The sequence below is a fragment of the Parambassis ranga genome, chromosome 5, assembly GCF_900634625.1.
Source record: "Parambassis ranga chromosome 5, fParRan2.1, whole genome shotgun sequence".
NCBI lineage: Eukaryota > Metazoa > Chordata > Actinopteri > Ambassidae > Parambassis > Parambassis ranga.
In genome coordinates this window covers 24,494,798-24,638,976 of record NC_041026.1, presented here as the reverse complement: position 1 = coordinate 24,638,976, position 144,179 = coordinate 24,494,798, and the positions used below count along the sequence as shown (strand labels likewise).

At 40.9% G+C, this 144,179-nt stretch overlaps 1 protein-coding gene across 3 annotated transcripts; it reads left to right on the top strand.

Moving 5' to 3' along the window:
- Positions 1-42,033: 42,033 nt before the first annotated feature.
- On the top strand, positions 42,034-143,236 carry tafa1b (TAFA chemokine like family member 1b). 3 transcript variants are annotated; one of them, XM_028406470.1, is made up of 6 exons: positions 42,034-42,547; positions 44,439-44,575; positions 124,574-124,714; positions 136,541-136,665; positions 137,896-137,987; positions 143,162-143,236. In XM_028406470.1, exons 2-5 carry the CDS (start codon positions 44,452-44,454, stop codon positions 137,920-137,922), a joined length of 417 nt encoding a protein of 138 aa, XP_028262271.1. In that variant the 5' UTR covers positions 42,034-42,547; positions 44,439-44,451; the 3' UTR covers positions 137,923-137,987; positions 143,162-143,236. The 3 variants fall into 3 exon arrangements, with proteins under 3 accessions (XP_028262271.1, XP_028262270.1, XP_028262272.1); XM_028406469.1 differs by lacking the exon at positions 143,162-143,236 and adding an exon at positions 139,192-140,150; XM_028406471.1 differs by lacking the exon at positions 137,896-137,987 and having other exon boundaries at positions 143,162-143,218.
- Positions 143,237-144,179: the final 943 nt, after the last annotated feature.

Here is a 144,179-nt window from a genome sequence, read left to right as displayed (position 1 = left end):
GGTAATTCTGCTCAAGAGTTTCTGTAAGTCACTTAAATGTCCTCTTTGACTTTCAAAAGCAAAGGCTCTAGGCAAAGGTAATTCATGCCAGAGAAGAAAAGAAAGACTTTTGTGCAGGCAGAATGTATTCTGTGACTCACAGCCTACCTTCCCGCCTGTCACACAGTTTTTTTTTTACTAGGCCACAAATCCTTCACATGCAGTTCTATAGACTATCATTTTATCATAAAGGGGTTGTTACATATAAACTGCACATTCTGACGGATTGTGTAAAATGCTCAGTGGTGGATTTTCGTACATTCTCTGTGTGCTTAAAAATATTCTCTCCACTGGCCTTTAACACCATGCTTCAGGCAAAAGACACTTCGACTGGCGGACAGTCCATCATAGTCCACACGTTCACAGTCAAATCCACACTTATTGATACATAAATGCAGGAGAGAGCATGAAAACTTCACAAGCCTTCTAGCTGTGAGGCTGTGCTGCTCGCTCGGCATTTGCCTTCACACAAACATACAAACTTCAATGTGTGGCTGTACATGATCCTGCTGAAAATGATGTGATGATCTCATTAATCGCTTCACTGTGACGGGAAAGAATAGCGGTCGGTTTGTTGTGTTTTTGTTGTGCTTTGGGGTTATTCATTAGACTTTAAGTGAGAGAATGAATCTCTCACTATCGCTTTCCGTGGGTGAAAATCTCCTCTACTTGTGCCTGAGGTGTGGAACAGAGAATTAAAATGTTCAGCGAAAAAGGAAACAGAGGAAGAACATTAGACAAGGTTGTAGGAAAGAGTCAGGGTCCTCCAGGCGCTTGGTAATGTTCTGACCCCAATGTAAATCCATCAGTGCCATTTTGTTAATGAACTGATCTATGATTTACACTGTCAGTGGAGCTCGTTTCCTGCTGCTGCCTCTCACAAACTGCTGACAGAGCCTCTCTGTATTCAGCAGACCTTTGTGTTACTGTGAGTAAGCTGATTTGTGTTATTCATCTTAAATCCCCAATCCAGCCTGTTTGCCAGTTGATAACTTTGGGTCACTGCATACACAAGGAGAGGATATACTTGCAGGGAAAAGTTTTATGAAATAAAACCAATTAATAAGCAACTCTGGCTGTGTGGTGTTTGCATGCAGATCTTGCACTTAGGCACATAATTCTTCATGCATAATCAAAATGCCTTATGCGGCATATATTTACAATGTTAAAGAAATGGATACAAAGCAGTTGATTGAGTGACCATAAAAGTTTAAAACAAAACAATTCAAGAAGTTTTGAAATCTGAGCGGGGCTTGGAAGTAGATCTGCAGACAGACAGAGAATGTGAGGCCTGAAACTCTGTTTGTTGCCACAAGCAAAACTATCTCTCTGAGCAGCTTTGCATAAGATGTGATGTGCATAGATAAAGTAAGAGATGTGAAACAACTGCGGCATGAAGTGAGGCCTAATGTGTCAGAAGTACGTTTCAAGAACAATTAACGAAATCAGTAAAACTTCTTCCACAAATTACGGCATGCAAAAATTAATTAATATATACCAGTGTTAATTTTGTTGACGAATCATTTTCGTCATAGTTTTCGTTAACGACTAAATCCACAGCAGATTTAGTCGACTAAAATTATTTGATATTTAGTCGACTAAAACTAGACTAAAAGTTAAACAATGTTGATGACTAAAATGTGACTAAAATCAAATGACATTTTAGTCACAAGACTAAAATAAAAACTAAATCAGAAATTGCTACCAAAATTAACACTGATATATACTTTGTTTCAATCAAGTGTGTCTTAAAGACTGATAAAATGATGTCTCTACTGATGTCGGTTGGCTTTCACAGAACAACATTACGTGTGTGTGTGTTTGTGGCTGATTGATGTTGATACTCCAAAGGAACTGCAGTTCTCTGTATAGCTATACAGTAAGTCAACGTGGTGGAGATCTTGCCTGATCATCTGCTAATATTTTGCGTCTTGATAGCAACAATGTGTTCTTATTTATGACCTCTTTGTAGCCAAATGACAGCACTGAATATCAACAGTGATCATTTAAGTTTTTATTTAATGAATTTTAAAAAGTGAAATTAAAACCTGTTTAAAAAATAATTATTTTAATGTGAGCAAACACAGGTTTATAACACACATGAGGTTATGTTTATTGATTGCATAAAAACACTGTGAGAAGTTAATGATGTGTGCCTTACAGTGTTATTAATTATGATTTTACTGTGGGTGGTGAGGTCATCGTGTGAAAGGGCACTGCTCCAGTTTGTTTGGGTGATTTCGCTAATAGGCAGCGAGTGAATTGTCACATGTGTGTGAGTGTACTGCTGTGGCAATTGTATAATTGAGACAGATGGATCAGTAACGAGGGAGTAAGGGAATCCTGACTAAATGTGGAGATAATGGCAGATGTTCTGCTGTCTGCCAGATGTCTCCAGAGAAACCACGACTTAAAGGCCGGAGGAAGGGTATGGGTCGATGTTGAGACAAGGTGCGTTTTGATGATGATACTTGCAGTAATTTCACCTGCTGTCCCTGTCTCTTCCGAACCAGAACCTCCAGCTCCATCGCCATCATGTAAACCATCACATGCTCACAGTTAGACACGGCTCCACGTTGAGAGCCACAGGGATAAATGGTCCTGAGTGGTGACAATGGCTGTAATTTTATGAAGAGGGAGAGGAGCTGTGTGTCTTTATCCAGCTAACCTGATTACAGGCCTTCTCTTTGCCTTTGCGAGTACACATTGTAATCTAAAAGCAACACCTGGACCACTAGGCGATGCAAAATAGACGACATGCCAAAGTACTGGCACACCCCCAAAATGAATTAAGATGGGCTATTCAGGTCTGTCCTGACCTTGGGGAGATGTGTGCATACTGGTTTCTGCTCTTGGAGAAACAAGCTGAATACAGTCTTTTATTACATGAGCCGCTGTGAAATGTGTAATGTATGTTAATCCATCAGGGATTGGGAGGAGAGACAGATTCTGAGGGGACAAACATGATGGTGTCGGAACAGAAGGGGAAAGAAAAGAAGAGGCAGAGAGACAGGTGTGTGGTGGAAGGGAAACTGGTTCAAACGGGACAGTGAAGGAGACCAGTTGAGGGAGAAAGAGATGCTGTGAAAAAAATGATAGAAAGGTGACAGAATCAGGCAGACAGACAGAGCCAACTGGGTGCAGATAGAGAGAGCCAGGAAAGACAAGGGCACATTCACATTGCAGCTGAAAAGCCTCCCATTCTGATTTTTGTCACAAGTCATGTGTGACACAGATCTGATATTTTCTACTCAATATGATGCAAAAAGCAGCATGACACTTTTATTCTCCTTTTTTTGAACCCATGCACCAGAGAAAAATCCAGGTTCAGAAAATCAGCTTCTGATGTGTGCAGAAACATGACAGTGCAAGCATGGCAAAGAATATATCTTCTAAATGCAGAATATAATTCACCTCAGACAACTGACATAATGTCTCAGTATGCTTGGCTGAGCTACCCTTAAGAAGCAAAAATATGTAATGTTTGACTTCATAACACATTCATGCTTTTAAATGTAAAAAATGTGAACACAACCAAAGGAGGTGTGCACAAAAAACATATATATGACTTAGGTACTTCAACTTCAGTCCTATAGCTGCCCACTGTCTGCATCAGACTGCATCAGATGTGCTGTGGCTCTGTGAATAAAAATACATTTTTACACCACATATGTATACTGTAACTCCAGTTAAATCTGCTTTTCAGTCTGATATGAGCATTGTGGTGGCCGGTGTTCTGTGGGACCCAGAAAAGCATGGTCTGTTCTCAACACTAAGCTGCTAATGTGTTAAGTGCCACCTTGATAATTTGGCACAGAGCTGCTAAAGGTAACCAGTCGTGTAGGGGAGCAGTGCAAAATATCATGCTTGACATCACATACTGTATCACCGCACTGATGTGATTGGCTGTTTCAGAAACCAGATGTGAGCAGGCAGCAGTGTGAATGCAGACACAAAGAGCTGATCCAAACACATCACTCAGCTCACACCAGCCCTTCCTGTCGCCACCTATTGAGTGGTGTGATGTGAGGCGCCTGGGCTGCACCAGCAGCTGTGAGATCAGGTGGCTCTTCTGCTCAGGGCCCCGCCATACGATCCTGTCCTGCTGTCCTTCCTCCCTCATCCCTCCAACAACTGATCAGCATGCACACTGTTGCACGCTGTCCTCCTGCCAGAGAGAGTGAGGGAGAGGATACTCTGTAATCTACGGCTGCCATGATGACTTGGAGGGGCCTGGTTTTTACCTCCCATTCCCTCTCTCACCTCACCCCTCTCTTCCCCACAGTCATAATCCTGGAGCTGTCAGCGAGAAGAGAGTTATTCTCAGAGCGGGGAGAGGGCATTTTGTCATAGAGATGAAAAGTGGCGAAAAAGAATGTGGGCAGCTGAGGCCTATAAACTTGTTTTATTGCATTGCAGAGAGGCGCTTCTGTGGAGCACATGCTTTTAATTAATGACATCCCCACCTGACCCCGCACTACTTTGTGTTGTACATCCAAGAGGCAGGGAGCCGTGAGCCTCAAGCCGCCTGGCATCACACAGACTTTGTGCATTCGACATTCACCTGAACAAATGAAGCACAATTTACTACTTCAATATTGGCCTATTATTCTCAGCATGATCACCTCTTTAGTTATAATAAGTTATCAAAACTTTAAAGCTAGAAGCATCATGCTGTTTTATTTCTCTGTGAAACTGGGGGCTTTGAGAGAACTCAAAACAATTTTCTAATTCAGACTGATACATGTTTAGTTCCCTAAAAGTTACATTTTTTTATGCAGACAGCTCTTTATTATCATAAAGTAATACTTTTAAGAATACAATGTAGAATGCATTGTGAATGCGTAACCGCTTGTCAAAGAAGAAATAAAAAATACATGGGATCCAGGTAGGAAAAGTGCAGGCTAACATCAAAGCCATCACACAAAAGACAGAAAGACCAGCTGAATGAAAGATTGATGAGGCACTTAAAACTAAGATTAAAAAAGTATGGAGGAAAACAAAAAGGAATCTTTTATAACTCATCATAAAGAACAGAGGGGATTCGCTTTCACAAGATAACTCCTGAAATATGGATTACTGGATCTGCAACCTGGAATGACCGTTGTGCTGTACCAAGTCTGTCGCTCTCAACTGTGATGGTCCTTGATATTGGGTTATGTATTATAGATGCGACAAGCACAAGGAGGAGGAAAGAGTTCCCTGCCCTCTGCTGTTTTATTAATCCTTTAACATTTGATCTCAGACCTGTGGCCTGGGATTTGCTTTGAGATATTCTGATAGGAGGAAAAATAAACAAGCTCAAAACAAATGACCAATAAAGAAACAGGTATATTTGTTTTGAATAGGTATCGAGAGCAGAGGCTGTGTCCCTCGCAGTTTTGCAGCAAACGCTTTTCAAACAATTAGAATTAGTCATTGACAGGATGAGTATGAGTCTCTGTTGGCATAAGATGGAGGATTTATTGCTGCAAGGGGCTTCTTTTAAAGTGTTCAGACAGCTTGGTGCCTGGTGTGTCAAATCTGTGATATCAATACTGAAACTGGACTCTCTCTCTCTCTCTCACACACACAGGCATTTGCATGGCTATCTTTGTGAGGACATTCATTGCCATAATGAATTCCCAAGCACCTTATTCTAACCTGAACTATGCTATAATACTAATAGCAGTTGATAAGTGCGACCTTTACTCCTTTTTACCCTACAACTCTAAGTCTGAGGCCAAAATGTCCTTTTTTTAATGTTCTAAAACTCAAATTTGTTCTCGCCAAGATAGCTGCACACACACAGTGTGACTCTTGTGAGGACCTCCATTCTTGTCTCCATAGTGATTTAAGAACACAGTGTATACATAGGAACACCTTGGAAACATGCTAAATCATTGAGCTTGTGACATATGTACGTCAAAATGACACACACTGCACTGACAGTTCAGCAAAAATCAGCTAACCCTAAATAATTCCTCTACTGCCACAGAACCTTTGTTTGACCTCATGGAGAACCAAGGTCGGAAGAATCTTGCAGAGCCACAGAATGTCTCTCCTGCTTGCTCAAAATGAAAATGCCCGGCTGTAACTAGCTGCTCTGTTGGAGTAGATGGCCAGTAAGGAGCAAAGCCCGGAAGAGGAGAGACATCAGAGCCGGCAATTAGCATCAACAGCAACTGAGCTAATGAAAAACTCACAGAACAGAAAAAATGGGATCTCAGGCATGTCAGAGAGAATGAAAAGATCAGGACACAGTCTGAGGCAAAGTGCTTCCCAGTGACTGCTGAGAAGGTTACACTCAAAAAGACCAGGCATGAAGTCAAAGAGTCTTCAGCGTGTTTCTTTGCAATTAGAAATACAATTGGAGACCCAGTAATTTGTCAAATATGAGTAATTGTTTGTGGGAAAACAACAGAGAAAAGAACGCCCTGGAAGGTCAGAGAGAAATGAGCAGCATGAAGAATAAGAAGTCTGAAAAAACATGCAGCCGCTCTTTCGAGTCAGTTTCACTCAGAAATGTCAGAACAGAAGAGTGTCGAGAGCAAACTGACCACTGAAAACATCACCCTCAAATAAAAACTGAGGCTCAAAGACAAAAGAGAGCCAGACCATACACAGCAAAACACTAAAACCAAAGTAAGGTTAAGATCAGCTGATGCACAAAGACAGCCTGAAGATAACACAGCTGCTCCTTCAAGCCATAGAAGAGGACAAGACTCCTTAAACAAAAACTTTGTGAGCATCCCATGTCTGAGAAAGAGAAAAAAAGGGGCTAAAAAGAGGCAGATGAATGAGAGACAGGGACAGAGGAAAAAAGAAACTAAAGAATGAGAGGGGCAAAAAAGAATATATTTGTTTTTGTATTTGACAACATGTTGCTGTCTGTGGTACCAATCACACTTAAACTTCATCATTATAATCACATAACATAATCAGTAAATGTTTACCAGTTTTGTTACAGTGGTTCTAATTATCTCTCAAAAAACCCAAACCAGACGAATCAAATCAAAAAATGAATATAAATAAATACATAAATAAATAAAATAGGCAAACTGTCTTCCCTTTATGATCAGATGTCTGACTGAACTCTCTGAATTTTACCATTTTTTTTTCTCTTTCCCAAGGGTTGGTTTTAAGTCTCGGAATGAAATAAACAGATTTTCTTTTATTGTGGTCCAAATAAAATAAAATAATACAATTAAAAAATAAAAATAAAACTAATATAAAAATAAGAAAAAATATTCCAAATGTCAGCCTGGGGGATGAATGTGGGGTATTTACCGATGAGCTGTTTTGTTAATCCGTTAAAAAATCTTTCACAACTTATGATAATATTTTTTATACTGTTGCACACATCCGTGCTGGTGATAATGAGGACAGAGGGGTGCATGTGTGTGCATTAATAGTTTGACTTTATGTCAGACACATGACACCAAGTGACGTGCAACAGCTTGAACTTGAATTGTTTGCTTGTGGTTTGGTTCATTCTGTTCTTCTCTAACATATCCTAATGTAATCAACATTTTGAAATTAATCTATTTATCAACATTTTTTACAAGTAGTCTATGTTAGCAATCCTGTATCAAGGGTTAATCACACATATGTGTCACTGTCTGGTATATGAATGTGACTTCACGTATGCATGTACCTCATCGATGCATCCTGACAGATCGTACTGTGTGCATGTAAACCTTCTGAATTAGTCATGTTAATACTAACATTTAAGTTTTAAGATTGTGTAGAGGGGGAGATAGAAAAGCTGAAATGCACAACATGTATTTTTAATGAGCTCATGGTAAGATCAGACATCTAAAAGGGCGAAACGTCTCTGGGATATTTAGCTCCTCTAAAAGCCACAAATGAAATGAACAAATGTTTTGGGTTATGAAGTAAACAGCGGTGGTGGGGAGGGAGGGAGTTTGGCTGACTGTGACCTTTTCACGGTTTTTATATTAAATAAAAGAATTCTGCTCATGTGGGGCTGAGGAAATGTCTAAAAGAACACACACATATACATATGTGTGTTTTAAATCTTGATCTTTAAAGCCATGCAGGCATCATGAACAACATATCATTAGGAATTAAAGAGGTATTTATTCTGTTTTTAATATAAATATTATTTTGAGGTTGAACACTGTATGTTGTTCTTCAGTGATTTCACTGCGTTGGGAGCTGAGGATAAATACAACCTGAAGCTGCTGCATATGCTACATGAAATATTATTATATGTTCAACAGTAACTTATACAGTCGATGATATTTTTTAAAGTGAATAAAGCTGGCATGTGAGTAACTAATTCCTGAAAATGTCAAATTTGCACTGATCAGATCATACAATCCAAATGTTTTCATATATTGTATATCCCTATTTGCAGACCTGTTGAACAGGAACAGAACGTACATAGCCTTGTGGAAGGCCCAGACACTCGATGTTTAGGTGCTGCCAACATGTGTTGGCAGCACCTAAACATCAAATACAGACAAAGATTGAAGCAAGGCGTCTGGACTTGTAGAGTTTTCTAGAAGACGTTTCGCTGCTCATCCAAGCAGCTTCATCAGTTCTAACTGTTTGGTGGGGAAACATGGTTTATATGTGGTTACAGACCTCAGTGGGTGGGTCTGGGTAAAACTTTAAAAAACTTACAAACAATAGCACTAAATGTTTCCATACTTACCTGTGATGTTCTGGCTGACTGGGCCAGGTGTGTCTAACGACTGGCTAACGACTATGAAACTGCCGGAGGGGGACTGATTGACAGCCCTTTGTTCTTACTGTGAGTATGTGTAAACTTCCTGGGAATGGATGGAATCACTGCATTGTATGTGGTAGAAAGATGATGTCTGAGGCCACCACCTCTGTTAAGGGAAGGTTTTTCCAGCTTAACATAGATGGCTTCCTTAACTCCTCTTTCATACCACCTTTCCTCCCTGTCTAAAATGTGAACATTGTTGTCCTCAAAGGAGTGTCCTTTGTCTTTGAGGTGGAGGTGAACAGCTGAGTCTTGTCCTGAAGAGGTGGCTCTCCTGTGCTGAGCCATTCTTCTGTGGAGTGGTTGTTTAGTTTCTCCAATGTACAGATCAGAGCATTCCTCACTGCACTGGACTGCATATGTCACATTGCTGTGTTTCTCCCTGGGAATCTTATCCTTCGGGTGAACCAGTCTCTGTCTCAGTGTGTCATAGGTTTGAAATGGACCGGGATGTCATGGTTGTTGAAGATCCTGCGGAGTTTCTCTGATACTCCTGACACATATGGAATGGAGATGTTCTTTCTCCGCCTGGTGTTGTCCTTCTTCTTGTTGTTGGGTGGTCTTGTTTTTGTGGCTTTGATGAGTGCCCACTTCGGGTAGCCACATGTTTGCAGGGCCTTCCTGATGTGGTGTTGCTCCTTCTTCTTCCCCTCTGAGCTGGTGGGTACAGTTTGTGCTCTGTGCTGCAGGGTCCTGATGACTCCCAGTTTGTGTTCCAGTGGGTGGTGTGAATCAAACAACAGGTACTGGTCCGTGTGTGTGGGTTTCCTGTACACTTCCACATTGAGGCTCCTGTCCTCCTCAATATGTACTGTGCAGTCCAAGAAGGCCAGATTGTTGTCCTTGGTGTCCTCGCGAGTGAACTTGATGTTATTATCCACTGCATTGATGTGTTCTGTGAACCGTTCCACTTCGTTAGTCTTGATTTTGACCCAGGTGTCATCCACATATCTAAACCAGTGGGTGGGGGTGGTTCCAGGATAGGAACTCAGGGCTCTTCTCTCCACTTCTTCCATGTAGAGGTTGGCCACAATAGGAGACACAGGTGATCCCATCGCACAGCCGTGCTTCTGTCTGTAAAAGTTCCCATTGTACTGGAAATAAGTGGTGGTCAGGCAGAGGTCCAGCAGGTCACAGATGTGGTCTGGCGTTAGGTTGGTTCTCTCCTTGAGTGTGCTGTCTTGTGTGAGGCACGTCCTTACCATCTCTGTGGCTTCTGATGTAGGGATGCAGGTGAACAAGGAGGTGACATCAAATGAGACCATGGTGTCATCTGGGTCCATTTGGATCTTCTCCACCTTGTTCACAAAGTCCTGCGAGTTGTGAATGTGATGTGGTGTGTCACCTACCAGTGGTGTCAGGAGTTCAGCCAAGTGCTTAGCCACGTTGTATGTGACTGAGTTTGTGCTGCTGACGATGGGTCTGAGGGGGACTCCTTCCTTGTGTATCTTGGGGAGTCCATACAGGCGTGGAGTGGCTTCCCCCGGATACAGTCGAAAATAGAGCTTGCGGTTGATGATTTGGTCCTTCTCCAGTTTTTGTAGGTAGCTGACTAGTTTCTTCTTGTAGTTTCCGGTGGGGTCCCTCTTCAGTGTCTCATATGTGGCTGTGTCACTGAGGAGTTCTGTCACTTTGGCGTGGTAGTCCTGTGTGTTGAGCACCACTGTGCATCTTCCTTTGTCTGCTGATAAGATGGTGATGTCCCGGTCCTTTTGTAGTGCAATCAGGGCCTTCCTTTCATCACTGGAGAGGTTGGATGGCGGTGCTTTAGCAGTGGAGAGTGTGGCTGTGACCTTCAAGCGGAGTTGCTCAGCTTCTGTGTCTGTCAGGTTGTTGTTCTTGATGGCTGACTCTGTGGCTGTGATGAGGTCCACCACTGGAATCTGCTCTGGCGAGATGGCAAAGTTGAGTCCTTTGGCCAACACGTCTTTTTCCGGCTGGCTCAGTTGTCTGTCTGAAAGGTTCTTTACCCATTTGTCCTGGGTGTCCTGCTGTGGCAGTGAGTGGTCTTCCCTCCTCCATGTGTGAAGGTTAGCTGTATTTTTAACAGAGAAAACAGTTTTCAATTTATGGAATTTGCGTTTTTGTCGTTCCTTACCCCTGGTGTGCTGTGCCGTCTGGTCCAGAGCACAAACTGTACCCACCAGCTCAGAGGGGAAGAAGAAGGAGCAACACCACATCAGGAAGGCCCTGCAAACATGTGGCTACCCGAAGTGGGCACTCATCAAAGCCACAAAAACAAGACCACCCAACAACAAGAAGAAGGACAACACCAGGCGGAGAAAGAACATCTCCATTCCATATGTGTCAGGAGTATCAGAGAAACTCCGCAGGATCTTCAACAACCATGACATCCCGGTCCATTTCAAACCTATGACAACACTGAGACAGAGACTGGTTCACCCGAAGGATAAGATTCCCAGGGAGAAACACAGCAATGTGATATATGCAGTCCAGTGCAGTGAGGAATGCTCTGATCTGTACATTGGAGAAACTAAACAACCACTCCACAGAAGAATGGCTCAGCACAGGAGAGCCACCTCTTCAGGACAAGACTCAGCTGTTCACCTCCACCTCAAAGACAAAGGACACTCCTTTGAGGACAACAATGTTCACATTTTAGACAGGGAGGAAAGGTGGTATGAAAGAGGAGTTAAGGAAGCCATCTATGTTAAGCTGGAAAAACCTTCCCTTAACAGAGGTGGTGGCCTCAGACATCATCTTTCTACCACATACAATGCAGTGATTCCATCCATTCCCAGGAAGTTTACACATACTCACAGTAAGAACAAAGGGCTGTCAATCAGTCCCCCTCCGGCAGTTTCATAGTCGTTAGCCAGTCGTTAGACACACCTGGCCCAGTCAGCCAGAACATCACAGGTAAGTATGGAAACATTTAGTGCTATTGTTTGTAAGTTTTTTAAAGTTTTACCCAGACCCACCCACTGAGGTCTGTAACCACATATAAACCATGTTTCCCCACCAAACAGTTAGAACTGATGAAGCTGCTTGGATGAGCAGCGAAACGTCTTCTAGAAAACTCTACAAGTCCAGACGCCTTGCTTCAATCTTCTCTACGTATGATGACCTGGATGACTGAGAATCTTCAACAACAAATACAGACAAAGAAGTTCTGTAGTTAGTTATTGTAACATAGGGGTTGACTGCAGCCCCTAGAGGCTGCAAAGTGAACTGCACCTTTGAACACTTCCACAGGGGCTTTGTGTCTCAGCCCTGGAGGTTGCCACTTGATGTCAGTCATCCTGATTTACTTTCAAGAGAGGGACTCTATTGTAGCTGCTCTGTTTGTAGCTATGTTCAGGTATGGAAAGAGAAGTGGGTTATAATAAGATGACATATCATTTAAAATACACCATTTGTTGTTTTTACAGAATTATGTGTCTTGTGTTTTTTAGACATTCCTTTCCTTTCTTCACAGAACAAAGTGAGGCCATACTTTCACTGAGGTATTTGTGGCCATGACAGGAAAGGGGCTGAGCAGCAGCAGATAGTAAAACATCGTGTGGAAAAAAGCAGCAGTGTACAGCTCTGTTTACAGAGGTCTGTTTCAGCAGTCAACTTCAGATCCAGAATGCTACTATAAAGGCTGTAAAAAAAAGCTTAGCTCATAAAATCTGTTCTTGGATCACTAGCTATCATTTTCACATTGGTGTCAACTTCTGAACTCTCTCAGTGGTCCATAAATCACTAATCTTATAGATCAAGGGTGTTATCAGATCTGTGAAACCAGTGTGAACCTTGCCTCTCTGGTTGACTGGTTCAGGATTACATTCTCTGACACAGAGAAGCTGCCTCTAGCTTTTAGGCCGATCAACCACATAGCCAGAGAAGCTACAATTTAAAATTTAAAATCCTGTTTACCACAATTACCTGTTTAGCATGAATGAATGATTTTTTTCTTTATTACTTTTATTTTTCTGTGCCTTTTGGATGTAAAATGCAAGGTGATCTGGTTTAGGTATCGTTGTTTATATCAAACATCACCAAAATTTCAGTTAACATTATGCATGCACACGTGTATGTATGACTCCATGTGCATGTGAGACAGCAAAGCCTCTCCACAGCAGATAGGTATATATATATATATATATATATATATAAATTTAGTGCTTTTGTCACATTCTTTGTCTTGGATGAAACATTTTAAATAGTCGCTGAGCCACTGGGCTCGTGAGTTTTCTATGAGCATGAGCACAAATATATAACCTTTTAAACAAAGGCTCTCTTGCTCTGCCTCGGGCTACACTTGCCAGTTTGCTTTCTTGTCAAGGCAGAAAGGAAACGTACATGAGAGAGAAGAGCGGATAGATGAAGAAGGAGAACATTGGTGACAAGTCAAAACTCTGACAGACAGATGCCGAGTGGCTGATAGCATTCTATTTACATGTCTTGAATACACATTTACACATCAAACACTTGCTCAGTTTATCTAAAAGGCATGTGTTCTCATAAGATGTTTTCTGTTGCCAAGAGAAATAGAAATAAAAAACAGCATCCCTGTCTTTTGAGAATATTTGCTCACAGTATGTCCACACAACATCACATGAACACACAGAGGATCCACATGAGCTGGAGCGGCATTCGCCCACCAAGTAATATGCTTGGAAAGATATGCACACAAATCCAAACAAACAAATATTTAGCTTTGTTACCAGATGGTAATGGGGGCTCATTGCTGTTCAAGACTCAACTCGAGAGAAGAATTTTTTTTTTGATTGGACATTTAGGTTTTTAGAAGATTATCCCACAAAAACCACACTGAATCACTGCCGCCTTGCAGGTACCATACATTTGTTAAATGGGTTATTCTGCTCCCTACAGTGGGACTCATCTACTCTCAGGCCTTCAGATTATTTAGATCAGTATTGTATTTAAGTATAAAGGCGAAAAAAAATTATAGAAAAAAGTGAGAGCTGAAATTTTAAAAGGTTTCATTCTTTAGTCAGTTATGTGAATATAGTGCAAGTAAAATCTGCTGCATGGGGCAAGAGGCCTAACTTTGTATCCAGGAAAACGGTGGAGAAGCTTGTGCTTAGAGTTGGGAAAGGGCCATTATTTATGATATCATAAAGGCAAATTAACCAGCTGGCTGAAAGAGTTGAACTCCTGTGTTTTATTAGAAACCATATTAGATTATATTATATTATTACCATTTCTCTTGCCTCATTTTTGCCAAGATATCCATAGTTTTGCCATAGACAAATTACAATTAACTATAATGTGGGACCTTTAAACCCATTACCCCATTAAACTTTTAATGCGTTAGTTAACTTTGTTTATATGACAAAAAGTATCCATGCACTAATTGTTTAATAAATAATGCATTATTTCATGTTAATTAAGACAACCACACAAGTGTTACTAATGAGTTTAGGCAAACTGCACAGTGGAAAAGATTATAGATGACCTTATCTGGTGTGTTACGCCCTCCCAGCTGGAAAATGCACGAGTATAAAGTATTATAACCACTGGCCAACTGTGGAGAAATGCATTCATTTGTTATATGTTAAATAATATGCAAATCAACATGATTATTTGTAAAAAAATGTTTCATCATACATTTGTCAATAGGTTTGGAAGAATTATGTATCTTTGGTCGTGTCTGCCTGCTGTCCTTTCTGATATTGATTCCCTCTTCAGGCAAAATTGTTTTTTGGCACAACATTTGTCAGCCATGGTGTAGTGTGAGTGTGAGAATGTGAATTAAGATTTGCTTGAAAATGTAATCCTGCTTAGTGCTTGACAGTATAATGTGGTCGGAATTGCTGCAAAGTACATATAAAAACATCACAGTGTGTATGACCCTACTTTCAGGCCTTTCAACTAGCCAGAGGGAATATTTACTAGCTCTCATTGTTTGTGTGCATGAGCTTATATTTGATATGTTACATGAAAGATCAATTGTTTTTTTTTCTTGGTACTGAGCAGCAGATATCAATGCATGGGCTCCTAAAGCAAACACAAATAATCCAATATAATGTGTGCCGATGTAAAGAAGCCTCTCTCTGTCATATTGCAGATGCTTTTAAATTCCAGCCTTATAAGAAAGTAGCACAGCAAAGCATGATGAGATAATGTTCCCCCCATGCATGACTCACCTGAAATCATGGGAGGAAAAATCTTTGTGACTAACTACAGATCCATCTTCTGATGGTATTCATGTATGTTAGTTACAGGAAAACATGCCTGGCGGCCATTGATCCAGAGCCAGTGGACCCGGAGGCAGACATGTCTTTATTGTATTTCACCTAAACAGCCCTTTCATCTTACTTACAGTATTGACAGGACATAGGGAGGGAGAATGAGACACAGAAGGAGAGAGCCAGTGAACCACTTACTCTAGCCTAATTTTTCTGGATCACCTTGTCTTCTATTTTTTTTAAACACATCTAAATTCAAGAAGATATTGTGTGTGATTATCCTAATGTGAAAATGTGATTGCTATACCAGGGTTCATTTGGACAATAGATTATAGCTGAGACGCAGGCTTATATAAAACACAGAGCCGGAGCGGTACAGAGAGGAAACAGAGGTTTTATTGCAACACATCCAAATATATCCAGGCGATGTGTTACCAAATATGCAGGACCTATTTATGTCAGTGAGCATCAGTGCATCCCACTTACAGACAGAAAGAACTGCTTCGACTCCTCAGCACAGCCTGCATGTCACATATATAAAGGAGGCAGCCGTATTGTTTAGAGAGCTGCATCCACCTTTTAACCCACATTATATGGCTAGATTACACCCCTAAATAGAATTCTCCATTTGCAAAGCCAGAAGACATGATGACCAATTCAAATGACCCATGACTGAGTTAGGAGGAAAAAAGCCTCCAGGGCAGACAAGAGTCTACTGAGTAGTCCTTAATAATGTAATACGTGCCATTATTTTCCTTTATAGAAAAGTGGAAGCAAAGTTTTATAACTTCTTAGTGTAGTATGGTAGAAAAGTTTGGTGTTATCACAGTGTGCTTAAAGATACTGCGGTGTTTGCAAAAGGGAGACAGGCGGGGGGAGATAAAGTGAGATTGGGAGGAGGAAGACAGGGAGGATTGAGTTTGAGCTGCATGCAAACTCTGCATGGTTCCTCACAGGTGCGACAGAGGTGTGTAGCACGGAGGCATCAGGCTGTGCCGCTCGATGCTAACCACTGTTGGCAAAGTGGGGGCTTGACTCCTCCTATCCAGGTTCTGGGGCTCGGGGCCTCCCAGGAGGCAGCTGCTGATTGAAATGGAAATTCAGGAAGTAATGCTTCAGTAGGTGGAAGTATCTCAGTCTGCCTGCCAGTCAGTCTGCCTGTTCATCCTGCGGTGCTTTATTACTGTCACTTTCTTTTCGCATTAACCCATAATCATTCATGGCACATAATCACTTTCACTATGTTCAGCCCTGAAATCCACATGTGAGCTCCAATATTTGAATGGTTTGCAGAGAATGTTATACAGATTTATTATTATCTAAGTTCTTGATTTCTTTGACAAAGTCTTAAAGAGGAACTGAAACTGATGAACGAACAAATGTGTCCTAGCTGGCGAAATTAATTAAATGAATCAATTTCACTGAAACACAGTTTAATGATGAGTTGAAGAGATTTTCTCTTGATTCAGCAAACCTGTCATGCTCCAGGCGGCCTTAGTGAAAGCCTATTAAGGTTTACAACACACTATTAAGTCATGTATTAAAAACTATAAACTTGTAAATATATTGTTGATTACAGCTGATAATAAATGATGACACAGTCTCTCTCAAGCTGGTCAAAAAAATCTCCTGTCAAAAACCATAGCAGCTTTTTTTCTATTCATGCCTCGTTCTGTCATTTCTGTGTTGTTAGAATGAAACATATCAAGATATTTAAATCTTTGATTAATGTAGCCCCAACCCTTCACAGAACAAAGCAACCCTTGGCTAGCAATAGGTTTGACAGTGCAGTCTCAAAACACTGTATTCAGTTTGTTTGTTTGAAAAGGTCATTAATGATGGGAACGGACCCCTTTGGTCAAAATGCCAATATCTCCTCATAGGGAAAACAGGTTTGAGCCAGTCCTGCTGCGCTGCTCTGTCAAACCCTGGTGTGTGTCACTTTCCAAACAATACCAAACAAAATCACACACACCATCCCTACTCTAATATAAAAGAGGGGAAGGAAAGGGTAACTCATGCAGTGACGGAGGTAGGGGTTATTTAGTTCAGAACGCTGTATGCTTAATTATTTCCATAGGGAACATGTCACTGTGTGTTTGTAGACATGGAGAAAGATGCAGCATACTGTTTAGCATTTATAGGTTGTATAACTGATATGCAGACAGAAGCAGTGGGAGCTAAAGATATGTATCAGGGTAGTAACATGCTAATGCTAAGCAGGTTTAATGTGTTATGATTACTGATGTTGCTGTTATAGAACTCTATACAAGGACAGATGATCCAGTAAAGAGGTGACAGGAAATTATAACTACAACAAAGGTCCCCCAGCTGAATGTGACCCATAGGTCATGGCTCCTCAGCTACTGGCTCAATTGAATTTTACTCAATAGTGTGTGCACCTTTGCTGTATTAACTAAGAAAAAAATACATGCTTTTATTTATGTGGACATGATCAATGTATTACCTATCTACTTCAATGGAAAGCAGACAGAGTATGTTTTACAGAGGGTAATATCTAAACACCTTGGCTTAAAGAGGAATCTTGGTTTTCATAATGGCCGTGTTTGAGTCTGCCCTCTCTTGGTAAATTCAGGATAAAAGGTGGAAGATGTCAGGCAGGGCCCCTAACAAAAAAAAAAATATCTTATTAACATCCATCCTGGAGATTTTATATTCACTTATTCAAAAAACCCTTTTTCCTATATAATCAACATCTATTTTTAACTGATACTGTTGGACAGGTTGGTAAATAAACAGGCATCCAGCTTCAAAAAATGAGTGACTATATAACCAGATGATTAATATTTGAATTAATAATAATTTCTAAATGTTTTTCCTCATTGGATTTGCTGATATTCTGAAATACAGCTGTGTAAATGCTGTTCTAATTATCCTAAAAGTGAATGTAACCTCAAAGTGTTAAGAACGTTCAGACGTTTCTTCATATGCAAATCCCAGAATCAATGCTTGCTGAGTAAAGACACTCAATCGATGCCAAGAGAAAGAAAACTAAAAGGTCAATAAACTACAGAAAGAGTTTTGAAACAGTGAGGGAAAAACAAAACTGTGTAATGAATGCTTAGTAATCTGAGGATGTTTGCAGTGACCTTGAATGCAGCTCCACTGATATTTACAGCTCTGTCTCATGTGTGTTTCATGTGTCTTTAAGGTCAAACGCACGCTACACAGACTGTCTTACTGGATCGTAGTTGAGCTGGATTTCCTTTTGAATGAAAAGTGACATTTCATTATGGAGACAGCAGCTGTTATCATGGGCTATCATATCTCTCTGCTGCAATACTGTGGAGGCTTCAACTTTTACCCCAGTTTTTGTTCATTTAGGAGATGATAATGATGATGCTGATTAATGACGGTGATGATCAGTGATGTAATTGTAACAATAATGACTTTTAATCATACATGATCTAATATTATGATGCGGCTGCTGATTCAATTAACAGTATGAGACATTTTTTTACATCCAGAAATGTGTGTTGTTTGATTAATAAACAAAATGGCAACTGAACATGTGGTGTCTTAATGAAAGCTTTCATGTTTTATATGTAACATGGTGGCACCGACATCAAACAAATATACACAAAATAAAATTATATCTCACAGCTGCAACTAAATACAGAAACTGCTTGAACCTTGATAGAAAAAGAAAATCAATACCATCTGCAGACATTCAAGCTGTTTGAATGACAAGTGCTCAAAGATCAGAACACAAACATCACAGTAAAAGTTTTCCTCACCATAATAAAAGCCCAGATGACCACCTCTGGTTTTTATATTTCATGAAGATATTTCTTTTATTTTTATACAAACATGACCGCAGGGGCCCCACTATGTTTGGCTTTTCACATGAAGTTGAGTAGCACACACAACAGACTTTCAGTTTTGTCTCTGAAGCTGCCAAAATCACAGAGGGGAATATGACACCCCCAAAAATAAAGTACACACACACACAGAGGAGCAATTGATGCACTTGTGTGTGAATATAACAGAATTAATTACAATAAATAAGGCTATGTAGGTTGTTTGTGAGATCAAGCCAAAGTACGGAGGTGGAGGGCAGGTCAGATATCACATCCATAGAAGAGTGAGACACTGCAGTGTTGACGGGAGAGCTAAGGGATAAGAAAATCAGCATTTCAATTACATGAAAGCAATTGTTTTTTATCTTGAGAGCAAGTTAATGAAACTAATTAGTCTTTGCGGCATGAACCCTCTGGCACGTCAGATAATCGCTAGAGGCTTAGATAGTGCCAGTCAATTTTTTAGCTTACTGCAGTATGAGAGAGCATGGGGGCAAGCGGGTCCTTATCGCACCAGCAAACATTACACCTGGGGTTTACATCAACTTCAAGACCTTTTTTTCACCTTTCTGGGATACTTACCAACCATTTACATGAGGCATGAGGTAGTATGCAAGCCTTAGGGTCTTTAGAACAACATCATTAGCATTTGATGGATAACTCAGGAAGTTAGAATATCTGTAATATTATATTGCTGCCCTTAGAAAGTCTGGGCCACTATCCGCTTAACAAAAGCGTATTCCTTTGATGGCTTGCCATGCAGCAAACATACACACAATGCACAATCTGTGTATTAAGAATTTCACAAACAGCCTGAACTACTCAGGAGTAAGGACACCTGCAGTGGGCTTGTTTGTGTGAGTCATATTGTCTACGAAAACAGTGAATCAGGATCAGACAAGGCTGCAGCACTGTGAAGGAGACTGTATTCACAGCGCACAGAAGGACAGACGTATTATCTTCAGACTTTATCTTATAGTCCTTTCAGATTTTTACTAGAAAATCATTAGTTTAATATCTCAGAAGACTGTCTCAAAGAGGCTGAGGTGCAGCTCGTCGAACAGGTGCTGTTTTCAGAGTAGGAAGGTGACACTAAGGATTATTCAGAGTTACATACAAAACCAAAGTATTCCAGCTTACCTAAGAAATGCACAGAAATATAAAGTTCAGCCACGAGGTCTCTGGCGGTGGTATTTGGTCATGTAACATGAGCACAGCAGAGAGAAAGAATGAGCAGCCAGAGCTGTCCATGGTGCTGAGTTTAAAGAGCGACATGCAGAGCAGCTGGAGGAGCTGTCCATGGTGCTGAACTGAACTGAACCCTCTTCTGTGACATCTAACATGAACTGTAGTTTATAGCATATTCATAAAAGCAGCCAAAGGAAGCCTGATGAATAATTAACTTCCTTTGTTTTTAACCTTGTTTCAGCAGAAATTTTAAAAAATGTTACAGATACTTCCAGCAAATATTTCATGCATTCAGTCTAATTTTAAAATTGATGCTTATAGGTAACTCGTTAAAATATGAAAACTGAGTGATCTAAAGAGACTTTACTGAAAAGGTCAGAACTTTGTGTAGTACCAGCAATAGATCGCTCCTACATTGATCTGACATCACCTTGTGTTTCTTGTTTTAATACTAAGTATTGATCGGCTGACCTTCATGTATATAAATGGACACTACCCTTAATGTGGCCAGCAATGGATTATATCCACTTGTACGTGTTTGTTGGCTCTTAGAACTCCTGGCCTGCCAATCAATAATTAGAACAGCATGGGGATATTTTGATCCAGTTCAGACAGTGATGAAAAATTGTGACATGAGTTGTTCAAGGTCTTTTATGTAGTATTGAAAAATCTGATTATTATCAATTTTAGAGCACTAAAAGTTATATAAAATGGAATATATATGCATCTCCTAAAATGCGAGGTTGGTTTGTGGCCTACAGTGCAGTTGCTTTGATTGGAAGCCTAACAACAAGTAAAGAAAATGACTATTTTCTGAAGAGAACCAAAAAAAAACTAGAGAGTAAAGTTAGGGAAGATATTTGGCTCTGGTACCCAGGGCACAAGAACCCAGAATCTGGAGGGAGGCAGAAGTTGGATGGTGAAGCACAGAAGCTTCAACTAGGTCAGAACTATTCCTGGTCTCCCACCATATGCTGAAAGGTGCTTCAGTATGCTGCCGGATGTTAGTGGAAGAATATCAATGTAGCTGCAAATTCATCAGCTGTCACTATGGGTATACAACACTTGAGATGTTTACTGCAGTGCAGACAGTGTCTAGCAGCTGGTTAGTCCAGCTCTTTTTTGCTGGGCATATCTAAGTGCCACACAGAGAGGCAGCATGCATATACGAATTCTCTGAAGCAGAGCTTATGCCAAACAAATACACCATGGTAAAAGTATCTGAAATCTTAAAGGTAGGGTAGGAGATTTCATTCTGATGCACTTTTTGTTAAATTAGTTTAACTTCTCTTTACAATGCAATAGCAACCGATTAGTTCGGCAGTTTTGCTTTAAAATGAAGAATATTAATCATCTGTGGAAGCCAATCCTACGAGACGCCCCTGCGCGTTGAGTTGGCTGGTTGGCTGCTCTCTTCCTGCTCTGCGCGCACCAGAGAGGTACATGCATGATGGCCCAAGTCACAGACTGGTTGAGAGGCGTGGCTTCGGGGTAAACTCTGAGAGAAAGGGGAGTGTGTTTACTTTCAAAATCTGGCTGACTCTCACTGAGTTTTCAAAATCTCCTACCCTACCTTTAAGCCTTATTTCTGTGCTTGATTTATGTTAAAATCTAATATTAACATGAACCCCTGCTGCCGCCACCACCACTGCTGCTAAAAGCTTTGAAATGCACAGACACACACAGACACACAGACATACACACACAGACACACACACAAAACAGCCTAGAACCTAGATATTATATTCTGGAACCTTTAAGGCCACAATGTGAACTGCAACCTGGTAAAACAGGAATGAAGAGACTCATTATAGCATTCAGACTCCTGCACATTACATCACTTACAATTACGTTGTGACTTTTTTAATCCTTGTCAACGCAACTTATTATCACATACCATGTTGTGTTTGCAGCTACCATGTGACAGAACAACACATTATAATCACAGAAGCTGAATGTTACCATCTATTTAATGTTTTTCCTCTTGGTGTCTCCGAGATGTGTCCAGGATCTTTAATTAAGTCTGCAGTGTCAGGAGGGGATGTCCATATTACTACTCTGACATTTCAGCTCCACTGATATGGAAACCAGAAGTGCACAGATTCCATTAAGTGTGCAGAGCGTGTGGTGGTGAAACACGAAGGCACTTGGGGGATTCCTTAAGTGCCATTTCCTCTGCCTGTCATATCTGCTCAGTACGTAATGAAATCAGCTTGCTCCCCGCTCAGTGCTGTCTCATATATTGTACAGTTTTAGCTCAAAAGACGAAACAATAACACTTCTGTCATGTGTAGCGGGGACAGTGATAGGGGCAAAGCAGTCCAAGTTTTAATTTGATTGTTGTTTCAGAATCTAGACTATGATCAGACAGACTATGATCAGACAGAAGACACAGCCTAATTACTGAAGTGTTTCCACAATTTCCACCAAAGAGATCTATCAGTCTCACATTTTACAGTCTTGTTCATTTCCATACAAGGCAACATTCAAAGCACTACTTCTAACCATACTCCAACAAAGTTCAGCACACCTGACTGAGTGCTCCATCATTCCTTTTTCGTGCCTCATTAGAGAAATGCTTTCCTCACAGCTTCCATTAAAGGATAACATCACCTGATTTCAGCTCAATTTAGAAAATATTAGAGCCTTGCTGCCAGAGTATCAATATTTCCAGTAAAGAATTATTCACGGGTGCCATTTTAAAATACCCAATTCCTATGTAGGAAAAGTCAGACGCATCACAGTATGAAAACTGAACCTAACAAAGCAATGTTGTTGTTGTCACTGTCATGTCTATGTACTGATTACTGGTGGGAAAAAGGACACTATGATGTGTGATGCAAGCAGAAGTGTGTGATGCCAGCAGTGAGAGGTCATGGCTAAGGAACTGTTTGACTATGACAAATGTAATTGCCCAGCACCCCAGAGACTCACATCAGAGCTAACTAGTGGCTGAAAGGAAATGTCATAGGACACACATCTGACAATGGACACATTTTTTAAGGTAGCCAGACACTAAAACCAACTCTAACAAACAGTAAGGGCCTCACTTATTTTGTTGTTACTATTATGTGTTGTTCCAATGGACTCTGGAAGGCAAAGACAATGGCCAAGCAAACTACCAGAGGCTGCCAGGAGCATTATAGTAGTAGTTTACACCTACCGGTAATCTAACTACAAAATACAAAATTAAGAATATGTCTGAAATAATAACTCAACAGTAAATTTTATTGATCAACATTCATTCACAGGGTATTCACTTGTATTGTTCACTTGTATTGTTTATATTTTTTGTACTTTTGCTACTTTTTTTAGGTGTGCTTCTAACGTACCTGCTGTAACACTGTGAATTTCCCCTGTGGGGGACTAATAAAGGATTATCTTATTTTATCTTATCTTATCTTAACAGGACAAGAAAAAACTATCAGGGACACACTGAATGAATGTTGCCCTTAATGCTACCTCTTCTGCTCTAATGCAAACCTATGATTCTGTGTGAGAAATAAATGAGTAGTTGCCATGTGACTATTCTTACCAAGGTGAGACAACACGCAGTGCTCGCCTTGGCACACAGTCAAAAAGAGTCTATAAGCCAAAGTACTGGAGCAAAATCACAAAAATAACCATACTCTTAATAATGGCTAATCGCTTTTTTATTTAAATTAATTACATTTTAGATGTTTGTGTACTGAATGACATCATGTTGCTATGACAAAAAAAATCTATGTGCAGTAAATGTGGAGTGACATTTGAACATTCTGAATGAATGAAGCTGCAGACCTACAAAAGGTTTCTGAAAGGATGCTCATCTTTATCCAATAAATGAACTCTATCAACGCCGTCCTCAGATAAGAGAGCTGTGTCAGCCCAGCTGTCAGAAGAGCAGCTGGATTCTTTCAGAGCTGAATCTCCTGAAGACAATTGAACACTTTGTGTGCTACCTCACCTAGAATGAAGCTTGAAGTGGGATTATCTGGTTATCTGCTTATGTCCTTGATATCATCTATGTCTGACTCTCCTGCCAAAAAATGAAGTGTTGATGGCACACAAAATACAGGAGAAAGATTTTTATGCTTCCACTAGAGCGAAAACTAAGGCGAGAGTGTTATATGGTGTGTCAAATTCTTCTCCTGGAAGTAAAATAACACAGTTGGTGTTAACAGCTGAAAGGCAACACGACAAATTAAATACACTCTTCAACGTCATGTCCAAGTTATAGTCAAGGGGCTTTCACTTCGATGGCTGAAATATGCAACTATTTTATATATATTCAAAGAGTGATTGTATGCCTGTGTGCTGCGCATTTCTGACACGGCCGCTGTCACTCTCATGTAGCTGCTGCTTAGTGCCTTAAACATTCAAGGTTTAAATCTATCACTCTGGCCCATTTTTACATGAAAAAAACTCATGCCAGAGTAAAAAAAAAGTCTGCCAACTGTCCTAAATTTCACTGGGCCCTGACAGGTTGATGCTGTATTTACTGTGTGAAATATAATGCAATGAGATGTGGCTATTAGAATGGCTGTAGCTCTTTTTGATCAGAGCCCTCTGCAGCACAGAGCTGTCAGCGGAGTTCCATGAGTTTTTTATTGGGTCGGCAATGCACAACTCATCAGGGAGATGGAGTAACAGATAGATGAATCCTGCGGGCTTCATGAGCACCGGTCCAACAGAGACAGGCTCAATAGGACTGCATGTTTCTACAGTGTTGCTTTAGTTATTGTTTGCCAATCCTGCCTATAAACACAGATGAACGAACACTATGTTTTGGAATCCTTGAAGGAGACAAGATACTACATAGACAGAATGATCTCTTATATGAGAACTTTTTGGGTGCAGCAAAGTTGTTGTTAAATACCCTAAAGGAACCGAGAATGTATCAATATAACACCATTCCCATCACATCTTTAAAATATGTTTGAATAATATTGCAGCAAACTTCTTTTGGAATTCTACAATGTTATCTGGTTAGTTAGGACACTTAACCGAACTTCCTTTGAAAAAAAACTTACTTTGTTTATATAAGATGACCAATTTCTTCAGTGTCTGCTGATAATTCATCTATTTTACACATTGCTTGCCCTCTTCCTGCTCACTGTGCATCTTCTTTTTGCCCCTCTGCTCTAGTTTCTGCTGCCACAGCCTCACTGCTCTTTGAAATGGTCGGGGCAAAGATATGGTACATATGTGCCGAACCACTAATTAGCATAACTGATTAGTTGGTCTGCTCTGGGAACAGACCGATGGCCAGAGTATTCCAGGTGGAAAAATAAAAAGGACTCTGCTAGTTCATCCTGCACCTGTTCTGCCCTTAAATCAGCACATCACTCAGTAAGGCCTTTTCTGTTGTGTCCAGGAGGTGGTAACAGCATAGGACAGTTTGCCTTCTAGAATGACGGAGCCTTGTTAAGGGCATATGATCACTTGTATGTTCTCTAAAAGGGTTGCCACGGAGATCTGCATACATGCTGAGAAGCACCAAGTTGCTCTGAGATGCTCAGAGTTTTGACATTCTGCTGTTGTGTTTGCAGCTCCCTCAGCTTCAGTCAGTCTTTCTGAGTAAATTCTGATCAATGATTAGGGCTTGCTAAAAAGAACTACAAGTCTAAGAGTGACTGTGGATGAAATCACTACCTTGTTCACTCATTTACTACTCCCTGATAAGCACTCAGTATTTCACCAGTGCTACAACAGTGAGCAGTAAAATAAGATTTTCAACACTTATTATCATTGTTAGCATCACAACTCTCAGCTGTTAAGTTGTGTAGTGGTCAGGTTAGCACCCCTTTTACTCCACTGCACAATTTTTGAAAAACATTATATAGTGAATATACAATTTCACACCAGTAAAAAATAAGGAGGGATTCTATATCATAAAGGACTAGCAGCTCTATGTTTTACATAAAAATATCACAGCTAATAATGTAACACACTTCTGAAAAGTTAACACAAACTGGTTCCAGTAAGGCCGTAAGAACAGGGTGAAAGGTTTGGTAAGGATCATCTTAAAACACACAAAATCATAACATTAAACTCATTTTACAAGGAAAACAGTCACCATTTTCAGCTCGCATTGGGATGAGTACCTGCCCCCATAAACATGTAGAGATGCGGCTGGAGAAATACCCTCACATATTCCAAGACTGAAATATTGATCTGATGTTATGTATTCCTGGTGAAGACAAGCTGTGTTCTGTATAAGAGCAACTTACCACAAGACAGACAACGACAACAAAGCTGGGCTTTCCATTTCTTTGGGGATATTAGCCAGGAAAGAGTAGGAACATAGGCTGAACAAAATAACAATGAAATAACCGATGAGTTCTCCAGCCCACATCCAGCTCCATTGTGCCAGCTGACATTGACTGAAGCCCTGAGCCTTCCTATAAGAGGAGCCTCTAATACCTCGCAGCCAGCTGATGACTGTGCCCTTTCTTCCCCTTTTCCCCATTGTGTCCAATCCACAGATTCGATTTACAGGCCTTTAAAAATGATTCAAACTTTTATTGCACTGCTCACTGAACAGAACAGCACTGAAATGAAATATAGGAGGAACAGGCCAGACATATTTTATTTGAAAGTTTTACTCACTTCTAATGTCAGTGCTACACACAGTGTGGGCTTATTGTTTTCGTTTTTAGGCTCCATTTTACTGGGACTGTTAATGCTATTTTTTAAAGGAAACGGGCAGTCTGACTTTTAAAGGACACTGATAAATGTGGAAGGTCCTGAGAAGTTTTAAATAAAGAAAAATGCTTTTGATTATTTCACTGTGTCTTTTTTGTTTTGCCTGTCAAAGAAAACAAGGCCATAGCAGTCTCTTTGTCTCAGCAGGACTTACAGGAAGGCCTTATAGTAGATTCACCTGAGACAGGATGCAAATAATGCAAGGTTTGATGCATTTACTTACTGTAGTGGAGATGAGTAAGGAAGAGAAAAAACTGTTCTAATGACACGCAACATTATGCATATTAGGATAATTATTCAGATCTCATGTTGTGTAAATATAAACAAAAGCAGCAGATTATATCCAGCCTTGCTAGGAGCACTATGCTGCAGTACAGTACATACAGTGAATAGTGAGGTGTGAGCTAAATTGGTCGTGAGCAGTAAATACATTTCATTGCCTCTCATCAGAGTGCGGACTCATCGATCGTCTTTCCGGTACGAAAAGGGGTGTCTAAATCACACTTGGGAAATCATGTTTGACCTAAAATGTCACCAGTGGATTTCCTCACATAAAAAGGAGCAGGGGGAAATGAATGCTAAGAGAAGAGGACAGCGTTGAGAGGATTGTCAGCATGGATTTCCTGGATTAGTGTTTGGGGGTGGCGGTGCGGAGTGACTGAAGCTGTGTTTGTGGCCACGGGAAAGGTAATTAATTAAAGACACTTGTAACGCCCCCCTGCTTCGTCTCATAATGCTTATGCTGATGTAGTGAAGGAGGAGGTTATCTGAACAGACCATGTTCAGAAACTCATTTCATTACACTGGGCCTATGTATCTCCTCTCCATGTCTCTCTTGGTGTTATCACCGGTCTCCTCTAAAAACTCTGCACCATGTCTCCAACCTCCACCACTTAAGATTCATCCCATTAAAGTCCAGAGCAGTCAATTTACCAGCAGGCTTTAATAGATGAGTCAGGAGGCAGGACTTAGCGGGAGATTGGAGCTGATTATGCCCTTGTTCTGTTCATTTGCACAGACCCTAGTTAATTGACTCCTGAGCAGCGATCCATTGGACACACACTATCTGCTGCCAACCTCTCTCTGACCTCACTCACTGCAGGGAACAAAAGAGCAACACTTGTTTAAACAAACTGTTTGTTTTCGTCTATGGCGTTTGTGTGTGTAAAACAGAGGCACGGAGAGAGAAAGAGATGGGGAGACGTGTTCATCTGCAGGACGAGGAACAGGAAGATTTGCAATGAACATATCTGATTCACAGATGATAGCTGACGCACACAGCTGCAGCCTCTTGTCTTAGCCAGCTGTAGAATCAGCTGCACAAGATGTAGCGGACATGAAACAACATTTTGCAGCACTTTCACACTTGGTTTGTTTTAGTTTGTGTGGACCAAGGAAAAAAAGATGCTTCATTGATTTTTAGTCCTTTGTATTTACACTGACTTTTTTGCAAACTAACCAGGAGCAGTGAACATGCTGGACTAACATTTGACTTATTGATCCACATCATCCAAGAACCTGCATGGTCAAAAAGAACTCAAGAAAACAACACTCCTTAGAAGTGTTATAAGTGGAAAGGAAGTTACTGTGTGGTCGCTCAAAAATCATGTAATCATCCACACTTCAGTTTGAATTTCTTACATTTGGAGAAACGTTTGTTTTGGACTTTGGTCATTTATTCATTCTCCTGTTTGCAACAGAGCTACTATCAAAATCAAAAATCTAAGAAAAGATCATGCGTTACAATGCACCCTTTCACTAAAAACCTACTAACAATTTTAGGGTTACCATGGTGATAAGTCCCAGCAGAATAGATAATAACACACCTGGCCTACCAGTAGCAACAGGACGTCTAAATGGGTCATACCACAGATAACGATGGCCATTTCAAATCATTTAAATGAGTTTATTTATGACTTATTACCTCTTTATGAGTGTTATAAATTTTATGGCTCTGTGTGGACATCCATGTCCACAATGCTAAACTGCAATGGCACCAAATCATGTCTGTGGCATCTGCAGCTGCATGGCAGGAGTATAGTTAAGGCTTATGCATCTTGATGCTAATTGGTTAAATGTGCTCTATTTGTCCACCACAAACTGAATCAGCCAGTGAACAGCTGTAGTGTTCAGTTTAGTACCAAATGACCCTATACACTCTGCAGTAGCTCAGCACACTATTAATAGCAACTGAGCTAAATTATGGTTATTTTTGTGGCTTTCATGGTCTTTTAATAAGCTTTTAATGAGGGAGTGATATGCTGTGAGTTACAGCTGAGCTGACAGTGCTGCTTTCCAGTGAGAGGAGTGACAATAGCGATCAAAAAACATCCAAGACAGTTCATGTGTGGAACACATCCATGGTTTGAATGAAATGTATGAAACAACAAATGACAGCAGACTTTGATTTAATCACGTCATTTAACACCATAAGTCTGCCAGCAGGAGACAAACCATTGTCCAATCATGAAGTTCTTGCTGATGGCAATCCTGCCCAGTACTGTAGCTTTCACTTTGAAATCACACCTGGCAGCACTGAGTGTGTCTGAAATTTTACTGTTATTTCAGCAGCTGCCATGCCTACATTTCTTACAGGGGTCAAAGGTGACAGATGAGCTTGTGTCAGGTGAAGCTGGTTCTCGTCAACAGCTGTGAGAAAAGATGCAGAAGTAACCATGGCAATCCGGCATGAACATTTTATCTCTGGAAGCCTGGAGACACACTGTTCCAGTTCTTTCATCACTCCATAGATATGAGAAGCACTAGACCACCAAAACAACAATCACACATCTTCTACAGTTATAAGTGAGTGATGCTGAAATTGACATGGTTATGCTGAGTCCAAACATTTTCCACTACATTTTTAACATGATGCATATATCTGTACACGGTGCTGCTGCTTAGTGACTCACAATTTTGGAAGCAGGGCATTGGATTTCACTCATAAATGTTTAAAATCCAGCAATATTTATGATCATCCACTTTTATGGCTAATCTATAGTAGAACCATTAGGCATGCATTAGTGAGTGAAGTATATTTGACCTAATCCTGGTCCTTACTGAGAAGTCAATAGCCTGCATTAAGCCTGCCTAAATAAAAACTATGGCCTGGCAATGTTTTTGCACCAGTCACTTGAGTACTACTTTCAAGACCCTCTCCCCTCCACCTCCTGCTAATTGGGACATTCATAACTTGAACATGATCCCTCTGTGACTATTTTAAACCTCAGGGTTTGTAGAAGCAGATGCAGGAGAGGAGCAACGAGACAGAGAGAGAAAGAGACGAAGAATATGAGGAGAAACAGACAATCACATTATAACGGATGTATTACCATCTGTACAGTAAAGCTAGTCCACTCCACTATCATCCCAAGAGATTTCTTCTCTCTCTGTCAAATGACCTTTAAATGGTGACTTTATGACTTTAAATATTATTTCAGTCACAGTAATGCTGAATTCTAAAAATGCTCAGAATAGGTTTATCAAATTTGTGTTTTGATAATTGCATCAAAGCAATGAGCAAATGCAAAATAAAACAAGATTAGTGGCGCCATGGCAGCTTCTTAGAAAACAGCCTAATAGGCAATTTGGCATCCTGAGTGCCGTCTAAGGTACAAACTAAAAGTACAATTGTTTTCAAATGCCACAGTGTCCCTCTTTGTGCTACAGGCTACTGAAAGCAGCGACCACTCGAAGCACTCACAAACAAAGGATGAAATCGTCACTATTAGCTCTTGATTTTTCACACTGGAGAAGAAAGAGAGGTTTGTCAGCATTGGTCTAACTGCTTTGATAGCTGGCTCTAATAAACTAAGGCTGCTGTAATGTTGTGGCTTTGGGCGGGTGTGCTGTGTTGGTGAGATAAATGGCAACACGTGGAAGACTCTGCACAACACTCCACCTCCTTTGTCACACAGTCAAACTCCGGGGCCGCTCTGGATCAGCTGTCTGGCTGCTCTGAATGGAGACATGAGCGGCGGGATGGCTGTCAGGAACTGTTCCCAGCAGCCTTTGGCCTTTGTGGCTTATCACAACCTCAAGTGTGTTATATCTCTGCTGCTCTCATCATGCCCGGAGATCTACTAAGAAATACAAAGGAGAACCTTCAGCAATATGATTGCCGCAGTTTTACCAAGATGTGTCACAAGGCATAGCATCGGATAGGTTTCAGTTATGGCAACATTTTTAAAGCACGCTAATGAGAAGAGACATGTTAAAACTGCTTAAAATGCAAATGCCCTTTGCATTTTCCACAGAGCTTTTAAATGGATTTCCCTGCTGCTTTTAAGTGGTTTGAGATGTTACATGTCTACAATTTGAATTTAATTTATAGACATATTGACCCTTGAAAATCACATGCAAATGGGATCAGTTGTGCCCAGGTTAAGTGAGCGATCATGGCAGTGGGTAAGAACTTTATGGCTTACAAATAGCAAATGGATGGATGGACGAGGCCCGCTTAAGTCTCTCCCTCTCTCAAACTCTTCTCCCTCAATAACTCAACCTGGCATGAATATAAATGGAGACCGGTGAAGAGCAGGGACGGGGTGCCAGTGAATGGCTTTCTGCTCGGCCTCCGACAGCAGCGAGCCCCTAATGGGTTCAGCCTGACTGGATTCAATCATGTCCCCTGATACCCTCTGAAGAGGATGCAAATTGTCAATCAGCCCCTCTCTCTCTCTTTCTCTCTCTCTCTCTCTCCCTCATGCTTCCCCATCTTCTTGCTGCTGTCTTCACCTCGTTCCCTGTGATCATCTTGCCATCATTCACCTTGCTCCTGCTCTCCATTCCATCTTCTTACAGCCTTGTACAAATTAGCCCCACTTCCTGTTTTTGGGTTAGCTCTGTCTCTGTCTATTGACATGAACTTTATTCACTTTCACTGACATAATGAGTGCAGAGAAGGTCATGCACATGCAAAATTCATCAATTCACATCAATGCCATGAAAAAATATTGCTTGATGAATTGAAGATGATTTTTTTTAGCATTTGTGCTGCTGTGAGCATCTGTGGCATTTTAATAGAAAGAACACACCTCTAATAATGGAAAGATTAACACAATGTTTTCCCTGTAACAGAAAGAAGGAACAGGTCCACTAACATTATGAACACTGGGCAGCTCTGTAAAAATGAGAAGGGATTAATATGTTTTTTTTTAATCCAACCATTTTAGGCAAACAGCAAACAGCAGATGACATGTTTTGATTTGTAAAGGTTAATGTATTTATAGGATTGGCTGATAATGCAGTCATATTTCATTAGCTTCATGTAAAAGCAATGAAGCTGTGAACGCTCTTGCTGGGGGGGCAGGCACAATGAGGAGAAAATGGAACATATTTCCACACTAGATGATTATTCCACCCTGTGGACTACAGGTGCACTGAGCTTCTCTTCCAAATGAAAGGACTTCTTCATGAGTCTCATCAGCGCGTGCTAAACAATAAACAAGCCACGAGACATAAGCACGCAGTGAGTGTCTAAGATGGTAAAACGTAGCTGGATCTCAGCTGCCGTAGGACCTTTGATTCTAATAGGTTATTATTCTGCCTTTCAAAACAACCCATATGCATCGATGTCTATGATATTTGCAGCTGAAAAGATGAACTTGTCATAAAAATAAGAGTATAAAGTCGAAAAAGTTATAAATCGGTGCTATGTAAGGATTACCCTAAGGGTAAACTGGATTCACATTAGATTTGTGAGATCACACATTCAGGCAAATTTGCTTTTGATGGTGCAAACTGTGGTAAACGTGTTCACAGAGTGAAAATATTATCTGGAGGCTTTTATGGTCTACTTCATTAACAAAACATAACATTTCCTAATAAGTGAGCCGAGCAGTAAGTCGGAGCTGTCACACAGATTCACACCCCGCATGCGTTTGTTGTGTACGAATCTTGCAACAGACTTAACAAACAGTCATTTCATTTACTGCTGATAAATAGACTGCAAAACCACGTCCAGCAGTTAAATTCAAAAAGCAAAACAATGTGGTGGTGCTAATAACAGCTCTGAGTCTATGTAATGTAAGTCATGTGTGAGGATCCAGCTAACCAGTTTTTTTTCTCCCCTCAGTATGGAGGCTGTCTTTGTCTGTATGTGTGTGTAATTTTTCCTTCCCTCAGTTATTTCATTTCCTATTTAATCTGATTTTATTTATATAAAATTCTTATACAATTTTTATTTACTATTTTCACCATATTTCATTCCTCAAATGGCCCATGCATCTGCTCAAACAGGGTGAAGTTTCACCAAGTAAATGATCATCATTGTGCACTGCTTTTTTGTGTAGGTAGAGGATGAGGCAAGACAGCTGTAATACTAAACACATTTTACCACTGGATAACAGCTGAATTAATATTGTAGGTTACAGCTGCACACAGGCTCAGGGACGCACAACGCTACAGACACTGGCATATATGTGTTTTTACTTTTGTGTAATGTAACACAATATAATTGTAGCTGCTAAGTTGCTAACGATTGACAGATTTTTGTCCTACAGGATTTAATGTGATGAAGGTCAAATTGATTGACTTCCAACTAATTCACAGTGGACGCAATATTATAAAGTTGAACAAGATGGAGCCGACAGGATCAATGCCAGAAGTGATGCACTGCAATTAGCTATGATGAAGTGCAAGATGCTTTAGATGCTCTGTAAATAATTGATTTTAAAAAGAAACATCAGATGTAGGCATTCCAAAACTGCAAGCATCAGTGTCAGCAGGTGATGTATGGAAACCCAGTTAAGAGTCCATTTCCCTCCCATTCCACCGGGAGAGGAGAGGCCGCAGTAAATAACCACTACATCGCCAGAGGGAGGAATGGGAGAGAGTGCAAAGGAGTGAAGAGACAGGTGAAAGTCCCTGCATTCTCACAACCTTATTTCACTGCTTTCTGCTTCCTGCTTACAATACTTCATGCATTCCTTCTTGTCTGCTTCCTCCTTGCTGCCCCCCCCCCCACATGTCTCCTCTCTATGTCTCAATCTCTTTTGCTTTCTTGCCCTCTCAATCCTGCTTCTTTCATTCTTGCTTGCCCGGCGGATGATTGCTGAAAGGAAGGTGGAATTGGATGCCTCCCTCACAGAGCTTTCCTTTGAGACTTGTAGGAGATTTTGTTTTGCTGGAGTGAGTTGTTACAGCTCACTGGCTCACCATCACACAAAATATCAACTGTCAGTCACAGCACGATATGGCCCTTTAAGTAGGAAAATGGCTCTCTGCATTCAGCATACATTTGTGTTGATTTGTGTATGACATACAGTATAGATGATTTCCCTTGATGATGTTTATTTCTGGTTATAAGGGATAACATTTTTTTCCAATCTTTTCCAGCTTGTACTCCGGTCTTGGAGCAGTTATTATCTAGATTTGGTGAGTCACTCACCAGATGCATGTTCTGTAATGATGCTTTCAAATTTGGCTGAGTCATGTACCTTTCAATGAAGACTTGGAAGTTGTTTCCAGCTCCAGTGAATTGCTCAGAAAAATGCAGTTCTTAGTGGGTGGGACTTGAAGCATTTGGCATTCAGTGGCTCTCCTCAGGGCTTCACTGCCACTTCTGACAGATTATAATTGTCAGCACAGAGAAAATGTTGAACACCCTTGTCTCACAGTTGATGAAAAAGGTTACTTCAGTTCTTCCATATTACCATGACCCACTGAGTCACCAGCACAGACGGTGTCAGCTGCAGAGGCTGACAACTCAGCTGTCCACTCCCCCCTTTTTTTCTCCTCACCTCTCCACAGCAAAGCAACAGAGGGTTTAATCCCTTCCCACAGGTTGAAACCATCTCCTCTCTTATCTCCCCCTTTTTCTGCTTCTCTTTGAGTGATGGACAGGCAGCTTGAGCCGTTATGGACGGGAGCCAGACAGGTCAAAGGTGACTGAGCGGAATAATCCGTTTATGAAACCCTCCTCTCCTGCTGAAGTAAAGCTGGCGAGAGGAAGGTCAGCGTGTAGGCTCTGTCCCTCCTCAGCATCAGCCAAAGATTGTACTGCTCTATTCACTCTCTTACCTTGAGAAGCACACAGCTGGCTTATCGCCCCAGAATTGGCTGTGCAGCATGAATGCAGCAGAAGAGAGAAGCCAGATGAATGTTTAAATGGGGTTCGAGTGTGAATGCCTTCCCTTTTTCACTGCTGCCAGCGCCTCTCTATCCTCTATCTCTTGTTGCTGTCTCTCGGTTACTTTTATCTCAATCTGCACTTCCGCACATTCACCAGCTTTATACGCGCATGGCGCTGAATCCATATCCTGTCAGGTGTTCTTTTAAATTACCTGAGTGAATCTAGCTGAGATAGTTCACACCATTTTTTAAAAAGTTAGCGATGGATCACGCCCACTCTGCTGTAACACTGTGTCCAGGTGAGTACAGTAAGCTTTTCCCTCAACAAGGCAAGGCTATACTGTACACAGCATAACAATACTGGAAACCATGAATGGCAGGACTAACAGTGAAGGAATAATGACACAGAGGGCATAACCCTTCACTTGAGCAAACTCTGCGAGAGTGCTGTTAGAAGTTTATTGAGTTTATTCATACTCTGTGTAAAACCACAAAAGCTGTAAAAACCACAAAGGCAATCGTAGCAAAAAAAAAGTGGCCATAAGTAATAATCCTACTGCTGTTTCAAATTATTAATTTGTTTATGTGTTTTTCTATGGCAGCAAAGCTGAAAAGGAGCAACCTGCAACTCTAAGATATCACAGACTGGTGCTGCTTAACATTCTGAATCATTAAAAAAAAAAAAAATAAATAAAAAATTAGAATGAATGACAACATAAGACTGAAGAAGACATTTGAGTGAGAGAATCAGACAGAAACAGAGTCAGAATTAAACTCTACAAAGTCATAAATGTCCATTTTTGTTTACTGTGGCAACCTGTTGCACTCTTTTAATTGTCCTGCAATCTTTGCATGTATTCCTTAATATTCAGACCAAACAAGTGCCTGCATACAAAGTGCAGTGAAGTAAAATACTAAATTATTATAATGAAAGTTTAGGCCTTTTCTACAAGACTGAATACATAATGTGTTTTCTTGTGGGAAATTATTTTTAAAAAATTACCTAATTGGTAAATTTGAATTTTGATTGATGGTTTGTGTTACTACAGAAGGAAAAACCTGTGTCAGTGGTTAAATTTTTCTCACTCCCTCCTGGAGTCATTTTCATATCTGGTAACATTGACAGCTGTCAATCTGTGGATGCCTAAAATCTGCTACCTGTCCAACTTGGATTTAGTTTTCTTGTTTTCATCAGCATCAGGCTTTTTTTCTCTCTCTCTCTCTCTCTCTCTCTCTCTTTCTCTCTCTCTTTCTGTGAGTCCCCTGTCTCATCAGTTTAATAGTGGCGTATTGAGCAAAGCATTTCCACAGGTGGTCTCCTCGGGCCAGAGCCCAACCCCACTGTCCCTGGTCCAATTACAGCAAGAAGGAGACGACATTTTTATTGGTCTGTGAGGGGACATTTCCATAGCTGCCATCATCTCCAGGAGTAGAGTCATCTAGTTCTCAATTACTGCTCCATCCTGAACCGGCATGAGAAAGAATATGTCCCCTGCCGAGACCTGGCAAGTCCCAGCACATTACCAGCACAGAATTTCTGACCTACTTCAAACACAAAAATTCCACAATGTATTTTCACTGCTACCTACAGTATATGATTGAATATGTGGGGAGTATTATTCCCCAGGAATCTGAGTAGAGAGGCACAAGTAGTAACTCTGTTTTTGTCCATACATCACCCCTAAATAATGTATTTAAGTTTACTTTAATAGTCTAAGTGCAAAGATACTGTAACCAATAAAATACTGAAACTGAAAAGAAAAACAATTAGATAGCAGTGATAATTGTGATTTATTCTGATGTGCTGCGGTAATTTTCTGAATGACACGTGAAAAATGAACTGCTCAGTGCAACATTTGTGAACGTTCTCTTTTCATGCAAAAACCTGGCTGCTCACAGCTTACTACATGCAGGCTATTCACAGGCACTGATAGTTCCTTACAATGAAGCCACAGGGATGTTTCTGTGTGTGCCAAGATTTATTGTGCTAGTCATACCCACATGGCAGGCTATGATAAGGAGCCTATAGCCTATATAAATGCATGTACAGATAGAATGCAGCATGATTGCGAAGTAGTAAATAACGTACGTGTCACATGTCTATTTAAATTTAAGAAGAAACCCTTCTCTTTTCTTTTTCTTTTACACATCACATTTTACTCTGGGGTGTTAAGCTGCTCCAGCTATATGTATATTTTATTCATGATGATGTGTATCATGCTGGTTTTTGATGTGACTGTGTTGGTGAGAGATGAATGACCTATAGGCAGGATGGAAAATAGGCTCTTCATTGCAATGCTAGTTGTAATACACCCACCAAATCACCTAGTTACCACAGTGGACAAATAACAGACAAAGTCACACTAACAGTTGGATTTTGTCTCCAATAATGTATACACTCCTGGATCAAGTGACACGCAATCATCATGGATATTGATTAGCTCCAGCTTTGATCAGCAGCAAAGTTCTGTAGTCATGACTGCATGTGTTTACCACCATCATGACATCAGTAAACGACAACTTTTCCGCAGCTCAGCCACAAGCTCCATTGGTTTCAATTTGAACAGTGCTAAAAACCTCATTCTATCAGCACTGACTGACGTAAAACCTATAAATGGTAGCCGCCAGTCAATCCTTGAACCTGCTTTCTAGTAATTACTTGCATACTTGCATTACAGTATATAATATAATTTAGGTTTTCCAATAATGCATTTATGATGTTGGATGTGACACATCAAGGACAACCCCCCCCCCCCTAAAAAACAAAAAAACATTTATATATAATTTATATATATAATTAAAAAATAGTATTATAAGATATATAATGTATAATAATATTATATAGTATACAATAATAACTGTAGCAGTATAAGGAACATTGATTGTGGATTGTTTAATCAAGTAGTACATACATACAAAATTGTAGAGAACCTGATTAAGACACAGGAGGAACCCCTTCTGTAAATTTAGCCACTCTCTGCTACATCAACTGTAACCTCAATTTGTCTCATTTCATGCAATGCTCACACATGCAGATGGAATTTACTCAAGAAACATAAGATACATAAAATCAGCATCCTAACACAGTCACAGGCCTCCATGCTGCTCAGGTTACGTGCTGCAACTCCACATTCTTTGAGTGTGAGTGCAGATTTTGTGTGATGTGTTTATACTATCAAATGTAACACATCCAGGAAAAGCACAAGGCAGGCACATCTGCTGGCAATGAGAAATGAGTGCATAGATATTCTTAGCAGGTTTGCCCACGTTTAAAAAAACTGGGAAATAAGGGGTTAATTTAGGAGGATAGAGGATACGTGTAGAGGATATGAGCCTTTAAAGCCTGTGATCTCCCATAAACGGGAATCTCATGTCAAGTGGAAATAAAACAGCCCCCCACCAGCATCAGCAGGAAGAACGGTATCATTAGAAGTCAAATGACGTCAAGTTGACTCATCAAACGTTTTTTCACCTGTTGCTATGGCACTGGCAGGTAAGCAGCCAAAACTAGGGTCCATGTTTTCAACAGGCCTGCTGCAGCTGAGAGGCAGCTGTGTGGACGTGGGCTGACACCTTTACATCAGCACCAGTGTGGCCTGGCATCCTGCTGTGAGAAGACTAAAAGCAGGGGTTTATGTTTTAGCTGAGTGTGTCCTGGGAGGATTGAAGAGGTCCTGATATCAAGAAAAAAAATGACAAATATCAGGAGCTGGTACAGTAATGTCAGAGACAAGGCTGGAGAACTGACTGGTTCCCATAGAGGTGGATTAGGGAGGTTTTGTTGGCTGCACGCTCGGCGAAGCATACATGTTGGTCGACATCACAGAGAGCCACTGGTTAATTCCAGTTGTTGAGTTGCACATGACAATTGTGTCACAGCCACAAAACGGGTTAACTAATGTTGTAATAATGATCAACTGGTGAAGAAATAAAGTCCAGATGAGGGATTTATGTTTTATTTTATTTATTACTTATTATTGGCCTGCTACACTAGAAACAAATAGTAGCCAGTTTAATTAAAAAAGATTCTTGGCTTATTGACAGGCTAAGACAGCAGTTAAACCATGCAAACAAGCATCATTGTCAGGTTTAACTGTTTATTGTGGTATTGTGGTATTGACCTAAACAGTGTTAGCTTTCTTGAACCAGCCTCTCAGAGAACAATATATATTCTCACACATCAAGTCAATAGTTACAACCCCTCATGAACAATACACAGTTATGTATAAACTGGATGGACTTCCACTCTGGGGTTAGTCTTGTTGACATTATATACAGTTGGAGTTAGGCATTAAAACACAGTGGGGTTTAGATAAAGATCATAGTTTGGGTTGAAACATTATAAGGAATAACATACATTTCACAAGGAAAAACATTACTTGTACTGCTGTAATTTACAGCTATCATAGTCCCACCCCACAACAACAAGGAATGGAAATATCAGCCTCACATGATGTTTTCCTGGCGATGATGGGCTGCCAACGAACAACATCACTATAAACATGGTGAACAAATGTACATAGGGATGACTGAAATATATGAGAATGGAGATGCCTACAGATGAACAAACAGACATATGATATGCTCAACATTTTAACCAAATATAGCAGAGAGAGTTGCTTTTGTGGAGGTGTTTCTCAGCACCTTTTATATTTCCTGCTGACATGTTAGGGTTTATTTTTACAGGCAAGAAAGGTTATAAAACTGTTGTGTTTACCTTTGCTGTTACAATGTTGAACGCCTGTGAGCAAAAAACTGGGAAAAAGACACTCTGACAAATGGGAAATAAATTATTACTATAGATCAGGCTTCATCATTTCATTAATCACCTTCCTCCCTTCACCATCCACCAGTGAGCCAGTGTACTGCTTTCGAATGAATTTTCTCTGCTTGGCCTCATCTTTCCTGCTTTCTCTCTCTCTCTCTCTCTCTCTCTCTCTCTCTTTCTGTCTGTCTCTTTGCGTCACTCTAGAATAACTCTGATCAGGTGAGGTAATTCTTTGTTTTTTCCATATAGAGCTGTTGTCAGGTTTGCAGGAATAATAGAGGACACAGGCTAATTTAAAAAAAGAAAATCAAAACTGCCTTAGAAGAGTGGGTCTTAAATTGGTATTTTAGTACAGCTAGCGGGTGCATATTGAAGCCTGCTGGCTGCACTGGGAGGAAGAATTTTATTAGCCAGAGGGAGAAACGGAAAAAGAAAGAGAATGACAGAATGAAGGAGAACGAGAGAGCAATATTGGCAAACGCTGCTGTTTAACAGGGCTGCCCAGATCCAAACACGGAGTTGGCCAGTGATTGGTCGGTTGCAGTTAGGTCTTGGCATGGGCTATGGTGACAGCTGTTTGGAAATGATGGAAACCCCTGAGAAGGGAGACAGGGATGAGCGGGACCACAACAACAATCCAGAATTACTGTGAAATTCTGTTGTCCCTGTCCATTCTCCCAACACAGCTCAGATTGACTCAGAAAAATAGAAAAATAGAAGACAGCAAGATACAAACGGCAGACGTGTGCTGGTGTTGCACATGGCTGAAAGGAGCACATAGTAATTGGATGCTTTCAATCTTAAGTTCTCCGCTGAGGCTTGTTTGTGGGCCTGTTTCATTTCACGCCTTCATCTTAGTCCAATGGGACAGATCATAAAGACATTAAACAGTGCAGACAAAATGAAATTTAATCATGCACGCTATTTATGCTACTCACAAAAAAAAAATCAGCTAATACACATAAATACAAATAAGCCTATTTATTAGTAATCAAGCCTTTCTCTGCAAATGTGCCTTGACTGTGTAGAAGCACTAATCAAATATGGTAATTACTCTACAGTTTCTGCTTCATGTGAATATGGTCACTTAACATGTGGTGTGCTTTGTCCAACAAATCCAGATGGAAGCCTTGCTACTCATGACTGCATTTCCAGCAGATTATTACAGAACTAAACACAAAGGGTGTGCAGTCTAAAGAAAACAAATACATCATCACATAAAAGACATCCAGAAATAACAACAAAATATTTTTTGGGATAGTACACACATCTCTTCCTCCATTGTGTGTTTCAATATTTAGCATCTCTATACTCTCCAGACTGCAAATGTGGTGCTGTGAGCATCGAACTGTCAAAGCACGCTCTGATGGTCCAGGACGCCCTGTATCATGGCACTGTGACCGGCAGTTAACATCACAAAAAAATGCCAACAACAGCCAATAGGGAAGTGTAGCTCTCACACAGAGACATACACTGACCTGCATTCACACATCCACAGAATGCAGGAAACAGATCTGAGGCAAACGTAGCCACATATTCATCATCATCTGTTGCTACTTTACCCCACAAATGTACCATACTATCTGCTAGTTTATTTAGCCCCTCATCTGTGTATTGTTATAAGTAGCATAGGGTTGATATTCTGTGAAATGTCAGACTGTGAGTCAGCTGTGGCAGGTGCGTGGGATTGGCATAAACTGCAAATCTCTGGTTAACTGTATAATGAGTTAAAGGGGAGCTCCTCCATATGGAATAAATTATGTTGGAATGACACATGCAACATAAAACTGGCTGCCTTCACCTGGCTGCACAGCATGGGCTCAGCGCAAACACCCACACAAACAAACAAAACAAAAAAAATAAAGTTGTGGATGTCCTTCCCTCAGAGCCAGCACTTTCAGTTTTAGAGCAGGGGGAACAGCAGGTTGCTCACAGGCTCTTTCAGGCAGCCGCTGCAGATGCAAGTTCATCTCACTGGTGAGAAGCAGCCTCTAAGGGGCTGGCCGTAAAAACAAACTCTCACTCATCACCGCGGAAATAGGTAGAAAGAGGAAAGCCACCTCGTAATGGATAATATGGTGATTGGAGAGCTCTGATGAGGCACTCTGCCTTCTATTAAAAGTGCTGTGCTTGGAGCAATACATTCTCACCCCTAAAATCCTGGAGGGGGATGACTAAAAAAGGAGCACCCTCTCCAACATACACATATGCATGCAAACACTCAGACACGCGCACACACACACACACACACAAGAACATGGAAATATTTAAAGTGAGCTGAAGGCTATTCTCGCATGTCTCCTGACATGAGGCTGTAAAGAGGGGTGAGCATGCTTCATTTGCTGATGAAGTCTAGATGCAGAAGTGGGTAGTCTTGCTTTAAGACATGTGATCTGACTCTCTCAGCTCTCTTTCTCTCTCTCTCTCCCTTTCCAGCTGGGCTACATTGTAATACACACACACATGCACGCTCACTCGCACTCGCTCTGCCTGTCTGACACAGACTCTCTACTTAGAGCGTTGGAGAGAGGACTGAGGCTCACACTATCAGCACAGCTTCTCAATGGGGGGATGCAGCCAAGAGCAGACAGAGCAGTCATTCCACTGGAGCCTTCCGCCGCACGCGTGAGAAGGAGACGACAAGTGAGGAGGGTAAATTAACTCCCTGTCATCACAACGTAGAGGAGTTTTACTGACGGAGAAGAGACAGTGAAGGAAGGAGAGCAGGTCTGTACGAAGGTGGCTGACACAGCATTGACATGATCAACCATCTATCGCTCAAATCCTGGCCAGTTTGTGACACAGACCTTTGGGTGTTCTGCTTTTGGTGACTGTTGTTGGAAAGGATTTCAAAAGGACCCTGAGCAGCAGGGGGTCCAGAGGAGGGAATACCAAGGAGGAAACAGAACAGCATTTTAACCCCCCTTTTTTGTGCGTGGTTTATTTGGAGCTGGAATTTCAGGGTGGAAATCCTTGGGATCAAAAGTATGGATAGATTTAAGACAGAAGAGTGAGTTTGCTGGGCAGGCGGGCGATTCTGACTCAACTCCTTCTCCTTCTGAACACAGCTCAGGTAAGGGTGTGGAACTTTCGAGGAATACCTCCGGTGTTTAAACATGATCCCAGTGTTTAAAGATAACTTTCAATCATATGTATGACTGGAGCAAATAAATGGACATTTATCGCTTTAGGATAAGTGTGTATTTATTCGGCACCAGCTAATTTGAAGTTTTTCCTGTTGTGGAAGATGTCGGGAGTCACTGCTGAAGTTCTTCCCACAACCAAACCCCGTGTTATCTGGTTAAATCGCTGCTGCGCGCAGGTGCATCTGCAGGTTACGCGCCTGCAGGTGTGCCTGCTGTTTCTGCTCCGAACGCTTTTACTACCTCACGCTGGACTTTCCAATTACGGAGAGATGAGTTGTCATCTCTCACTACAAAATTGAAAGCAAATAGCTTTGACTGTGTCATTGTTTTCTCGTATGGAAAGCTTACTCACACGAGAGTTTGGATGCGTTTTCCTCATGGCTGCTGCCTTTCCCTCTTAAGTTCATTTAAAATGATGCGCACGCTTGTTCTTGTTATTTAAACTCTGTCGTGCGTAAAATGTCAGAAATCGCTTTTTATTTTCTGTAAGAGCGCATTCCCACACCCGGGGAGGAGGTCCGAGTCTCTGTGCAATGTGCCGTGAACTATGCAAGCGCAACGGTTCTTTTAAATAAATGCCTGGCCAGGAGAGAACATGCTGTGAGGGTAAAATAATGATTAAAAAAAACAGGAAAAACAGACCCATGGGACCAGTTCACATTTCCAACAAAACCGCGGATTATAGTGGATTTAGCGCATGGGGTGGGGATTTACAATGCGCTGTTAATAATTATATGCTTAATTTTCGCTGAATATTAAGCAGCCTCAATGTCATCGAGGGTACACAGAGCACATGGGTAACGTTTAGTATCCTAATGGCTTTAATCTGGGATTCAGATCAGAGGGCTCTGTGAGCAAGCAAACACTGTGGTGCTTTCTGAAAATAACTTCAAAACAGTTTTTTAACATTTTTAGCACAGACTATTTTTGAGGTGTTACATTTCTTTGTTACTGTGTTCATCTTCAATAGTGAACAGGCTCCCTTTATTCTCAAGTATTAGGAAAACAAACCATTAGGTGAGTGAAATTAAGCACCTCATCTTGATGCACTCAAGGTGCATCATTTTCTTGAACATCCAAAAATAACATCCACTCATTTGGATTCTAAATGTCCAAGGCGGGGAACCTTAAAATGTTTTTATTTATTTATTTTTTCAGAGGAGGTGGGATACTGCTTTTATAAACTTTCCCCTGCGATGCTGTGAATGGAAAGAAGCGCTAATAACACCTGGAAAGGAGGAGAGTCTCATTATTCAATAAGGGCTAAGGCGTGCCTCCATATGCTGGCCCTCACCAGCCATTAGGAAACCGCTGAACAAATCTGCAAGAAGCCTGTTCATGCTTAGAATCATAGAAAACTTTAGAATATTCAGGGCTCACATCCTGCTGCTGTGGTTAATTACTGTGGTTTTCCAAATATGGAAGGCTGTGCTCATTATAAAACTCTTACAGTCTGACAAAGAGATTGCAGCAGCCTCTCTTCCTTCTGTTTTCTGTGGTGCAGATTGCTTTAGACTACAGCAGGTTTGGACTAGACAGGTATCGACAAGATTAAGTTTGCATTTGATCATTTCTTTTTTTGTTTGAGTCTTTTGTTTGCCAGGTTTTTCCTTGAAGTTTATTTTCTCCTTACTTTCTGCTAAAATAATGCTACTACTAGACATATTCATTTAAATATTTATAGCAGATGTCAGTATTATGTTTCATTTAGTACATTGAAAAAACACAGTGTTTGTTGTAAATATGTATGGTGACAAGCTGTAATACAACTCTGTCCCTGTTCTCCCTGTTCTCCCCCTGCTGTGTGCCGTCCTGCAGACTCGGCCTTACCATGTCCTGGTTGTTGGCCATGTGGATTAGCCTCGGCTTCCTGCTGTTGTGCCAGGCCACACTCTACCAGACCATCCAGCAGCACCATGTGGCCCGACCTGGGCGCACTGACATTCTCACTCTGGGTATGTGTTCCTCTTTGTTAGAAGTCAGCCTGATAGCACAGTGTTACAGCACGAGACGGTGCCCCTCTCCATGGGGCAGCAGTTGTCAGCTTTGGCTGTTTAGAATCAACTGAAAGGGACTGCTGTGATATTTCAGAAGGATTTTCTATGGTGCTGTACTGTAACACAATGATTCCCTGCTCACAGTTCTGCATGATAAGCAAAGGAAACTGCTCATTGTTCTTCTAATTGCATGATAAATGTAGTCATACTCAAATCTACCATATTTTGACGTCTTGCACAAAATCTGGTTGTTAGTCTTTTGTGTTTGGGCTGAGCTGTATGCTGTTTCGATCTCAACACAGGAGCCTTGCTAGAACATCTTCTGGGGGGGATGATTCATGTGTGCGGCAAGGAATTCTTGACTACTGCACCCTGAATCTTGTTACGAGTAGGACATGCTGTAGGCATCCCTATTACTGTGCTGGTAGCCAGGGGAGCTTTGATCACTGTGGCTTAGATGGAAATGACAATTATGTTTCCCTCTTTTGCACCGGAAACGTTTGGCAATTAAGCCTGACGCCTTCTGCACCGTAGGGGCAAAAGGGGAGGATAGACACATAGGCGGATCTAATTGTGTGATTATGGAAAAGCTTACCAGAACTGCTTATGGTGTATGTAGGAGTGTTACAGGGGCGGCAAAGGTTTTTCAGAGCAAAGCAAATGCTTTCCTTAAGCTTCTAACAATGAGTGTGACTTCCATGCTGAACCCTCATGCAGAGTGGGGCTTTCTCTGGATGCCAAGCAGCTGTTAAACATTGATGCTATCTTCTGCTTGGCTCCCTTTGTGTGTATGTGTGTGTGTTGCCTTGCCTAGCAAAAAGACAGTAATTGAAGCACAGCACAAGGAAAGAAAAAAAATCCAGCATTGAATTCTCTACGCTTGTGTTGAACACTGGTGACTTTAAGAAGCATGTCAGAGAACTGGCTTACTTTTGCTGTGGAACAGCTGACACATGAAAATCCTAGCTATGATAGATAGAAAGTTCTCAAAGTATCCCAGCCCCATTAATTGGGGCAAGAGGGTAAGGGATGAGCAACAGAGAGCTCCAAATGAATTTTTAAAAGCTGGGCTTCCACTTTTTTTCCTTTATTCTTTTTTTTTTTTGGAGAGGGTGTTTGACTGTCAAGTGAAGTCAAGCTTGGTGCCAAAGATGTACAAGGAAGTGCAAGGCTCAGTAAGTGTCTTTTTTGAATAATGCAGAGGTCCCAGAGGAAAAGAGGGGAAAGAAAATAGTTGTTGCCCCCTCCCACCACCTCTCTTTGTTGTATATTTAGAAGACTCATCCAACTAAAAGATGGTTATGGGAAAAGGTTGAAGAAGGTTACATGTCAGACTGATCACACTTAACTGGATACTACACTATAGAGAGCATAGACATGTACGTGCATGCACATTCGCACGCCATTTTCTCACTGAGGCCATTATGGTGTGGCATTTTCATGGGTCCTCTCGGGATGCTGGAGCTGTGCTCAGGACACATCAGGTCTGAAAGGATGTGAGCTTACACTGCACGGACAGGCGATAAACACACTGCCTGTTAATTCAATCTCACATTTCATTTATGTTATTGGGTAGATTTAGGCAGAGCTACTCGATTTTGAATACCATCAACAAGAGGTAATCAAAAGAGAGCAGCATGAACACTGAGGCCAATCTGTGAAAACTTTTAAAGCTAACAAATGGTGATGGAGGGCGGCCATAATTGCTGCTGACAATCACAATCTAAAGATATGTTGTGATATTTTACTAACCTAATCAGCAGGCTTCCCGGGGGTAATGGGCTATCACAAGAGCCTGCTCGGCAAGAAAACATTTCTGTCTTTTTTCCCTCTTTCTGCTGTGTTACAACTGTACAATTTACTGTATATCATGTTTGTTTTTAAGAGGATTAAGCTGACATCAATCTTACTCAGCTGTGGAGTGGCGTTAACCGATCTAACCATAGCTGCTCTCTCAGAATTGAAATGCTATGATGAATATTTGAATTAGAATTGATTTTATAATTTGAGAAGCTCTCTGGTTTCATTGAGGCCAGAACCCCTCGAATATAAATAGATAAGGCTATGTAGGACGTGACAAAAAAAGAGATGTCTTTGCCTTGAGAAATCCATTGGCTTTCACGCACGGCTGTTTTCTGTAATCAAATAATGTTTCTGTGTTTATAAAGAACGATGTGATGTACTGCCTGACATGCTGTAAATGAAACTGTAGACTACCTTTGCAAGCAAAGTATGCAGAACACAGGATTTACAGATCTTACACTGTAGCATCCTCTGCTGATGTTATTATCTTTAAAGTTCATTAAAGACAGTGGAAGGTGCTTTCTGTTCTTTTGTCGTACAATGCGACCAGTATGTACAGTATGTTATTGTACAAAGTGAAAATGAGGGAGTGTATCTTGTTAGAAACCATGTCCTGAAATCATTTTTTTTGTGTGTGGATTTTGGATTGTAGCCCAGCAGTGGGCAGTGGTAGAAAAACTAACACCCATCCAACACAGACAAAAATACACAGGGAAGAGGCTGTGTGGGTATCAGAGGAGGAAATGTGAAGGTCATGTTATCCTCCAGCCTGTTGAAGCATCTACCGTGTTTGAGAAATCAGCTTATCTGCCTTCTGCAAGCTGACTGTGCATGCAAAAAAAACAAATATGCAGCCATAGTTAGGTAAAGTTTCAAGATTGCATTTATTTATTTATTTCAAATCGTCATAGTCACACTGCAGAGACGAAGATTGAGTAACAAGTTGCCTGACTGCTTTGTCACCTGCTCAGGAAGCGGCGCTGCTCTCCCTTTCCCATGAGCCTCTGCTCTACACAGTCTCTCCCCTGCGTCCTGCTCGTGCGGCTGAAGATTGATGGCGCCCTGATTCCGGGCAGCCAATTCTGGTCTCTCAAGAAATAATCCACTACATTGACAGATGAGCTGAATGTGACATGACACACACAAGTCTGGCTGTGCACTCTCCCCACCTGCCAACACAGTGAGCAGAAGTGCTCACTGCCAAGACTGCTGCTGCACAAACCAGGCCATTCTTGACAGCACACAGAACTGGACTCCATCACAAGTCAGTAAAAGCACAACCAATTTACTTTGCATTGCTGGCGAGAGACACTGGGGCCTTCTAATGAGGAAAGGCAGCGTTTCCTCATACTATTGTCATTAGGATATACTCATTTATTTACCCATGCCCAGCTAAGGTATGCATATAGTTTATAATGCCCAGAGGGGCAGTCTGAATGTAACAATGCTTTAGCTGCTGCTTTGTTTTATTATGACTCTGACAGGGCTGTTTAAGAGAGTCTCTGATCTAAAGAACAGGTGCAGCTGTAAAATTTACTACACTTTGATAGCAGTCTGCTGCTGACGCTTTGTTTGAAAGGCAGTACAGTGCATGTGCATTATTACAGAACTGTACTTCACATATTTATACCTGAGAGCTGTGAGTGGCAGCCATAGTCATGTTGGCATCTCCATGAAAATATTATATCAATATGTAACGTATACTGTAGCTGAAAAAGCTAATACTGCTGCAGCGCTGCAGTTATGTTTATATCCATTTATTTGAAATGGCCTGTAAAGTCTAATCCCAGATGATTAGAATAGATTTTAATGAGCTCATTGTTCAGTGTGCCATAATGCTCCCTCAGTGTAGAAAACTCTTTGAGGTGGAAGAAAACATCTAATTACTTTGATTAGCAAAAATACATCATATGGTCAAATAAGACCAACTGCAAGATCATAAGCCAGGGAAGTGTTTGTTAAATTAAGAATCGCATATTCAGCCCCAAGTGCACATCCTGTCAAACTACTGCAGCATGTGTATCTATTGAAGCCTGTTACATGTAAGGAGGTATGTGAGGAAAATCTGTCAAGATATAGGGTGTTTCAACTAAACCTGCCTTTTTGGTAAATGAGGACAGGGTAGGAGTGTGGAAGCCATACATACTCACACTATGAATTGATTTTTTTTCTTTCTTTCCATTGCTGAGAGGATGGCTGCTTCAGAAGATTTGTGCATTTCCTGCCCGTGTTTGAGAATGCTAAAAAATTAACTTCACTCACTCACAAACTCAATGCATGCACAGTTTTTAAACTCATCTCCATAGTTGTCAGAGTCCTCATTACAACCACTCATTGTTAGCAGCAGCGAACGTGCACTTCTAAGTGGTAATCTTTGCTGCTTTTGCTTCTTCTGTGGAGGTGGCACGTCCATCCATACTGCCCACAGCATCTTTCCACATAGGCCTCCTACGTGTTTGTGTTTTGCCATTAAATCAGCCTTCTTTACATCCTCATTAAACCGTGCGGACTAATTACTGTGAGAATTGATGGTGAAAGAAAATTCAATTAAATTACAGTCACTTGAATGGATGCGGCCTTAATCGTATTTTTCGTAGGGTGGATGAAAAGGAATCGTTTAATCTGGCTCATGTAATAATACAAGAACCTGCAGTATACTCTGTTCACATACTGTTTACTGCTGTGCAAGGTGGTGGAATATGTGGGTGAAAGAAAAAGTGTGAGAGCCGGAGAATGACACACAGCAAATGGTCTAAAATATTGTTTGTGTAGATCATGTAAAACCTGTTTAGAAGCAAAAATCTACATCTAAAATCATGAATTATATGTGACGCAAATTTAATTAGAAACATTCATTTGGCGAACACGACATCTACAAATCCTGCCGTTTGCCAACAAAGGAACTCAAATCCTATAATCTACCTCCACATGGGATTATAATTGCTTTGAATACTGCAGGCTTAGGTAGAGAGCTCATCAGCGCTATGTGATCTCTAACTCTTTATCACACAGCGTGCCCTTCAAGGTAATGAAAGCAACCTTTCTAAAAAACTAGGCAATAACTGCCTGATCATTCAGGTGCCAGCCAAGCAGCGCTCTGCCTGCGCACCAGGCCTCTCCCCCTAAACTCGTCATTCTCTAGCCCCCTCCTCCAGTTCCCCCTCCTTCATCTCCTCGTCTCTATCGGCCCCTCAGACGATTTGTCATGGATCAGATGAGACAATTTGTCATGGATTAGTGCACTTAAATGTCTGTGTGATAGTGGAAGCAGTCACTGGAAAAGCTTAGGAATCCTATTACACTGCCTTTTATGGCCAGCAAGAGGGGAGAAAGGAGTGGAGGTTGAATTGGCACTTTCTAAGGCCTGTGTACCATTTCTTGACTTTTTCCTCCACACATAATCAGATATTCACTTAGAGGTGAGCTGCACCGGTGTGTATAAACTCAGAAACTAGACCAGAATCTCTCCCTCCCTCTCTCTCTCTCTCTCTCTCTCTTATATTCTTTCATGACTCACACTCCATGTGTTGGCATTTAATTGACCATTCACAAAATCCCTCCCCTAATATGGGATCAGGACTTTGGGCAAAGTGTGCAACAGAAGGCATTGTGGGATTTTAGGACAGTAAAGATAACACAGAGATTGAGAAGTAATGGAGAAAAGTGATGAAGGGTGAGCCATTGGTGAGCTCTGGTTAAATTAAAAGTCAATCACAACCCTCCTTTTATTGGTCAGCACATGCTGAGCATACAACTTAACATGAACTGCTGCATAAGAGTAAATGTGGTTTGTCAATTAACCATAAAAAATCTTTTTAGACAGTAAAATCTATGAGCAAAATATGAACCATCACTTTATGACATGTCATAAGTATCCTGTGTATTGTATCTGAATCTATTAACTGTACAGCAGTAATATGTGGACCACTGCACTCACCCATTTCACCATATAACAATTCATTTATCATTAATCACCTACTGCTGTGAATGAGTCAGTAAATGTTCAAGAATATTGTCTAATGTGACAATATTACTGTAGCCTGAGTATTTGTTTACTCTGCAGTCTTTCCGTGTGTGCTGCGGTGTGTTGTGTTCCTCCTTCAGTGATTACATCCTGTTCTTTCCTGATATCACTGGAGCTGTGTCAAACACAGTGTACAGGTGCTTCTAAACACAGGTGACTCCCATTATTTTCAATGATGCGAAGACAAAAAATGTCACACAATGACTCACTGCTATTAAAACACAACTGTGTCTTATGTATCTCTCTATGTGTACACACAGGCGCAGCAAGACATCCATTATATTGGCACTCAACAGAAAGCCACTGCATCTCTGTCATTTTAATCCAGACAGTATCATATGCAGCTTCCAGGTTCTTTAAGCCCTTCAGTATAGTCTTGCTGAAGTGAAATAGCTTGCTTATGTTAATAGAGCAAAGAGACATATTGGCAGGTAATTGGGATGCAAAACAGTGACTATTTAAAGCCACTGCAGGGGACAAATGTTATTCATTCAGTGTTTTGTTTGCAACTCAATTACCCATTGGCAGTCAAATTAGGTTGTCTTAATAAACCCACTTACTACTACTTCTATAAAACACAACACAGCAATACATGTACAAAACATAAAAATGTGAACAGAAAGCCAAAATACATACTTCTTGTACACTGTAATAAACACAGATATGAAATTTTACAATTGTAGCATCACCACTGTTGTATGTAACTGTTTTTGTTGTCCATTTTAAATATTTACAGATTAAGATTACTTTATTTATGCTTGTTTGTATGTAACCCATGAAAGGTGGTTATTAGCCAACTCTGCAATGATCTGTATTCCACTGGCAGGAAAATCTAGGAGAAAATCTAAGAGTATTAGGCTCTGCCTGTGAGCCTAACACTGTCTTTTTCCTGGTTTTCCAGCCTGCAACTTTACGGTTTTTGCGAGGCCTCAGCGTTCTCATACTGTTGGTTCAGCAGCAACCAGCAGAAGGTTACTCTCTGTAATCACCTGCTCAGCACTGAAAAGCAGACAAACAATATTTGCTACCAGCTTGTGCACATGGTTGAGGACTTGGCAACTAAACAACAAAGTATTTTCTTTAGGAACTGGACGAGGCCAAAACAGATTATACAAAGATTATTGGACTGACATTTGTCAAATGTGCATACAGACATCACTCCAAATTATAAGCAGATTCACACATAGAAAAGTGTAAATGTATAAACTGTATCATCTGGCAGTGATGTGGCCAACTACTCTTAATGCATAATTAAATCTGTAAACATATGTACACACACTCAGCGAGTGTCAAATCTTTGCACCTGCTGTGTTTCAAACTTGTTTTCACACTCTTTATAACATAGGATTTTTGATGCATGTATTCAATTTGTTGCCAAGGTGACTTGCTTTCTGAGTTGAGTCCAGTGAATCACTCATTCCAGCCCTGACAGGGGACAAAAATGGATTATGGGGTTTGGAATTATGGAAACAGAAATCCTCTTGCTTGAATATGTCCCCACTTGTCAATCGAATGATTGAAACTCTGTCTAAATTTTCCACCCGGGGTGCTCTGTCAGCATTAGCTGAGGTCTATTTGTCTTGTCTGATGTGTCTGGATGAATCTACGCGGCTGCTGCGCTGAGGCAGCTCCGTATTGTCTTATCACAGCTTTATCTGACAGCAGACCCTCTAATAATGGAAGTTAGGTTGAGATGTCATAGCTAACTGTTTATCGCAGCTGTACAGAATCCGACACATGAGATGGACACAGCCAAATGCCTGAATAAATAGACAGGAAATCTTATTTTAATCTGCTTTGGCCACCATGTTGTGGAGTTTTCTCACTATTGTGTATTAAATATGCCAGTCACTCACACAGTACGCAGCCAGAATGGTGACAGACTGTTGAAAATGTGGGAGGACAATTAGTGTCCATGGGCGCTGCAGTGTATCTTCATTTGCCACAGCATCTCCAGCACATGTCAGGTTCACTGAACATGGCTCAATACCCCGGTGCCTGTTGGCCAGGAGAGTGAGGGAATGAAGGATGAGGTGGCACCTGCATGTGTCTGTCTGTAGCCTAATGACCCAGAGGAGCTCTGTCTCTCATACACTGTCTCTTTTCTCTCTTTCACGCTCTTTGTCTTTGTCGTCCTCTGGACATCTCGTTTGTCTATTAGCTGTGCAGCTCATCTGCTTCGGGTCTCATCCCAATTTTACTCTTGTATTGTGATTTTTTTTCATATAATTGATGGTTTCCCTCATGGCTTAACTTCATTTATCTAAAAACCTGCAGTGTGTATTTGCAAGGACAAATCAGCTAGAACCTCAAGCAAGATATGTAGGATTTTCTCTCTCTTCCCCTCAGAAAGACCTGTTGACCTGCTTTCTGTAGGTTATGCGTCTGCTCTGAGGACTTTTTTTTTCTCTGAAGGTATTAACAAGAGTATAAGGATGCCCTACATGTGTACAAACTAGAAGCGTTATTAGAAATGAGCTGATAGAAGTGACTACCTTTCCGCGTGCCATCTTTGATCACAGCATCTTTTACCATCCTTGTGGATTTCAGCCCTCTCCGAGGCGTAAAATGCAAGGCACGCTTGTATTCTAAATAAAGAGAGGTGGAACTGTACTGATGCAGAACCGATGCAGAATCTTTTATCATAATATTCTTTTGTCCTTGTGGAGAGTCCACATCAAGACATGTGAGCCTCCTTTGTGAAAGACAAATAAAAATGGCTCTTTTTATGTCACAGCTGTGCTTTCACATTTGTAAGAAAAGTTATATTATTACTTATACACAAAGAAGCATAGAGAGTATATCTATGTGGAACAAATGCAAACTTAAAGCAGCATAGGTGAAAATGTATTAAGCATAACCTTTTTGCTGCTTAATTCATCATTTAGTATTTTTCCACTTGTATATGTGGGAACAGGCAAAAAAAAAAAAATTCTACTCAGAGCTGAGCCGATGTACTCTACTCTCGTCAGGAACAAGGGCTTTAGTTTCACTCTCAGCAGATTCAAAGAAGCAGTGTGGCGTTTCGGTGAACAGAGAAGAAGAACCTTTAGCTCACTTTACTGTATATTAGCTTTTAGTGTTACATTCCACCTCTATCCCTGTTTTGCTGAGTACAAGCCTTGAACAGATCTGCACTCACACCTCAAAACAACTCCCTCTCTTCTCCTAGGTGCAATCTAAGCATAGTCTTTGATTTAACAATAACTACAATGCAGAAAGTGTTTTGTGATACATTCGGTGAGGGTGCTACACTTCTGTCTGGCTATATTTTGTTCCCTTAGAGAGCAGGCAGAGCAGAATAAAGCTCAGTGCTTATATTAGTCACAGTCACCAGCATTATCCAATCTCTATCTCAGTCACTTATGTCACACCCTGCACACTTATCTGGTTGCATGTCAGATATGCTCACACCCTGCTACCATGACTATGTTTCTTTATACATGATGGAGAATCACCTTAACATGAAACATAGCTTTGGTTAAAGTTGCTGCTTCTCACACTTTGTTGAGAAGCTGCGTGCAATGCTGTCAGGGCAGTCACACCAGACCGGGTCTGTGTGTAGCAGCATGTTGCTGTAGTGATGTTTTTACAATTTTTGGATGATTCACATGAGAGGACTGACAGACAGCAGTTTTTAGCCTCTCTCAGCTCTTCAGCAAATGAGAAATGTCACCCACAGCTGCAGCAGGGGCAGGCTTGAGGGGGTACAAATTCAAAGAGCTATGACTATTTGTTCCACTGGTGTAATGTAGTTGGCCCTATATACTGGAGGGTAGAGGAGAAAATGCTAAGAAGGGTTATGGTAAAGGAGTACTTAGAGAGTGAAGGGGCAAAGTAGAGGGAAACCCCTCACTGTACCCCCCAGCTGAAGCATCCAAATTGTTTGCACTGTGTGCATGTGTGTGTGTGTGTGACCATGTGGCTGTATCATAACACTTGTCTTGTCTTGTTGAAAATAGAAAAGGACTTCCACTCGAACACCCACTGAGGTGTAATAGCGTTATCACATTTTCAGCCTTGAACCTTCTGTTGTGTAGTACCTTAGACTTTTGATGACTCAATGTTAGATATGTGTTGCACTGTTTCCAGCCCTACAAAATACTGTTAAGCAGCCTTACCATTGTTGACATATCCTACAGAAAAATAAAACTCGTCTTTGTGTGACTTCACAATGTGAAATAAGTGCAGAGGTTTACTGCAGTTTTGCTCTATCGCGTAATGATTGCCTCAAATAAAGAAAGGAGTTAAGGGAGATGCTCAGTTCTGATAACAGTAGCTGAAGATTATTTATTTATTGCAGCTTACAAACCACTAATAAAAACATGCAGCTGGACAAGGTTATTTTTTAGCCTTCATTGGAAGCATTGAAAACAACATTAATTTATTATAAAAACATTTTACTAGCTGACAAACATAAAGGCAGTAGGCTAGATGAAAGCATAATAACCATAATGACTTTATGAACTGAGTTGTCTTAAGTCCACGGCAATGTTGTGGAAGAGAAGGGCAGCTCTGTCTAAGTGTGCTTAACAATGAAATTATTTCTGATGTCTCGCCTGCGCTTTTAACACAGTCTCATCCCATTATGTGAACTGTGTTGTGCACACCGACACAAATTAGTCGGTTATTGTTTTTGTTTAATATTTTTGCGTGCACTTTATGTATGAATTGGCAGTTTAACGTGAGATTGTGTCCTGGGTTTCCATCCACTCTGGTGCTGTACTTTGGTGAAGGGCTTCGTGTCACTTTTATCTAATTTCAAACTTGGGCGGGGTAAGGCATACTTTTAAGACAAACACTTAAAAGTTAGACTTAATGATACAGGGTAAGGTTGTAGGTTGTCATGCTGGATAACATGGAAATTATATGTGTCAGAAAGAATAAATAATAACATGCTATGGGAAGAAAGCACGATTTTAGTTAAAACGCGTTGCTTTAACATTTGTGCCTCAAGTTATGGAGCGATGATGGTGATAATGATGGTGGTGATGTGATCATTTTTCTTGGTTATCATGGTGACGAGTCCTGCCCTGATTAGGACATTTTCTGCACTTTAGTTAGACTATGGCAGGAGAGTGCATACATAAATAATGCTCATTTCAGTCATCTTATTTAACTTGTCTCTATTAATCAGACCAAAGGAGGGGTTACAGAACTACTGTTCATTACACAAAATAAGCTATACAAATAAATATACAAAAACCTAACTATTGTGTTTTTTTATTCTTTGTGCTAGTGTTTCAGAGTTTCAGCAGAAAAAACAGACGTCCCCCAGAGTCCCTCATCAACGTCTGCACAGTAAATTTAACTGTGTGAAAACACTTAAACAATGGGGCTCATCCTCACACTGTCAAAAAGTCAACATTTTGTGCAATGAATGCTTCACCTTCCACTGCCTGAATACAGAATAATATACCTGGAATTAACTTGAGTAGCACTTCAGCACCAAATCAATGAAGGGAGATTTTCTGCAAGCTGGAGGAGATGAAAGCCTAACAGATGTTACACATCGGCAGCACTGGAGAGGACGGCACATCTTCGCAGCTCTCTAGCTAGAGGTGCGCTGGGCTAATGTTAGTAGTATTGGTGATATTGGCAGGTGAATACGAGCTCCTTGTAAGGTCTTACAGGCTCTTGTGAACATACCAACTCATCCTGAGGTGAATTGGATAAGGAATGAGTACATATCTCATAAGTCCCTTCTAGGAGTCACAGCTCCCTCTGCAAGGACGCTCATAATAGGTGTCTTATACATGTGACAGCAGTTCTAAAAACAGCCCCATATTCCTTTCCACAAGCAAGAAGGGATTATGTAGTCTTAAAGTAGGAATGTGGCTCTTATATTGTACATGTGAAGGATACAAATCAACACCAGAGGGTTTAATATTGATAATAGTGTAAAATATTTAAGAAGCATGAGGTAATAGCTTGCTAATCTGGCTAATCTCTTATTGTTACCCTGGGAAAAAATGCTTGTGCCTGTGCTTTGGGGCTAAATACAAGAGTGACAGTAAAATTCATGTTTTCTGTAGATGTGTGGATCTTGTTCAAGCCTTTCTGCCAAGGGAAGAAAGCAGCATTGTGTTTGCACAGTGAGAAAATTTGGCCGATCCATCTCCCATGTCCCCGTCCAATGACTACACTATCATTGATCATCATTTACCCGTTACATCTCTTTCACAGCAAGATCCTAGATTCCATCTCAAAACCACTTTCTTACAGGCATGAGCCTGTCTGGCTGGATTCACCTTTGGTTGTGTGTGTTTATTTGTTTGTGAGAAAAAGTGGGATAAAAAATACGAGCTTAAGTATATGCAAAACAGTGAAACAGGATTTACTGGCCTGGCCAGCTAACCGGCTTGGTGTGCTGCTGTTGCTGCACCCTGACCAGACAGATGGCATCAAATTTGATCAGGGAGGTGCTGTAATGGTGGGATAGGAGCAGCTAAGAGACGCTGTTACTGGGCGTACATGAGCATGTTGTAATCTCAATCTGCCAGACAGTGAGAAAGTTAACCTTTGTACAGGCTTAGTGTCTTTTTTTCTCTACTTGCACCTCTTGTGTGTGTATATAAATCATTGCTTGTTATCCCATTGACTTTTTATAACAATGGACGAATCCTGAAATGATTTCAGATACAGGTTTTTGCTGAGCTGCTTTGAGCCTTTGGGAGGCCTCAGTGGTTGAGGCCTTGTTGGGAGTGTCAAGCAGGAAACTTCATTTAAATACAGGCAAAATACGCAGCTGTCATTCAAAGTGATCATGCCCAAGTCTAAGTATCAAAATGAGTATTTGTATGTGTGTGTTATAGTTGTCGGTTTTTATACCAGAATATGTGTTCATATTTGCTGCAAAGATGGACATTTTAACATGAAAGTAAGTTTTTTTTTACATTGTGTAGATGTAGCTCATGTTATTTTTTTTATGTCTTCTTCAACTGAAACTCAAATTTTCCTCTTAAAATAAACATTTCTCCACACTGTACTATAGAGGAAAATCATTTCTCTGTAAAAAGTGTGACATCAGTGTTAACCTCTTCATTATCTCACAACACCCAGCCTCCCCCACACACCTTTAGTGAAACATTGCTATTAATTTAGACCTGAACTTTCTCTGCAGCACCTGCTGTATAGTTGTTACCTTGTTATTATATCAGATGAAAGGTGACATCTTAAGCACAGTGTGTTTAATTTTTTACTGTGAAGACCATGATTGTCTTTCTCCCTCTCCGTTAGTTGTCACAGTGTGGAAACATTTTTCAGGATCACATTTGGCCCCTTATCTCGTCACACTTTTAAAATCCATTTTTAAAAGGTTAGACATTAATAGCAAGAATCCCCTCCTTCCTCCTCCTCCTCCTATCCCTCCCACCTCTCAGATATGAGATTACACATTTCACCCCGAGCAACAGACAGAAACTAATCCATGGCCCATGTGAGATATTAGCTCTATGCCCGCCATGTGGCAGACAGCTCTGCAGGGCCGACTGTTGATACTGGGCATTTTAACAGACCAGTGCAAAAAAATCCAGCCTCATTCACCCACACACTTTTGCACTATCCACATGTTTAAATAAAGACACACTTCAACTCCTACACACATGCTCCCCAAGCAGATGTTTCCTTCTAATGTTGATCGCATGATTTCAAGTAGAGCAAATGTTAAATAGCAAGATAAGCACTGCACCTATCACAGTAAGTGTGATAAGTATCCCATTAAGTGCCTCATGGCTTCCACATTCTCTCTGAATCAGTAGATCCTAAGTGGAGAAATTAATATTTAATACCTCTGGTAGAGTGCTACAGACACTTCCTGGGTGATTGCATCAAACCTGCAGTAGGTTTGACAGTATCAAACTAACCATTTGACTTTCCTTTTTTTTTTCTTTGCAAGAACTCACTTATCTAAGAGGTGAAAATTCCCTTAGTGCTTCCACTATTTTCACACTATTTTTATTTATTTTATTTTTTATTTTCACACTTTTTCAGCTCATATATTACACAGAGTTATTGTGCCAAATCTATGTGTGCCATGGAGTGGTTGCAAAAATAGCTGAATAACCAGGGGTACCTCCACAGACTGAACTGAGACATATAATATTAATTATTCTAATTGTTTGTAAACAGAAAATCCACCTGAATATTGTACAGATTTATTACTGCGTTTCACTTGCAGGTTTTCTTTACAACCCAAATAATTACAGCAGCATCAAACACGCTCTCAGTATTTAAATATGTGTTTTAAACTCCTGTTTAAATAAAGTAAAGGCAAAACTGCACTTTTAAGAGCCAGGAGGGAATACACTCACTCAGCATTCACAACACGCATCTTATTCATTAGCACCCGGCACTTTATTAGAGTATCATAATTCAATTTTAGATCTAAAACTTCACATCAAGAACTTGTGCTTATAAATAAATTACCACCATATGATCTGAAGTAGTCTGAACCAAAAAGTAAATTAAACAGTGTTTTAAAAGGCTGGTTTTGTTGACACTGTGTGGTTTTTGGGCTAAACCGACCTCTGTTGTTTCATTATTTCGTTATTTTTCATAAGAATTTCCTGTCTTCACATTATTGTTTCCACTCACTTGCTACATTAAAACTCTGAACACTTGCATATCAAAGAATTTAAGTGTCAAGCTCTTCTTCAATTAAGATAAAAAGCTCTTTGCTGCATGTGCAAGATCATGTTGGCAACATAGCTCGAGTTTCCTCATCTGTGTTTTCTTCAGACCGTCAGTCAGCAATATGTTGATGAAATTAAAGTGTTTGTCTCTAATATACACACATTTTTATATGTGAGTTTGTAAAAAGGCAAGCTTCTACTGTGTTTCTAATCTGAATTTAACTGCTCTGCATTCTAGGTGTGTTTGAGTCCACACTGAGCCAGCGTTATTCACAGAATTACACGAACAGGCGGGGTGTGTGGGGGCTGTCAGCCTGTGTGTTTAGACCCTCCATTCACACCAGTTTGCTGGTCTAAATCCAATTCATCAGGCCTTAATGGACTGCACAAATTGTCTCTCTAGGATCTTAACTCAAGGAGTGGTTGGACTAAGCAGGAATAGAGTGGAACCATATGGTGCCCAGAATAAAAAAAAAATATTATAAAAAAGCTGCAGAGCTGATCATTAACATGTGGACACATCAAAGCTGTGTAATTATTTAGTTTCATTTAAAATGTGTGTTTTCTTTTGTAGTGTTGTTCTTGAGTTCATTCAGAAGAATTATTGACTAAAAAAGCGGAACATTCACACCTGAGAACTAAATTCCCTGCGCAACAAAGCTAAATCTAACAAGTGGTGTCAATTAGTTTCACGCATTAACACTGTGACATTTTCTTCAAAACTAAAATCCTCAGCAATGGTGTGTCTGCATTGTGCATCACATTTGAACTAGTGCAATTCTCACACTTTGCATTGCCATGACAGCTTTGAAGAGCTGCAAAATGTGTGTGTGTGTGTGGTGGTGGCTTTTGCACAGCTGAATGTCACTGCAGCACACATTTTTAGCATTCCTGCAGCTCCATCTCAAGTTACACACGGTGCGTTTGAATAGCGGCGTGTTTGTGGTAGAGAGATGTTCAGCGGCCAGTGGCTTTAGCTGTGAGTGGTGTGGTAGAGATCTGAGAGCTATCTTTTTCTCCTAAAATCCATCTGCTACCTCCATTTCCCTGCAATTCAACGTGATTACAAAGCTCACAGACCTCAACAGCAGCAACAACACTGCTAAATTGTCACTCATTTACTCAGGGGCAGCAACACTTACTGGGCACTTTGTCAACTGCATCAGGCCTTTGATCCCATCTGTGAGTAGAGTGTGTCTATGTATATGTGTATGAAGGCGACCACCACACCAGCAAACATATTGTATTTCTTGCAAAGGGATCAGGATCCTCCTGGTAGATGCATGATATTACAGCTTTTGCTGAAGAAACATCTTCGCAAACAAAACTTTTAACTCTTTCTCCCCCACCGTGTTTCTTTTCTGTTTGTCCACACACTCTCCAGCTGTCAAATTACTACCACTTACCAGCAACAACAGTAACACAGTTAGGAGAATGTCTCACTTTGTCTCTTTTACTTCCCTCTGTGTGTGTGTTTAAATGGAGGAGGCAATGCATCCATCTGTTCCAGAATGACTCATCTGTTCTTTTCTAACAATGGATGAACTACAAGTGATCCTGTTCTCAGACAACATTCAGTAAAACCCAGACTGCACTGGACCACCATCCACACTAGCCCACACTCACAGAAATATATACAGTAGCTATTTTGATCCACAGTGGCAAAGGTTTTATGAGTATAATTGAAAGTATAACTGATAAAGGAATCAACAATCAATCCCATCTTTGATGTATTCCTAAACCTAACCTAAGTTAATTCCCATAGAATTCCATGTAAAATGTCCATCAGAAATAAACATGTTTATAGTTGGTACCAAAATGTCAGTTACAAAGGGGGTGCTTTTAATGTACATATATATCTAAGCAGTTATACAGAGTTATGGTTGTGGCTGCACACCGAGCAAGGCACCACTACCCTATGGTCTATGGCCAAAGGTATGTGGACAGCCAGCAAACCATCAGCAGCAGCATCCAGCCAGCATTTCTCTGGTTCCCTGTTTCTCAGTATGATGGAGTTCCTCCACACCAAACACTGAATATCATTTCTTTTTGTTTTGTTATGGTTTTTTTTTTTTTTTTTTTTTTAGTTAGTTTATAAGTTATCATCTAAAAAATAATTATATGCACAAAATCAGTCAAAGGAAGAACTGTTTGTATACCGTAACATGTTTAGGATATTTTTAAATGATTTGTCTATAAAATCTCACAACACATTGATTGATTATTTGCCAAAAGCAGTCCTAAAGTTGCACATGGTGTCCATGTAGTTTCGGTCACATAGCGTATCTCAGCTCCTGCACCTGCTTTCCAAATTTCAGATATACTGGATTTGTTAGACGTACCCAGGCACTGCCAAGATGGCAACAACCTGCCTGTGACCATATTGAGCCTCAAAATCCTTCATCCTACCTTATTTACTATCTAAAAAACAGAAGCACATACGTAAAGAGAAAGTAAAAACAAACCTCAAATTAATAATTAATTGTCCCACTTGGGAATCAAACCCTGTGTGGGACTACTTAACAAATGTAGACTTTTGTCAGTATTTGTACAATCTGCTATGACAGCTGCTACAAAACAGAGCTGTGTATAACTTTTATTCTGTGTTTTTTTATAGGAAAAAAGCATATTTTCAAATATGAAGTAAGTCTCTACATATTGCCCTGTTACCCTGTTAATGTTAACACCCTGTTATTAGACCTAATCATAATTTTGAATTACTCAAGATTTGTTCCAGCAACTGTATTTATGAGATTCAGCTGTGGATCAGTGAGTTCTTTTCTGAAAGTGATGGAATCAGGGACTCCTCTCCTCACCTCTCCTCTTCTCTGCACTCTTGCATGCGGCTCTCCTGACCTTACTTCACGCTCCGCTTGGCAGGAACACTTAAAGTTCTTTCTCCATCCTTTGGTATACTCTCCCTCTCTCTTTCCCTCTCTCTAACACCTTTGCTTTCTCCAGCACTGACATAACTGAGAAGAACGAGTCTTCATGATTTTTTAATATCATCCACATCTTGGGACTCCGTGGTTGAGGTGAAGAGTGTTTTGTGTGATCAGTGTTTTTCCAGAGTCTACACCACTGTGTGTTTAATCAGAATATCATCTCCCACTGTCTCAGGGACAGCTGAGACAGGACACTTTTCCCTTTCTCACCTTTTGTCTTGCACTCTTCCGTACACCTTTCCCTGAAGTGTGAGTATGTCATTTAAGTATTTCCTGTGAGAGATCTCCTCAGGTCAAAAGGTAGAGAGAAAGTGCACAGTGTTAAAAAAAGGGTAGAACTTAAACTCAGAGGTCTGCTACTGTATGTGATGCAAAGCAGAGTTCAAGGCCAGGTCAGTGCACAATAATCGAGCTGAGCAAATCTTTTACGGAAATATAAATCATTGCTAAAGCACATCTTTGGTTTTGTTTTACCACTGTCGATTTGTCATCCTGCTCTCCACCCCGAAGGAGACTTTGACACCTGTGAAGAAAGCCATATGGCTTTGGATGCTAATGTAAAAGACACACTTGTGATATTTTAGTTTATGTTCACACAATGCTGCAATAACACCTCACTCAGAGGTGCAAGGTTGTCATATTAGCTCTCCTCCAACAGTTCAGAGGCGCAGAAAACAAACAAATTTTGTTCCAAGTCATAAGGTGGTGGTGTCGCAGCGACAGCTGAAACTAAAACGTCTTTTGCTTCGCTTCTTTTTGCTGTTGTAGTGGCAGTCGAGATTTTTGGATTTAGTTTCAGATAAGTGCTGCCATTTTGGGGATCAGAGTGGTAAATTGCATACAGTATTGTCTATCAGAGGCTTTTTACTTCTCCAAGTCTCTCGGTGCTCCAGTGTGGGTTGGATCAAAAGCGATCATCAGATCAGAAGGATGCCAGAGCAGGGTCTGAACCCACTGCAAAGGTCACGGTTCACTCCATTATTCATCAGGCTCCCATGCTAAAGCCAGGGTGTGTTAGGAAAGAAAAGAGAAGGAGACAGAAGGAGATAGTGACTGATTTAGAGAGCCATCACTTTTTCTATGCACACACTCCCACAGAGACCTCTGCCAAAAGTCCTCTTTGTCTACTCCAAAACTTCCACCTCTCTGGATAAAGACACAAAGAATGGAGACAAAATGCATGTATACCTCTAGCTTTAGCCATCTTTTGACCAAAAAAGAAAGATACCCTTTATCTATATCTGACTGCTATAATGTCACGTTGATGTCCGCAGCTGCCACATTGCTCCTATGAAGATGAGTATAATTGGCATCATCAAAACGATGAAACTCCTTTAACAATTCTCCCATCACCAGCAGTAACAGCAATGTCACCACGGTCACCTCAGCCCTTTCAGTAAAACATGCACGCGATATTGTCTGTAAAGGACATAACAGAGCTGAAAACTATTTTTTTTTAGACCTGGAAATGGGAAGAAAAAAAAATCACACTTTCCCTGTGAAATCTAAATATGTCTGGGGCCCTTGTTGTACATTCTGTTCAGCTTTCACTTTTGTATTCCCTGCGGAGCATATTTGCTGTAGCTGTTCTGGCATTTTTGTTTCCTATTGTGGCATGGGGCCATCAGCATAGCTCCCAGTGACCTGCGCTGTACAGCCACACTTGAAATCCTGATGTCCTCACTGCCCAGGGGAATTTTTCAGGAAAGTAGTATGAGAGGTGGGATCTATACCTAAACATATCCCTTTCTTTTCCTCAGCTGGACCCAGCTATTTCTCCTATCCCATCCACACACTCATGTACGGTACAGTATGCGCCACCTCCGCAGAACAATGGGAGAATTTTGTGAACCCATTGTATGGGGAAAAAAAAGCTCACTCCCGCACTCAACTTATTATTTTTTTTAATAGCAGCATACAGTATCAGCAGAATTACTGCAGCTCCGATTCAACACTGCAGCAGCCTTGTTTGAGTGTGTCAAGCCCTGAGGGGTTTAGGGCTTTGATCTTACGCACAATACCCAGTGTGTGAGGGGGGGAGAAAGAAGGCATACACACACTGACACACACATCCATACACAAGTGAGTGCATGGCTCATCTGGACTGCACATACAAATGCATATACCTGTAGACGCACAAAAGCCAGCACACACATGAACAAATCCCCTTTGATATAGTTTCAGGCTTTTAGTGGATGATTAGGAGAGGTGACTGAGCTGAGGTCTAGAGTGATAGGAGGAAGCAGGAGCCTGCTGCTCTTTAGTTAGAGGAAACCAATACTCTGTCTGTAGATAGAGGAATAATTATGCTCAAGGGTTGAGGAGGAGAGAAGTGAGCGTTTTGGAGTAGAAGCCAATGAGAGGAGAAGGAGAAAGAGGAGGAGGGTGAGGAAGACTTTGCTGGGGGGTTGATTTCTGATTGCTCACCACGTCAACCAACAGACAGACAGCAATTAATATCTCTCTAGAGGGATTCCAGTCTGTGTTCATTGTATATGTGTGCATGCATGTGTCAGGCACAGCAAAAGTGTATTTACAATATGGTGCAAGGTGTGGTTAATCATAGCTTCCAGTGCTGCATTCATGTCGCATCGGTTGCTGCTGCGGTGCATGCACACGTGTGTGCGAGAGTGCTTGTTTACCGAATCTACTCCAACACTTGTTGGTGGTCTAAGGGTTATGAAATATTAATGCCCCTTTCTCTTAATGATTCATAAATTGTATTCCGATACTCACACTCTGCTTCTCCTCTTGGCTTGGTTAAAAAAAAACAGCGAGCGAGAGACAAGCAATGGAGTGGAGTGTGGAGCATGAGATGAAAATCAAGTTCTCGTCACATATTTCAGCATGCTGCATGCAAGCGCTGAGGGATCATAATGCCAGTAAATAGTATTCATGAACAAATGCTCTCCCAGGGAATGTGTTTTTTAGCATTCACACCAACATTGAACTGTGCTCTGTATTTTGCCAGAAAAAACTGCAGCAGGCTCCCAGTGACACCTTACAGAATATCAGCTTTAGCAGACAGGAAACAAGGGATTGCTTTATTTGCAATAATAAACCTTCCATTATCAGCAGAAAGTCCAAAGATTTTTTTTCTTCTTTCTCTCCTCCCATTGACATATAGCAGGGCCTCGCTCTAATGCGTGCTAATCTAAAAGAAACAGATTCACATTTTGTTTGTTTTATTTATTTATCAGGCAGCATCGATCGGAGCCGCGAAATCACCACTTGGGACAAAATGAAAAGAAAATGAGCTTCTCACTCTGTGGCTTCTTTATCTGCAGCTTTTCACAATCCCCTACCCAACACCTTGGCTTTCTTTGATTCAATAGCACTTTGTGAGATGGCAACATTAATTTTAGGATGGGAAAGAAATTTACAGTGGGAAGAAATCGGCTGCCTTACTCTGGCTTTGACTGTGTTACACATAGAAAGTCACACAGAGGCTTAACTGGCTCATCTGCAGGAACAGCTGGATGTCTGTTTACAACAATAGGTGAAGTTGTAGTGGATTTCACTTATTTGCCTGTCAGTGTAACTCATAGCCCTGATTGGCTTTAGTATGGTGACATGTCAACATGTGGTGAGAGCACACATTTTTGCTTCAGATGAGTTTAATTATAATCCCACTCATTACACACACACACACAGGGATTAGCTGCTGAGGCTTTTGTTGCAAGTGAGTTGATGTTGAACATGACTAGAAATCAAACATAAAAATACAACGAAAACAGACTTAACCTGCAAAGCCTTAGATTACTGTAAGGACAGTACTGTACCACTTCATTGGTTTTGCTGGGATCCCACTTATATTGCACAAATGAATTATCTGGAATATTGACATGTTAAATATATAGAGACATGTGTAATATATAGAGGAGAGTAATATATAGGGGAGATATATGTAATTGTGATTTTCAGAATAAGAGGAAGATCGAACAAGCAGCTCAAAGATTTACCAAGAATCACTCAATAAGCCAGGGCCAAGCAGCTCCTTAATCACCCATCCAAGCCTCACTGACACCAGCAAAGGTCGGTTCCTCTGAGAATGTATTGAAACGACCGGCCCTAGATATCCTGGTGACAGGAGCCTCCTTTTTCCTGTGCCTGAACCCTGCTGACCAATGACTAATGAAGATTGATCCAGTATGTTACGAGCATAACAACTTCCAGGAGCTAATAAATCCAGGCAGTAGTGTTGTTCAGACAGACAGAGAAGAGGACTAAACAGATGGCCAAATAACAGCAGGAAAAAAAGAAACATGTCCAGTAGGTGTATTATCATGTAGTATTTAGGTGGATAACTTTGGTGACTGTTGTATTCAGTACATGCTGGGTGGAAGTAGACAGGAAGTAGGAAAAGAGTAAAATAGTGATTTTTGGTTTTTAAAACCAAACCAACACTCAAAAATGACTTCTTACTAGCACAAGAGCTGTGTTATAATAACTGCTAATGCCATTGAATATGACAATGACCAGTGGCTCAACTAGCCATCTTTATGTAGGTAATAAATATTGATAATTGTTGAATCCAATGAAAACATTCTGAGCCGTCCAAACTATTCAATTAGGTTAAGAAAAGACATCACAATATGGGATGAAACAAACTATACACACAATGTTAAACGTGTGATAAGCTCCTGCAACAAGCTTTACTTTTTTGACCGGAGGAGGGTGCATGCTATATGTAAACCCCAGTGGTTGGACTCACTTCACCACTGCAGTCTTCTGGTGAGAATGGGCTGAGGTAATGTGGTGCATTGTTTCCTCATGCTGCAGATGTTTGAGGGTCAGAGGCCATATCTGAGGTTACACACCTGCTGTAAATTTATGACGGTTGTTGCTGCAAGGTTGGACGTGAGGTACAGAAATACAGAAACTGGAGGAAATATTGACATGACATGTGGATGTAGCATCTGCACACACACGGTTGCTGTAATGAGGATATGGACAGTCTGATGCCATGGAGCTCAGGACATGGAGCTTTCCACTGACTTGGTCAGTGTTTTCATGGTAATGTCACCCACGCATAAGTGAAACATGAGGTAATGGTAACAGGCTAAAAGCAAACAATTACTTCTGTGGCTGATTTCACACAGATAAACACAGATGATGATGAGATAAGATTCTATTTTGGACATGCATGTATACATAAAGCCATTCCCTCATTCCCTTTATTTACTGTCTTTTTAATATACTTAGTCAAAGATTAGTTTTGTTTGTGTGTTTGTTGTAGGGACATTTTTGTCATCAAGCCTTGATAGGTACAGTTCTGTTTTGAGATAAATTGCTTTTCTTTCTTACTTTAACTTCCAAAAAAAGACACCCAACATTGTGTTCTCTCAGGCATACAACACAGATAATACACAAGCCATTAACAGCCCCCACATGTTCCACCTTTTCCTCTCAAAATCAGCCACCAAACAGTTGGAGGCATACCGCCTCTCTTGTTCTTTCCACTGAGTCTAGGAGTATACTGTATTAGGTGGAGATTTGCTCTTAAAGGCCATGGGCCACATCTAGATCCATTATCACAAAGATTCTTAGCGCTAAGAGTTTTTATTAGTGGTGAAATTCTGCGAAATTTCTTAGAATGATGATGTTTTCTCAGAATTTTCCCTTATAATTAAGACTAAATTCCAGTAAAGATAGACACAAAACAAGTCCTTAAAAGAGGTCTTAAGGTGAAAAACTGTAGAAAGGAGTAGAAAGGAGTACTTTTAAATAGCGCCTCTATTTAACAGACAGCAATCACAAAAAGATGATGACAGCTGAGCAAGTAATCCTGCAATAATGTCACATTTACAATTACATCCAAGCCTTTTGTGTTTATGATAACATCATCATTTGAGACAACAATACTTCATTTCAATGCCAATTCTATACTGGTTAAATTATTAGGAACGTATTCTCTATGTTTTTCCTGTCAACCAATCACATCTCCTAAAACAATGCGTCACACTTCGTGACGCGGTCACCTCACTAAGATCAACCTTTCAGTTGCTCTGAGAATGTTCTTAAATCACTTTTAAGCTAAGAGTCCTTACTAAGATTTTTTTAGGCTAAGATAAGAGCTCTCTGAGAGGTTTCTTAGAATCTTTGTGAATACGCCATGACCACTCAGTTCCAGCAGTGATGACCACCACAGGCTGCCCCTCGTCCCACGTTGCACCTTTACCATCCCCTTGGGGGTGGGTGTGGGTGTCCCCCCGCCAGCTGAATGATGAATCATGCTCATGTTTGTGTATGTGCTGATCCTAATTATGTTCTCTTCATTCATATGCTAAAGTAAACAGGTGTAGACCACCACAATGGAGCTTGTCTGTCTGCACTCTGACTTTCCTGTCTGCAACATTTTCTGTAGAGCCAACACTGGCATTGACTAAGCATTGTCTGTTTATGCACTTCGCCTCAGGGTGTTCCAGCAAAAGCTGCTGCATGGAGTGTAGACACCTTTCCCGGCTGCTCCTGCCGCTGCCTTCCACCTCCAACCATGTCAGTATGTCATATTTAGAGTATATGCCGCACGGCAAATAACAGAAAGGGCTAGCTTTTGATTAGGTTTATAGATCTGGGTAATGATGCTATGTATAGAGAAAGAATCACAAAAGACCGGTCCCTCAAGATGTCCTTTACCACTGAACACTCAGTCTGGACTGATGTTTTACCTCAGGTTTAAGATAGCAGAGTAGAGGAGAGTGGGAAGGAGAGGCCATGACCAGGGAGGAGTGGAAACCTAATAGTGAGGGATAGTTTTGTGACGCAGCCCTACAGAGAGAGACAGCCCTCCATCTCACTTATCTCCTGTTTGCTCAATTTCCTCTGTGTACGACAGTGCACCTGAGGTCTGGTTGCTGCCTCCCGAAGCTCCTCGGCAGCAGCCCCTGCGAGATAATAGCCAATCCAGCTCTCCCACTTCCAAATCAGACAGGGCCAAAAGACCTTGTGCTTTGTTTAAGATTTCCAATGAACAAACCCATGTCCCTGTGGCGGCAAGCCATTACAAAACCAGACAGACTTATATCAGACTCCTTTTTGTTCAGCTAATAGCACAAAGAAAAAAAAATATCTTCGTCTCAGAGGTCATGTCAGCCAAACAGGGCCATTTGGCTATTATGTGCTACAGGATGATTACTCTGGATGATTTTTTTTAAAGTATTCCATTATGATTACTTTGAAGTCAATAATCCACACAGCCACCTCAAGTCAGACAATTACCTACACTATGATTGGCTGTTAATGGGCGCGGTTTGTGTGAGCAACACAATACTCTGGTAACAGCGACAGCAAATCGCCAGGTATACAAAGTTGCAGAGCCACCACTAATGCTTTGATGTCCTCTATTATCCTCCCACTCCAGACCTTGTCTTCTTTGTGTTTGTTGAAGGAGTCAGATGCAATTATTACTCAATGCTTGCAGCCTTGTCAATCAGTCTCCCGTCTCTATGATACCTAATTCCTCTCTCAACCTGGACGTCAGAGCTGAGTCGGTGTTAGGTAATGAAAGGTAGTCAGTGATGCTCACTTCAGATTCATGTGACTGCTGAAGACCTGTAAGATTGGTAGGTGAAAAAATATGTGGTAATTGGACATTGTTTGTAGCTTTCAAATCTGGAACAGTTGTGAACGACAGATGTGATTGGCAAGTATGAATTGTGAATGCTCAGCAACCGCTTTGGTAACACTATCCTTCCCTTTCATAGGTTCACGCTGGTAACAATACCCTGTAGGATGCAGGCTGATACTTTGTGTATTTTACAGCATTCAGGAGTGTCTGGACCTCACTGCAGCAGCGATAGGCAGAAAGACCAATATAGCATACAGTATCTTCCCAAGGGTACACTCTTTCTGGTCAAAGAGGAAAAGAACCGCAGGTGAATCGTTAGGAAATCCAAACCCTTAAAACCCAAGGCACAAATCAATGAGCGGAGCTGCCTGTAAGGAGCACCCAACCAAACAGGCTTCGACTTCCCGATTGCCGCACTATCAACATTTCACGTTGATGTGACGGGATCAGCGGCACGCTAGGAAAACCACTTGGGAGCTGTCCGTCATGATGGAGACATACGAGCTGCTAATGCCCCTTAGAGATGAAAGCAAAGATATTACCTACACTGAGTTGGCTGCATACACATATTAAAATGCCACACTGGTTCATATACGTCATGCTCGCTCACTCATATTATGAGCATCAGAGCTATCAGAGCTTGTAAGCTGCGAATCCATTTGATATGAGAAATCTGAAGAGAACAAAAGGATAATCAGCACCACCCTGATATGCAGCGTCTCTTTCACAGCTTCCACATGCTCCTTGGTTGTCTACAATAAGCCTCACTCCAAAGGAATCCAATCTTATATGTAGCATAGTGAGGGCCTTTAATGTCTGCTGTTTCTGCACTCTCAAATGCCAAATCACTGCTAACCTACTTAACCCAGCACCTCCGGAAAAGGGTGAGAGATTACAGCAGACTTTTATCCCTCCAATGAAAAAAAACACACACACACACACACACACACACACACACACACACACTTGTCAGAAAGAAGATCGGACAGATTTTTTTTGTTTTTGTTTCAATGATCCCTCTTCAACTAATGCACTTAAATGATAGACTAAACGAGGAGAGGTGAGTAAAATCAGAATCAGAGACATAATGCGAGACAGCAGGGACAGGAAATGCAGCTTACGTCTCAACCTAACGACTCGTTTATCACACAAGTTGTAAATAATACAAGTTTAGATGCTTAACTAAGATGCCTCATGCAGTGTTCTTGCTAACAGATTACAGCATATGGAATGGACCAGCAAGACAGGTTGGGCATAATGGGAGACAGCTTAAGCTTTTAATGGTACAGTGGATGTATTTCTTTAAAAGTAAGGCCTCTGTTACAGAGTTGTCTCTGGGGAGCTGCCATTAAGAAGGAAGCAAGGAGATAGTCAGTTAGACACAATCAAATCAGGGATCATAAAGAAACAGATGGTGCTAGGCTGCATGTTTACACTACTAGTCTTAACTGCTGGGACATTAAACACACCCACACCGGCATACTCACAATCACTCACGTTGGCATGAGTCAGACAAGAGAATTGGGCAATGTCAAGAGAAAGTCAAGAATGCTTGTTAGCATTAATGGAATGTCTGGTGCCATTGTAAAAAACTACAACGTATCATTTCATATTGTTTCCAGACGTTTGCTCAGACTCAGAAGCTGCAGTCACTTACAAACAGCCAGGAGGTGCAAGTTAACTTTTCTTGTTGAAGAAACCAGTAAACACTGATGTGCTCATGCAGAGATATTTGCTGGGTCATTTACTTGCGAGTGGACATGCTACGCTCCCTCCTGAATGTGGGAGCGCCTGCGCACGGATGCATATTTATGTAAAACGTGTACATTTTTGCATACTGATGCATCTCTGTGCAGTAAAGCTTGTTCTCATTCAGTCGCTGATACTCCGTCTCTCTTCGCCCCCCCAACTCATTAAAACGTGCCGGTCTCTTTTGCCTCACAAGGAGGTTATCTAAGAGCTGAGAAACACACAAATAATGACTCATCCACATGTAATTATACCAGATTATTGTCAAATCACAGTCATTGCATTTGAAACCCCAGCCTTCTTGTTATCATATGCAATCTATGCAAATCTCCATAACTGTCCTCCTGCTTTTACTCTTAGTTCTAGAACGCGCGTGTCTTGGCATAATGTTACATACAATTACACATAATTGGTGATGTTTCGTAGAGACTTTCTCCTCTCAAGAGCAGCCAGATGATTACTTATTGAGATACATATCTGTTAAGACACCCGGCTGCTGTGCCTGGATGTCACAATCTATTAGTCAGTCTGAGAGTCACTCTGACGATCCTCCCACTCAAAAATGCACAAATAACTCTTGATTATCCAGAGAGGATACTATGAATTTTCTGTTTCCATTATGCCAAGAAGACAAGTCCTGTTGGAGGCTAGAAGCTAAAGCAGGGTGGTTTCTGAACAAATGGATATAATTGTGGGTGAAATATTAAAATGGCAAACGTTCTACAGTGGACTAAGATCAGGGAGATCAAGGAGCACATATGCAAAGGCATGTAGTCTGAATTCCCTACTACTAATACTGTTATTGATTGAATGTTTCCTTGCCTGTGTTACATAAAAGTGGGTGTAAACATCAATCACATACTGTTCCAGACACACGCACTCAGCTTCAACACTATAATTTTACTTGTATCCTGAGTTAAGAAGTAATAATTTGTCACCTTTCATGATTCAGAAAAAAAAAACTAAATACCTCAGCTCTGTTCTGCTTGTGTAGTCAGGGGATCAGTTAAAAATAATACTTTGGCAAACAGAGGTGTTATTATTCCCCGCTATGTTTTTTTTTTTAAAGGACATATGTGCCTCAGAGGGCAGACTGCAGCTTTTGTGATAGTTAAAGACTAAAATCTATTAGACAGCCAGGCCTTGGAAGTGTAATTAAGCAGCTACCTGGCAAAATTCCCTCTGATGCCAAAGTTTTCAAAGCCCACCCTGCTTCAAAGCAAAGGACCCCTGAAGAAAGGAATCAATTAATTCATTATTTATTATTTACTGACTATACACCAGGATAAACAAAATCTTTTTTAAGCACCTAATGCAACCTCTAAGCTAGGCTCCACAGAGAGTAAACAATGGTTGATTTTAGCCTTCCATTCTCTGCATTTCCTTCTCATTGTGTTTGCTGTTTACTCTTTAAGGTAGAAATGTTGAAACACACATATATGCTGCACAGCAAAGAACATAGCCAGCTGCTGGAAATTATATGACTTATTCATAAGCATGTAAGAGGTACAGAGGTATAGAAAGCAGTGAACAGCAGTGATTAAATGTTAGCATACGGCCGCTATAGGATAAAGGCGTGATGCCAGTTACCAAAACAGCCATTTAAAGGTGTCCCTTTCAAATACTGGTGATTTCCCATTTATTTTTACAAATGAAAAGTTTTCATTTTCAATGTGCATCTGACACATTCTCACACACAAGACAGAACAGGTTGATTACAAATTCCACAAACTTTGTGTCCACTATCAGACATTACTTTATCATAGTCTGAGGTAAAGTCTCATCGCCTCTAGTTTTAATCCTATCCCAGCTAAGGCACTGAAGTCAGTGCAGATAAGTGTTTAATGTCATTATTGCGATGTCAACAGGATAAATGTGTTATTAGATGTTCCACTGGCCAGTCTGTTAAGGTAATTACCTGTCTGCCAATAACTCAATAGAAACTAATAATATGAGACATAACACAATGAATAACAACATGCAAACTCCCGGATTAAACAGCAGCAAAGCACTGAACCAGACTGTCTTTAGAGGTGAAGCTTCGCTTTTTGACTTTGCAGTAAGTCAAGTGAAGCCTTTTAACTCAATCAATGCTCTCTCAGCACATATTTTTCAGTCTGTTTGAAGATTCAGCTGAATTAAGTCATATGCAACAAGAAGCAAGTAAATGTGTGTAAGACACACACACACACACACACACACACACACACACCATTCTAATTCACCCGCTGATCACATTGCATTCAGACAAGATGAGAGGAAGATCCACAAGAGATTTGCACATATGACTGAGCAGAGCGGTGGGGAACTCCTTTTTCACACTGTAATTTAATGACTCGCTGCACATACTATAGAAGGTTATCAACATGCTTTCATAAGTGTGTGTTCTAATGCCAGCAGGATTTAACATGATTGCTATCAGCTGTCAGTGCAGAGGACCTGCAGTGACAGAGGAGTAAATCACTTCTTGTAGATGATTCAGAGATGATTAAGTATCCAACATCACAGTGAGAGTGCTGTTATTGTAAATAATGATCACATCATCCTCTTTCATTACACACAAAACTTCAAACATTACAGTACAGCCCTTACAGTGTCTGATGAATAATAAGATTTATTTGCCATCTGATTGCAGCTACTGGGCAATAAATGTTTTCAGAGGAGCATCTTTCAGCTTGAGCAAACATTGTACTGCCGGGGGCCTCACCCTACGACTGGCCAAGCATAAAGCAGGGCTTCGTGCTATGACACAGACGGAGAATGTGACTGCGAGGAAATAACACCTGACTGTGTGTTATAACTGTTGCCCTTAGATACTGAGAACCATACAATGCTATGCAGTGCTGTAGATCCTATGCACAAGGGTTGAGGGTTGCCATGGAGACACATATCCAGACTACCTAAGTTATGATTTATCAGAACACCCTCAGGTATGTAGCCTAGATATTTGAAGCACTCAGGAGGAAGAGAGTCCTCTGCTGCACATAACGTCTGGTCAGTCAGGAATGGATTGTGAATCCGTCACAAAGGTAACAGCAGTTTAAGAAGTGACATTTTCTGTATCAAGGGACAGAAATGAAGGTGATGGCTGTGAACTATATGTTCAACCTGCTAACCTGGCTGAGTTATGTCAACACTTTGAAGTGAGAGCAGTGGGGGAAAAAAAAACTTTTGTAGTTAGCTGTAACCCAAGTGAACTGGAATCAGTGCGACCTCTTGCACCCAGCTCGGCAGAAATAAAGCTCTGTTCTCAGAGCTGAGGAAAAAGGAGGTCATGGGCCAAATGGTGGCTGGGGAATGGGTCAGTGATTACAGTAAGAGGCCTGGTCTCTCATCGATTCCTCGCCTCTGCCAAGAGTGGGACAATGACTGGAGCTCTCACAGATGCTCAGAGACAAAAATGGAGCTGATGTAAGGAAGCAGGAAGAGATGAGGTCCAAGGAGAGGCCAGGGACACTGAGGAGCAGAGGCACGCACTATGATGTCTTTCCAAATGAGAGCAGGAAGGGCCGTGTCAGCGGCAGTTGTGTAGAGGCAGTGCAATATGTGTGAAGTGAACCTGAACTGAACACCTCTGGAAGGAGTCTGTGTTTTTGGTCCAGTGGTAAACTGAAACAATGAGGCGATTTCCACTGTATGCACTTTGTGTCCAAACCAAACATATAAGCTCTACCATGACAAGCAAAAGACTTCTGACAGCACCAACTTTAATTACTTTAGAACATGGCCATGATTATCTCACTTGTTTTCTTATGGAGGATCACAGACTAATGTAGCCAAGTAATCACATTGAAAAGGGTTTATTGAAAAGCTAATTGCCTATTAAGCCCAACTTGTTGCTTTGGATTTTCCAAGCACAGTTATAAGGCTGAGGACCAAAGGGCCTGTGAAAAATATGAGACGATGTTTTCAAACTTCAGAGAGAAGCTGTCAAGCTGTAATGAGAAAATGCCAAGTTCTGCAATGATGGTCTTACACAGCCAGAACAGGAAATATTTATAAGGTTTGAGTCACACCATCATGCACTGTTGTAAGGAGACTGAAATAGCACAAAAGCATAAAGTACCTTAAATTATTTTACAAACACATTTTAAATGTTAGTACTTTTTGCTTTCTCATGTTTGGTTTCTCTGCAACACACTAAAATAATGAGTATGACAATGACATGCATACACACAGAGTGGACTGTCTCATCAAATTGTCCTCCCACTCCCCAACCAACCCCACTTCTTCTCTGTACTATTATTTTCCATTCCGAGCCCTCTTCATCCCAGTCCCCATGCAGCCTTCACAGTCATTTTACCCCCACTGAGTTAATCAGAGGTGGAGGCTGCAGTAGACTGTACACTATAATCTGTCTAAACACACACACATGCTGCAGCATATACACAACAAAACACACACACACACACAGAGCACCTGTACTTGTACAGGTTATAATCAGGCTGCTTGGCTCTCTCTCCTAGAGTGAGTGGAAGAGAGGGCCGGACCAGGCAATGAATTGCGTAGATGATGGTCTGAGTGGTAATCACTACCTGATGGTAGGGGTCCACTTAAGTCTCAGCTCCTGAGCCCTACACCCCAAGTGCAGGACATATTTTACACCCAGCCTGCCCCAGGAACATCATCATAGAAATAAAATTGATGTATCACTTGCTTCACACACTTTTTTCTTTCCATTTAGCACCTGCAGAAGTCTTGTGGCATATGAATCAGCGTCACTTAAGGACAAGGGAGCGATTCTTAAAAATGCAGATTAGCATGCCTGTTAAATGATGGTGTTTTAAAACAGTCACTTCCATCCCAGTGTTCAGAGGCAACACGAGTTTGAGCCAGAGCCACCCCCGTCCGAACGCTCACAGGGAGGCTAAATATAGAAAGCGTTTTCCATATTTCTTTTCATCAACACCACGGCCGATGCCCAGCATATCATTTTCCCATCATGCAAATTGGCAGAAACTTGTACCATTTACGTTGTTCATCTATTTGGCAGGAGACAGCCTGTTCAGTTGATGGGACATGTACAGAAAGCTAACTGGAGGTTTCTGCTTGTTTATATGACTTCAAAATAAAGCATAGCGGAAACAGAAATATATAAAATACAGAGATGAGTCTGAAGGAAGAAGTTTGGGAGTGTGTTATGTTTTGATGATGCATATTTATGAAGTTAATGGTGCAATGGCATGTGAAGAGACGAAAAGAATACAACCCAAGTCTAAATTAAAATGGTAATAATATGTCCTGCTGGGTAAAAACGGTCTCTGTGATGAGAATATGAACAAAACTTCAACAGTCATTATAGAGTCTGCTGCCCCTCATTGTTTATGGGTGAAGGATACCTACTTATCTCATAAATGTGTAAATAATTTATACTCTAGCTTCAACAAAAACTCAAAATACTTAATAGTGAATGGCCTGTTCACTTTGGGGGAAAGAAGACAACTTTCAGCTAAACTGCCAGATGTGGTATAAAATGTTTGCATAGTCTGGATACTGTGGGAAGATTATTAATATATAAAGAAATGCATATAAATAAAGAAGTAGCTGTTAAAAACAGGGAAGAGAAAACAACAAGAGGAGTGTCTGTCTAGTCTGTCTGCCTTTGGCAGGATATGGAAGGAGTAAACAAGGAGGGAAAAAAATGTAGAGAAGCTGAGGATGAAGAGAAGTCCTTAGTTCCCCTAATGGATCAGATCAGCTGGCTCTGACTGCACCTGAGCCGTCACCATTACTTCTCTTTAAACCTCTAAGGAGAGAATATGTAGCCAAGAAATCTGGCTGATAGGGTCTAATGTAGCGTGAAAGCACCGAAGGATGTCTGCTTTGTTGTTCTCTCATGGCATTGAGGTAATGTGCTTTTGGGCACTCTGTAAGTAGCATACTAGCTATAAACAAGGTGTGTTAAACATTAAGCGATAAGGCAAAGCTGTTACACACTCTATTTCTATCTCTATCACACTTTAAATGTATATTTATCATATTCATTGGTATTGACCAGATGTGAAAGAATTATACTTCAAGTTTCCATGAATTAAAATGTGCTATTTACTTCTGATATAGGGTGCCAGACAGCTCATTCTAAGTTAGCTGCTAGTTCACCTCAGAGAACAGGCCTGAGGAAACAAAAATGCTTTTAGCAATGAATCAGACAAGAATGATAAGGCAACAAATTACATTTTGTCTGTACTAAGTCCATGTGAGACCTCTTTGCTACTGGTGAACGAGATAGATGCAGATGGAGGGAACAGAATTTATAGTTATTTAATAGTGAGAGGAGGATGAGTTATCTTGGTGATCTTGGTGGACCCTAGATAGTGGCAGTGGTAGAGGAAGTACTACTTATAAAGAAGTAAAGTACTCAGCAAAATATATACTTAGTAGTATATATATACAACCTCATACACACATAAAAAGAAGTGAAACTGATTGATCAGGGGGACTTTTGGCTATTTTGGTTTAAAATCCACCTGAGAAAAATAAAAAACATCTTTAACATCAAAATGAATCAGTTGTGTATGTATGGATAAGAGACACAAGAGAGAATTTTAAAATACATCTCTTTGTCATCAGGCAACCTGACATCACCAAAACACAACACAGCAATTTCTTAAGTTATTTGTGTGTTATTAAAATGCATTTTAGTGTTTTGTTTGTCATTTCACAGCAGTTTAGTTTTCAGTGATTTGCCTTGCGTGACAGCAGTGGGGAAGATTATTTTCCTTTTAAAATGTCATGAATGCATGTGTTTTAAGACAAACCATGATGTTTAGCCCTAACTCTGGGTGAGAGCCTGCATTGCTATACAACCACCAGCCAACCTGCTTACACAGACATTTTGTTGCTGTACCATTTCATTGACCTGAACAACATGACAACTAGGGCTGGGCTATATTACATAAGATCAATATCACGATTAATTGAAGCTTTTTCCACGATAAATGATTAATAAACGATTATTACTTTTTTTGGGGGGGGGGGTAGTTAAAGTAGTTAGCTCAAGGTCAGCTTCGCTCATGGCTTCGCTTTGAGTGAAAGCAGACTACCGTGTTGCCTCTATAAAAGAGAGCCAGTTGCGTGACTTAAACTTGTTACATACTCCACTAGAACAGAGAAATCTATTGGTGGTTCTGAGGTGGTAAGAACAAAAACAAAGTTCGTTTCGGCCTGGACTTTTTATAATTCATGAGAAACGTATACAGACCTCCTCATTCAGTCCTCCCACTGTAGCGCGCACACACACAGGTTTTGATGTGACGCTGCTGAGCGGCAGAAGCAGCAGTTTAGGAGGAAGATGTTGCTACTATTTGGGATTTCTCGGTTTTGCTTGTTTCCCAAATATCGCCACTTCAAACATTCACCTAAACTGCTGCTTCTGCCGACGTTCAGCAGCGAAACGTCTTCAGAACCTGTATGCATGTGTGCGCATAATATGCGCTGCATGCTGCAGTGAGAGAGGACTACACACGTTTCTCGTAAGGTATGATAAGTGTGTTATTGTTCTTGCCACCTCTGGAACACAAACAGATTTCTCTGTTCTCTGGATATGTAACAAGCTCTACAAAGCACTTTTATTTTATTTTTACAGCAAGGGGACATCACAGAAAATGAATAACCAAATTAATCATCACAAGTAAAATTACGTCGGTTAGAGGGTCTAAATGTCGGTTTCAATATAATTTCGGTTAATTGCCCAGCCCTAATGACAACTATGTTCTGTTTTGGATGTATAACAGCATCATGCATCGGAAATGTCTTTAGAAGATGTGTGTTATTTAAACACAATCACACAGTCCTTACTGCCTAATCAGAATTATTAACTTTACAGAGTGAAAACACGCCTTAAAATGATGACTAACTAAAGACAAATGTGACTAAAAAATCTACACGAGGGTTGCAACAGAAATGCTACAGCCATTTTGGTTAGTAGACCACACATTCTGCAGTCATGAAAAACTGCAGATAGTTTATGATATGCCCTCCACAGGTTAGAGGAGCAGTAATACAGAATAAAATATTCTGTTGTAGAGGTAGGTCTCCTCTGGTGCAACGCTGAAATTGCAGGCAGTTTTCTTGTTCATATGCACGTTTGCCGAAATAAAACGTGTAATTAAAGATTACTCAATATTTTTAGGTGTATGTACAATTAAAATAAAACAGGCAAATACTATTACCAAATCCATAATAAAACATACTCTTCCTACACAGTTCATTAATTACATGATACAAATAAGTATATAGTTCTATATTTACTCAGTAAAATGTTATTACTTTACCATTTAGTAAATATGACATTATTAAACATCCTAAAAACATCCTTTAAATTTATGCTACTTATGTATGCGGACTCCCTTCCTAAAAGTCTGTTGATGTATTGCTGTGTTACTTCACTGTGATGACTAACAATACCAGCATGATGTCATAAATATATAAACAAATTGTTTGTTAAAAAAAAAATAACATAATTATAAAAGAATACAAATAGTGACATGATGATTTATTCTAATGCAGAGATTATAAGTAAGACACATTTTCCTGATATCACTTGGAGTCATAATGAAGAAAATAATGAGTAACATTAAGTTGATTTTTTTTCCCCCATTATCTCACGCAGCAGATTTTATCTGTCTCTCTAAAGCATAAGGCCTGGAACAAAATTGTATTCTGACTCATGTCTCGGACTACGTTCCTATTCCCCACTTCCCCAACACACTTTTTTGACAAATGCCTCAGTCTCAAAACATATTGGATCATAATCTTAAGTGAGATTTTTTTTTCTTTCCCTACAAGTACAATTTTGACATGGATAAGTTGCTGCAAACATTTCAGTGCTGGAAATTCCTGCACAGAAAGAAACTTGTCTGAGCTCAGGAGGGGGAAAAATGTCTCCAGGCATATTTTGTGAGCTGAATGATAAAATGATGCCCACAGGAAACAATAAAGCTGCATAGTGAGCAAAAAGTGCACTTAAATTCAACTAAAGTTGTATTTTTCTTTCCGTAGTGGGCCATATATGCGCTGGTGTGACACTTGATCAACGGAGATATGTGTGTCTGAGAACATCTTCTCCCTCCTGCGTGGATACCCTGCCTCTAAAGGAGATATGTTTTTGTTGTTTGTTTGTTTTGTTTTGGTCTATACAACCATAAAGAAGAAGAAGGCTCTTCCCTCTCTTGGTTTGACTTTTAATCACATGTGATCATTCTTCTAATTTCTAAAAGGATCTATGCACAGCACCACAGCTTGACAAAGACAACAACAGAGATGAGGCTCTTGGCAGGGATGGTGGGAGGAGTAGGAGTGTATACGTGTGTGCGCTCTGTATGTCAAGTCAAATTGTTTTTACATTTCATCTTGTTGGTTCCTTATCTATTCAACTGTTTATCTGCATCTCTGCTGGGGCATGTGCGAGCTCCGCGGCGCGTGTCTCTGTGTACGTTTTTTGTGCAGCAACTGCCAAAGAAAGGAGGCAGGCAGCTTGCTGTGTCAAGGGCTGTAGGGGGAATGTTCAAACCCCAGTCAGCAGGGGATTGTGTGTGAAATACAGATGTTAGAAATGGCTCCACTCTTTGCCTATTGTTATCACTGCTCTTTGGCATTGAGAAGAACAGTCTTGGGTTTTGACTTGACAAGAGAGAAACAGAATGATAAATTGTCCCACCAGCTTTCATCCAATCCGCCGCCGCCTCCACGCTACCCCCCCTACACCCCGCTGCCCCACCCCTGCTGTAGATAGCATGAAAAACCAACCGATTACAAAGTAATACACAGACAGCTACACAATGAGAAGAGGAGATAGGAGTCCCCACCCTCTTGTCTCACCAGCTGCCACGCCAGAAAAACAGGGCATGAATTAATAAAGCAAAAAAGAGTGTTACAACCATTTTTAATGTGTGATTTCAAGGGGTTGAATTGAAGAAGGCAGGCAGACTGACAGCTAAAGACAGAGAAATACAAGCGAATGTAGATATAAATCTGTATCTGTCATAGTGAAAAGAAGACATTAAGGCTGCACAGAGTGGAGCGCAGTGTAAAATAATCATGCATTGTGAGACTTCTGCTCCTCATCATAATGATTTTTTGCAACACAGGCTTTCCACTGCTGTTATATACATACTAATTAGCCAGAAGAACAAAGAAGTCAACTCTCTGATCTCTGCTGCTGAATGCTGACGATGGGCAGTTTGGTTACAGCAGTAATTAAGTCCAGCATGTAAGTTGCTCAACAAAATAACTCGTAATGTTCCTCCGTGAAATGAGCCAGACACAGGCGGCACACATTAAGGTTTCAGACACATCTTTAGGAGACACTTTGCCGTCTGTTTGTGTGGCTTTGTGTGCAGGCTGACACTGCATAAAAGACTAGATAACAAAACCAAAATTTTTGGCAGTAAAAATAGCAAAGAACAGTAAGCCTCTTGGCTAATTAAAGACTTGGCACATAACGAGTACAAAGTTAGGTGTTAGTGTGAAGGTGGAGACATCTATGCACTAATTAATCTGTAGAGACCATTGACATGGTTGTGGCCAACTAATGAATCCATGGATTTTCAGAAGTGTATATTGTCATATGGATGTTTGGGAAATTTTATGTAAGGATTGGCTCAGTTCCTGAGACCTTTAACCTCACGTGACTACCACACAATAGAGTCCTACTCACCACCCTCCCACACACACACACAAATATATGTCAACCAACCAACCATGCAGCTGCCTACAAAGGAAAAGCAAAAGATCTAAATTTCTTCACCCTGATCTGCAGGAGCACTCTGCCTGATGTGTAACATTAATTTCTCATGATGTCAGTCAGCTTTCATCAGCGTTAAACTTTAGGATGCCCACAAGGTGAGCGTTGGGACAGACGTGGGAAGAGTCAGGAGGGGTATGTGAGAAGATGAGTGTCCTCACTGCTGCTGTGTGGAATACACCCCCTCCCCCACTGCAAAAAAAAAAAAAAAAAAAAAAAAAAAAAAAAACAGTTGAAACTTATACATTTTAATATCTTCTGCCTGGATACCCCCCCCCCCCACATACACACACACACACATGTTCTTGTTTCTCAGAATGCCTTCACTGGCTTTCCAATTACAGTGGAGAGCAAAACAGGAGATGGGAACAAAAGTCTGTAATGGAAACACACACACAGCCCAGGTGTGTGTGGGTGAATAAGATAGTGGAGGTGTGTGTCTGGGGGTGTGTGGTTTGAGCTATATCTGTTTCTTCCTCTGGTATGTAGGTGAAGTATTTGGATACATTATTATATAATATTATATAAAATAGTTATGTAAATCCTTACAGTTAATTATGTAGCTGTATTTTATTACTAAGTGCAAGTAGTTGAGCACAGGTCTTTAAAAATTACCACTGTTCTTGCCCATGAGGATATGTGGTGTGTACGTTTAGTTTTTGGTTTAGGCAATCAGAATTCTATGAGCATAATATAGGTCCCTATATTATTCAGCAGACAGTGTGTGTGTGTGATGAAGCATAAGGAGCTGAATGGGTCTGTGCGGTTAGAGCTCGTCTTCTTCCAGGTTCAGTCATAACAGGTTTAATTCGTGTGCACATTAAAGAGTTGGGGAAACATTGACACAGAATTTGACCTCGTTCTGTAGGTAGCAGATAGTTCCCACAGGAGAGGAGGAAAGAAATCGTTAACCAATAGCTGTGAGGTGGATGTAACTTAAGATGCTGTCTGCAAGGCCAGCAGCTTCCTCTCTTCAGCCTTTAAAGGCAGCAGAGCAGCGTTTCCATCCATCATGCATCACCCTCCTATGATAGCATCCACATCCAGCTACTTTTACATTATGTATTGTGAGCCAAGTGGCCTTATTGCCACTAAAGGAACAGCCAGCACCTCCCTTACTAAAAGGATTTTTTTTGTCTGTCCTACTTGTTTTCCTTTTTGCATTTCTGTGAAGCGGAAGAAGCTTTTAATCTGCCTAACACATGCCGGCGCTACGTACAGAAACACTTTCACTTTTTCCAGTTTATCATTGGTTCAACTAATCCTATTGGTCATGGCTAGACAGGAGCAGAAGCATGTCTCTGTGTTATCTTACAGTACTCTGAGCTCGGAACTTCAATGATTTTTACTTTTAGGTCGTGTGGGAGTGTGCACTTTCATCTACCCCCGAAGAACTGCTTGTTTATTAAGAGATTTGAATAATCCTTGAATCGTTCCCAAATGCTCTGTCCACAAAGAACAGAAAAAAGTGACAACAAAAGAAGTTAAACAGTTAGTTCATTTTTTTCAGATGGATGATTTTGTGCTATCCTCAGTTCACATCTAAAAAAAACATCAATATGCCATGCTATACTGAGGCGGAAAATACTCTTTGTTTCAGGCTGCTGTCAGAAAAAAAGTCTTTGCTAAGGCACAGAAGAAGAATATCACCTCATACAGTTTCAATGAATGACTCAGTAAAACCTGGTACACCTCGCAGCGTGTAAATATTCAGTCAGCATGCATTCTTCCCATAGGGATCTGTGTGGACTATCAATATGATGGATTAGCCTTTGCCTGCCAGGGAAAAAAAATAATTACTCAAAGCCATAATTACACCAACCTAATGCTGAATTGCACTCAGCTGGATGATAAGATTCTATTGAGAACATGCTGAAGTGAATAACATACAACTTGAAGGACGAGTAGAGAACTCCATAGGTCAGCCCTCTTTTCTGCACCAATCAGTCTTAACAAACAAAATGTGACAGCCTCATGGAGGTTATAATGTGACAGGCCACCTTCCTGCTGTGCTCCTCAGTTAGCCTGGGTGGGGCATGGCTGCACAAGCTGTGTGTGTCCGTGTCCAAAGCACACTGTTTCAGACCAATTAGTCCTGGTTACGAGTGTGGTTGAGGTCTGGGAAAGTCAAAAAAAGTGCCTGAGTTTCAAAACAGCAGGATCACTTCTCTGGTGGTTCTGCGCCATCTACTCAGCAGTACACAACTTTAGCAAGATGTACCATTTTTGCCTAGAGAATGACCATAATTCTACACAGCAGGTGACAGCATACAGATGTACAACTTGGCCAATAAACACAGAAGACGACTGGAGACAGAACCTCACATGAGCACAGAAGTAACCAATGATTCATTCACATTCCACTACAACACACATTGTACATTGATGCATGCAGTATCCCATAGACCTCTCTCTGATAATACCTCAAGGGTTAATGTCTTTAAGTCATGTTTAAAAAAATAAAATAAAATTAAAACACTTGGACCTGGAATATTTGATTTGTATAGGTCCACATGACACACATCAGCTACTTTGCTAGGCAACATGACAAGAAGTCATCTTTACACAGTGCAAAGTCAATGGAGAGCAATTAATTGTAATGTATTTCTGTCCAGTGTGGACATGATTACATTGGATGCTGTCTCTACTGTCTGTCATGCAGATAACTCAGGTAATGTTAATTTCTCACAGTTTTTGATCTGAATCAGTAAGGTAGTACAATAAATGCAGTATGCAGCTGCACGCAGCCCCTCTCCCCTGGCAGCATTCCACTTTATTAATGATCTTTACAGATAGTTTTTTTTTTCTGAAACCAACCTAAAAACAACTGATTTCAGTCTACATGGAAATGCAATTCATCCGCACCTTCTCATTTGCCCTGTACAAGTCGATGTTTCCCCTGGCTGCTCAGGACCAAATGTTACAAACACAACTCATTCATCCAGTAATTAGAGCTGGATCTTTTACGGCAGCCCTTTAATTTAGTCAAAGCTGTCAGCTGGCAGTTATAGCTGCTGGATAACTGGGTACAAATGTGAGCAGTTTCTAAAGGCCCTGCTACATCAACACAGCCTCTTTAAGTGAACTCCTCAGGTGAGCTGTTGGACTGTTGTGCATATTTAATTGTCCCCTCACTAGTTTTTACTTGAGGGCACACAACCACACACATGCACACACTCTCTGTTTATAAACCGGTTTCAAATCAGCAGCACCGACAAATTCCACCATTTAATAAACAGAGATTATGGCTTTGCAGCAAGGGATACCACACTTTGGACCTTTGTGTATCCACGTGTGCATGCATGCCAAGTTCATCATATGATGCAGATAAGCCAGTAGCTATAGTATATACAGACTAGCAGAGCTCAAGTAATTAAGATTTATCATTGAGTGACAGTTAAGCTGTGGGGCAGAAGATAGCCGGTCACTGATAAACATATAGGAGTGATTTATGTCGAAGTCCATGGCATATGTGTGTGTTTCTCTGTCTGCTTCTTTCATTTTGGCTGACATGTGTGGAGCTTATAATTTACTTTTCTGCGTGTTTATACATAATGCAGTCACTACAGGCTGTGCCTGTAGCAATGCTTTTATTTATATTCTTAAGGTCTTTGGAGTCTTCCTAAAGTTGTTTCATAGAGAAGAGATCCATCAAGCTGGTAGAGGAAAAACAACAGAGTAGCAGAGGTCAATTGAGAGCGTGGTGCACATCAGAGGAAACAATGGTTGCTGAATTATTGAGTCCTTCCTGTCCCATCAGCCATTTGTCCCAGGCCTAATGGGTTTTCTTCTCTAAAAGGCAGTGTGTGAGAGAAGGGAAGGTATTTACTCTCCTTTACTTTCTGAGGTAAAAAAAAAACATTTCCTCCTTAAGGCAGGAGCCTCCTGCCTCAGCTTGTTTAAAATGCTGCATTGACTTTCACTTTCACTTTCACTTTGGGTTATCACGTTGTTCTAAACTAATAGACACATTTTGACTGCATTATTTATTCAGAGCAACAGCGCCCAAACCGCTCTGAAAACAATGAGATTACATCCCTATTGTGCATGGGGTGAAGGAAAGAGGGAAAGGCAATTTTCAATTCACACTCACATACACACATATGTATTGAAAAAGTGGAATTGACTGACCAGCTGTCTGACTGGTGCTGTCTGCAGCCGTACAGGAATCTGTCTGCCAGCTCCTTCGATTAATCCACACTTCCCCAGGCTGCTTAGTTTTAACTCTCATCACGCCACTCTCAGTCAATATGAATTCAGCACACAGACATGCACACATGAAAATGTGTACAGCCACGCGGCCACAGACAGCTGGTGGAAACAGTCACAAGCACACACACACACACACAGGTTTAACACTTTTTCCGGCGCATGTGTGCTCCTGTGGGGTTTTATTGGGTGGGTGGCCATCCAGCCATGAGTTCAGGAATCCAGTCTGTCAGCTGGCAGTCAGGACTCGGCAGGTGTCTCCTCAGCACAAAAGTGAAGTCAAGAGCCAATAAACAACCACAGCAGGAGAAGCCGGGGCCAAATCAATAGTGAGACCATATATTCACCCTGCACTGACTGCAACATCTCCTTAATCATATAAAAACTCACCTGCTTCCTGCTCATTGTGGAGCATTCACATGCACCTCTGTCTCAGCGACATGGAAATGACATGCCGTGGGCTGCAAATGTCTTCTCTGGAAACCATTACGTCTGTTGCTACAGTTGCCCAAAACTACAGCTGTTGTCTCTTAGTGTGTGTTTGGGCGTGAATGCTGTCAGGTCATTCAGATCAACACGTGAAAAACTCAAGCGCCATTTTTCTCTTCACTTCTTTTCCACAAGTATTTCATTTGTTGAACCAGTAATATTTTAAAAATGCAGTGTTTAAAATGGAACGTAGCTGCTGAGCACCTGTTTGAATGCGATCTTGCAAAATGTGGAACTCACCCGTGACTAGAAATGAATTGGAATCATTTAAATACACTCAACAAAAATATAAACGCAACACTTTTGTTTTTGCTCCCATGTTTCATGAGATGGACTTGAAGATCTAAACTTCATTCCAGATACACAATATTACCATTCCTCTCAAACATTGTTCACAAATCTGTCTAAATGTGTGATAGTGAGCACTTCTGCTTTGCTGAGATAATCCATCCCACCTCACAGGTGTGCCACATCAAGATGCTGATCTGACATCATGATTAGTGCACAGGTGTACCTCAAACTGCCCACAATAAAAGGCCACCCTGAAATGTGCAGTTTTGTCTCACAGCAAAATGCCACAGATGCCACAAGCATTGAGGGAGCGTGCAATTGGCACGCTGACAGCAGGAATGTCAACCAGATGCATTGAATGTTCATTTCTCCACCATAAGCCGTCTCCAAAGGCGTTTCAGAGAATATGGCAGTACATCCAACCGGCCTCACAACCGCAGACCACGAGTAACCACACCAGCCCAGGACCTCCACATCCAGCAGGTTCACCTCCGAGATCGTCTGAGACCAGCCACTCAGACAGCTGCTGAAACAATTGGTTTGCATAACCAAACAATTTCTGCACAAACTGTCAGAAACCGTCTCAGGGAAGCTCAACTGCATGCTCGTCGTCCTCATCGGGGTCTTAACCTGACTCCAGATCGTCGCCGTAACAGACTTGAGTGGGCAAATGCTCACATTCGATGGCGTCTAGCACATTGGAGAGGTGTTCTCTTCCCGGATGAATCTCGGTTTACATTGTTCAGGGCAGATGGCAGACGGCGTGTGTGGCGTCGTGTGGGTGAGCGCTTTGCTGATGTCAATGTTGTGGATCGAGTGGCCCATGGTGGTGGTGGGGTCATGGTATGGGCAGGCATCTGTTATGGACGAAGAACACAGGTGCATTTTATTGATGGCATTTTGAATGCACAGAGATACCGTGATGAGATCCTGAGGCCCATTGTTGTGCCATACATCCATGAACATCACCTCATGTTTCAGCAAGATAATGCACGGCCCCATGTTGCAAGGATCTGTACACAATTCTTGGAAGCTGAAAATGTCCCAGTTCTTGCATGGCCAGCATACTCAGCGGACATGTCACCCATTGAACATGTTTGGGATGTGCTTGACTGGCGTATACGACAGCGTGCACCAGTTCCCACTAATATCCAGCAACGAGTGGACCAACATTCCACAGGCCACAATAGACAATCTGATAAACTCTATGCGAAGAAGATGTGTTGCACTGCATGAGGCAAATGGTGGTCACACCAGATACTGACTGGTTCTGAGTCCCCAGACCGCCAATAAAGCAGAAACAAAATGCACATTTCAGGGTGGCCTTTTATTGTGGGCAGTTTAAGGTACACCTGTGCACTAATCATGATGTCAGATCAGCATCTTGATGTGGCACACCTGTGAGGTGGGATGGATTATCTCAGCAAAGCAGAAGTGCTCACTATCACACATTTAGACAGATTTGTGAACAATGTTTGAGAGGAATGGTAATATTGTGTATCTGGAATGAAGTTTAGATCTTCAAGTCCATCTCATGAAACATGGGAGCAAAAACAAAAGTGTTGCGTTTATATTTTTGTTGAGTGTATGTTCAGAGTCAGTTGGATGAAGTTTGACTAAACTTTACGTGACACACACATCAGAATATGTGATTACAGTGCTAATGTTGTCAAAAATAAACTGTATATAAGCTGGTTATATTCTTGTCAAACAGTGTGGTTACAGCCATAGCACAATACAGCATTCGAGGAGAATACATATATCAAATCAATCAATACAGAAATATATGAGCTTCAAATAAGACATGAAATTGTTACATAACCTCTGACACAGTCATCCAGTAATTACAGGGTGCACTAAGGTTTCACAGCATGGTGAAGCTGGAAGCATAAAGTAAGAATCCAAGTGCAACATGTACATCCAGCTTGTAGGACTAATGATTTAGTTACTTTATTCTCTTTTAACAGTAGAATGCACTTATTATTGGGGCGGCACACACACACACACACACACGCTCTCAGACTTCAAAGATGCATGCTGTCCGTAGCAATTAGCAGACCAAGAGGTGTTAAACAAGTATAGAAGGCTCTTATAGACTCCAGTGAACGAGCACCACGGGCTGTAGAAGTGCAGCACTTTAATGCATCTAAATTGGAATTTCCTCCAACTAACAGCTTCAGCAGTCAGAAGCCAGCCTAAGCCTAGAGCACAGTTACATTAAAACAATCTTTAGATTAGTTATTCAGAATGTAGGTATGGAATCAATTAATAACAACACACTCTTGTGATCATAAGCATATTTAGAATTCAGCTGCAGAAGCAGTGCATGCTACCTTCATTCAGCTTTGATTGATTCTTATACACTCTTAATAACATGTTGACAGAAAGGTGAATCAGTCAATACATTGATCTGGAGTTCATTAATTATATTTGCAAATGAATATAAATCCACTGTGATCAGATGTCCCGCAGCCTGTTTCTTCTGTAAGATCCACAGCATTGCAGAAAGCCGTAGGTCTCCCTGACACTGATACAAAACCCAATGTTCTCAACTGCTAGGGACAAAATGTCAGCTTTTTATAAGCGAGTAGTAGCCCATAGGCCAAATCTGGCCCCACCACAAAGAAAGCTGTACAACATGTCTACTGGGAGTCATTTTTTAAAAAGGCTGTTTGATAGCCACACAAAACACAACATCATCCACTTCACTTAAATAAAACCAGTTTTGATTCTTTGGGGCCAGACTTTTCATTAACTATTAATGTGGCAGAGCATTTTATATGGGGAATCTGGGATATCAATTGTGTTTATTCCATCACAGCATAACACCAAGGTGGTATGAAAGAGGAGTCAAGGAAGCCATCTATGTTAAGCTGGAAAAACCTTCCCTTAACAGAGGTGGTGGCCTCAGACATCATCTTTCTACCACATACAATGCAGTGATTCCATCTATTCCCAGGAAGTTTGCACATACTCACAGTAAGAACAAAGGGCTGTCAACCAGTCCCCCTCCGGCAGTTTCATAGTCGTTAGCCAGTCGTTAGACACACCTGGCCCAGTCAGCCAGAACATCACAGGTAAGTATGGAAACATTTAGTGCTATTGTTTGTAAGTTTTTTAAAGTTTTACCCAGACCCACCCACATAGGTCTGTAACCACATATAAACCATGTTTCCCCACCAAACAGTTAGAACTGATGAAGCTGCTTAGATGAGCAGCGAAACGTCTTCTAGAAAACTCTACAAGTCCAGACGCCTTGCTTCAATCTTCTCTACGTATGATGACCTGGATGACTGAGAATCTTCATCAACAGCATAACACCAAAGACATGCAGGCTGCATGATGAGTATCACCCTAACCTCAAGCCAGACTTTACTAATGGATAAAATGGCATCACTGTGATGCCATTTTATATTTGGCAGAAAAGCCAAAAAGAATCACATCAGCTTCACATAAGGCTGTTGTTGTACAGGGAATTTACCTTTGTATGAAGGTGCTTAGAAATTACACCAAACAAAGCCAGAAAAGACAAAGAGGCAAAAGCAAGCACTGCAAAGATAGGAACCACAGCGCAGACAGCATTTATCATCAAGGATAAAAAATATACAAAGCTGTTTTTTTTTAATAAATAGGATGTACAGTCACAGCACATACAGTCATGCACATGTAAAAAGTAAAATAAGTACGTTGATAAATGAAAGCAATCTGTAAACCCTGACCTTAAAATAAAATATTCATCACACACAAGGGTCTAAAACTAGTGTACTTCTTTCAGTTTATTGAAGGAGAGAGCATTTTGCATTCTAAAGATTGACACCCCCACCAGTTAGCCCACTTCTTATCCATGACCTGATCAAAGATACTTAATCCCAGCTGGTGAGTTCAAATATTTTCTGTTCAAAATATTGGTTAATGCATGTGGTCAGCTCACCCAGGGAGCTAATTAACATTTGTACAACTTCAAAGCTCAACATCAGGTTTTTGGGATTATTATTATTATATTATTATTATGTTATATTTTTTAATACTAATTTTTAATTTGAATTAAATAAACAATGTACAGTTTAATTCTAAGCAGAATACAATATGTTAACTGGAATCAATATAAGTATAACACTTCATCAGTATAATGGATTTATGGTATAATAGTCATTTATTAATGTTATTGTTTTGTAAACATTACTTCAGCTCAGTAAACTGAAATCACTGAATGTTTGACACCAACATCCAGAATTAATGAATAACCAACAAGACTTTTCATCATTTTCTTCTCTGTGTCAAAGTCTGCAACACTGTGATTAAATTTTCAGCATCAATTTCACTCTTTAAGATTAGGACTACTTGTTAAAAATTGTTAGCTGTGCGCCTAACATCACAGAAAGCCTTAGTTCCTAAATTTAATACCAGGATGAATATATATTTTATACTCTATATACAGTATTTATGGGTGAAAAAAATGCTTTGTGGATATGAGCCAAGAACTTCTAAGATGGCCCTTCTCAGAAGAGAGGGGGGAAAAAACGAACATCCCCTGTGTGGGATCTGTTTTACACATCATTTAACTGAGAAAATTGTGTTTCTCTTTCAACATATCTCAGCAACCATTAGCAAGGATTTGCCCCCGCTCACTGGAAGTTTTTGGTGTGCCAGCGTTAAAGCCGAAATGGCTAACCACCGTTATCACGTCTTGAGTTCGAACAATTACAAGGGCCCGTGTTCCTTGTGAATATGTGTCACATTAAATTTGCTCTGACAGCAAGGAAGGAGGGAAGTGAGGACAGAAATGCTGTAGGGATTAATGTTGAGCTCGGGAGCCCATTTCTTCAAGGCATTAGCTGCCTGCTGAAGCGCTGAGGGCCTGACAGGGAACTATGACACAGTGTGTTGAGCCATTTGGGACTGTTACAACTGAACACACACATTTTCTCTGACCAAAGTGTGTGCGTGTGTGAGAGAGAGAGAAAGACAGAAAGTGAATGTACAGTAAGCCACTGCCCAGACCACACACCTAACACCAAGTGGTGGAACGCCTACAAATTACAAGTAAAGTCCTGTATGAATAGAAGATGCGTGCATTAGTTAAAATACCAAAAGTAAATGTGATATCAGATTTTTTTTTACTTATTCATGTACTCATGCTGCAGCTGGGGCGTATGTTAATCGTTTTTAATGTTATGACATAATTCATTAGTTGATTCATATTTTGTAAAAATCAAAACCGGCAAAAGTAACAGCTGTAAAAATACAGTGAAGTAAAAAGTGCAATAACTACTGCTAACAATACACCGCAGTACATCATGGGTGCTGTGTTGTGTTGTATCTCTGTGTCTTGAGGTTTGATTTGGTTTCGTTACACCCCTAGAACTTGAATAAATGTACTTTCCACAGACAAAACACACACTAGTATCTAGCACACACTTTTACAAGCTCAATTTAAAATAAAACAAAATGTGAAACAAAATAATTAACAGAAGACATATTGTCAACAAGACCCCAGGCCACCAAACACAGAGGAGAAATAGAAGTTGATAAATGATGCAGAAATGCATATATCTACCCACACCCCTCTGTGCTGTATGTAAATAAGTTTGGCCTAAAGGTTCAGTCTATTTGAAGGGATGGAGCTGTAAAAACAGGCCAGAGAATTTCAGATTGGTGTTTTAACGGTGTGACCTTTGAGTGAGTTGAATACATGTAGACAGCAGCGTGGAGCCTGATGAATAGCTTGGGTCTTTTCCCAGCTGGGCGAGCAGATGCTGAGAGGAGAAACAGAACATGTTTTTCTATCCTCCTGTACTGTCTCTTTTTCTCCCAGCTTCTAATCTTATATTAGAGATGTGGGGAGGGGGCGAGTAGTTGGTTGGAGATGACACACTATTAACTCTCCTGGCGTTAATCTTAATGCCTCATGCTAGAGGACTATACACAATCCATTTTAATGCAATTAGCTCTTGCCAGGAAGGATGAGTTATTCAATGGGAGCATAATTGCATCCTCAAGTTTTTACACTGGTTCATTCCAGGGATGTAATTACTTTCATACATGGTTTAACATGCGGCATCACTGACACATACAGTATGTACGCATACTGAGGCACTCATGCAGACACGCACAATCATATGGAATTAAGTTGGCAAGCAATACATCACACAGTCACATAATGTTACCTAAATATACAAAGTGAAAAAGTAAAACTACCCAACATCAGCTTTCATCAATGTTGGCATTTACGCAGAATTCCCAAACAGCAGACCCAGGTCTGGAGATTGATGGGCTGGTTCTGGATGTGTCACCCCCGAGGGGGACAACTGTGTCTTCCTACCAAGCCATCTAGCTGGTTTGTATTAAAATCAAGATGACAAAAGCTCCAAATATTACCCTTTGATATTTCAGAGGAAGCTAAAGTTGGATGTTGGACCGCTCCATCAGTCTGTTTGTTTTCCCCCCTCCCCTCTGTTGCCATCATCGCATTTTTTGGCTTTAAAGTCGAAAGTATTTCCAAGAGAGCTGGCAGCAGCATCCTCACTTTATCCTACTAGTTTTTAGTATATATAGTATTTAGTATATATTTTTCTGTTTTCTGTATCTCAGTCACTTGATTATGTTTGTTTGTGATATCTCATGTCACAGATGGACAATTTCAAATAAGGCTAAGACACAATAAGTTCATGATTGAAGTCTCTTTCTCAGAGTTGATTTTGCTCTCCTTGAAGAATAATAGACTATGAAAACATGGGGACATTGCAGGATGATGACATCTAGTTGAGAGCTATTGCAAGGATACGATGCACATAGAGTATTCTCTCAAACCCTACGGTGAATAGCTCAAACGCTGAGTCCCTGTTCCCTTTTCCTCATATTGGAGCATATTACATAGAAGCAGAGAGGGAAGGCTTGCAGCGTCGTCCCTGTGAGACCAGTACTTAACCAGTGATGTCTGTAAATAAAGGTTCTCTGCAATGGGAGGGGGTGGCAGGCGGAGAAATAAGCCCAATGAGCTGCCGCGAGGGAGATTGTTCCTCTGCTCTAAGTCTATAAATAATGGAGATGAAAGGGAACTAGGACTAGAAATGATCTCCAGCGGCCCCGAGCTGCCCACGGGCCCCTGTCAGAGCCAGGGGGAAGCAGAGGCCCTGTGTCCACCCACAACTCCTCTCCCAGGCCTCTAGTTAAATTTGGCAAGACAGCAATGCTCAGCCATTTACAATGAGGGGGCCGATCAATTGTTACACAACTGTTTCAATTCTTTAACACTAACTATACACAAATACTTTGCTGCAGTTTTAAAAGTTTTGTTTATGTAACACAAGTAATCCAATATGAAGTATGCTTCACCAGGTCAAACGTACATGTACTTACTTAGACAACCTTGACATTTCCAACACATCCTGAAAAGGATGTTTGATCTCTGATACGACAGTCAAAGGCCACTCTATGTTCCTATGATAAACCCTGTGCCCTTCATAGTAACTGTCTCCTTTGCCTCATGTGATCAACACCAGCAGGTCCAGGTGCACTGACCTCCTCCTCTGTGCGGCAAATTGCTGACAAGCAGTTTTTTTCAGGCAAACATAGAGACCCTGATTTTTTTCCAACCCCCAAGCAGCAAAATGACCTTGCAGTAACCTGAAGGTTACTAATGCATGTGTACAGATAGATGTTGGAGGTGTCATGCTAGGGAGATGTTATGAAACAAGGTCTTATATAAACTCCAAAGCATGTAAGGAACAGTGTGACTGACACCTGGACACCTTCACCCTACAGGTAGCTGGATCTGTCACCCCACAAATAAACATGCTCTCTTCCCTGCTGTGTAGCGTGCTCATTTTGTCTGGGTAAGCTGTTATGTCATGGCCCATAGAACATCAGATGTATGCCGCTAGGCTCAAAATAAGGCCTACAGTTGACCGCACTTGCAGTACAGTGAAATCTTTTTTAGGAATAGCTTGGTAGCTCTTTTCATGTCTAATAATGATGTAACCTTGATTCTCAGCCATATTGTGTTTTTTCTTTTTCAAAACAAACAAAACAAACCTTCAATAATAAATGAATACACTGCAACTTTGTGTGTGTGGTATTGAAGTATCCAAAAACACACTGTACAAACTGCACTTAACTGTTTTCCATTATTCTTTTTTGAGGTTAGAATGATTTCACACTGGCCACATGACAACAACACTCACAAAGCTTGCTCGTGTTGATGTCAGACATCTCTCCTTACGGTGCATCCACATCTACCTGACCTTTTTTTGTCAGTAAAAATAATATGGAAGCATCTGTTATTATTTCTTCGACTGCATTTCACAATGAGAATTGGCACAGAGGTCCAACACGAGCAGAGAAATTTACATGACTGGTAGTGTGATTCTACATAATAACACTCACCGTAACCTACTTCACTAGAGAAAACTGATGCCCAGCCAGAGCTCATGTGTCTATTACCGCACTCTTGCAATGCTCAGCCACGTCTTATGATGCAGACATCCCGCCAACTCATTTATAAATGATCTGAGAGTATGATACAGCCCTAGGAAAAAAATTGAAAAACGTGTAGCTGTCTAAGTGAATTTCACTGACATGCTGCTTTATATAGAGCAGACTGGACTTCAGAGTAAGAGAGCGAGAAAGTGTATTCCGTTTGGTGCTGAATTCCACTGTTAGACCTTCAGGCTACAGCCGTGGACACAAAAGTCCCACTGTGACATCCATTTCATTGACTTGGTCCTGCAATATTTACCATTCTATTGCAGCCCACTGTGTAAAATACACCTTTTCCCAATATTACTCTCGCCTTTCAGTCCTGTGACATTTTCTGAAGATTAAGAAAATTTAGTTGTTCCCCTATAAATATTTCACATATTAACACAGTAGACTGTGTTAATTTATAGCAGCACATGTCTGCATAATGATAATGATGTTAGCACCAGCCCTCCCTAGAGGAACAATGTGGAAGCGAAATGCTCTGCTCATGTTTTTCTCAGAAAGTCCCAGGGAGAGGCCTGAGTGTGTGACAGCATCTCTCAAAAAAGCTCTAATCCAGAGCTTCATCTTTGGCAGCTATATTAATAAACAAGCTCATACACTACATTAGCAGGTCGACAGGACCAGAATAGAACAGAATGACAAAATGTAAAAGGGAAATGAAGCGCAAGCGCCAAGTCTCTAATGGAAGCATCTTGATTAAGTCAGCAAGCAAGCTCTTAAGAAGCTAAAAATCAAATACACTTCCACTGTTACTGCAAATATTTTTAATTATGCAGCAGTCTGAACTCATCAGATTGTTGTGGAATTCCCCTGTACCGTCTCAGCCACTCACAGGTTCTTAGCTCTCACAGTTCAGTTAAAACCTTCACATGCTTCCTTGAAATAACTCTTAAAACCTACACTGGCCCAGTTACTCACAGCAGCCTCTCTCAGTTAAACACACAGCTGTCCAGACACTCTCAACCAATGCTTAAACATCCATTAGATTAGTACCCATATACTTTTGTTTGTAATTTTAATGGTAATGTTATTCTAATCCAAACATGTCATGCACTTTTTAGAACTGAATTGAGTGGGTAATGTGCAGCATTTTTCATCACTGAATCATTACAGACTGCTAAAATGACAAAAACATATTCTGATGGCTTCTAGTGGTATTTATAATATAATTTCATGGAGTGAGCAGCAGTTTCCTCAGCTACAATTATATAGTGGTTTAGCTCTCTCGTTTTTCAGTGTAGTGAATATTGTCATATTGGGTGTAGCATCCTTATAGTAAGTATGGGAGATTTGCCTAAACCAGGCAGCTTACCAGCATCACCTAATGTTAACAATATGGCTGCATCATGTAGGAGATGACCCATAAGCATACAATACAAGCCAAACATTGACAGAGCCAAGCAAAGGTTACAACAGACATTATCCTGTATTTGCATTCTGCCTGCTCTGAGCTTCAATTGAGCTGTCCTCTTTTTAACATTTGACAAGGCAATGTACCCCAGGGTGAAGTCATGCACATTAACCTTGCCCATCTTCCTAGAGCATCTGCTGCAGGGCACCCTCCATCAAGGCTGCCCTTCCACCAGAGGTGTGACAGGTCTTCTGTCACACCTCTGCCTCACAACTCAGTGCTGAAGATAGATGGCTGTGAGCCCCAGTGCCTAGGTGAACTACAGTGGACCCCCCCCCCCCCCCCTCTGTCGTGGTGCTGCTAGCTGCCAACCCACCAGCTGACCAGTCTGAAGCTGACAGCTATCTGGCCCAGGCTCAAAGCTGGATTAGGATGGTGGGAGCTTGTGGTAGCCTTCTGGTATGAGTCTCAACAATTACTCAGCAGTCCTGTTTATGAGTAAAACCAAGCCTACACAATTTAGAAGTGCAAACTTAAACAGGCTGGAGACTGCATAACAAAGGTGACTTCAAGGTGGTGCCACACTGCATACTGTTGTCCACAGAGGGGATAATTAGCTGCCATGATTGATCAGAGCCTCTCCAGGGACATCAGCTGGAGCCTGGCCAGTAAGCTCACAGTCAGCATGGGCCACCATCAGAGGGCAGCAGGGCTCAGACAGGAGCTGCAGGGATCTTCAGACTACACTGTTCATGGCATTAGACATCCAAAACAACACAAAAAGCTGTATACTTTTTTCTTTTTTTGCCAGACCCACCTCTATTCATTCTCACCAAATTGTCCCTGTAATGTGCTCAGACACTGCAGTGTTGGTTTCGCTGTTGTGGTGCAGTCCCATATTGTGGTGTTCCATTTTGCTGAATAACTTATATGATGTGGTAATTGCGTGGCGCCACAGATAATAACAGTTGTGGAGATTGTGAGTAGAGAAATACATTTCCTTTGTTTTCTTTGTCAGCCCTCTGCTGTCTTCTTTTTGCGTTATTTTGTGTTTTTCTTCTCCACCCTGTTGTTTTCACACTTTGATTGTGCATGTCTCTCAGGAGTCTGGGTTCATAGGCACAGTAAGATTACATCTAAACGGACTGCTGGTCCCTCTTGGTAGGGGATAGAGTAGCCATTATTCAGGGCCTGGCCCTTTTCCAGCTTGCCTGGTCACCCATCCCCAGCTGAGTGACAGTGAGACTGGGCAGCAGCGGAAGCTTACAGAGGCAAATATGACAGGAAGCAGGCGGCTGTGAATATGGATTGAGGCGTATGTGGCGTTTGGTAGAAGAGGAGGAGGAGGAGGAGGAGGAGAAGGAGGGAAGCCATTGGAGGCCTGAATCCAGGGCCCATTGCTCGCCTGTCAGCAAGGTAGCAGAGCAGACAGACTGCCTCTGTGCTGAGCTCTTCCTGCTCAAGAGCCCAGAAACGCTTAAACACCATGGAACATCCAAAAGCGCTACCGCTCAGTGACTGCTCAGCACAGGACTACACATCTGAGACGCAACTTGGCCCAGAGGCTCGGCAGAGTGAAGTGTGACTAATACAGGAGATAATAAATAAATATGTCTATCATGTATTTCAAACCTTAGGACAGCCTTTGTTATTTTATCATACAAAGGACGGGTCAAATACAAGTCCAATGACCATTCTGTGGGTTATAGTTAGGAATCAAAAGAATCACGGACATTTTTAAAATACCATATCCACCATGAACACTTCCACCCATGTTTGTCAACCTTGTCTGCCACACACTCAACCACGTAAATCATTGTCACATTCATTAATTATGAGCCTGCTCTGTTGCTTATGTGCAAGGATGTGTAGTGTAGATATATTGGTGTATATATTTGTAAACTATTATTAGAGCTTTATTCTTAGAGTATGTCTGGGATCTAGCTGATATGAGCTTCCAAGAAAGCAGCTGAAAACCAAGCAATTCAAGTCACATGTGATGTACATGCAGTGTGACACAGGAAAACACAGTGGCTGGGCTTAGTTCACAGCTGACATTGTATACTGTTTGTGTGCATCCATGAGTTCACTGGAGGGCTCCTTTGCTTCTATTTTCTGTATGACGCTTTTCTTCTTTAAGGTTAATTGAATCTGTTGACCCCAGAAAGACTTCTTTTTTTTCTATTGAGGAGAAAAACATGTTAGTCTCACTTCCAGCAAAAATAAACAAACTTAAAGCAATATACCAACATTTTCCAGGTAGAGAGTGGCATTTAGTGCTGCCTTACACTCAAAAAGATACCAAACCAAGATACCTAACTTATCAAACATGTAGACAACTTTTTAATCTTTTACTGTCTGACACACACATGAACACACACACAAATGCACATGTCATTCTGTGTCTAACACCATGCAGGCTGTAGGCACATTTGTATGGGAACATTGAGTTTCCCTGAATTATGCTCCACTCATCCCTGCCATCGATCAGCACCCCTGTGTGACAGCAGGAAATCACATCATATTACTAGCCCTTCGCTAATGTCGTTAGCGGATATTGTTCTGAGGCGAAGTGTGGACTTGCCCAATGTGATTAGTTCCTATGATGAATTTGCCCTGTTGTTTGGAGACCGTTAACTGACGAGAATGATTGACCTGAACCAAGAGCCTTCTGGGCATTTATTGATGTTCCCCGAGTGTTATTCCTTTAATGACTGCACTCTGATCATTGCCAGCTTCATGGCTTGAGGGAAGCCAAGTTGAGTTAGCAAAGTTAGACTAAATGGAGTTTTAGAGGTTGATGGTCGCAAAACAGGGTTACAGTGTACACATGTGGTTTGGCAGTGTTTACTGCAGCTACAGTGTTTATCCCCTGGATCGCAGTTTGCAGGGAAGGTTTGTGATGACTGTAAGGCTTTCAGATAGGTAAAGAAGAGCCAAATGCCTGCAGGGCTTAGTTTTTGTACATCTGAGGATGTCAGGTCTCTCCTGGGGAGAAGCCTGGCAGTTTTAGCTAAGACAGAGTGGTCAGGGTACACCATGAGTCCTCTTGGTTTATTTTCAGCAGCCTCGAGAGGTACAAGAAATAAAGGGGAGAGGTCAGAGTGCTGAGAATTACCAAGAGTTCCAGAGGTTTGGCAGAGAAATATATTTTTACCAGCAAATGTCCTTTTTCTTTACCTCCTTCTACAGTGTGCCTTACTGTTTATGACATGTTTTGTCAGGGTGTAGGTGGACAGATGAAATGGCTTGGAGCCCTGGTTATATTTGTCTGACTTCAGCATGCTGTTAATCAACAGCCAGACTAAAGCTGGAACATGGTTACATAAATACTGTATGTTTGAAAAATACAGAGTTCCAATAAATGATTTGAGTTTATCAGCTGTATAGTCTATTTCAAATATGTATACCAAGCTCAGTCATTTCTCTTCTTGCAGTATCCAACAAGCCGCCACACTAATGGTAACCATGGATTGTTAAAAATCTGTTTTTGTGTGTTTCTTTGTTTTTGCATTAGAAACTATTTTGAGAGTTAGCTAGCTGCGGTGGTTTTTCTGTTACACTACAAGTACAGACGTTTACCTGCTACTGATAAAAGGATACTTTGTTGTTTAATGTATCTTATCTTATCTTATCTTATCTTATCTTATCTTATCTTATCTTATCTTATCTTATCTTAATCAGCATAGTTTGAACTTGAGGACTTAAATTTCTTGACTTAATATTACGTTCCATGTTTGATGTTATGCAAACTTTCATGTAATTTTAGTCTTGTAACATTAATACAAGCAAATTAGTATTGTCTGGATGAATTATCACTCCAGTTGTGACCCATGATGTGTTTTTTAATGTCAGCAGCATTACTGTCTGATTAACTGTGAATTTGTTTTGATAGATTTTTCTCCTCTCATTATTTTACTCATCTTCAATTCTTCATTGGAATACAAAGCAAGAGGATTCTGAACAGAAACTTCCCCGGCAGTCAGAACTAAGGTCATTTAAACCTAGAGATTCATTTCTCTCGTTTAATACCTAACATATGGATCCTTTGCAGCAACACACAACAGCTGGCTTCTGCAATAGCACATCACAGGTCTCCCCTCTCTTTTCCTACTAAAAGCCTTACTTGTTAGCAGGAGAGACAAAGACTAAGAGGAAACACAGGAGAAATGGGAGGTAGGGGTGCCGATATACGGAAAGGCAACAAAGCCTTTGCCCAGGTGTACTTTGACAAGAAAAACACTGTTGAAATAAAACCATCAGAAACAGGCCACTCTTTAGTTCTTTTATTATATTTTAATTTCTATCATATGTAGCCCTGTGACAAAGACCAATAATTTGCCTCAAGAGTAAACAAAACCTATTTTAAATGACATATATAATCTGCACTCAATAATTATTAAATAGTAGTTATTCCCTACAACTGAGCTGTTAAGTAATGTCCATGTTTCTCTCAGTGTCTATCCATTCAATTAGGTACTGTGCCGACCCATGGTCAACTATGTGTGTGTGTGTGTGTGCGCACAAGCTTATCACGAGTGTGTCTGGCACATTAGCTGCCTGCCTATCATGTCCATGTGGTTGCACTGACCTCCAACCCACACACACACACACAGACCCTGTTCATGACCACCAACATCCCAGATGTGCAGTTGCCACCAGCAGAGAAGTGATGGCTGATGGTGCTGCATGTTGATTTATTAACAGCCACAGCCAGCTCTTGCCTATACAGGTGCACACACATTTTGAGGATACGGCTGAAAATATATTCCGTAATATGATAGTGTCAACAAATTCAATAACAAAAAGGCCAAACTCCACAAATCCAGCAGCCTGCCTGTCTTTTCCCTTATCCAGATGTAAACGTATTAAGAAACAGTAATCATTATGACACTTTGTGCTAAATATCTTATCCACATCAGTAACAGAATTTAAAATGAATCCATGTATCCAGAATTTAAAATGTATCCATCTTAACACAAAAGCCCATTCATTCCAGCAAAAATTGCAGTATTTATATAGAAAAAATGGCTGTAAATATAGTTACATTTTTTACAAAATACCAGGAAGTAGTTTCAGTCTTGTCTTAATAATTGTAGAAGAGAGTGTGTGGTATTGACTGAAAGATAAATCTAGTGTTCACATTACTCATGAAGGATCCCAGTGGCACATCATGGCTCACAGACAAAACGGAGGTCTGCAGCATAAATAAATATGTGATCAGGTTTTAACAAACCAGAGAAACAAGAAAAATACTTGTTAGTGGATCAATTCATTGCTCTTATTTGTTGTGGTTGTTGTTTGTGGGGAGAGGAAACACACATTAATGATACTGATAATTGCAGCTGTATTATACATTAGAGACATCATGTGAGATCAGTGAATGTGCCTAAACACAGACTTGCATTGCAAATTAGAGAACTGAAAACGTGCTGAAGCACATTATTCTTTATCATTTGTAATCTGTTTAAATGCACATTGGCAACCGCTGCCCAACTACAAGTCATTAGTACAAAAGACTTTGAATACGACATTCATGAATACATTACACAAATGATAAATGCATGTGCGTCTGAAGATGTTATTTGATTACATTGTATCATGGACACTGTCATTTTGCCCGTATCCATGTTCTGTGAAATACCAATGTTGGAGTAACACGCAGTGTTTTTTTGCATTTTTCTGTCACTTTCAATTGTTGCACACACAGCAGGAAGATTATGGTTACTTTAACAATGTAGGGATTGGAGAATCCATGAATACTTAATAAGTGTCTGGTAAAAGTGATGTAATGGTGATGTAAGACACTGAAAGCCATTAGTTAGAACAGTTAAACCTGCAGCCTTTTTTTCCTACTTCCACTTGAGTGTTTTGGAAGTATCCTTATGACTCTTGTTTGTTTTGAAGTGAACGAAGAAGTGTGTGATTTATTGTGCATCAGGAATACTTAAGTGTTTTAGCATGATTTGCTCATGATGAACGCAGATGAGGGCCTTTGGTATTCACTTTGAATGTTAACACTGATGGCAGCCTTTCAACTGAAGAAAAAAAAATTGCACAGTAGCCCAGAGATCTGCCATACGTTTGCATACAAGGATCTGAGCCTTAGTGGAGCTGACAATATCACCTCATGACTCACTGTGTGCACAGTGGAAACCTTTGATCTCCATCACGTAGAGTGTTAGATGCAAGACGCACACACACACAAATGCAATGGGAGGCATTTGGCCCCCGCCGCAGGGGACGCTGATGCACTCAATAGAGCTAATTAGAGCAGGAAGCATTTAGTGATTCATACAACATTTGACACATCCCAGTGGATCCATCCATTCCCTCTTTCAGTTCCCTTTCTTTCAATCACTCAGTTTATGTCTCTTACCATCAGATGAGAATGAGACTCCTCCATCCTGTTCAACTCCATTAAGCAGCTAGTGTGCCTCAGTTCACCGCGAATCATGATCTGCTCATCGTGAGGGAACTATTCAGTATAGATGGGACTTGACGTCAGAGAGGTGAATTGAGTTTACAGAAGCGTGTGTGTGTCTTAGAGACAGTCATACCAAATTATTTGTCACATCTGACACACATCGCCGCCACTGTCCCAACAACATGGCAACCACTGGAACCTTTCCACGCCACCCCTTGCACCAAACATGTATCGCTATCACAGTCTCACTGCAGACATGACATTTCTTGTCATAAATGGATGACTGAGCTTTCAATCTTTTTCCACTCCAAACTCTAAACACCGTCTCTGCACTCCCTTCCCACCTCAGCAGGGGATGAAGAAGGAGTGGGGGGTCAACAAAAAAAGAGTGCAGAGCAAGATGGGTTGGTGTGGTTTACTGATTCTGTGGTTTTATTCCACCCACCACCCAACCACACCTCCCCCTGCACAGACCTCACACTGGGGCACAGCAGGACTTGTCAGCCACTACTGCAGCACATGTTATATTGATAAATTCTGCCCGAATTCAGATTTGACAGGCCAGCATGTCACTGCAGAAAAAACTATTCCCCACGTCTCCCAAGTCAACAAGATGGATCTGTTGCCGTGTTCGTTTAGTCAAAACTGTTCATGTTATTTTTTTCTGATTTTGGAAGCTTGTTGCAAAATCTTTGTTGCTGGTAAAAAGAATTGGATCTCTGATTGATAGGGATGCCAATGAATGATATGTTTGCTGTCTGCTTTTTCTTTCTTGCCATTACAGTCTTCTCCTTCTCCTTCTACAGTCAGGCCTTTAGTAGCATGTATGCATCTTCCATTCCTTTGTGCTCTTGGGGAGGCTCTCACCCTGCTTGTTCATATTTAGTCCCCTGAATGAAACATTCATAACTAAGGTATGTGGTCTTAAAACAATGAGTGCTGCTGCTTCAGAAAGACCTGCATCAATCACATGCGGGGGGGGGGGAAGCCAAGCATGAGATAAAAACAAGCGCCCCTGTCAAGGCAGTTTGGGCTCACCTCAGTGGCACTGGACTCTGTATAAAATTAACAACATCATCAATGTTTTCAGGGACCGTTCATGTCTCAGAAGGATTATTTTTCTCCTTTCTGCTGTTTTATCTCCTAAATATACAAAGCCAATCAGTAGTAGAGCTCGACCGATTATCGGCCGATATTTGCTGATCTATCAGTATCGGCCGTATTAACTCAGATATATATAAAGTTTTTTAAAAAAAAGCAAAATGACAGAGAAAACATCATTTAACCATGTTGTGGGTGTTGAAGTTGTGTAGTTTGTCTACCAGAGGGCCAGGTACAGAACCCCACGTGCATGACCGGCTGATCAAAACCTCAGACTGACACTGCACTCTCAATCATTCCTAAATAATTCTCCACTGAGCCCAAATATTCATGACAAAAAGACATTTTGCTACTTTAGTAGCAAATTTAGCATAAACACCACTCACTCGCAGGCTAGCAGGCTAATCGAGGTCACCCCCGGTGGTGTATAACCGTCCCGGCCCAGACACGATGCTCGACTTCCATTCATGTGTAAAGGCTGCGCAGCTGGTCTCCCAGTGAGCTTCTGCTAGCCCCCGCCAGCGGCTCGCCAGCTAGGCCATGATGGTGTCGCGCTATTCAGCCACTCGCCTTTGAATTGCCTAAACAAATCAATAGCAAGACATGCAAAATGCCTTCATGGCCTATCGGAGAGCTGGCACAGGCCCAGATGAGCCGAGGCTAAGTGGTGGATCTGCAGCGTTGTCTAACTTAGCTATGCACACAAACACACACACAAGGAGTGACCTTGTATTATTATTATTAGTAGTAGTATCGGCAGTTATATCAGATTTTTGCATCAAAAATATCGGTGTCAATCACAAATTCCTATATCGGTCAAGCTCTAAACAGTAGTGAAGCCATGTGTTAGCGGTGCCTGGTTTATTTTCAGACTTCAGCCTTCCTCAGTTGTGTAACCGAACTCTCAGCCCCCGCTATTTTTCTAAACACATTAGTGCTGAATTATGGGTATGCATCATGTAATTATTGAAGAAATGCCCACAGAAAAGGCTCTCCCAAGAGTCTGAACTGTTGTTATTGTTGTTATTATTATCATCATTAGTGCTATCAGCATGTCTGCAGAATAAATATTTCAGGCTCTCAATTGCAGGACAATTGCTGATTAATCCAGTACAAACAAGGCCTTGCAATTTGTGCCTCAAGAACAAGCACAAAGAGCTCCTCTGCTCAGTAACCCCCCTATCTCATACCACATCAGCCCTTTTCATACACTTCCCTCATGCTCTCCAGTGCTGTTGCATCTCTAATTAAACCACTAACTGGAGAAAAAGGGAGCACCCTGGGATGCTCTGAACACCCGGTGATAAACCTCTGTGGGAAACTAACAAGCACCCCCACCCTCACATCCTTCTCCATCATCTTGCATGCTTCTCTCATGGACTCTAAGTCTTTGCTTTGATTGTGTTAAATAGTGCATTTCAGACTGCAGTCCAACTGAACCCGTCAGGCTCCCTACCTCTTTAAATTCCACAACCCTGCAGGTTTCCGTGCATAAGTAGGCAGTGAGTGCACACAGGGAAAACACAGTTTTGATGTCCAGTGTACATAAAAAACCTCAGTGGATTCATACTGATGGTTCCAGTAAGTAGCCACAACCCAATGTATCTCCTTTCCTCTCTGTCTGATTCCCTGCTCTGCAGCTGGTATCACAGACAGCTTCCACATATTTGAGCATGCAGTCTAGATGCTGTTTAGTTGTCTAAAAGCTCCCCAGTGTTAGAGAGAAGGCAAAGCCTCAAGGTCTCCTCAGCGATAAAGAAAGAGAGCAGGTGAAAACAGAAGAGGAAATTAGAAACAGTCTGCTCAGTCACACAGGCATTGACAACTGTAATGTCCCGCAAGAGTACACACATCTCCAAATTGTTTGGCTTAAAAACGCTATTTTGAGTCGAGCAAAACAAGGGTTATATTATATATACTTGAAACTGCTGTATTCTCAGAATGAAAATGTGTTCTGAATGAGGACTGGTGCACACATCAGAAATAAGGGTAAGGACAATGTCAAAACGGTGCTGGCAGTTAAAGTTCACTGAGATGTGGAAGGGATGGTTGGGATTTATAAGTCTGTCTGTCTACAATACTCCCATGCCACATGTAATGTAGGCTGGGGAAGGTTTTCTGCCTGCACGCTGATGACAGCCATGGCTGGAGGCATAATGTTTCTGGGTTGTTCATCCGGTCTTGCATGCAATTTCACAGGAATGCACTGAAAGTACTTTTTTTCATGCTTGGCACAAAAGTTCACTTGGGCTCAAAGATGATGTGGTCAAAGGTCACTGTGATCTGAAATCATTCCTTTTCTTCTGTGAGCTATGGAGTAATACCAACAGTGCTTTTGTGCTAAAAGCAGAAAATATAAATTATCAACCCCTTCCACAAACAATGACCAATCAACCAAATCAAACTTTTTTACTCTATGTGTGCGGACATGTCTTGTTTACCTGTGTAAATATTCAGTAAAAAAATAATAGCTCAGAATTGGTGTCCACCAACAATAAATTGGCTCATCAGCTGTTAAATGTTCCACTGTGTTTGCCAGCTAGTGACTGCCTTTGATAGTCTGTTGTTTGCTGCATAGCAGGTTGCTTGTGCATTTATCTATGCAGAAAAAGTTGTAAATGCTGGATAATATTCATGGCAATGGACCATCATGAAAAACGTTTTTTATATCCTGGTTGTAGTCAGCATCCAGGTGAAATGGTTACACTAACGTTCTATTATTAAACATTATATTAACGCTGGAAAACAAAATATTTGAACCTATCTGTCGAGGCTGATAAATAACCAAGGTCGTGCAGTACACCAACCCTGCTGACTGTTATTTTAAGAGCCGGTATGTATAAAGTCTTACTCGGCATCAATGACCATAGCTATTTTTCCTGTTTTTGTGCAGGTTGCATTTGTGATGCAGACAGATGTCACCTTAGAATGAGAGTAGGTGTTCAAGTGTAGGCGTTATTGAGGAGAGAGAGAGACATGAGATGACTGAGTTCAGTTGTGACTCAAGTGAGCCAGCCAATGGAAATGGGGTTGGTGGCTGCCTCACTTATGTCCTCCTCCTCTTCATCCTCTCTGTGTAACTCTGTGGGGATTGTGTCACTGTGTATTTTCTCTCCTGTTTAGCAGGTACTTTTGCCAGATAAATGAGCAGTGTTTGAACTGAATAAACAGAACGAAATTGTATTCAACAATAATAAAAAAAAAGTTTCCTTATCCTTCACTCTCTGCTTTTATGCTCATCTTCCTTGGCATGTAAAATTGAAGTGGGAAAGGTGACAGTGTTTGGTTGTGAGAGTGTGAATGTGGGGGGTGAGGGTGGGGCGGTGGTTGGGTGGCACATTTTTATGTCTGACTAAAATGAAATGTTGAAAACTGGCACTCACATTCTGTACCTGCTCAATAGAAAAAAAGCTGTAAAAGCTGCATCCCTACTAGTGCCAGAAACAGACTCATTTTCTCACTGATAAAAAAAAGAAAGAAATGTCTTTCAACCTGCATCCGCTCTTCCATGCTGAGAAGAAGGGACCCTTTCACTTGAAGTGGAGTATTCAGGAGGAAGAGAGAGCGAGAGAGGAGCACACAGGGAAGACGAGGAAAAACGAGCAAGGCAGCGAGCTTGGTTTAGGAGCCATTTCATCACTCATTGTGCTGTGAGACCATCCCACTGCTCTGGCTCAGCGATGCCAACTGCTTGAAGGAAAGCGTCCTGCTGACTGCCGTCTATTGGCTGCCACTCTGAGAAGATTTCAGGAAACATAAAATGGACAATTTTGCATAACTCTAGCCTCATTTCTGCTGGAGGAGGACTGTAGCTTCTCGACTTGAAGTCAAACCCTCGAGAGAATGTGCCACTTCTAACCTTCTGTTGCGCTAATGTCACTCAGCGGCACTGGACTCTGAAGTTAAAAGTACTTTGTCAAACCTGCCAGTGACAGTGTTTCAGCTTTAAACACTGTTTCTGATTTCAATTCAAACAATGGACATTTTATATGAGTAGAAGTTTTACTGCAGGTGACCTTCCACAGTGCAGATTGTGTTTGGAATAATGACTCTACCAGCAGGCGCCCAGCTGTGCCATGACCCTGTTTCATTTCTTATTTCTTGTTTTCAATTCAGCCCTCTTTTGTTCACCATTCAATCCTGCAGAGCTGAGTACTGTGTAATTTATTTGTTTTTCAAAACAGGTATAAATGTTTGATCTAAAATGGGATATATGTGCAAGCAAACATTTGTGTGTTTGTGTGTGCACTAATTGCCCTGCTGGAAGAGTCAGAACTAAAGAAGGTCAGTAACACAAGACCTTCATTATGCCACAGCCTCATGCAAATCAACCTCACTGACAATCTCCACTGCTTCAAAAAAAAGAAAAAATAGAAAAAGCATCTATGAAAAGGTTAGAGGGGGCCTCGTCTAGGAGTCGTCCTTTTTCAAGGTGAGCTCCCTGGCGCCATCATAATTGAAAATTAAGTATTTGCTGCAGTATAATTAAATGGTGACCTTTGATCCCAAATGAGACCTCAGACGCATATTAAGAGATTAGGAGCCTTGGATCTATTCACATACATGCTCACACTCAGCAGACACACACACACACACACATACAATGACAGGGTAACAAACAGTGACAGCTTCTTAATTATCACCCTGCCTTAGTCGTTAAAGCACAGCCTTCTACATCACCTTTCGATTTCTGCTGCCCATAGGTTTGGGGATTATCTCATTTATTTTTAATTAATTATCACATAGCACCATAAACGTGGTGGTAATGATGAGGTGGACAGCCAGACTGCTCTTCAGGGGCTAATCTCGTAGGTGAACTTTGAGTTTTGGGTGAAGAGGAAGCATGGAAGTTTTTTTTTTTTTTTCCTGTGCTATTCTACGCAGCATCTGTGCAAAGTTTTGACTGCAGTACATATTCCCACATTAGACACATGGACAAAGCACTGCTGCATAACAGCTTTATTAGAAACAGATTAGTCAGGGTAAGACTTCAGGACTGTCTTTTGAAAGGGCCCACCTAGTCATATTATTTTCATTTACTGACCACTTGCTACCTAATGTCTTGCTTCCAATTATCTTACTCTGCAAAATAACTGTGTAATACTATTATTACTTCCACTTTCATAGATTCCTAATGAGTCATAAATTAATTTTTTGATATGTGGAACGGGGAGGAAAAATGCCCTGAGCCTTTTCCCATTTCAACAAATGGAATCATCAATGGAGTTTGGTTTGTATAAATCTTTCAGTGATGTTAATATAAATATGATTAAAGATTATGGATGTAGGCATTTTTTATTCATACAGAATTATCCATTAGTTTGATATGGCTCATTTTAATTCACTTCCCGTCTAATGCCTTCTATTTTATTACAGTATTTTTTTACATCTTAAGTTAGGTCTCACACATCTGTGTGCAGAAAAATATCAAGGGGCTGATATAATACATAGGGAAATGTGCTGCTTGCCCTGCTATTGTGTAAGTTTTGCAGGTCAAATGACAGGTGGACAAGTAATTGCATCACTTAACTGGGATCAGGACAAAACCATAACACTTACTTCAATCCTTTTACATGAACTGGGCATGGATTGTTGTGTGCGGTGCTTTGAGCTCGGCAGTGGTTTAAATTGATTAGCACAGAGTCTCCTACTTAGCCAGAGAGGAGGTCTGCACTTTAAAAAAAATCACAACAGCTCTTAATCTTGGCCCTGAACAAAGGCAGAGCAAAGGAAATCAATAGCATTAGAATGTAGTTCTTACTCCCACTTATCATTGTCTCATTCTGAAATACAAGGAGTAGGGAGAACAGGAGCCCTGAAAAGCTTTGTGCATAATGCAAACCAAATGTCAGCAAGCTGCATGTATGATGTCAGGAAGTGTGGCTCAGGCCCTCGGTGGCTCAAAGAACTCTTAGTGCAGCAAAAGACCAGCCATTCAACCAAATATCCCAACTGGCTGCTTCACCCAGAGATCTTGTGATATCGACTGGATTTGGGGACTTAACCGTTTTTCTTGCAGCTCAGCCTTATTCACTGACTGCACGAGAAATATTTCAATGACATATTACACTTCATTTTGTATCTCTCGCCTGTCCACTGCTGTATATAGCCGCCTGCGCAACAGGGATAAATCACTTCCCAGCTAGCTTATTACATGAAATGAAGGAATTCATCATGGTGACAGTCGGCCGTTGCAAGGCGTTCGCTGTGATTTATCTGGGAGAAATTGATTGATTCATTAACACTGAGTGAACAGTGCTTTGCTGCGGGGCCAGCGCCGTGTACCTTGCTGTGTGCCAGTGGACATGTTGAAAGAACAAATCTCCAGTATGGAGATCTTAGCCTGACATCCCCTGTAGCAACACACAGGGGTTTTCTATGTTGCTGGCTCAGCTCATTACCTGGCCAAGCTGGGAGCCAACACTTTGTAGCGGGTTCCTAATTAGTTCATCCATATGCCTTCTAACATAGTAGTAAATGTCTTATACTGTAATATGACTCCAATTTAACAAAGCTTCGGCTCACTGCAAAGTACACAGGAAAAGAAATACCTCTGCTGGTTGAACTGAGTCACCACCTGCACCTGTCATACATGACAATCATGGATGTCTTTACAGTACAGCACATTTTATGAATGGATTAATAATTTGAACCTTGACTGAGCTAAAAAAAATTCCTGTATGTTCAATATCATCTATATCCCCTCTTGAGGGCAATCCCCAAATCAGCACAAAGGGATGACTGCACATCAATTCTCCTTCTCAGACAACAAATCATATTTTAGATGGGGAAGCAACTGTCTCCATAGCAACTCAGAAAACACAAGAGGCTTTTTCCTGAAATACTGAGTTCTCCTTACAACAATTTCCCTGCTGTCTTAATACGGCCCTACCCACCAAGGTGTGGAAGTGCATAAACTTAAGTGCATGACAGCAATGATGTGTTTACAGGAGAGATTTTTCTCTCTCCCTTTTGGTGCTCTTCCTCGAGTTGTTTCTTAAGTCAGTGCTTAGCCAAAAATGAAGTGCAACCCTTTACCCCTTTTTCCATTCGACTGCATTAATGAGAAAAAAATGTGTAATGGCTTCCTGATTTTGATCTGAGGTAATGAGTCTGATTAAAGAGTTTTACAGCAGCCTTATTCATTGCCAGATTATGCATCAATAGTTTGCAATTGAAAGTCTTTAGTATTCCAGCAGGACTGACCCATATTCACAGCCCTGTTTGTCTCCTGAAAGGGAACCAAATAAATGTGGTGGAAAAGTTTTGTAAAACTGCGTCATCTGAAAAAAAAAAAGTTTTAGTTAAACTTGTGACAAGGTCAGCGAGAGACCTAGCGTTGATGAAGAAGGGAGAGTTATATGAGGAGACATAACAGTATGGTGAGCTTGCTGGCTGGCAACCTGCTCCGTCTGTCTTTTTATCCAGCTCCCTCTTCCTTTCATCCTTTTTATCTGACACATTTGCAGCGCTGCAGCTGAAGAATATTCATTATCAAATCCTCTATTGATTATTTTTATGAAGCTTCAATTAATTACTGAATGTTTAGCAAAACTAAATCCATATAAGCTGGTCTCCTGAAACTACTGGATAGATTATTGTGTAATCTTGCAGATATTTATGGTTCTTCAGGGAGTCTACTGATCTATGATCCAACACATGCTTTTTTTTTGTTAATAAAATATGTACATAACTTTTTAAAAGTTAAAATATGGATTTTAAGAGTTTGTTAGTCATATTCAGGGCCCTTAAGCATGTAATACAGTATATTATGGGGACATAATAGACATACAGGCAAGACAACCTGAAAAACAGAACCTGCAAGATAGAATTAATTTATATACTCATATCTAAATATATTTTGTTCCTACCTCCTTTAGATTCCTCTGTAAGATTCACTTTAAGAGCAGACACAGAGTGTTCAAAACACAACCCAAAAAAACAGCACAGTATCTCATCCTTATTATTGTTATTGCTTCTTATCGGGGCACTACAGCTGATGCCAGTGGAGGTGTGTAGGCCAGAGAGGGCGTGCCAATCTTCAACAAAAAGCTGCACTATTCTCAGAAGGTCACATGACAAACTTGAAGGTGATTTATTGAATTCCAATAAGAGCAGGCGGGTCTGAAGACATTTCTACATTGAAAAGAATTGGCATCGGCGTCAGCTACAGCAACTCTGAGAAAGAAAGATAGCAGACACTTTGCAACACATCTGGGCTGTTGTATGCCGGTAAATAATTCTGCCTTTTAAAAAAAAAAAAATAAATAAATTAAATTTTAAAAAAAACAAGGCGCTTTCTGTTACAGAATGCAGTCAGTTGAGAAAATGGGTAAGTAATAGAGCTCTTCTGAGTGTCCATGGAGATAAACAGGACTGTCATAGTACAGTAACTATTGGGGATTTACTCTCCTCTTGTTGTGATCAACCATCTGTTGCTGAGCCTTGAGAGCTGCACTCTAATTTGATTTGTGTGCAAGAAACAGCTGGCAAATATCGTTATTGCATTTTCTTCCATTTAGAGTGCATAGGTGTTGACAGATCAGAGCAATAATGTGAAAATTAATGTACAAATTACCTTCATGATGAAATTAATCAAACACACACTTCTTCACAACAGTGTCAGTGGCAAAAGACAACCAGCACAATTCCATTAGTTGCCACTTAAGAACATTTACTGGTGCTGTGCTGAACGTCTTTTGTCTTTGACAGCTGCAAGACTTAATTGCAACAACTACCACGAGAGTCGTTTTAAAATGTTGGAATGCTTTTGTGCTATCTATTGTGTCTCATCCCAAAGTATTTATTGGGCTCAAAGATGCTGCTTCATTGCAACTACAGCAAGCTGGACGGGACACTAAACTTCTATGACTTCTATGACACTGTCAGTGACATAGAGTGATGCATGTGTGATCTGCCCTCTTTGCACATGTCACCATTCAGTCAGCAGTGTGGCAGATGTCTTTAATGAGAGACGTGAGAAGGGAAGGACAGTCAGTGAGAAAGTGAAATGGAGACATTCTGAAAAAAAGCATTAGAGTGAAAGATGGTGCTGCATTGTGTGTGTGTGTATGTGTGTGTTTGAGAGATACAGAGAGGAGCTGATGATTCTCTAACAAGAAGCTTCATCAAAGTGAGGAATGAGCTGCCAAGCAGGATCTTTCTTTTGACCTACCTTGGAGAGCAATGGATGAAGGTATGTATGGATGGATGGATGGACAGATGGATAGAGAGAGAGAGAGAGAACAGAGAGGAACAGGGAGAGCATCTAGTGCATTGCATAGCCCCCTTTTTCTTCATGGCCTGTCAAGGCAGTATGTGTGTGTCTGCCGGGAGACAATCACTTATCTCCTTGCTCTGATCCCACAGTCACGACTTGGAGCACAAGTACACAGGCAATGACCAGGGAAATGATGCAGTGGACATGATGGATAAAGAGCGTGCACACTGCTGCTTTTGGCACTACACCAGCCATATCTCTTCCAATAAACGTGTCCACTCTATGGCGACACCCGCCAGAAAAGTAGTTAAGGTGGACCTTTATGTACCTGAAAATTGTGTTTAACCTTATTTCTCTCCACGGATAAAATATTCACTAAATGTCAACACAATTCAGTTTTCCAATATATTTATTTTTCTTTGAAGATACATTTTCTCTGGTTGCTTTCTTGCTCTCTCTCTCTCTCTCTATCCCAGAGCCCAGTGTATGCACTGCAAAGGCATTAGTATGCACACTGAGTTCAGTCACAATTTGATGTGCAGCCACACGATTTCACAGTCCACCCTGGTGGCACAGATCAAATTTACAGGTATGTAGAAGCAAGACTGATGAGGAGATTCAGGTTTTCATTTCATCTCTGCTTAGAGTTTTCACAGTTGCAATGCAATATAACACCTAAGGTACATGCACTGTATGTGAGCATCACATTTTGATGTGTATTCAAGATTCTTAGAGCGCAGTCTCTCGGTCATTGTAATGAAGCAAATTCAGAAGCACTTCTTTAACATTTAACATTTAATTCATTCTGTCTTTGTGTTTCGTTGTGTGGTATTCTTACGAAAGTATGACCTTGAAGATCCACTCAGGCATGGGTTCAAAACAAAGTCATGATTCTAATCTTCATAATTACTGGGTACAAGTGCCTGTGTCATTCATTATGGTTATGAGATATTTAATCTCATAGATGGGGGACAGTTACTGATAGTGACGGAATCAAAGCATATTTCAATTCCTGATTGAGTCATCTTTGCAGAAAGATTGCAGTGGAGGATGAAGTCATCATTCTCACTCAAAAAAAGTAGTTTATTTCTTTTCACAACGTTCCATCATTAAGTCAATTCAGTGTTTGCTGCCATTGATAAGAAACCACAGGAAGCTTAAAAACATTTGATTGCAATATTATGTCTTCAGATAGATAAAACACATGCTCTGTATGAAAACACTGCTAATAGACGATTCTAGAATATGAAAGTATCGACTCGAAATGATGTCAAGGGTGGGGAAAGTTTGTTTTGTCTCCATCGCAGCAGGAAGTGGAGATGGCGGGTTGTTAATGATAAACTCATCAATCATTTTTTTGTAATGAATCATCTCCCTCATTGCGGTGGTAGGCTGTTCATTTTTCTGTTGTGGCCTCAACAATAGAAATAGATGAGGTTCTTTTCCCACTTGTTTTACCACATCAAGACGTTATCTCCAGCTTAAAAGCTTATCAAGCAGACAGTAACGATATTGAGTGACTGGATTGTGTGTTTTGATGGATATCGCTGTAAGTAATCAGATACCAAATTATGTTCAAGTTCTCATATTGTTCCAATTTTAGAGGCCGCAAATAACTGCGGTTCCCATTGTCTAATTCTTACCCCACACCCAGACTGTTCCCTTATCTGCCTTACAGTCATCTGTCACAGCTGTGATTCGTTCCCACAGGTGAAGAAATAGGGTGAAAACTCATTTAAGTGATTTGTGATGCAAAAATAGATACTCATTGTCCTATATTGTCTGTTTGGCACGCTGTTTATTTGTTGTACATTGTGTACTGTGGTGTATGTTTAATAGTATAGTAGCCTTCATTCTGCACCCTGATTGGTCTGAAATTTCTATGTTTGTAATGTATCTGCAAAGCTTTTATAAGGAGGATAATTAGCTTCCACAGTAAAGAAAAACCACTAAGGATGGGCGCGTATTCTCTCTGAGAGCTTCTTTCATCAGATCATTTCACACACAATCTGGGGCTACAATTACATTTAATCATGAGGGAGGATAGGGAACATATGGAAACAGCTCTGTACTTAAGCTGATGTGCTGAAAATAATAATAATAATCATACACTTTCATAATGTTGTTCTATCTATTGTACACACAATCAATGGAGGCGTGAACAGAACTACAACAAGTCTGTTTTATGTTGATTGCACGGCCATGTAAAAATCAAAGAATGCCATAATAATAGACATTGTGCAGCTCTTAACATAATAACCTAATATAACCATATATGTCAATGGGATGGAATATATATATAACATATATAACCACAAATGTCAATGCCAATGTAATGATGTTCCCTGAGCTACATTCTCCAGTCATGACAGAAGCTCTTTGTGACAGCTTCATGCTTCTGCCTCTTTTATAGTCCACAACACTGTCTTGTCCTTGCTGCCACCGAGAACAAGGTCAGCTGCTAAATGCCAATCTGACGCCATTACTCTGCATTGTCAAACAGGACATAAGTAGTTAGCACATTGATTTCTCCCTATTTTTTGATTTGTTTCATGTTTGATGTTTCATCATCACAAGTGATCAATGCTCCGCCATATCATCACAGCATTGCACCAAACACTAACAGTTCATAATAATCATAATAATAATAATAATAAGTTAGAATTACAGGGTCCCTTTTTTAAATTTTCTGGCCATATTTGCACAACAGCTTGGAGTGCATCTTTACAGTACTTGTACAAAACAATGTTTATGATTGCAAGTGTTAACCAGTTATTGCAGTGCTAAAACATGCAAACATGCCAGAAAGAGAGATTTGAGCTTATTACCACATACTGCATATGGGGCCCATTTATGCAAAATCACACAAAGCCCCAATAGCTGGGCTTTATAGAAAGTGAGCAGATTATTTGCACAGCAAAGTGCCCTTTCTCTGCATACACTACTCTGGGAATTTTTGCATGCATCTATAATTTGATGTTAAGTGCCTGCTGATGCATTAGGCATATTACAGATAACGCATTGTGTGTGATTTAGGCAGACCTTGTCTGAACCCTGCCATCTGAGACCCCACACGCAGGAGTCCCAGTATGGCGTGACTGTTGGTTGAGACAGTCACCATGTTCTCTGCATGCATGACACCTCTTCCACTGCATCATAGTCTGTTACACAATATTCAAAACAGACCTCTGACCAGACACAAGTTTACATCACGTGGTGTATAACACACTCCTCAACAGCATTTTACTTTCAGCCATTTTTTTTTCTCTTTCTTTGTTTTCTGATTGTTTGTTTTGTTTTTTAGAAGAGGTGAACTGAGACTTTAATTTGGGCCATTTTGCAAGGCTCACAGCATCCGGTTGTTTACGCCCTATAATGTTACTTTTTGAGGGTTGGACTTCGGCACTGTTCAAAAAGGCAGTTTTGTGATTTTGAATGGACAATTTAGTTGCTCATTTTGCCATCCGACTCTCATTTAGAGTGAGCAGTGACCTGTGTCATATGGACACTGAATAGAGGTCAGGCACTGCTAAGTGTACCACAAGGTGCAGTAAAACCGGGGGGATGTACACAGCTACACCTGCAGGCTCGGACTGACATTTTGTTGGCTTGTAGTGGTGTAACAGACACAACAGACAAGTGGAAGTCCGCCTGTTTTATCTTTTGCATCTCTTTATAAGATCATGACAGTATAGCAAATTGTTTGCAATAGTCTTTCTGGCACTGCATGACACTATTTCTGGCTTCGCCCTCCTGTCATGGAAATAAGTGAAGAGACACAAGCCATGTCTGCCTTTTTCTGCAGGCTTTTATTTTGCTACCATGTTTAAAATGCAAAGAAGCCCTTCTCCATACAAAATATAACTGCCATGTTTATAAAAGAGTATCCAGCAAAGTTATGCTTACACCTGAAAGACCACAGAAGTAGGTTACATCCTGCATATATTTACCATAATCACTTCTCTTTTTCCATCACTCTGTATGTTAACTTCTGAGAACTTTTAATGTGCTTTCTTCAATGTGTTTTTTTAATACATGTCAGCTATTAGTTTTCTGAACAACCATGTGGGTAATAAAAGCTTGAATTGACATTTAAACCATAATGGCTATGAGCCATCCACATAGAACCCCTCCCTGCTTTGGGCTTGAGCTTGGCAGTGGGTCTTCATGCGGCGGTCCATGACACGGAGAGTTATATATGCCAGGGTATTACAGAGCCCTTCTTAATCCGGTTTGTCATGCTGCTCCCTCTGGAGTGGGGTAATTTCATGGTGCTGAACTGGTATTGATAGAGCCTTGGTAAATGAGGCACGCAGCAATCGTTAACTTTAATAACCATAAAGATGTGAGCATTGGAGTCATACAGGCCCACGAGAGGAAACCCATACAGGTGATTAAGAATCGACCAGGGCCGTGGCCAGCATGCCCCTCACATCACTTATTTGTACTAATGGAATTACCTGTTAAAGATGTCAAGACTATTACCACCAATGGTGCAATACTTTTCCTACTCTGTAAACTGGAGCTTATTACCATGTCACCGTGCATGAAGAATGCCAGTTAAAAACAAGGTTTCGTCCTCGTTTATCAAACCCTGTCCGTAGTTTCTGTAAGATGTGCCTGTAGCAGAGTGGTATTCAGTATTCTACAAGAGTATCGCTGGATTCAGGAGTAAGCCGTACCAGCAGAGGGGGGGGGAGAAAAACAACATTCATTCGTGTGACTCCAGTATAGCTGGGTCAGTGGTTCCCGTCAGTCAGCTTGAGCTCTAGAGAGTCTTTCCCCTCCGCCTCCTCCTCCCTCTTTCAGGTTTGTGGTAGCTCCAGGCACCAGTATAGCTACTATGTCCACTTGTTTGTCTACTCCCATTACTGTGGGTGATGCTGCCTCAGGAGGAAAGTGAAATCCAGGCCACAGACGGGTCAGTGAGAAACCAGCCTGAAGCCCTCACACTGGCTGAGGTCAGAGCAACCATACGGAACAGGGTGCTGATGGGCACTTGATAAATGCTGAATCCACTCCAGCTCCTGATGCATCACTGACACGTAGGTCAAGAGACATTTAGACTGGATAAACAATCGTTAACAATGGCTGAGATTAATTTGTTTGTTATTCTTAGAGGTGCTCTGTGCCATACCACGTCCCGAGGCTGTCCTCCCCCAGGCTACAATTTATTATTCATTAGCATCACTTTCTTATTGGCTCTCTGGAAAAGGGCTTCAGAGTGCAAGGAAGTGGCTTGGGACCAAATACAAAAGGTGTTAAGGAGAAGTGGACACCAGACAAAATAACTTTTCAAACTTCCTCTAAGTAGCATGTTTATTGTAGGTCGCATTCTGTTATCACTTATTAGAATAGTGGCAATGTTGGCCTAGTAGGTAGAAAGGAGTCAGAATTATGGCTTTAATAAAAAAACGTTCAATGGGCCACTCCTTTTCAAGAAACGTGGTGCATTTTTATTTTTGTTACCAACAATGGATTTTTTTCACATGGAACGCAGTCATAGTCAGTCTCAATGTTAACAAATCTGCTCAGCTGTAACCTGGCATACAAACGGAAATACAGTATCTCTAGCTTTTGTTACACCTCTCTTTTATATTTCATTAAAGGAATTAACATCACACAAGTGACATAATCATAAGGATAAAGTAGTAGTAGTAGTAGGTCTAATTCTGATTGACTCAGATGTCTTTTTGTACACTATGTTAACTGGTACTGTTAGAGAAATAGAGGCATGTGGGCAGCAAATGAGGGTGGTGTAATTTCTGATAAAATATGTAAACCTTATCATTTGCCAAGAGGAAGGACATGAAAAGTTGTTCCCTGGCACTGCCTCTACCTTCGCTTTGTAGCCTGTTTAAACATTATTCTAAGTAATTGGGGGAGTGTTCACCAAGTTCCAATTTGATGTTGAAGTAATGAAAAGCTAAATTCTGATGAGCATCATTAAACATATATGCCGCGGGACAGCTGGCCCACAGCCACTTTGATGCCTTTTCCTCTTGAAACAAATCTTTAATAACCTCCTTCTTTTCTCTCCTCAAAACTCATCAAGACAACCATTTTTTTTTTAATTTGAACTTGTTTGACAAATTTATTATGCAACTGGTTGAGAAAATGGATCAAAAGTGATAAAAAAGGGGGTCATTTTCCATTATGCATGATGTCACTGAAGAACAATTGACAGAAATAAACCAGCTGAATAAACAACTTGAATTGTAAAACTTTGTAGAGGTTTAACTTTACTTCTTTGCCACATAGTACAAAGTAGCTTTGTTTGCATGTGACAACCATGAGTCTCAATCTGTCTTTTAAATGTGCATAATTTTCAGCAGTAATTTCAGATGCAGACCTCACTCTGCTTTCCGAAAAAGAACTGAGTGTCACATTTACATTTCTTAGCTCTACACATGTCTACTTTTATTTACTGACAATACGAGCCATAATTGGTGCTGGCACCTGAGATGTAAATTGACAATTAGAAGTTCCAAAACTGTGGATAGCTGTCAGTTTTACCGAAGCACTGGGGAACAACAACAACAACAACAACAACAACAAGCTCACAGAGGAGAAAGGATTGTGAGGAAAGATGGACTGTGGTTGATGCAGCACCTGCTTGTCTGGCACAAAAAAAACAGCCACTCCAGCATGCAGGCGGAAACGGCAAGTGTGCACTGATTAACTTGTTATGACGAGTCCTTGAGAGGCTTAAGTTTTCCCAACTGCTGCGTCCCTTCCCTCGGCCATATGTCATTACTTAATAACTGTAGCGGGAAGAGAAATGGAGAGAATTAGAGAGAGAGGAGGCAACAGAAATGCTCGTTGATGGTGAGCCACTGATTACTGCTCTTGGACACTATGCATAGATTATAGTTGTTGATGCTGAAACTGAGCCAAAGTGCAGTGGGAAGAGCTTGTTTTTTTATGATGTGGTGACACATGTCACAGGTACGTGCATTTTTCCATGCAATGGGAACAAAGGGCAACCAGGTGCCTGCAATTGTTGTAACTCAGAGGATGAAAAAGAGCTGTGAGCTGTGAGCTTTAAGTCTTCTCAGTGTGGCGTTATTAACTAGTATGCCATGGTGACCTTGAGTGTATGCACAGCAATATGGAGTCATGGATTATATGATGGAGATTCATCTGTTGGTGCAGGTTTTAAACCTCTGAAGTTGACTGTATAAAGTAAAATCTTAGACAACTATGATTATCACCCATGGCTTCACTTCTCATCTCTGAAGCCTAAAATTAAAGCAGTTGGTAAATCTCACAATTTTGCCCATCAGTGTCAACCACTTTGTTCTCACACCAGGCGCTTGGAGGGAATCAAGATAATTTTATCCATAAAATAGCATTTCTGTGCCTGACATTCTTATAATCTGTGATGGCAGAAATTCTCGGCTGTTTGACAGATGATGTATCGTCAGTTTCTACATTGAGAGACTTTACACTCATGTACTCCTCTACTTTTATTACCGTACTTTAACAATAGTACAAACTTTTAAAACTCGAGCAAGACAAAATGAGATTTAAGGTTGAAAAGTGCTGAAAGTCAAATTAAGTATGTTTAATAACACAGCTCTGTGGATGTATTTGAGTTGTTATTAGTTCATTTCATTCAAAAGGGATTATCTGCAGTATTTATGGAGCTTTGTATAATTTTTTTTAAAGACCAGGCTGAAATTCATCTTAAGCAAAGTGAACTTTGCAGGGAATTTCTTAACTTACATGTGTTTTTACACTGTATTACAAACAGCACAGCACCCTCTGTACTGGAATGTTTAATTAAATGTTTAAATAAACACAATCCAATCCAATCCAAAAAAAAAAAAATCCAAAAAGTCAAGGTTGTTACCAGAACAGTGAACAGCACCAATAGCCATCACATAGCTCTGCCGAAGCGTTGAACTTCATGAGACATAATCCATATATATACAGGGAATTATAGACAGCCAACAAAGCTGGCTGGAACAGGGGTTTTCAAGCTACACACGTAGTTTAGCACTCTCAGTGGGAGTCTGTATCAAATCCATATGCTCTCCAATAAAGATGGATATCTAATGAATGAATATGATGTATTCATATATGTAAATTGTTATTCAAAGATCTATATCTTGAAAAATTATGGCCTGTTACCTTGCACTCCATTCTTTCTCCCCTAGTCTTTCTCCACCTTTTGGAGCACTCCCTCATTAACAGCTTCTAATTGGCCTCTGGGCTAAGCTGAAAACAATGAAGCATTGATTTCCTTAAATATAATCACCTCATCCAATCATTTAATGGCTGCTGTCACTGTAGGCTGCTGAGAGAAAAATGACCAGTCAATGGTCCCATCGATGCCCTTCACCTCCTCTCACCAAAGGCTAGAGTGCACAGCCACCCACTCCATCTTAACGGCTTGGTTTAACCCCTTTAGCTGCCTGACAGGTTCCAAGCACTACATCCATCACAACCGCAGTCATGTCTCAAGTTGTTGTGATACCGCATTGAACCAGGGTGCACATAGTTACTGCTGTGCACTTGAGCATAAAATATCTATTAGGAAATACCAAAATAAAATATGCTCAAATAAACACAGCAACAAATTTATACGCAGATAATTGATGGCCATTTACCTCTCCCTGAGCTCTCAGCTACCTGAATGGGATTATGTCAAGTCCAAGTGGCCCATTTGTTGTCTAAGTGGCTCTAGTGACTGGCCCAGTGGAGTCATCATGAAGCCATTTACGCTGCTCTCTCTTCTACATACCAGATGGTTAGTGGTATAGTGATCATGCCTAATGTCCACCTGATGGCTGATGGCTGGACCTCACTCCATGAATGACACACAGTCCTTGTGCATATATGTGTGTGTGTTAGGGATATTTCTTAAGTGTGACACCAATTATTAAAATAATCATAATAAAATGAGGATAGGTCATGTCTGAGTCAGTAATATTCAGTCATATGTCTCAAAGGTACCACAACAGGTGGATAATAAAAATGAATATTTTCATATTTCATTTAGCAATCTTTAATATTCAGGACCGCTAAATGTAATGGTAGATCACATGTTCTTTTGTCATTAAAAGTGAGTGCACAGCACCTACACTGGGTTCTTTTTGACTTTGGGAAACTGAAACTATATAACAATTCCAGTCATGGTGCCATTATAAAAGTTAGTTACATCTGTTCCTGCATTTTTTTAATCAAAATGTGTGTGCCTAATTGAGACATGAGATCTGAATATAACATGTGCAAACCTCCAGACCAGGCAGTGAAGCTTGCTCAGGGGATTCAACCAAATTCAGCATTCTGTGACGCAACATAAAGCCCTTACTTATTTAGTGATCTGCTTTGACTTGAAAGTAAGACTGCAGGTGAGGAAGCTGTCAGTAAAATATTCAACAAGCCAACATTGTGGGGTTTGGGGTTTTAGCACACTCAGGGGGGTTTTCTCCTCACTTTTATAGTCTGTGTTCTGCCTCCTCCTGCCTAGAAATATCTAACAACAAGCGCTGAGAGAGTGACATTAATACTGCACGACAGCACGGTCCGGCAGGACTGCAAATGTTTGCCTTTTAATCCAGAATTCGTCGGCCTTTGGTCTGGCCGAGGCAGACATTGATGGGAATGGGAGAAGAAAACTGTTGCCAAACTTGTCTAGGCTGCTGGGAGCTCAGTTCCGTAATTCATGACCCAAGCCATTTCAAACATTTGCACAACCAACCTAGCTGGAGACACACACCAGTTGTTGTCAGGCCAGTGGAAGCAAATGCATCTTCTCACCGCAGCAGGATATCCTCTTTAAAAAACATGTTGTAGCCAACAAAAATAATGCCCGAACAAGGTATAATGTGGCATTTTGTTATTGCCCTGTCTTTTGCACTCCATCCATACTGTATATAGAGGAGAGTAAGTTAAACTCTCCTTCCCTCTCCTCTCCCCCTGTCCTGGGATGAGCTCCAGTTTAATTGTTGGATGCTGGTGTCTGTTGCGGTGGCTGTCAAGGGAAGATAAAGAGTTTTTCCTGGGGCGTAAGGAAAAGGGAAAGCAGTGATGGAGGGCCTCTCTCCTGCAGCTCCGCTGGCTGCATTAGCCCCACGCTTTATAATTGTGTGAAGGGGGCACTTCTCATGGCTCCCTCATTACTCACAGGCATGGCCAGTCCCTGGCAGCCAGACACACCTTGTCCTCTAGCTCTAGCTCTCTCTCTCTTTCTGTCTCACTCAATTCAGGATGTCCCTCAGCTTCATCACCCCCTCACCCTCCCCTGGGCAATCCCCCCCCCCCCCCCCATTGTTATATTGACCCACTACCACCATCAGCTCACATCACCTTTTCTTTTCACTGAATATTTTTGACACTCTCCTTTGTCAGACTTGGCCCTATTGTACAGCATTTGCTTTGACTGATGTCACCTATGCTTTGGAGTTAATGCTTTAGTGTAGTAAAGCCTGAGACCATTGCCAAAGCCATGGAAATCAAATGTGTCAGCTATCAAAGTCCTTGTGGTTTTCACTGGCAGAGCCCAGACAAAAGACACACCCCCTTTTAATTGTATTGGCAACATGTGGAAGACATCATGGATGCAGACACAGGAATATTCTTCATGATAGTCATCATCTGCTGATTGGTATGGAGTGAGGACAGCCAGCACTGAGTGAAATGCAATTAGATGACATAATTGAGATGCCTTGAGGGCCAATTTGTTACACATACTTACAGTGTAAGTGCCCAATGATTGTACTGCAGCCTGCTTCAAATAAAATGATGTGCGGTAGCTGAGGTTCCCTTCAGTCACGTTGTGGTTTATACTTTATGAAAAACACACACACAGGATCTTTATACAGCAGCTTCAGTTAATTATCAACGACATGTTTCCCATTAATCTCTCTCACTTACTGACATGTGGACCTATGTTTATGTCTCTGCAGAGGGAGGTACGTGTGAGGTAATCGCTGCCCATCGATGCTGTAACAAGAATCGTATTGAGGAGCGCTCTCAGACAGTCAAGTGCTCCTGTTTACCAGGGAAAGTGGCTGGGACAACACGCAACAAACCCTCCTGTGTGGATGGTGAGAACATCTAATGCCTTTTATCTACACAACATCCTAAAGGTAGAAATTGCATCCAGTGACAACATGCACACAGAAAGACATAATAAAACTCCCTGTGGGGTACATTTCTGCAAAATCACTCAAACATTTCTACACTACTACACAAAAGCAACAATGGCATTTACTGAATATCAAATTATTATAAAAAATTAAATAAAATTAAATAAAATAGGACAGCATATTATACAAAAACAACTGATGTTGCATTAATGAAGAGAGAGTTAAGGAATTATTTGACTGAGCTAAATGTGAATCACATCAGCACTGTAAAAGATAGGGGTGGAACGGTTCACTAAATCCACGGTTCGGTTCGTATCACGGTTCTGAGGTCACGGTTTTCGGTTTGGTTTGGTTTACAATGTTGAGGTTTTTTCTACTTTTAACACTCTGGAAATACCATAGATGAGCACAAAATATATATCCAACATTCAACATATTTAAGAATCAGTTCAGTGTTTCCCCCATCATTATATCAGGTCAAGTCAATTTTATTTATTTTTAATTTCTATATAGCACCAGATAACAACAGAAGCCATTTAAGATTTTCCTATAGAACAGCTCTACACCTTGTTCTTTTATTAAACAAACTAAACAATTTATGCTATTTATCTTATTTGCACGGCAGCATGTCATTTCTGTCTGCATGGTTGTGGGTTTACAATTCACCACTGCTGTCTGTGCACAGAGGCACGATGCGTGTACACACAGAGACACATGCGCAGACACACACAGACACACACAAACACAGACACATGTGCGCACATACTCCCACCGTCGGACAGAGAATGACACGCTATTTGGATAGACTGAACTCTATGACTACACTAGGCTAAGCTAATGGTACTGATGTCCGTGGTTTTCTTTTTCTTTTTGCCATTGAAATATGCTATTTACATCCCGCTCTGTAAGCCATGACGGGACCTTCAGCAGCTTTGCGCACGATTGGACGCAGAATGCTGTGGGTCTCTCTGCTCTGCCTGCAGCTGAACCTGCTGCGTGAAGCTACAGAGACTGACCGGCTGTGAGTGTTTTGAGGTGGGGGAGGAGCTCACGGTCGCTGCTTGTCAAGGACAGTAGCTGACTGCAGAATGATACATGCTTTCACGTCAGTCTTCAAAAGTCACCAGAGAGAGTCACTAGTTGCTTTTGATTAAAAAAAGTTTGGAAAGCCGCCAAGTTGCCAACACTCGTCTCAATGCTGTGGTAAAAATTCCTCTCTGTATTACTTGATGCGCATGTCCAGAACCAAAAAGAACATGCACCCCGAACCGAAACACATGTACCGAACGATTCAGATTTTTTTCCTGAACCGTCCCACCCCTTGTAAAAGAATATACGAACTTATTCCATCCAGTATATAGCACCAATATAATCATTTTAAGTGTTTTTACACATAATTATATAAACAGATCTCCTTTGACTCAACCCTTCCTAACCTCTCTCTCTAACCACAATAACAGACCATCTGTTAACCTGCCTCTACATACACACAGAAGTTAAACAATTCCTATCTGAAATTCAAAGGTAATAGCAAACATGTAAAGAGCCTGCCAGTAAGTAAAGCTAGACACTAAAACATTAAAATTACAGCAGTCTTACTTTTACACTCACTCACAATTGGTAGTCAGTATCAACTGCATGTGGGTAACTGCAGCTAAATGTCCACCAGTAAGAAGAATTTTCTAAAACTCAGCAAGCAGCAAACTTGTCTTTAACTGTGACCTGGATGACTGGGAATCTTCATCAACATTATATTGTTGAAAAGTTGTGAAATGGGAGCTTTAAAGAACCTGACTATGTCTCTATTCAAACAGGTAAATGAAGTTTTACTGAATCATTTCCCAAATCCTTTATAGGCTTCAGACCAAGACCTAGTGAACATAACCTTTGTGTGCTGTCCCTGTGGTGCCTCGTATGCCTAAAATGCATTCAGCCATTGTGAACACAGTTGTGTTGAGCTTCTGGGCATCATGGGAGATACAGAATGATCTAGTTCCTGAACACCTGAACGGGGAGCACGTTGCAGATCACATCGCCCAAGGCATCTCGGGCTGATGGAAATGAATAACTAATAAACACAAGTCAGGGAAGCTCCAGGCTAGTGCACCTGAATTACCTCAGCTGAGAAAAACAATCAGGCAGAAGCAGCTCCATAGAAAAAAAGGGGAAAAAATGACAGGAAGTCACAAGTCTACTGAGACAGAACTGTGATGGCCCTTCACTCCAGCAGAGCTCATTTATTGCTCCTCAGTCTCGATCTTTTCACCTGCACCTTCAGCACAGATCAAAGTCATCGCCTCTGACTGGCCTCTCACGAAGAAAAGACACCAAAATATCTTCATTATGAAGCATGTTACATGAAGGGCCAGACAGGCCTGCTCAGTGGGCTTCATAAGGTTGGTTAGCCACAGCTGACACTCAAGAAGATCCTGGAATATAAATTAGAATCAAAACTCCACAGAGTACATAAGGTATTCAGAAATCTGAACATCAAGCCAATAAGGTACAAAATTTAAGCTGAATTCAATAAATAAAGGTGTATATAAATGTTTTTTTTTTAAATTTGAGATTAGGAAATATAAAGAAATTGTCCACATCCTTGAATTAGAAAAGTACAAACTGAGGGATGGAGGTAGAGAGGTGTAAACACTTCACATCTCTGTGCTTCAAGCACATGTAGTGACCGAACCCTTGTTGTTAGTGTATTGATTAACAAGCACTTATAGAAGGGGTGGTGATAAAATGGAAACGACAAGTCACTGAGCAGTACTGCTACAATATTGAGCACCCTGCCCCTTTTATGTTATGGTGATCTGACCTCTCAATAAATCTGCTTCCTTTAGTTGGGTCTGCCACTCCTCCCCTCCCCCAGTCGCATAATTTTCACAATTTTTCATTTATTTAACACCCACCACTGGATAGGGGCCGAAGGGTATTAAAAATAATTATGTGATTATTCATAAGAGCTCATTTGTAGTCAGAAGTGTCAGGTGTTGCAAATGTAAACAGTTTAATTACAGCACCTCTTCTGTAAATGCACAATTAAATGGACACAGGAGGAAAGTGGGTGGTGCTTTGTTTAAGGGTTTGGATTGTCTAGAAAAGCTCCACCTGAGAGTTGTGTGTTTGTCAACTGAGCCCTATGGGCTGCTATTGCACTATGTGAGGGATTATAGACTTGTGGAGTCAGTGGTGTGTCCCCTCAGCAGTGCACCAGCCTGGCCCAGATGGAGCTTTCTCCCTAGGTCCCCACGTTATTAATGTTCCGTCCAGATGAGGAACGATGCTGCAGCCCGGCTCATCTCACCACCCCCTGGGGGACACCTGCTGCCACTGTACCATACACAGGTTATGTACCCCAAAATATATATATATATTTAGAGAATAGCCAGTCCTCAGATACAGTACAACAAATCAAGAGTAGATTTACAGAGGTCATTTGGTCTGGACACACAGCCTGGAGAAGTGAAACTTCTTTTATCTTTAGCCAAATTTTCAGAAACAGGCAGTCTCCCCTGATGTGCTGTATTATTGGTGATTAGCATCAAACTCCAACATCAAAGCGCTCAGTAGAGATCAGGCCCATTGTTGAGTGCATGGACCACATGGGGCTATTTCAGTTGCTACTGGTAACTGTTTTGGCTGTTATTAATATATGGGGACATGACGACAGCTTGCGTTGGGAGGCGTTATGCTCAGTGGGGGTCTGCTGTCAGATTATCCTCATAGTGGGAATTGATTATTAGCTTTGACAAGGAGAATTACGTCCCAGTTATGTCAGGGCCAACGAGGCTCCAAGTGAAGAACATCCCTTTTAACAAGTCAAATGCTCATATCTCTCTAGCCTCGCTGGACCAATCACATGCACTCAGATTAGGCTCTCCTTACTGCACCACTGCCTTTATCCCAGTGTATGAGACATGTAAGCCCTCAGCCACAGCATGGGTATACACACACACATACATATGCACTCATTTACTCAACACATGCATGCTGATGCTCTAATATGCGCACATGCTACCATTTTGTGTTGTCATGTAGCCGCTGTAGCAAACTCTCTGAACAAGAGACACACGCAGATGCCCGCTCATCCCTGATCACTGATGGGGAATGAACCCTTCTGTTTGGCTGCAGGCGCGTATAGCAGAGCATGACAGGTTGTCATGGTACATTTGAGATACATCCAGGGGGGAACGCTACTTGAGGGGATGGACAGGAAGTGCTGCAGTTCATCATCATACATTACTGGTCAAACATAATAAGTGGAATAAAAAAAACATTATAAGCATGCTCAAGTAAAGCACCGCTCACACAGAACAACAAAACTCACTAAGACTTGCCTTCACTGGGAAAGCATTCAATCCAGTCAAATGGCAAAAGTGAAGCCACAGGTTGATTTGGCAGTGAAATGTGGAAACAGGATAGACAAAAAATCTTCTGACTTCTTTGACAGCTCAGCCACAAATTAAATTGCAATTGCATCTTGAACTTTGGGGACTGACTCAAAGAATGAGACTAGATAGGTAGGCACAGCCTTACGGTGCAAGCTTAGAGAAGAGTAGCAAACCACTTGAGGTGGTTTATGCATCAGAACAGAATGCCTCCTGGGCACCTCATCTTGGAGATTTCCCTGGCACACGGAGGTCACAGTAAGGATTACAGATGTCATCTGACCTAAGAACACCTTGAGATCCGCCAAGAGGAACTAGGAAATGTTGCTAGAGAAAGGGACATTTAAAATACTCTGCTTAGCCTGCTGCAATATGTATCCAGATAAGATACAGAACTGAATAGCTGATGTGTAGGAGTGTATTTACTGCTATATTCACAGGCACGAATACCAAAATGTAAACTAACAATAGCCAAATCAACATTACATTCATATTCATAAAATCCCACCACGGTTCATCTCTCATGACACCACAGCCCACCTGCTGCTGGAATGTGGTTTTGCAAACCTGCTGCAGAACCTGAGAGGATGGACAGAAGGAGCACATTAAGCTGTGCAGCAGAGAACAATGACTCCATTTTCTTACACACAAACAACTAACAATCCGCTTATGTCAAAACATGTTTCTCTCTTTGGAGAAGTTGGAGATAATGATGGAAGCAGGTTTTCCAGGTTTGTCGCATCCCCCTGAGCTCTCACAGCACTGACGAGGTGATTAGACTCTACCCTTTAACCCGCCAAGAGAGGATCTGACCCTCAGCTGGAGTTCAAAGGTCTGCTTTAGGTTTCTGCCTTCTATTTTTTTTAAGCAACATAACATCTCTTTTCTGCTGTTACTACTGGACTAACAAGTCTGCAGTTAGCTGAGAGAGAACCAGGAACACAACTGTTTTTTTTCAGCTGTGTGGGAGCTTTGCATTACACAAAGGAAAAAAACTACACAACAAAAAAAGTCATTGTTTGTCCATTAATAGATATGCACACCCACTGACACGCACACACAAACTCCACAAGCTCAAAGTTACTGTACACTCACTGATGCTAAAAATGAATCAGGAATGAAACACTACAGTAGAGCTTGTAATAATATCTAATGCAGATACCACTTAAATATTTACAATTTGCCAGTGTTTCGCTGTAGAAATGTGTCAAGGCTATGTATAACTGTACATTCTGCATTCCCAATCATGCAAGGCAGAAAAATACTTCCATTCTCATTAAAGTTAAAAAACCACAATGAAAATAATGAAATGAAAACACTGGAACTCTTCTTCGAGTCAGCTAGTTCCAGTTCTGAGGGTGTCCATTACAACACTGTGTGATCAGAAAGCCAAACAGTATTTTTTGAATAGCTAATCAAACCTCGCCTCTCTTTTCTCAGAGAGGGGCAAAGATTAATGCAGAATAATGACTCTCTGAAGCTGACCTCAGGTTCAGAGGTACAAGTCTCAATCCTCCTATAATTATGCACTTGCTTCATTTGCTCCATGCTCCTGTGACCCTTCCAATACTTTTTTACTGTGTGTGCACTACTTGCACACAAACCTTTGTCTCATGGAGATGGAAACTGTTTTCTTTTCAAATCATCTGATTCTCTGTAATTCATCCAGGAAAATGAAAAGGTGATCAGTTGATAGAACGTTAGCTTATTTGCATGATTATTTAAATGGATGATTGCCCATTTGTTTTGGTAAACTGACCGTTTACGGCACTTGCCGGGGGGAAAAAAGCACCCAACCCAAAAGCGGGTCAAATGAGTTGCTAAAGCTGTCTGTTTATCTTGTGGGTGGCATTGATCCTGTAAAATTTAACCATGCAAAATGGTATAATAAGTTTAAGGTTAATTACTTTCTGCCACAATAGCTGTCTACATATTTTTAAAGTCTGCTGAGCACCGTGAGGCCATGCCAAGTTTAAAACATTAACTATTCATTGAGCCCATAGACACGTATTCACATTTTGACACAGACAGAGATCAATTCTCTTGCTCATTCGTCAAGGTGTTCAAACATTCTGCTACCTGGCAGGGACGTGTCAGCAAGTTCAATCCATCACAGAACACGCTCACCAGTGATCTGACAGATGCACTTGTAAAAAGGTCCATCGCTTCATGTTTTTCAATCAATTCAAGTCCCTCTCTCGGTTGTTTGTCCATCAAAGCTAAAGACTCCAGCCTGCTACATGGCTAACATCCTGAATCAAACAGCCTTGTTTGCTGATTACTCCAAGCCCATCTGTCATCTTTGACAGACTACAGCAGCTACTTTATGGATACATGTGAGGATTGTGTTAATTGGTGTTGGTGCTTTAAATCACATTGGAGGCCTTCATCTTGTTAACAGATGGATCTAAAAATTAATAGTTGGCCCAAAGAGGAATTTAGGACAGTGGCCCTGTATAAGCCCTCTCTCACTTTTCCACACTTCTGCAGACACAGAGAAAAAGTAAGGTTTGCTGATGTTAGGTTACATCTTCTCTGCCGAGTGCTGCACAGGGACTAGTTAAGTAAAATGACGGTTGGAGGTCAATGGTCACAAGGGAGTGATGCATGGATCCCAGCCCAGACATGGCTCTCCTCCAGTGGTCAAGGTCAAAGCCAGAAGTCCTGGCCCGACTACAGTCATGAACATGCAGTGTCTGTGGTCCATTAGATCGTCTCTCTCATCTATTCATTTTTTAATTTTTTTTTTGCAACACGTCTCGCACAGATCCATAAAGAGTAAAAAAAAAAAAAAAACATTCAGGCAAAGATTAGATGTGAGCATGAATATTTATAAGATGCATTTCATAGTCACAGCATATTACGCTTTTACTTTAATACAAGATGGGAAGCTGTCAAGATATTAATTAGGGTTGTGACGAGCGCCTTTTTAAAAGATAGCGGATTATCCACATCAGCTGGTCTGTGCTGTGGGAGAACTATAACATTATTTTTTTTAAAACACATAACACATCCCTGCAGCCATGTTCCAGTTTACACTTTCTGGATGCTGACATTTTCTGGCTTACACTGTGCAGTTTGTCATGACACTGCTAACCCATCTTTGATCTTGTGGGCATAATACGCAGATAATAAGGAGTTAGCATTCTCTCTAGTTGGCTAAGGAGACGTGAAGGCTTCTCCATGCAGCCGCCAGCACTTTTAACATTTATTAAATAGTGGAATAAGGCAATTCAGTGCCTCAAACACATAATACGTGTGACCTGTAAAAAATACTGCAATGACAGAATATCTAATATTTCAGATACTAACAAATTATAAATCAAAGCCATTTTTGTAGTATGTGCACTGCAAGTTTCCATGTCTGTGTAAGGGCAGTGACACACCAAGCTTACAGTCTGCCATCTGTGACCATCAGCTTTTGACTGGTACTAGTGGGACCTCTATCAGTGCCTTTGATTGAGAATGTTGAAGGACATCATTCTCAATGTATGTTCAGCATAGTAACGCAGTGCAAGAAAAAAACAAGCAACCAACCAAGAAAGTCAAGAGGGCACACACAGATGGCTCTCCTCCTTTTTCATCTTCAACTGAACATTCCAATACAGGAATATTTTTACAATCTGCGTATGCAAGCGCTGCATTGTTTACAGCATGACACGGCACAGAAAATACGTTCTTGTTGTTCTGTCTTTGTGGTGTGTTCAAATGCAATGTTTTGGCAAACACAACATGAGATAAGGCTTTCATCTACACTAGGTCTTTAATGTTGCTTTGGTGTGTCCACAACTTGCATATTTCACCATAATTTGCATTCAAACTAGTGATTCATGTCTTAAAACAGAGATTTAAGGTGGGCACAGACAAACTTTCCTCCTTCAGCAGTCAGCGAAAAACTGCCTACACAAACATCATCATCCTGCAGAGTGAAGGGTAAATTGGATGTTTAACATTCACTGTGCATCGACACGAAAAGCACATTATTGAGTGGAAGTGGGTTTTAACTGTTATAATATAGATCTCATGTCCACGTTCAATATCCATGGTGGTGAGCTTCAGTGTGCATTCCCAAAAAGTTGACAGTAAAATGGCAAAGTGGATGAGGCTTTGATATACAATAGAGTACAACAATGTCAGCATTTAAAATAGACATCTTGGGTTATGCATTCAAAGAGGAAACAAAAACAAACAGAAAGGAAAAGAAAACCAGGAAAACCCATGAGAACACAGTGTTTTCGTCCTTTTGACGATATCAATATACAGTAACTACAGATCTCCCACACCTAATCAAAAGATCGCCAAGCAGCAGAATTATCATGTTATGATAGTAATAATACAGAATTATGGGTGTGCACTTTGAATGATAGACAGGTGCCGAGTCACAGTGTGAACTTCTTGCTTCTGCGACTGTCAACCGGCCTCAGGCCAACTCGTGCTCCACCTCTTAACTGAATTAGGAGTTTAGCAAGGGAAAAAAAACAGCTCTTCAGGTGACACCACAGAAGCTTCGTTCCTAGTTCACATATACTGTCTATGAAGGAAACACACCAAGGGAAACCTCACACATCAGTTTACTGATCAAAACAAACAAAATAATCAAAACTGAGAAGATTATTGAACCCTGCACAGAAATATTAGGAATCATCATAGTAATAAAAAGTGAGGAATAAATATTTCTGTCAAAAACCCCCAAGACCTATTTAATAGAGTTTTTATTTAGACTCTCCTTGTATAAGTGATCTATATGTGAATGCATTTCAGAGGGGATAGGATGAGGTGAATTTACTTTTATTAACTACAGCAGATATCATCCAACTTTCATGCAAAGCAGCTCTCGTGAGGTGGCACTTTAATCTCATTCAATTTGAAGCAACTGATTTTTGTTTAGCAGGTACTACTTTGCCATTTTTCAATTTCAAGTGATTTCAGCATTCGCATTGTTGGATATAAATCCTCCTCAGTTGGTGGTATAATGAAAAACAACTTCTCGGTTCCCCGTCATTCTCTGCAGTGAGTCAAAAGAGGCTGAAAAGTGAGGCGGCAGCACAGCACATCATCATCCCTAAATAGAGCTGATTAAACCCGTCTCCTCAAGCCTAGTCATAATTTGCCACCTAACAAGGACTTCCTGTGTAGTGATGGTATTGCACCAAAAACAAAACTCGATGTTAATGTGTGTAAAGATGGGAAAATTATATTTAGGTTACAGGAAAAAAAAGTGAAATGCAGTAGGGCACGATGGATGATGGCCCAACATGCAATTAGTGGACAAGGTAAACACCTATGAGGGGAGCCAAAGGGGCGGGCTAACAGCTGGTTAGTGGATGCTCTCATTCTGGCATTCCGTATCCTTCGGGTTCTAGAGGGAGAAGAGAAGGAGGAAGCAGGGAAGCACAGAAAGTTCAGTGAACAGCAGAACAGCAGTGGGGTGTAGCAGTGGTCCAGTCTTTTTATGGTGTCTATCAGCACACTCTGCTGTGAGGGACTGCAGTCTTCTTCCATCAGTTAGACGGCATGTTGCTCTTGCTCACAATTGATTGGTGGTTGGGCGTAACCTTGGCAACACCTGCTGGAGAGTAAAAAGTACCCACCCCCTAAATGATGATGAAAACGCGTCAGGAAAATAAAATGATACAAGTTTAACTCATTGCATTCACACATCCATTTGACCTTCACATCCTCTATGTGTCAACAAGATAAAAGGAAGAGAGACTCTTAGCCGATTTAAACAGCAAACATAAGAAAACATACTACATGCTGACAAAAATCATTTGAGAAGAGAGATGGCTTATCAAGCACAAAACCTGCTTTGATCTTTTCACATTTGCTGTCAGAAAGATCAAATGGAGAAGTGAGGAAAAACAAAAAGTTTTCCAAACATCATGGTTAATAAATGAATCAGAACTTGACTTTGGCATAAGGGTTTAGATTTGTGATGTGATTTCATTTAAAGAGGGATTCCTACTGCAAGAGAGAAAGAGAAAGATATGAAATTAACAGCAACAAATTATTAAATATGATTGCATTAAATTCTATTATCTGCAAGGTGTGTTTAACTTAACCAGACAGTTTAAATGGACACTGGTAGCTATTCTTAATATCTCAATATTAAAAAGTAGAGGATCCAAAAAAAAATCAGGGTTAACATATTTGGTATAACAATTTGGGTAGTATTACAAATATTTAGGAGAATCTGGAAGTCTGGATAATGCAGAAACAATTTAATGGCATTTGAAATAAAACGAAATCCAAAGCAGGTCACCGACTCTGAAGCTGGGCGAACCCTGCATCACATTTGAGGAGCAGTTCTGAGGCCCTTCACCATCCTGGCCCTTCACCAAGTTGCAGCTAATCTTGTGTGTGTGTGTGTTTTTTTTTAATTATTTTTATTATTTTTATTATTTTTATTTTTTGTCCCAGGATACAACCACATTCATCATTTATTTCTGCTGTATTACTGACGTGTGGCAACTTGAGGCTGATGCTAGAATTAAACATGATAAAGTGAGCTAATATTTAATGATTCATGGGCTGCTCTATGGACCAGGAGGAGGGCAGTTCCCCTCTGTAAAACACATACACTATGGACTATGATAAGTTACCAAAAAGAACATATGAGTAAACAAAACGTGTATTTTTAATTCTCTCCTGGGAAGATATATAGTTGATTTTAAGGTGACTTGCGTATTATGGTTAGTGGTATCCTTTCACACCTTAAACATAGGCAAAACTAAACACACATGTACAAACACACAACCAAGGACACAAATAACAAGACGAAGACGGAGGGAGAGAAATCATGATGAGACGATGAGAACATATTTGTTTTAGTCAAAGAGCTGGAGGAAGAATTCAGTCGATGTTAATGAGAGGCAATTAGTTTTGATTAAAAATGAGATTGCTCCCCTACATGCAATGTAGCTATATCAAAACAAAATAATGATTAATTTCTGTTGGTATAAGACATTATTGTCAACACAAAAAGTACCCATGCAGCAACGATACAATTGCTCTGAGGCCGAAGGAGGAGGAAAAACATTCATTTAGAAACACAGCTGGGAGTTCCTCTGGAGATAATATAGTGTGTGGGTGCTTGTGAACGTGCGCTCATATTCAAGTCTGCCTGTGCATAATATGTACACAAAATATGTTTGCGTGGGATGTCTCTGCATGTGCAATTCCACCTACGTACTTTGCTCCTTATGTTTTATAATTATTTATTTTACTTTAAATGGTTATTTAAGAGTCATTTTAATGCCTGTAAGTGCAGTTTTATTCCTGAATTTCTTCCTTTGCAGTGCATCCCTCTTCTTCCACAGGATTTGGGTGTGTGACTATATGTCAGTGTGATAAACTAACCTGCTTTGCCATCATTTTGTGCTCACCTCCACAGCGTCCATTGTAATTGGGAAATGGTGGTGTGAGATGGAACCATGTCTGGAGGGAGAAGAGTGTAAGACTCTACCTGACAACTCTGGTTGGATGTGCTCCTCTGGGAACAAAATCAAGACCACAAGGGTGAGGCCTCACACACACTTGAGCACAGATGTGTTTACATGAACCCATCTGCACTCACAATACACGGATGGAGTTATAAACAAATGTAACATGTATTATGCTTGTTCTAGGTGATAAATGATTAAAATTGTGTGGCTTAAGAGAAAGGATTGGTAATACAGCTGTTGTTACAAACAAATAAATATACCAGTTAGGCCATAAACCAACACATGGATGGACAGGACACACACAATTTCTGTGCCATACATGGCCAAAATGCCAGACAGATTTCCTTTTGTGATAAATGCATGTAAAAAAAAAAAAAACGCAGGAAGCTGAGGCCCAACCACTACCTCCATTTTTCACCATTGTACATGACGCCAAACCTGTTAAAAGTTAGAAGGTTGTGCTCCCCGTATAAAAAGAGATTAATCAAAAGGTTTATGTCCTCCGAGTAACAAGGCTGATTTTGTTCAGTTTAAGCAACCGATCTAGGGCCTATAGTAATAAAAGATAAATAAAAAGCATGCAGCAAACAAACAGGTGGGCTCTGCCTCAGGCCACACTCTGCTCACAGATAAAGTTAACGGCCACACTGCTTCTCCGCCGCCTTTTGGCTCTGTAAACTGACTCCGAGTACAGCATGCAAAAATGATGGTGTGGTGTAGTGAAGTCCTGGAAGCCAACGGTCCAGGACTCATTGACCACCAACACACACCCCCACCCCACCCACCCCTCAATGCCCACACCCTGCCTCCCCCTGCCTTCTTGTGCTTGGTGACAGTGACTTTGAATAGATGCAGAGACTAATGTGATGGTACAGAAACAGAACAGCCAGTGAAGGTTAGACCACATGGGGCTTCCCAAGGTTGTTCTGTAAATTTATATGCCAGCAGATAGACATTAAGCTTTCACTGGGCCCCATTACAGCCACCAAAGGCTTACAAAATTTTCAGAAAGAAGTTGATCGAATGGGGTCTTGCCAGCCTGTCAAGGTAAGGTGCAGTACTTGGTTTCCTCTAAAGAATGCATCTCTAATTCTAAATTCAGTCCTTTGCACATTTTGAATAACGTAAACGCGAAGTAATGATTATTTTTATATCTTCATTGTTTTATTCTAATCTCCTGGTGATAAAATTGCTTTGGTTTGATATTAATATTCTTAAAGAGAAGAGGGCCAAAAGGTCAGGCTTTAAGTTTCTTTTCTGCCCAATACACACGTGTCCTTTTTTCTTGACCCTCTCTTTGCAGAACACCCAGCCATACTCCCCTTTTTAGCTTCCGGAAGCAAAATGCAGAGGATGCATCAACAGAAATTGAGCTGCATTCTTGCTTCTGTAAAGGTTAGTCTTTTTCTTAAGCTGTTCTTACCTTTCTTTTTTTTTTTCAACTATTTTTTTTGTTTTCCCCGTCTCATATCGACGTTTGTGCTTGACTGTTGGTCGGATAAGGAGTGGGACCAGCTCATGTTCAATGACTTCCCATTAACCCAAATACTCAGTGCGAAATAATCAAGTGTGTGTTTACATGCTGTGCATGATTAGGCAGGCGTGACACAAATACTGATCGCACCGCCACCCACTGTAAATATTTATCACCCAGCACAGGCAGTGCACGCATAAATAATAAGTACGTTGCAGCACTTTTCACAGAAATGGTGGCACATGTATTCCTAAAATGTGCAGTGTACCGTTCAGTAAAAATACAGCATTCATAGAGTACTGCAGAAACACACACACACACAGTGCCAGGTCCAACCCTTAGCAGAACCCTGCTGTCTGTGATCAGTGTGAAATGGTAGGATCAGTGCCTCTTCCTTTCACTGTCTCCTTTGTTCCATGTCCTGTTTTGTTTTTTTTTGTCGGCCACTGTGTGGGTTTGATTACAGTGCCTTGTACCAGTCTGCCAATCCCATTAGGCACTAATCTGTGACATGCTACTTGCTCCCTACTGTGTGTGCTCCAAGTTGTGTATGCATGCACATGTTTGATGTGCTCGATACGTCTGTGTTACAGCCATACTCATGTCATGTGCGAACAAGTGAGACTGCTGGGCAGGCCTCTTCCCTTTTTCGTCGTGTGGCTTCTTATCAGAGGCCACTTGATATCCTGATCCCCCTCTGAGGGTCTTGTTGAAGCAGCTATCGGCACACAGCGTAGCCCACAGGCTAAATGAAAGGCCTTTTATCCTGGACTCTGCTCTCTTTTTTAATCAACATTCCTCATTCACCTGCCTCTCAGACCAAATTGCCTCATTTGTATTTGCTCGGTCACAAGCCAGCAAACCCACAACACAGCACTGTTTTATTTTGTTTTGTTTTGTTTTGTTTTGTTTTGGTAAATTCTCCGTCAAGTTATTTCATCTGCAGGTTTTCTATTTTGCTCTGAAAAGTGTCAGTAAAACACAATGAGGCAGGCATGCGTACACGTTTGGCCGCATACCGACTGCATCACCATCTTTCACAGAAATTGGCATGAACAGTAAGAAGCCAAGCAAAGCCAGTGCCTGACACCCATGTTTCTTCTTTTCTTTCTTTATGTCTTTCAGAGAGGGAGCCCTTCATTGCCTGTTCTGTATCAGCAGACAAGGCAGGCCCTTTTGTTTGTGGAAGGCACAGTGAGAGCGAGGCTGGGGAGAACCTTCCAAAACACTCGCCCACCATAGATCTGCATTACCCGCTCCACTGGCTAAATAGATCAATCCATTTCTGCTCCCTCCAAACAATTATACAACTTAAGAGAGACAGGCAGATTGTGAGAAGCTGTAATAAAACCATCTTTTCTCTTACTCGCTCTCCTCCCCTTTTAATAAGTGAACTATGCTCATCTCATAACATCACTGTTATTGTAGAGTGAATATGTTGTCAGTTATCAAAACAGAAATACATACATAACACACCCCTCACCAGGAATCCCATGCATTTTAATGGCTTTCTTTGTAATTTCTCACTGCAACATAAGCTCTTAATCATATACAGTAGTTGTTTTAACTGTGGATTCCACTATTGAATGCATAATTGTTGACATGAGCAAGTACAATGCACTGAATTCAAGTGGATCCGTCTTTTTTACACCACCATCCTTCACACTTTACAGTGTGTTTCGCCTCCAGCTTGTCTGACATGATTTACTTGCTGTTCAGAGAGCCACATGTCCCTTATTAAAAGGAGCAGAGGGCACTTTTTCAAGCAAAATACCACACTGTGACAGGATGTAGCCCATCTGTAAGACAGTCTGAGAGCAAAAGTGACCTGCCAGCAGATGCATCACCATCTAATTTGTCAAATCGGAAGACCGCACACAGCAGTTGATCAAAATGAACTCCAAACGGCCACTCCACATGCAGTTCAACTTCACCCCAGGAATGATCTGTTCCACCTCTGTGCTTGACAACACTCCTATTTCTCCCCAGCCCTGTATAAGATCATCATCATGACATGCAAAAAAAAAATAAACAGTCTATTGGTTGAAATAAAGATGAACATTGAAGTATGAGACTAAGCTAACCGGTGCAATCCAGACTGCCTAAAGTGCCCAGATTGTCATTATGATATATTTATACAGGTTTGGGGGTGAAGGAGTTCATTCCAAGTGCTACTGATTCATTTATACTCATTTTCTTTTCTTTTTCCATTGTCAATGTCACATTAAATTGATCTTGATGTATTTTGTTGTCTGGAGTCTTCTGTTTTTAGAGGGTGCTCTTTAGTGCTGTTTGAAGAGGTTTCTCGGCTGATGTGATTGATTTGTTCAGCATGAAACAAGAAGGAGGGGAGGCTAGACTGTGTTTGCACTAAATTCTATGGCTAAGGCAATTGTCCTTGGGTGCTTTTACTGAGTGTAGTCTGAGTAAATTGCGGTTTAATGCAACCAGCAAATTAGAATGCAGACAGCCATGTTGCCAGCAAAGATGGGACAGGCATGAAATCCTTGAGCAGTACACTGCTACCTGCTGCACTCCTTATTTGAAGGGGACAAAAAAGAACAGAGGACACTTTTAGTCACACATGCTTGTGGGTTGAAATGACAACATTTGCATACAACCTCACTTCTCCCGCTAACAAACCTCTGGTGGATTGAAAGTGATCCTTAAATGTGTAACCTGTTACTGCTCTTGTTCTGGCAGAGGTAATTTTGATGTGCCGCCAGACAGTGCAGATGATACAGATGCAAATGCTGGACAGACGAGCCCAGAGGATTACTGTGTTTAAGGATTATGGGAGACAAGATACTGTGACAAGACCTGGAGGAAAAATGTTAACTCTGAGCAGCTATTTAAAAGCACACAGAACAGCTGTGGTACAAATTCTCAAACAAGCATGATGAAAATATCACTACCACTCTTTCCTTAAAATGGGTCAGTCACATAATTCAGATGACACCTGCTCTTACATGTCATTTAGCCCGCAAAGAATCCAGAATATTAATAAAAAAATGTCATGCCTGTGTTTCTGTGGAAATGTTCCAGTGTGACGATATGTTTTAATTTGTGTTTTTGACAAGTTTTTAAGATCCTCCTAAATGAGCACAGTACAGTTAACATACACACTGAAGACAGGGGAAAAGGCAAGGCTGCAAATAACATGTGGCTCTTAAATTCTTTAAAAAGGGACCGGTGTGTTGGATTAAGGGAGATCTTGTAGCAGGTGTTCATAATCATGTATGAGTGTATAATTACCTGTAACAAGTCATTGTCATTTCATTAGCTTAGAATGAATCCTCATGGACACAGAGCTGGATTAGATGTCTGCAGCACAACAAAGAATCAGCATGTCCCAATACTAAGTATTTTAGAGTTCATTTCTAGTATGCAAACAAGCATCTTTTTCTGCTATAAACACAATCCTCTGCCCAGTGGATTCTTCTTCATTAAAGAGAGCACAGACAACAAAAGACTTCTGTGAGTTTGGATCAAATAATAGAAATGTAGCACGAACGCCTTTAACAACAATGTTCACGTCTGAGTATGTTGATGTGGAACACAGCAAGCATGATACAAGCTGCTAAAAGAACACACGCCAGGCAATTGTGCACATTCTTACAGCACATTTGTTGTAGCTCTGAGATAAGAAATACATTTTGCACATACTTCATACACATACTTCGGGTTTTCAAGTAAAATAAATTTCAGAACTGATCAGAAAGTGGGTCCTCTACTACAGAGACTGTCATGTTTCTACAATAGTACAGAAGAAGAATCTAAAGGAGGGCTTGAACTCGTTACGGTCTGCAAACATACTGCAAGATGCCTTTAAATCCTACACACTGGTCCTTTAATTGCTGGCATTGTTTTGCAACGCAGTGAAATCATGACTCAAAAGCAAGAAAGAAAAATAAATGTTAAAATTAGGACTATTAATTACAAAATGCCTTATGTTTTTAAACACAATCAATATGGAAGCTTCTTTTTATGCCTGTGTCTACTGCTGCTCTCATTGCTCCCTGAAGCATAATCTCAAATACCACACAACATGGAGGGTGAACACAGGTGCACAGTAATCTACCCACAAGAAAAATAAAACGGTCAATCATTTGGCTTGCTTACTAGCATGTCCAACATACTGCAGCTTACAGAGACCCATGTAACACTCACCACAATCAAATCCACACACCTGGCTACCACCTGCCAAGCCTGCTGGAAATGTCATGAGTGTATTTCTTTGTTGAACAGGATTATGGGATTTCTAACTGGCCCCACAATGTGCAAGAAATCGGAGATTGCTTTAACTATCCATTTTTAAAGCAATAAAATGACTGAAAAATGTGATGAAATACGTATATGCTTTTGTAGCAAAGGCAATTAAAGGGGAGCAAAGAACTAGGCGACTGTAGCTGTTGCAGACATCATGAGCACAGCTTTTTTATCGAGCTTCAGTTGAGCACGATGCTGAAAAGCAGGACATTCAATAGCAGTCTCAAGGCTGCACAATGCACCATTGAAATGTGTCCAGGTCTGCAAGTGAGGCTGAATAAGAGTCCCTGAACCGGAGTCACGGAGAGACAGCTCAGACTCCACCGCAGGGGCCTCGATCCCATTTAGCAAAGCCAAAGTCATTTTATCAAGCTGGAGGAAAATCCTCTGCTGTGATAGGGTGGCTTAGTATGAAGGCCCAATCAAAGTGGTCAAACAGGCTAGATGGGGCAAGGTCTGACTTGAAGTCAAAAATGTACTATGCATTGTGTCAATAAGAGTAGACATACACAGCATGGAAACACACCATTGTTATTTGGACAAAGGAGTTTTACCAATATATCCCAGGTTACCTGTAACAGCAAGGCACACCTCCATTTTCTGCTCGGTTTCAACTCATATAAGCCGTCTGTTTTTAGCAGCAGCACGAACCAGTAGGTGAGACAGGGCTGTACAAAGCCTCTGCAGTTCAAAAGATTCCCCTTGTTTTTGAAACACGCGAACGAAGCAATTCCTCTGGGTCTAATCCTCGCACACTTGTATGCCTTTGTTCTATCTAAGTGTCTGTGTGTTTTCTCTCCTCTCCTCTTCCTCCTCTGTGTTGCAGATTCATCCCAGGACCTAACAGAGAGCTCCCATTGCAGGGCTGAGCACCAGGCTCTACCCCTCGTGTACCCTTTTCTCTTCCCACCGAATGGACTAAAACTATTACATCCACGGCTACTGACTGGATTACCTGGGACCACAGAAAGGATATCCTCCCAGATAAAACAGCTTTGCTCGCGTGGTGCCAAGGATTTGAAACCAGACTAATCCCCTGTTTGATCAATGAGCCCCATGTTGGTGACTCTCCTCTTCCGCACAGCTGTGGCCAGTTTCCGACCTACTCTCCATTTCCCTTGCCCCCCCCCCCCCCCCCCCCCTCCTCTAAAAACTGAAACGGCTTAGCAGGGGTTATTTAGAGTTTGTTAAAACATTATTTCAAGACATTCTACCCACCTGCCTGGAGGTGAACCAGTTAAGGAGCTAACATAGAACATTGAACAGAGGACACAACGGTGGAAATTACCTTGGTATCCTTTTGTTTCTGTGTGGAAGGCATTTGTATGTGGCTCACTGGCTGAGGCAGACAGCTCTGCTGTGACTACACAGAGAAGATTAAACTAAAAACACTGGCTTTTCAGTAACTGTGACCACAAGCAGCCTATCATAAGTTAACGAGAGGCTTGAGGAACCATCCTAATGGTATCCATCACAACGGACATTTTGACTTTTATTGGTGGGCATGAACAATGTAAATTCATGAGCACTCCTTTTCTTTGTATGTAAGATAATTTGTGTATATATACACATATATGAATACCTAACATATAAGACCAGACAGATCCATGAAGCTGAAAAATATATCTAAAGACTCTATTAGGAGCCCCATGGTGGAAAATTGATTTGCCCCTGCACATAATCCAGAAGCTGCTGTCCCAGTATGGTGTGTGTATAGGACTGCTTTGCAGTATATGCTTGCGTTGGAAAAAGCCACAGCTAAATCAAAACATACATTCTGGTCACTTTGTCATACAGTAATGTTGTTGGTTAAGCCAGAAAATGCTTGTAGTTTCTGTAAAGAT

Bases quoted from the DNA above. Each gene is read 5' to 3' on its own strand.
- tafa1b (XM_028406470.1), top strand. From the start codon at position 44,452: ATGTCCTGGTTGTTGGCCATGTGGATTAGCCTCGGCTTCCTGCTGTTG. The intron at 124,715-136,540 runs GTGAGAACATCT...TCACCTCCACAG, and splicing joins CAAACCCTCCTGTGTGGATG to CGTCCATTGTAATTGGGAAA. The intron at 136,666-137,895 runs GTGAGGCCTCAC...CTCTCTTTGCAG, and splicing joins ACAAAATCAAGACCACAAGG to AACACCCAGCCATACTCCCC.